The sequence below is a fragment of the Platichthys flesus genome, chromosome 6, assembly GCF_949316205.1.
Source record: "Platichthys flesus chromosome 6, fPlaFle2.1, whole genome shotgun sequence".
NCBI classification, from domain to species: Eukaryota; Metazoa; Chordata; class Actinopteri; order Pleuronectiformes; family Pleuronectidae; genus Platichthys; species Platichthys flesus.
The window spans coordinates 17263563-17407313 of NC_084950.1; the positions used below are offsets into that span (position 1 = coordinate 17263563).

A 143751-nucleotide genomic window follows, 5' to 3' on the forward strand; every position below is an offset into this window, starting at 1 on the left:
GGGCTACGTTAACTAATACTTGGATTGGTTTGTAGATGGGTGTGTGTCAATAATGAGTGTGTTGCCAAATTCAGGTTTGTAAAAACTATTGTTGAGGGTTAAGGTCAAAGGATGCCACTCCTTGTCATATAACACAAATTGTAATTAGTGAATATAGGCTATACAAATAAAATGTTATTGAATGATTGATTGATTGATTGATGACGTGGTCCTTAGAATACTGTATAAGGCCTTTAGGGATTGGTCTTGTTGCTTTTCTACTCTAGACTGCCAAGTTATTGTCACACCGCGGTGAGGTTTGTCTTGTTTTTGTTTTTTTGTCTTGTAACTTCCTGTTTTATTTTGAAATCATAACTCTCCTCTCATTTCAGGTCACTTGCCCTTCCTCATGTGTCACCGGTCTGATTGTCTCCCCTGATCCCGGATTGTTTCCACCTGTTCCCTTCACCCTCATGTGCTTATAGTCTGCATCTCCCCTTTGTCTTGTGCCAAAGTGTTTCGTCCTTGTCCGTGCACCTAAGCCCTTTACCACAGTCATTGTCGTTTTTTGCCTATGAGGTTTGCTACGCCACGTAAGTTGTTTTCTGTTTCCTCCTAGAGAGTGATTTTTCGTTTGTTAAAGTTTTCTAGTTTAGCTTCGTTTTGTGTTGTTTGTAATCTGTTTTTCTTCCTCCCTTTTGGAGCGATTTATGTTTAGAGAGTTTTAGTTAATTTGTTGAGCCTCCTGTTTAGGTGAGCCTTTTCTTTTGTCCCGTTTCATAGTAGTTTGGTTTTCCTCCTTCGGGAGCGCTTTTCATTTTTTGCTCTAGCCTTTTGCTTGTCATCCTTCGGGAGCGATTTATGTTTTAAACCTCTTTTTCTAGTGTGTGTTTTGAATTTATTAGGGAGTTTTTCTTTCCCCCGAGTTATTCTTGCCAGGTCTTAGATATATTAAGTGAGTTTTTCATAGCCCAATCTTTTGTCACTCTTCATAGAGGATCTGAATTCAATAAAGTGTGCTGGTACGTATAATCCTCTGCATCTGAGTCCTCCTTTCAGTCCAGGCTTGACAGTTATGTCTGTTTTTTACATAACAATGTTGAGTGGACCACTACATCTTGTATATATCCTGCCTGAGACCCTTTTCACTGGAACCTTCCTCCATGCACTCTGCAATCATTGGAGATACAGGTATTGATTCTGGCTTTTTGAACTCAAACGACGCATTCAATTATCTAATGCTCTATTGCTTTTGGCATTTAAAGAAAATTTCTGCTCGTACACTTTAAGCCCAGATTTACAAACACTATGAAATCCTAAAAAGGATTTTTTTTTTTTTTTAATAGGATGATCTTGACTTGGGAAATACAACAGCCTGTGATGCACCTAGACCCATCATCAGGGATGTTACCTGGGTTCATTAGGTGTTTCAGGTCAACACTCAGACATCCTCACCCAGGCGACACAACCAGGGTTTTCTCAAGCCCAGGCTTGTGTCGGGGTAGTGCTACCTCATCCTTGGCTATCCTCTCCTGATCCACGGCCACCTTGATGCAACTTCAGCTACCTCGCTGGCCACCTTGATGGCCCTTTGCCTACTGGCTCCTGTGATGCCCAGCATGTTGTAGGCCCTGCAGAGGCCTGCAAACCCTCTGCATCCCACCCCAAGTGGCTCACACCCCGCTCCACCTGTTGCTTCAGCATTCTTTGACTACCTCACCATACTTTTCCTCTTCCTCTCGTTCGCCTCCTCGATATGGCCCTCCCAGGGAACACTGAGCTCAAGGAGGATCACCTTCTTGGAGGCTTCCGAGATCAGCACCATGACTGGTTTTAACGCTGTTGTGGCAACAGCTTCTGGGAACTTCAACTACTTTCCCAGGTCAACTCTCATGACCAAGTCTTGTGCCTCAAAGTCTCCCTTGATGGTAGGTTGGAAGAAGTGTTTCTTCAGAGTCTAATTGCAATTTGCAACCAGTTAGCCATTTCTCCATTTTAAAGGTTTCTTCTCCTTTTTGCATGTTTTCCAAGTTTAAGATTTCTGCTGTAGAAACTTTTTCTGTAGAGTGTTCCGTTTTCGGTTGAAGAACCGACCAACTCCCTTCTCACATCTTATTTATATTCTCTTGAATTAATTGATATAATCTGTTACTGTATGAAACATGTTTCCCTTAAACATTTTAAAAGGGTACATAAGCAAAACCAGCTTAATAACTCTACATGTTACTTTATGCTCTTAGCTCTGCTAGTGGTGAGATATAACATTTTAATGTTATATAGGTATCTAGATAAGGAACCCGGAACAGCCACAGACAAACTGGGACTTCTGATATTATTAACCTCCGTGAGTTTTAGAGGTTTTCTTCTGGCTACCCAGTCAGGACGCTGAATGGCTGAACCAAACACTACAATGGATGGTCCGACCGTCCCTGGAGAAGAGAGGGGATACCTAGTATAAGGCACAATGGGACATCACTAAAGGAGACACTGTGAGACCAAACTAAGTGTATATTTTGAATCTGCAAATTAGCAAATATTCTCATCTACTTATAATTTGAAACAATAGAACAGATGTAGATGTTGTGTGGGGTCAATGCTACAGACTGAGAATGCAAACCAATGTGAATGCGTCAATGCTTAGAGGTCACTCATTATTGAAAAGTAGGTAACTCGTTTATTTTTAAATACTAATTATACTTAATGTTCTTTGAAAATTGTTGATAAATGGGACAGTCTGCATGAATTGGATTATTTAAAAAATGTTTTATCTCTGTGATGGTGGTCTTAAGACAAACCGTAGTCAGTTTTGACTGCTAAAGTTAACTGCACACACTAAGCTAACGCATGAAGTAATATTGACATGACCCAAGAGTGTGTTAAAGTAAGATAAGGTGTCATGTCCAAGAGTTAAATTTGATTAGCACTGTGATATTAAGTAATGCTATATTATGGTATCATAGGCTAATAGCAAATGTAGCCAATAGAGTCAATTAGTATCCATTGGTACATCACTCTATTTCTTGAGCTTAAAAAAAACAAAATACCAAGAGGACAGTAATGCTAGTTCTATATTATATATATACATATATATGCATATATATATTGTCCAGGGAGTAGCTCAGAGTCAAGGATTCTCACTCAGGGATCTCATTATACTTGTGAGTTAACGATTTACAGGTAGAATGGCTGTGCTCAATCTAAGAGACGCTCTAATAATGTTCTCCATATACAATTGTGTAGGAGTAGCTATTTCAATCAGAAATAAGCTTATAGTGGCTGTGGGTGAGCTAAGGTAATATTCCACCATGATGGTCAATGGTCAGCATCGTCGGTGTGATGTGGGAATGTTTGCCCGCATTAAACCTGATTTATCGGATGGAGAAATAATAGTTGAAGATGAACTGCTGAATTTTCTACTGATTAAGTCGAGAACAGTCAATCAAAACAACATTGGAAAGATAGTTAAGTCCAGTTTCAGTTCTCAAAGGATTGAAGTCTCCAAAGCTTTAATAGCAGAGCTGTTTCCTGATAGCAAACACTGGTCCTCTCACAGGGGAGAGAAGAAAGACAAAATCCACTGAGACTGAGCACCCTAGCTGTAGTACTACGGTGAGGGACAGCCGCAAACGGAAGGCAGTGCCAGAGAACTCAGCTCACCGGTTTACTGCAAAGTCTCGTGCTGAGAAACCCCAAGCCAGACATGCACGGAAAAAGACAAGTATTACTGGAACTGCTGTGATTAACAACGAGGAGCTGTCCACTGTAAAAACGAAGATGGTCAGTGTGTTTGCCACGAAATGTAAGATGCACCTTGATGCCGATACTCTCCAACTCTTCCAATAAGGGAAGATGAACCGCGAGGTGAAGTGCAGGAAAATCGAGACGCCACATAGCATATTCACCTCCTTCTGCGTTACAGCTGAATGGAACGACTGGAAGGAGATGTACGACCGCCAGTTCTGGCCAGCTGGGTCAGTCGTCAGACAGTACTTCGAGCCTCGCCGTCCAAGAGGAGCAACAAGTGGGGCGATTCTACCAGGGAGAGCTGCGGGGGGATTTCTTGCCCTGCAGTGGGTGGGGGTCTGTTGGGTTCTAACGACTATTCTGTTAGTCGATTAGTCATAGATTATTGAAACGATTAATCGGATTATGAATGACACAAATTCTCAATTGCTCTTATTTAGCCAACAGCTTTTAAATTTAGCCTGAGGTTGTTCGAGGCATGTGATGACTGAAAATAAAGACAGTAAAGATCGATTGTTCATTAAAAAATGTCTTAATAAACTTTGCTACATATTAGGGTACTGTTGACGGAGAATCATGGAGGGTGTATATCATAAGAAAACCAAGAAATGCAATTACGCTGACACGGAAATAGAGGTGCTTGCGTGTGGGGTGGAGATGCGGAAGAACATTTTGTTTGGAAAGAACAGCACCGGGGTCACTAATAAGGCGAAAATGCACAGAGTGGCACAGTGTAACTTCTGCTGTTAATGAAGCAAGTTCCACGGAGAGGACGGTGGCAGAAATTTAAAAAAAGTGGTCGGATTGAAAGTGGAGGTCGGGATTAAGGGGAGGACCAACTCTTTGGGAAATGTTGTGCAGAACTGCACATGCGCTGATTATTTTTGCACACTTTGGGGGGGTGTTCAGAAGCCTGCCACCTGAGGCATCAAGGCACCGCCATCTGCCCTTCAGGATTCCGATGGCACACTCCGCAACTGAACGCATACGCAAGTGTGCCTCACTGTAGTGCGCTTCCTCTGCGCTGAGGATTTGGAAATGGAGTGAGGAGCCAGCGCCTGAGGGGATAGCCTCTATCACCTGCAGGTAATAATGGAGAATCATTATACAACAGGGTTAAAAGTGATGAGGACACGAGTAAACATTGAGCTACAGAGAAGTGATCAATCAATAGGACATTGAAGGGATCAGAAACATAATTTTCCTTTTTTACATTATTAAAGAAAACACTGATTTGTGACAGGATGTTCACTGGACACATAGCCAATGAAACTTACAGGTCACTAAACATTATATGACAGCGCCTTTGGGTATACCAGTATATAATTTAGAAATAAAACAGTCTTCGAAGACCCATTAAACATAAATAAAGCAGCAAGTTATTTTCCCTGTAATAAAAAGGAAATCATCAAAAGAAAAAAGAAAAAAAATGTAACGTGTACGTTCCCATCATCCTGTGTTCAGAGTTGAGGTGTTAATGTCCTTTTATGTCACAGACTCCCCGAGCGCTGTACATGGCTGCTCACTGCTCTGTGTGTCCTGCACCAGATGGGTTAAATGCAGAGGTTAAATTTAGCTACCATTGCATGAGTGTGTTGTGCATGTCTGTGCATGTGTTTGGTATAAATAAACGTATCTCGATGGAGCAGACCTGAGGCAATTCATCACTATGCCATATCAATAAAGAGCAGCGTTACCATGATTGAAGGTTACTCACTACTGTTTACAGGGGTCGAGGATCTTTATGTAAAAGTACACAATAGATGGCAGTTGGGTAAAATACTCCATTATATTATCTCTATCATTATAATATTAATAGTTTCTTAACTTGGAATGCGGCCACTTTATTTCTCGGATATACAGCAGGAGCAACACTCTCTTCACTTCTAGGTGGTCGTTCATTTCTTGTTATACATACACTTTTAGCGCTTTTTTCCACAATACCCAGGTTCACTACGTCACACACTACAAACTTTCCTTAAAGGGGCAGGCCATACCTGCAACACAAGACAACAGCTCTCTGTCTCATTTAAAAATGGCAAGTGAAAGCAGAGATGCAGACTCAGCGACTACATCCGATGCACCTTATTATTATCTGAGGGATTTTAAAACACTGTCTGATAAAGATACCAACAGTAAAGGTAAGGGGTAGCGATAGATAAGGTTTTATTTATAAAACAAGTTAAGTCTTTCATTCTCACTTTCCACCTTAAAACTATGAAATGACCTGAACTATGAACTAGTTCAGAATGTAAATGGGGCCCTATGAACGTGAACTATTCATGTTTACTTGTTTGAACTGAGCGTTGAACTAGCTCATGAGAGGTGTGAACTTGCACAACACTGCCAGTGGGCCAGCTCTTATAATATATAGATGTAATCATGCGGGCCAAAGATAATTTATTCACGGGCCGGATGTGGTCCTCAGGCCTTGAGTATGACACTTGTGCTTTAGAGGCATGACAAGCAGAGGATGACATTTTAATTGAATTGCCCATTTGATTTTGCACCTGATATGGAGAAAAGTGCTGCAACACGGCGGCTAACGGCGGCTAGCTGCTAACTCTGCAACCGCTTCAAAACAAAGTGAAGTCTTTTGAGCGTAAAATGAATATGTTACACCATGTAAACTGAGACCAGTCCATCGCTGGACACTGGTCTCCCTTCTAGAGTGTGAAGTTGGTTTATTCCGTAGACATTTAATTTGCAGTTTAAAGGAAAATGTGGAATATGGCCAAAATGGCCACTAAATGCAAAATAGCAGGCTTCTTGTTGTGTTTTTCAAATAGTACCTAGACTTTTTTGTTTCACTGGTCATGATACACCTGTGTATCGATTTTTGTGTAGATCGGTCAATGTGAACACGTTCCGGGGGTCTCGAGGGGGCCCTGTTGAGCCCATTGAAAATTCCTCCAGAATACGTAATTTTTCACCACTTTCTAATTTTCTGCAAATTTTGGTAAGAATTTGAGCATGTCAAAGCCTTCAAAAAGACAATTAATTAGCCTGAATTATAATCCTTACAATTTCAATAGGGCTTCACTGTCTGCCAGTGCTCAGGCCCTAAATACATTAGTTCTCGATTTTGTTATAATGTATGTGAATTTGTAAACAATGACATTTTCCCAGGATCAGAATGATATTAACCAGATAGTCATCTTTGCAATTTTCAATGACAAGTCCATAAATAGGGAACAAGGTCTCATGCTGGAACATCTTGGTGGGCCATAAAATACTCAGAATAAGTAATACAAGTAATCAAGCTTTAACAATATGGCAAATATAAAAATAAAAAAATGACAGGTGGAGATGGTGCCAATAACTTGATTATAATATATATTTAAAGATATGTGTCCAACTGTTTGTGTCTGTTAAGACAACTCGGAACATATTTGGTGAAATTTGAGGAAGAATTGCACCCTAGTGTTTCCATACTGTTTCAGATTGATCAGAAGCAGAACTCTGTCTCTAGAGTTCCTTCATTAGCTCGACAGAACAGCCTGTCCTCTTTGTGCAGTAAGCTCTGCTTATATCTGCCCTGTGGTCATTCTCTGTACAATGTCAGTGTCTTTCTCAGGTTGGTATAAATGACGGATTCCCTTCCTCCATAATATGAACAAGCACAACATTGTCATTCTTTGGTAACAAAAGACACAGGAAGGAATCTCAATTTGTTCTCTACCTTTTATTTCTAGAAACACATTCTTTGAAAAACAAACATAAAACTGGAAATGTAAAGTGCTATTGGACATTTTACAACAATGATATGAATATAAGCAATAAATATTTCACAGCACAATGTAAAAGGTGCATGTTCCGTGACTGAGGTAACACAAGTGATGGGAAATGTGAATTTATTGAGTGTTTCATCATGTGCAGAGCATCAATTCATTTAGGCACATATACTGTTTATAAGTATTTCTTCAGCTTTGCACTGCAGCGTTCTTAACACTTGATCTTAATCTAAACATACATATTTCACACTGCAAAATACCAATTGCAATTAAAATGGACAGCTATATTCAGCACTGCACAGTCTTAAACTTTTTTTGAAAATACAAAATCTACTGATTAATGAGTCCCAAAACCCAAGGTTCATACTCTGATTTACAGTTTAAGTGGCTCAATAACTATATTTTAGGAGTTGTGGTTCAGTTTCATGAAATTTTTAAAGTAAAGAGCAGATTAAGTTAAATGTAGAAATTAAACCTGTGACTTTACTGTACTAAAGGTGGCCTCAGTAAAAATATCCCTCGACACTCAGCCGTACACAAAATAAAGTATCAAGGCAGATGGAGCAATTAATGCAGGTTAACAAGAATTAGTATCCATGCAGAATTTGAATGAAATTTGCTAATTTTCTCAGAATAGTGTTTATTCTCTCTTATTATTTTTGAATCTACAGCTTTTGTGGTTCTTTACTTTCAGCGTGTGTTACATTGAAAATTATAGACAACACTTCGCTAGTATAATCCAACACATTGGTCTCAAACATTACATTCAAGTTGATTTTAAAACTCGCTAAAAATGTTTCTCCAAAATACAACATTTGAAGCTTCACACTTTTAATTGAATTGCAGGGCTGTCTGGGCCATATCCACTACATTCTCCGACATTTTGGTAGACACATAACTTCTCTTCCCTATTATATCTTACGATTTGGGGATATTTATAATTCTTTATAATTATACAATAATACATGGTGTTCAAAAGTTAGACTGGCACTTTTGAGTAATGTGTTCCACCAAGATGTAGTACAAATCCTAAAACACAGACTGAACACAGCAACATGTGCAGGGTCCCAGGTTGTTGTTGACATTGCTCCCCATTTCACAACCATAAGCAAAACTCTGCTAGAAGCTATTGTCTCTGCCCTCAGCTGTGATTTGAGACTAACAATAGCAGAACCTACACAAAAGAAAACAAAAACTCTACAAAACTGAGTGGTAGGTGAGCTACGTGAGAACAACACACATGTTTGTGCACCTGGACTGATTTTATGTATTAAAACAGTAAAATGAACAATGTTTCGAAGTTCAACTATCAAAAGAAGATACTTGAAGTACAGGTTACTTCAACAAGAACTGGAAAAGTACTACAATCATTTCAAAGTTCAGGGGCACACAGGAAAAAGCCTGAAGTCAAAAGAAAGCTTATTTATATTTGGACCAAAGCTTGTTAAACTGGTTAGTCAGTGCTTGTCATTCATTCTGTACCGGATCGTCAGCTCAAACGTCACAGTTCACAGTTCCTGAACCAAGTGGCTTTCAGTGACCTAATCAATGCAACAGTATTGCATTCCCGTAAGGCAATTTTAAGTCATGTATCACTTTACTTTGTATCTCAAGGTGCAGTGCAGTCTGTGTACGTGGTCACCATGTTTCCTCTGCGTTGCGTCACTGTTCTGCAGTGTTGTTTTGATGCACCATGAAACCGGTTTTCAGACTGCTTGTTGTGTCTGTCAAAAGTAAACATTCTCTCTATGTCTTCAAACATGTCATCAAAGATACCTCCTGCTCCAAAGCCTCCTTGAGAGTGTCTCTTGTGTCTGCTGTGGGACTCCTTGTGGGACCTGGAGTGCTCATCAAAGTGTCTTCGGTGACGGGCGTGTCTGTTCTGGCTGTATATGTCAGAGTCTTTGAATATGTCATCAAAGCTGAAAGGCTGGTGGGCTCCCTCTCTGTGTCTGCGTCGAGTCTCCCCGGTGAAGTAGGCAGAGGTGTCGCCAAACGGGTTATAGTCTCTTCTTCTGGTTTCATCTGATAAAGTTTCATAAGCTGTACGTGAGAACAGGAGAAAATATTTATTCAAGGAAAGAGACATTTAGCACCGTATCTGAAGGTTTGGCAACAATGACAACTGGGTTGAAGGAAGCCCAAACATCAAAATCTGAATATAAATTGAAACAGATAAACAATATTTGAATCTGCATGGTGGAAAATATATGTTAGAACCAGTTGACTTGTGTACAAACTCCCATAATGTGAACTTGCTGCTGCTGTTGGTCATTAGTGTTTCCAATGTGCTGCATATTATCTTTCTTTACAATCTACTGTTCTGTACATTCCGGGCCATTCACCACTATAGTTTATGTACTTTTGTACCATTTTAAATAATTTGTTTATTTGTGTTATTCTTCTTGTTATCCTCTAGCTGTATGTATATTTCTATGTCAGTACACTAAGAACAATTCAAAACTAGAATTACATTTCTTGTACATATACTTGGCCAATAAAGCAGAGATTCTGATTCTGATAACAATTAACCTATCATGCCCCCCCCCCCAAAAAAAAAGAGAACAAACCAACTGTACCTTCAGCAATCTCCCTAAATGTCACTTCCGCATCCGGGCGCTTGTTCTTATCGGGGTGGTATTTCATTGCAAGCCTGTGGAAGGCCTTTTTTATCTGTCTCTCAGTGGCGTCTTTGGGCACTCCTAATATATCATAGTAGTCCTTCTTGGCAAGTATGATCTCTGTTATCATGAGGATGCACACTGCCAATGTTATGGCAGACTGTGAAGCTGCCATGGCTCTGATGTCACCTGGAAAATGAGAATGAGAGAAATGTTTTAACCTGTCAGAGAGTACATTTTAGATCCATGCAACAAAGCTTATGAGTGTTAATTGGCTGGAGAGCAACAATGCACCACGTCTGTGGCTGTCTTAGCGACACAATACTGCAGATGTTTAACTCAGCTTTTGAATTGGCAGTTTAAAAAATGTTTATTGCCAAAGAACTAACTGATACTCTGAGTACAGTCTTGGAGATCTTGCCTATAAATAGACACCAAGATCATGCAAATGGAGATAACAGATTTATTTTGAGTCCAACCGCTCTCCCAGACCTAACAAACTATCTAATAAACTTTCATAAACCAATATGTAATTATATACATTTAATAATAAAACACTTTTTGTTTATAATAACGAACAAACAGTGTGGCATCTAAGGCAGCTGCCTCCAAACAATAACCAAGGCAGATCAAGGGAGGAATTTGAGTTTGCCCTGACTGGGGTCCACACATCTCCTATAAGTCGATGCTAACGTTATGCTCTGTCATGACATCATCTCTGACGGTGGCTAACAGCTGCAGCTCAAACATGCTCCTTCCTTATACCACCTACCTGTGTCAGGTTTGACAGGAGAGCTGGTTGTGTTGCACTCACAATGTCTATGAGCGGTTCAACCAGAGTTAAACATGACGCTGTGAACTTGTGCTGCTCATCGTGAGACGCTAGTTAGCAGCAGCAGCATCGTTTCCATGTCTTCTTCTTCGATCTCCTCCTTGTATCAGGGCAAGCAATGTATGTTGATGTATTTCTGCCATCTGTCGGTCAACGCAGGTAATACTTATCGTCCTCCGAGTGTTACAGTTTTTTAACTGCAAAAAATAAATACGATCTAATACTACAGTCAACAAAATGAAGGTTGTAGCTGTTTCTTTGTAAGCGTTGCCCTGAGGGCTGTGATTGATTAAGTTGGATGTCTCCATTTTCTCAGAGGTTTAGATAAGATGCCAGTCCCTCATTCAAGTACAGATATTTATTTTTTTCCCATTCAACGTATATTGATTGGTTTTATCTTTATAACACTTTTTGAATGTAAGTGATCAACAAAACCAAATCTCTTAATAGTTGGAGGTTTTAAGCAGCTCATCAAAACTACCTTAGTTCTGTAAAAACAAGAGAAGTTATAAATAATATATGTTTTACATAATAAGTCCTCGTCCTCAGTGAAACGGATGATAATTATTTTTGTTTCACTCTGGTTTTGTTTGTCTTTAAATAAAGTATATGGTGTGTTGTTATATAACCATGTAGTTCTGTTCACATTAATAAGTATTGTTTTTTATTATTATTCTATATATATATAATATTCAAACAGTGAATAAAGGTTTCAGAGGCATAATAATAATTTTGAAATGTTCATAGTAATTATGTGATTATAACAGTTTGTTTTGTATGTGTCGCCTGCATAGGCTGAATAGGTCGCAAGTCAAAGTGCACATGTAGCGCCTCATGACAAAGTGCACATGTAGCGCCTCATTTGTTGTTTTCTGAGTCCCGTCGGACGTGTAGAGGGGTGGGCACCCATTCTTACTTTTGGATTTAGACACCGCCTGTCTGGATGAATATCGGTGTACGCCGGATATAAATAACATCTCCCATGCCACAGACAACCGTCAGCTATCCTCAACCAATCAACAGACACAATTTAAGGGGCTGAATGCTAGCTAGCCAATAGCAGAGCACATACGACGTCATGTGACCATTGTTTTTCTCTTGACCGACGTTGTGATGTCATGTCACGCTTGAACATAAGTGTCCGGTCGAATGACACAGAGTATTGCTTCACGTTATTTTACTCCGTGTTGACGATACGGGAACATGGCGACTAAACTTGAGCGTTAAATGATTTCCGGCTTTCATGAGACGACGACATAAAACACAGGTATCATTTATTTCTCTCCGTGTGGCCTGTGTGAATGCTAACTCAACTAGCTGCTCCACTGTGTGTGAACGAAGCTACCAGTTAGCTGCTGATGTGTTGCCCTGAATTTGTTAGCTGGTGGTTCACCTCTCAGTTTGGTGCAGCTACCGTAGAGGTTCAAATGCAACGGTTATTAATGCCTATATTAATCATAATATATTTTTTTATGAATAGTTTTATTTTGCAATTTCATTCTTGCACTGTTTGAACCGTTTTAAACATAAACAAAACAAACACTTGCACCTGCTGTACCATTATTTGACAGGCTATGTTAGTCTAATGCTGAACTTTATATAGCTTGAGTTGCATGTCTTTAACTCTGTATTTATATTTGGCTCCAACACTACTCTATTAATTGTGTCCTTCAATCACCTTATACTTACGATGTTTGTATTATATTATAATATGTCCATTAGCAAATACCTATTTACAGTGACAGCTTTGTAGTAGTTCTGGTGGCTAGACTTCCATCTAACTGCAGTTTACTTATTTTAGAACTATTTTCACCTTTTATTATTGTCCTGCTCTTGTGTTTGACTGTTTTGTGTGCTACAGGATGCCTACATTTCTCTCTGGATCAATGAACTATCTATCTATCTATCTATCTATCTATCTATCTATCTCAATATCTATCTCAATATCTATCTGAATACCTAGAGACAAGAATTAGGAGCAGCCTTAGAGCCACCTCATTTTCATCATATATATATATATTTTTTTTTCTTTCCTCTGTTTCCTTCTGTCATCTAAATGTCACTTTTTTTGTTGTTCATCACCAGGTTAATGAGGAGGGAGAGTATAGACCTTATATTTGTCTGGATGTCATAAACTCTTATGACCTGACAGAATGATTCATAGATGTGCTCCAAACACGTGGGGGAAAGTAAGCGGATATCTGTTGTGGCAAAGACATGCAGCATCACTTCCATTGTCTGATACCTCTCACTGTAGGATTCATGCACAGCAACCTGGTTGCAACAAGGCCGGTCGTCTCATCTGGAAGCGCTCACACCACCAGAGGAGCAGGGCTCGTAAAGGGTTGCTCTGTAAAGCCAACCAGGTTAGACAAAGTCTGGGACTCCACACCAGCAGCCCGTCTATGAACACTTCTGCTTCACGTTGGACGGCTGGTCTAAGCCAACACATGTCTCGGGTCAGGAACACGCTGGACACAGTTTCTAAAGCTGTGAGTGGGACACACTCACAACTTCTCTCCAAATTAACCAGACTAAAACCAAACTCTTCAAAGGCTTTGAACAAGGCTGAGGTCAGTGTTGAGTCAACGCCAAAAGCTGAGGAGGGTTTAATCACAGCTTCTCCTGCTCCCAACAATGCTGCTCCTCCTTCTACAACCACTACACCCTCACCTGTTATTAACTCATACTCTGCGAGACCCTCTGTTCCTTCAACTGCTGCTGCATGTGATGCAGGTGCTGCTACCTCCACCCATTCTCACAATTCCACATCAGCGACCATCGCTGCCACAGTTGTGACTGGGCGAGAAATTAAGGAGAGAAAAATGAAGCGTGTCGTTCCTCCTGTCAAAGCCAGTTCTTCCATTGTTAAGAACGAAGAGCCTAAAGCTTCATCGAGCAACTTGGAGAGCAAGAATACGACTCCCAAACAACCCATAGCACTATTCCATCCCAGCCCCTTTTCAGTCAACCTGGATGAGACGTACAACTACCTGTCCCATCACATCAACGCATACTTTGGCAGCAGTACAAAGACTCAGGAAAAGAAAGTGGACAATGTTGACTGTCCCACTGCTTCCTCTCAGGGACAACAAACCTTTGACCTCACTCCAGTGTCTGATAAAAGAGGCGCTGCTCCTCCAGTTACTCCTCCTTCCTCTAAGAAGGGTCTAGGACACTACCTGTCGTACTCGGCGCCCACTGTGCAAGCCTTCGTTGGCAGCTACATTGCTCCCCTGGTCCCCAAATTCAGGTCAGCAGAGTCCAAGACTGCTGCAGTGGCCGAGAGGAAGATCGAGGAGGCAGCAGTGAAACAGGTTGAGGCCACTGTTAGTAAGGAGCAGAAGGCCGCAGAGGAGAAAGCCAAGAAGCTTCTACATCAAAGGGAAAAGGTGCGTATAATACATAGTGACATTTCATTTCTAAATCATTCTCTTTTGTATGAATATGAATGTGATAGTTAGCACACACTTTTAGTAACTGGTCCTGTCAGTATCTTAACGGTGTGCCATAGGATAATATGTAAACTTTCTGTCTTTGTTTTGCAGACACAGACTCTAACGATGTAAAATATGCTCTCTGTCTATGTTTGAGGGAAAATGTATGCACTCATCTCCCTGAGTGCATACATTTTCCCTCAAACACAATTTTTCCAAAATAAGACACTTTTGGTAGGCAGAGATTTGGCCAAGCTTTTATTTGTAACACTGAAATCTAACTGGCTGCATATCCTCCAGATTATTGCCAGGGTAAGTGTAGACAATCGGACTCGGGGTCTGGTCCAGGCTCTGCACAGGGCATCAGATGTTAGGGTCTACATCAACAGAGTGGAAGACCTCAGCTACCATCTCCTAGAGTTTCCAGAGACTCGTGTTGTTGCTGTCAAGGTGAGAAATCTGAGCTGCCCTGCTCCCCCTTTTCCAAGAAAGCAAGTATCCTCTCTTACATTTGGCACAAGCTCACACTGTAAAGACAGTGTTTACTGCAGCACATTTTTTACACCTACGTACATAAGCGTGTTATATTTGGATTGAATTACTAAACAGCTGTAGAATGTGAATAATGCAGATACTGGCCTTTTGCTTGTGTTTGGGAATTTCCCCATACCAGGCAAAATGTCAGTTTGTCAGCTGTGGCAACAGCTTATGTTATGCTCTGTTTATTGTCAGAGCCACGCAACTACATGCAGACTGCATACTGTTGCATTTATTTATGTCTCCGCCTTATCTGTGATGGCGTCAGAAACTCATGCGGTATTCACCTATTTATACAAATAAGAACAAGTTGAAAGGTACTCGTGTGTGAGGAAGGTTAATCCTCCGTGAAAAATCAAAAATAGTGTTGTGCTCAAAGTATTACTGAAAAAATAATTTGCATAGCTTTGAAAAAGACAACAGAAATAAAGGACATCATTGTGGTGACTGACTGACCTGAGTTCCATTAATAGCACAGTAATGATGTGAGAAGAAAAATGTACTCTGACACATTAACTCCTGTCACCTTATTCAGTCCATGCGAACACCTTGAGTCAAGGTCACAATAATATTCACCATCTAGATTATTTGTAATGATGACTGTATCATGTGCTTTCACTTGTCCAGTCAGTTTGAGAAAGGCAGCGGGATCCTATGTCTTCTTTAGGATGGAGTTTAAGCAGTTAAAGTGATGCATGTGCTTTAAGCCAGCTGTCATTAATTTATACAAATATAAATTTGTAATGATTTGCACCACACTTGTATCATGTCATTTTACTGTAATGATTTTTCATTTATAAAATAACTTTAATAATATAAATCGCATTGGGAGTTCTACCTTTATTAATATGTGATGTAACGTCTCTGTGCAGGAATCTGTCAATTGTCACATGAATTCACTTGTTTATCAAATCTTAGATGTGAATCTCAGATGATGCCAAGGGACTTGACATTATCAACATTACTGAACGTGTCGCTCTTTATTTTTACCATATATGTTTCATTTCCGTGTGGCTATCAATGGCAAGACTGTTTTCCCTTTTGGTAAATGATAATCCTAAATCTGTGATCAGAATTGCTTGCTTCATGTTTTACATCTACCCAGTGCTTATTTATATGCTTGACTCAAAGGTGCTTAAACTGAATATAAAATGTCTAATAGCTCCAAAAAATATCCAGTTTCTGAAGTGATACGATATAGCCCTCTCCTCTCCTCTCCTCTCCTCTCCTCTCCTCTCCTCTCCTCTCCTCTCCTCTCCTCTCCTCTCCTCTCCTCTCGTCGCAGGTTCATGTAGCTAAAGGGGAAGTTTTGTCAGGGAGAGTTTGTCAAACTCAAAACAAAACTGGCAGAATATATGGAATGCTTTATGACTGTCTGTGAAATACTAAGGAAGATAGTGCAGGCAGCAGCATATAAAATCAATTCATACATTTTAACTGGGGAAGCAACAATATTAACTGATCAAGTAACCGATCTAGCCTGGCCATTTCAAACTTAAGTCCATGCTCTCATTATTTCCTCTCCCAGCTCCACTTTCCCTCAGTGTGCACATAATCACGATGGGTTGATTGACTGTTTTTCCTTTGCCATGGTGTGTGTGTGTGTTCCTCAGGAGAGGGTCATCCCTTGCCTCCTGCGTCTGAAGCAGGCCACTGACCCAGGCTTGAGGGCAGCAGTCAGAGAAGCCCTTGCTCTGGTGGGCTATCAGACGCCTGTTAAAGGTCGTGGTGTTCGGATCCTTTCCATTGACGGAGGAGGTTTGAGGTACAGATTCTGCTCTTTTTCTTTCTTTTCTTTAGTGTAAGATATAATTAAATGATGTCCTTTCAAAGTGGAACTAAATGGCATTTTACTCCAGCTGAGGTCCTTTCAGAATATTCTGAAAAGAATTTCACTGCCTCTGTTGGCAGTTTCATTTAGTGAAGTAGAGCTGTTGAGAAATATTAACTGTAAAAAGACAAGGATTTATGTTTATTGAGAATAAGATTTCACTCTTTGAACCCAGTTCTGTTGCTCTGGTTATCATCTTATTATTAAGTGGCTCTGCGTGTATGTGTATGTCTTTGTACCTTCAGGGGACTTCTCGCGCTTCAGACTTTACAGAAGCTGGAAACCATGACCGGCAAACCCATTTACAAACAGTTCGATTATATCTGTGGTGTCAGCACAGGTATGTTGTCCTGCTTCCCTAATTCTACACGTGTGGGGATTATCAGAGTCACAGCACTGATCGCACACTGACCCACTTGGTGCTCTGTGCTTCTTTTGACCTCAATCTCACCGACATATCCACTCTAATGTCAACCCTGCTGCTGTGCAGTCGATGTAGGCCACAGAGGGTAACGCTGGTTCAAATTGTTTAGCTGCTTAGATGATGAATACAATTACAATATTGATATTTTTTATCAACATTTTTCATGATTCATATTTTATTACCTCCACCAAGGAGGTTATGTTTTCATCATAAGCATCAGCAATTTTATGCAAAACCTACTTGACGGATCACCGCAAACTTTTTGGAGGGTTGTGGAAAGTTGCCTTAGATATATTGGTGCGGATCTCATATCAGTGGGTGGATTCAGGAACTTTTGAAAATAACTTTTTTTACATTTACCAATGAGTGTTTTAAATTTGATGCAGCTTGTTCTAGTTAGTTAGTTAGTTATTTTAGAAATAGAGTGTACTGTGTTGACTTGTTTGGACACAGATGAATGAATCAAATTGACATGGAGTGTTATAATAATATATTCACAAACCGAGAGAAGAAAATTAAATTAGCCAGCACTGAGGGGCAAACACAGAAAAAAAAAAATATATATAAATATATGTATCTAAATGCCCAAAAGTATCTTAAATAGAAACCAACAGTGAAACAACAGAGTTTATCTCAGTTATTTAATCTTATTAAAAGTTGTAAGTTTTTTGGGGGGGTTGGAGCTAGAAACATTTGGTTTTGTCAGCAGGTTAATATATGCTTTTCCTTTGAATGCAAATTTACCACAAGGGGGTGCTGTGGATTAGTGTCCCATCATCTGTTACTTTTCTGTTCAGCAGATTGAGAAATGTTGATTCGTTTTCAGAGAACATTGCTCATTAATCATCACCAGAAGTTTCTGTTTGTCCTCGGTTCAGTTCTCCCAGTCTTAATCGTCAACAGTTGGAGGTACTTCATTCCTAAGATTTACTGAATGTTGTCGAAGCCCGATGTAATTACCCTGCTAGATCAAATCCTGTCCACACATTTAAAACCCATCTGGGCCACATCTGGTCATTTTGATCACCCACATCATTCAGGTATAGAGCCCAGTTCTGCCCACACAGCTCTGTGTCACCTTGTTTATCTAATCAAAGATCCTCAATCAGGAAGACGAAGGAAATGACAAGCATTTGCCAACACTGTTATAATCATGTTCACTCATTCTGTACTCATCTGTTGCTCATCAAAGGTTGATGTTACTCTCAACTGTTATTAATTTAAGGAATTAACCTTTCATCAACTCCACACCTTAATAATAACATATTATATACACAATTAGCTGTATTTACATATTTGTTATCAAGATTACCACGTACATCGATGTACATACTGAAGCTTTTAGTCTTCATGTTTCCAAAAATGTAATTTTGTATATTGTTTTATTTCTTAGTCGCTGTCCCTCTTTGAATGTTTTTCCTCAGGTGCTATCTTAGGGTTCATGTTAGGTGTGTTCCAAATCCCGCTCAACGAGTGCGACGACCTGTACCGGAAGCTGGGCTCAGACGTTTTTAAGCAGAACGTCATTGTCGGCACGGTGAAGATGGGCTGGAGCCATGCATTCTATGATAGTGCAGTCTGGGAGAATATCCTCAAGTCAGTTCCACTGCTGTTGTGATTAAAGCTTAAGTTTATGTCTGAATCATCAGTCATTTTTACAATGTCAATATAGTAATGTGGTAAACCCATGATGCCTGATTGATTGTACGTAATAGAAGAAATACAGTAATATGAAACTGTATTGTAGAAATAGATGGACCTTTGCCTTAAACCTCACATCTGCTCTTTGTTTAAAATAATTTATTTGCTAAGTCTGTGTGGCCTTGTATTTGACAGTTATGTGTCATAGCCCTAGCCCATGAAATCAGATGATCGATATTCAAGAAAATTTTTACTTTCACATGTGAAATGTTCATTATTATTATAATGTATGAAAATCCCTGTAGACTATATGCTTGTAGGGAAATTTGGATGCGTGTATTTAAGAATGAAATCACTTTATGTTTAAATAAGCTGAAAAGTCTTAAAAAGGTTGGTAATTCTGGTAAATACACATGTAAGTGGTCCGTTAAACTAATTATGCGGATCATAGAATTATTTCAGTTCCATTAACTCATATGCAGGATGATTTTTTTTTTTAAAGCTTGCAGATAGATTTCTGTAATAAGTAATCGTACTAACCAAAACTCATAAAGCCAGAAAATAGCATCATCCTCTCTTCTATTCCACAGAGAGAAGATGGGTTCTCAACTCTTGGTGGAGACTTCAAGAAATGCAGAATGCCCCAAGGTGAGCTGTGTAAGATGACCTGACTCTTTCTTCCCACTGTTCTGGTGCTGACCCGTGGGACTTCGTCCCATCTTGTTTGCAGGGATACTACACAGAAAGCTCCTTTCTTGATCTAAGTTTTGTATTTTTTTTTCTGGAAAATATACCAAACTCTGTAGGCTGCATGGCTAGAGAAGTGTATATGGTTTTATTTCTCTGCAGACTACCCTGAGATGTTATTAAATTGATCATTCAGCGTGTCGGTGTAGAAATTGTTCCTGCATCTTACATCCCAACTTAAGTAAAATACTGCTTCAATCACATTATACTGTATGTATTGTCTTTGTCTGTAGGTGGCAGCGGTGAGCACCATTGTTAACCGGGGCACGCCACTAAAGGCTTACGTATTCAGAAACTACAACCTCTTACCTGGGGTGCGTTCACATTACCTTGGCGGCTCCCAGCACCAACTCTGGCAGGCGATCCGAGCCTCGTCAGCAGCTCCTGGGTATTTTCAAGAGTTCACCTTGGGCAATGATCTCCACCAGGTCAGTAACGTTCTCCACAATAACTGATTTCAGCCGGGGCAAGTGCCCCCTTGGCCCCACCCCTTCTTCTGATCTGAATTAAATCTGCAAAAATTTCACAGAAAGTTGATACTCCATACCTTGATACAGAAATGTATGAGATGTCACACAGAATCAGGGTGTGAATTGTTTTACCTGGTAATGATCAATATAAGCAAGTAAATGGTCATGACCCTTATGTATGTGTGTTTATATAGTCCCTAGTCATCATTGGAGAACCTCAAACCAGCAGTGAGGTAACTTCTTGACCTGTGTCTTTGGAACCACATCACCTATCATCAAACATTCTGGACCTGGGTTCCTCAGCCCAAAATCCAATTAACAGTTTCAGAAAATGTATTTTCACTTCTGTTCAAAACACAAATTTTCTTCTGCAATGCTGTGCGAGTCCTCAGGCCTATGAATATTTAATTCAGTTACAGTGTAATGTAACTGCTCAGGCTTATTTTTTCCCTTTCACATTCTCGTTTTCACACCCTCCCTCACTTTCACATGGTTCTGCAGTCCTCTTTCTGAGAAATACTGGGCTTGTTGTTGGTCTGCCTGATGCACATGTTGTTCAGTCTGTTGATGTGGAGTTTGAAGGATTCCGAGAAGCCTAGTTAGAAAAATCCTTGGCACAGCCAGAAGGAGGGGAGGATCTCTGTTTCCGTCTGTCAGTGTTTGTTTCCAGTAAATTACGGTTTGACAGAAGAGTGAGGGGCAGAGTCGCAGTGATGCATACTCAGATCTATCCCCAGTAAACAGGTATACATTAGCCTTCAGCAACATAACAAACTGCCGGTCCACTCTACCGGTTTACTGATCAATACGTATGGCTATTTACCTTTTAAGCAAGGGCTTAGCAGATTGCAGGAGAAGGAGTATGACATCACATCAGAGACATATAAGAAAAAACAAGCAACTGGGTGATATTTACCTCTAAACAGAAGATGCACAGTCCTTTGAAAGGGAAATTGAAAACACCCAGATAATATACTGGAAATGCATGAACAATAAGTCATAATAGATCATGGGTCACACTTTAGGGAATTTATCAGTGGCTAACCTTAGCCTCCTCTTCCCCTTCTGTACTAGTGAGGACAAGAATAAAAAACAAACAAAAAACATTTGCCCCCTGTGGCCTGGTTAACTGCGTCATGGCTTTGGATGTATGCTAACATTTGTGAATGTTAGCCTACGATATTTGCTTTGCATGACTGTTGACCATTCCCTTAGATGTCTTCTGGAACATTCATGTGAGGGGTGCTGCCTGGGTCAAGAAAGCAGGAGGCAGGACATGGTATAAATTCTGCAGAGGAAAGGACATTGGTCATAGGCTGTCAAATCTTGATTTACAAGTTGACATCTTTGTCAATGTCTTCTACGTGTTTGGCTTCTCTTTTTCATTTCTTCCGTCTTGGATTAGAAACGTCACATTCAACTTACTCACTCTGAATTTTCTGGAACATGTTCCTCCTGTATTCTCACATGGGCTCTCTCAGAATTATCTGGACATTTTATAAGGTGCTTGGCTAAAAAAAACGGGAAATCTCCAGAACAACTTAGTCGATTCATTTGCATTCTCACATATAGCTCTTGCAGAAAATGTAAGAAAAATGACCTCAGTGCTTGTCTGAAAGCAGCTCATGTTCCACTTCTGTTAAAGCATTCTGTTGGTGTAGCTTGGGTTTGACTTGTTGCTTCCAGATCTCAACATCTCCTTGAATTTGACATTCAGAACTTAGATTTGGCACTCAGACCGACAAACACAGCGCAGAGCTCGTGTGGCACAAACACATATGAATGAGCATGTGTTTGCTTCAAAGTCAATATCCCCTGTAGACGAGCTCCCAAGCTCTTAATTGGAAGCTGTGTCGGTTGTGTTGGTCAAAGGGGAAGTGAAGGAGCAGAGAATGAAAGAGACTGGTTGATGAAGAAACCTACCTGTGGTGGGAGATTCCCCCGCCTGCCATCTTGCAGAGCTCACTCTGCTCTGAGATGCATTAATTATCCCAAAAGCAGCACTTCCCTCATCACACACATGTGTTTGACTGCTGCATCTGCCTTAGAATGAAAAGACAATCTAATTATGCGATGCTATTCCAACCGCTGTTAGTCAGCCGCCAGCAGGAAACCTCATACTGCGAGAAAACGAGACGCCATCAGTAGTTTATTATATTTAACACACTTGACGTGAAGTCAGTCACTGGTGTTTTATTAAAATGTATTTCAAAAGAAGCTTTCACAATGGAAAACATATTGAAAATACAAAAAAGATCAGTAAGCCCTGACGGTTGTAATCTAGCCGTGACTCAGGTTTCCTGTGTGATCTGAGCTAATTTTTTCCACTTTCTACCCTGTTATTTATGGGATGGTTTTTACCTGTGTTCACTCTGCCTGAAGATATTCTGCTATCGTTCATTTAGCTCTGCTTCTACAAATGATATAGACTTTTAACACAGTCTAAACATGTTCAAATAAAAGTTTCCTATTCATGAATGGATTCAGAATAAAATGATATCTACATGGAGTCGGGGGGGCGGTAATGAATGATACAACATATGACTCCCTCCCAAGCACAGTCAGACAGCAAATGGTTTCCTTTACGGGTCTTTAATGAAGACTTGTTCTCCACATCAAACCTGGAGAACAAGTCTTAATTCTCTCTGCAGAGGGACTCGTTGGCTGCATGCTCTTAAAAGGTATCTTCTTATCTTCTCTTTACAACTTAACATAAGTACTTATCATATTTTAAGGGCATTAATATCTCTCTTAATCAACAAATTACTACATGCTACATCTGCTAGCTTCTCTGTGTCTCTTCTTCGTGTGTTTTTTCTCTGTTTCTTCTAGATGGTTCTTCTCAAACATGCAGCTCAGCGGAGGCTTCAAAATAAAAGTCTTATCTCTAATTACACAGCAATGCTATTTACAAATACAAAATAAACATTGGGAAACCTTTATAACATATTACAGTAATATAGTGGCAATAATATACAGTAAAACAGTTTCATCAACTGCACCAGTGTCTCCAACTCCTGCTCCTGTCAAGTCATAGCTCAATGAAATTGAACATCTTGAATTCTGAATTTTAGATATTTAGAGAAAAAAACACATCAAAGCAACTGAAACTCATAAATAGAAATTAAAAAAAGGCAATGCTGGAATTGACAAAAACCTGTTTCATTAAATCAAACAGAAGCGTCTGTTGTTGCGAGAAATTTGATTTTCGAGTAGATTCCGATATCAAAATAGGAAATTTTACATTTCATTGATAAAGCAAACACTTATGCATCCTGATTTAAATAAGTATTCGCAAATGTCATTTTTATCAGTTTTTTAAACTTGAATATGAATGAACAGTGTAAAGCCAAAGAACATTATATATAATACAATGAACTCCTTTTAATAAACCACTTCATGCAGCATTCTGCCACTTTCTTTCCTCTTCTTGTGAACCTCTGGCCAGATGCAGAGTGCCTCCCAGCCTGATGACTCAATTTACTGGCTATTTGAAACCGGTCGTGAGCATAGCATGCTGTCTGTGTGATGTCAGGATTCCCTGAAGAGAGAGTCATCTCGCTCTTCTCCACAAACGCCCACAGAGTTTTCCACTTAATTTAAGCTCCAAACAATCACTCTTTTGTGCTGGAAGAGTGCAGGAGAATTTTCATGCCATGTGCTGAGCGAATGCCCGAGTTCTCAAGCGGCGTTTTAAGAAAGTTCTGATTGTTCTGTGATTCCGCTGGAAGAGAAATCTGTCTTACGATGATCCAGAACTTTAGACTCACACTGGGTACACTGGGGAAATTGTAACTCGGAGCAAGACCTTTTGAAGCAGAGCAGCCACGGTTTTATCAAAGTCTCACACTTGCAACCGCAGCCATGGAGGGGGATACCGAAGCGAGGGAGGGAACAAGAGAGAAAGAGTGGAAACATAGAGGAGATGAAGGGAGGGAGGAGGCGCATGTTCCACATTAAGGCTTTCTCTGTTATCTCTACTCTAACGAACACAGATTCAGAGGACTTGAGGCGTTTTGACAATGGATGTCGGGGCATGCGTGGAATAGTGAGGGGGGCCCAACTTTTCTTTTTCAAGCCTGGTTGCTATGGCTTCTCCTGAGGCACTGGGGAGGAATGGGCGCATGATTCGTGCCCATTTCTGCCAACATTTGATGGGAGCGTCGGATCAGTGGGCAGTCACCCTCAGCGTAGCTCTTGAGAGCCACAACAAGGCCTCACACTCAGCAGAAACACTTCACACAGCAAGAAAAAAACCAACATTTATTATATCGATAATGAATGAGTCATTAATGAGCCTAGGAAATCAATATATGGCTCCAAAATGGTTTGATTGTGTGTGAAAATACAAGTAAAAGTTAAGAACCATACCAAGAGAGCAGTTCTTTTTTTCTTTCTCTAATTGTAAAGGTCTAATAAGGTGAATTTATTGGTCATATATTACACAGGTGGTGGATTCAGAGAAGTGACAGACAAGATAAAGCTGAGCTTTGAGCCACATCCTCATTCCTGCCCTCTCTCCTCCTGAGTTAAGCCCTGAGAGCTCGGCCCTGGAGGCTGTTGGAGGACGGCGCTCAAACTTGTGAGCCCTGCTGCAGACATACTTCGGCTCTCGGTCTCCCTAGTATAAAGTCATACACACGGATTCTGTCATTGTCACATTAACTCGGTTTCCTCGAATGAGCAGTCTTTTGGTTCTTTTGCCCAGAAATGTTTTCTCAGATACACTAACACTTGCTTGGGGATATGTACAGTCCACTGATTATTTTTGACTGGTTGCTGTACAAAAGCTTCCCTGAATCTTCCTGTCCTGCTCAGAGTGCACCACACAGGCCTCTCTCTCAGTGGCAGATCTAGGATTTTTATAAATAAAGGGCCAAAATGGGCCAGCCAGATTTCACTCATGTCCAACATCCGTCCACAATTCCTTATTCAGTTAAATGCACATTTAAGTCATTTCATATTGACTGTTAGCTCTTTAGCTTCAATCAAAGCCACACATTTTGGAATATATTTTGAAAATCAGGGGCTAGTCAGATTACAGATGGGGCCAGTAGCCCCCTGGCCCTGCCCCAGGATCTGCCCCTGCTCTCCCTGCCGTGGCTCCAGATGAGGTTTCTTGTAATAAATCGCTGTTTTAAACCTTGCAATGCAATGTATTGTTATGCAGGTGAATGTTAAATTGCCTTTGGTAAACGACATAGCATAGAAATTGATGTTCAGAAGAGGAATTATTATGATGGACAGAAAAAAATATGCTTTCTAATATGAAGTTGTCAAATATTCAGATAATGTCTCAAGGGAATTTAATCATAAGCGTAAGGGGGTTTGCATTAATTGCTGCAGTTTAACCTGAATGGCTTCAGCCGTCAGAGATGACTCATTGTTTCAATAATGGCTGTACATGTGTGGTCATGAATTCTAAAAATGTGTGGGAAAAAAGATAGCTGTGCGCAGTAGATCTCAATTGCTTTGCCGGCCTGGGGGCAAAGCTGGCACTTGCACACATGGGTCCCTCGCCTATTGACAGCCTGGAAAGACGGCTTGAACCACAATGTGACCTTTGGGGCCTATAAAGGAGAAAAAACGCAAAGAGGAGAAGTGGTCGACGTAATTGCATAATATGGCATGAAGATCTTTAACTTGACCCGGTCGCCACTTGAGAGCGGCACTCAACACACTGACACCTTTGTCAGTCTCATCTTCACTGGTGACAGTTGTGGTCTTTCATGTGGATTTCACGCTATTGCTAATTCATCTTACTCAATGAGAAGATTTCTGTTTTTGATCACATCGATGGCAGCGGAGAAAGGTTCTTTTTTTTTTTTAAATGTCCTTTTACATTTATAAGAGTGCATACACGGTGCCTGATTATCTACTTCATGGATAGAATGCTGTCTCTGGAAAACAGAGACAGGCTATTGTGACAGACATAATTGTATGTCTGTGATATATGTGATGCTTCGCTAATTACTCATTTGAGAGAGGGGACTGTCATTGGCAGCGTCTTTTAATAAATCATGACAGAGCTCAGTGCCCCTCAGTCATGCTCTGCCAAAGTAACCAAAGAAGAAATTGTAGAGACTACAGCTGCTCACTGGGGCTGTGATGTAAAAGCTACACCAGATGCATGTTAAGGGCTCGCCTCTATTAGATTTAAGCGAGTGCTCCTTTTTTTCCTCTTTGCTGTGGCCTCTCATAACGACCTCCACGACGAGGCGCCGCTCCAGCTCACCCACGGGTTAGAGAGGGAGAGAGAGATGCGGAGGCAGTCTAAATGAAGAGGATGAAGTTTGTTGTCCCAGCTAATGGGAGCTGACACACACTGGGGCGTGAAATGACTTTTACTGATCACGACGATAGCACCTCGTTCCTATTCAAATCAGCACTCCTGCTTTAAGACAGCTTAAACTGGCACAATGAAGATAAGCTCCCATGAGTTAATGACAACCGCAGCGCGAGGGACATATAAATCATGCTCGTCTTCATTTTGTTTATGTTTATGACGGCTCATATAATGGAGTAGCTTTTACTTCAGAATACGCTGTTTGAAGTTGTTCCTTTTAAAAATGATGGTTCAGTTTAATTGGCCATCTGACATTGTGAAATATGTTCCCAAAGGTGCAGGAGACCTGATTATGTAAAAACTTGCTTTGTTTGCGAATAGTAAAATGTGAGCAGCTCTTTTGTGAATCCGCTATTAGACCCTGAAGGGAGAGAGCGAGGTCAAATGAGCTCTGATCCTCAGAGTATCAACAAACAGGCTCCACTGGAATCAAGATCCCTGTTTGAGGAAACCATTAAACCTTTCAGGAAGCCTGAATTCAACCGTGGCATTTCAGAAGTGTGCTTCCTCTCTGAGTCTAGGGTTAAACATCTGTCAGGAGTGTACCCTGCCTTTGTTGCCACATTGTATTATGCCACAGCGCCAGTGATGGCCAGTGGCCGGAGGCATTATTTTTTTGGTTTGTCTGTCAATCTGTCTGTCACTTTCTTGGGAAGATGATATCTAAAGAATGCCTCTAGGGAATTTCTTCAAATTTGGCAGAAATGTTCAGTAAGATTGACGACTGAACTGTTGAGAAATTGGTGGTTACAGGTCAAAGGTTAAGGTCACTGTGACCTTACAAATCACATACAGTAAATGCTCTTGTGAATATAACATCTCAAGAACACCTCAAGGGACTTTCTTCAAAATCTGTCCAAGCATTCACTTGGACTACAAGATGAGGTGAATAGAAGGTCAAGGTGATGTATTGTTCTTGTGAACATGATATGAAGAACACCCATAGGTAGTTTGATTAATTTTGCACGGCGTTTCCTTGTACCCAAGGATGACCTGATTAGAATTGTGACCTCACAAACATTTTTTTTGCCTTGTGAACATGTTATCTAATCTCAAAAGAATCATTTTCAAATTTGAGACAAAGGTTCACTTAGACTCTGATTAACTGATTAGACCTGGAAAACATTTTATGGAGACCGAAACTGAACTGGTTGTCCGTCAGTATTTCTAGTTTGCACTGGGTGATTGAGTCATTGTAAAATACAGGCTTACATTACAGCTATAAATCCTTATAAATGGAAGTGACCTTTGCTTTGCGTCACGCTGAGTATTTGACAGGCCCCTTAAGTTTGTTTGTGTAGTTCGCAAAGCTCACTTGCAGTTTTTCCTAATTGGATCAATGTTTTTGACCTCCTCATCCAAACATACAATGACCTCAAGAAACCCTTGATTGAGAACGTGGCAGTGGACCAAGTGCGGATATATCACGGAAAACTTGTCTTTAAAGAGCCCAGGCTCTGCCACGGCAGCTTCAGCATCTGCCCAACTGTTCTCAGTCTCACTGTATTTTTGAGTTCGGTACCATCTCTGACAAGGAAGCTTGTTTGGTCTTGACAGCGATGGAAGGAGATGACGGATGAAACTTGCAGTATCTCCTAAATAATTGATTCCTCGGAAAAGTTCTGAGCGCCACACACAAAGAAATCCCACCAGTCTTCCGGTGGCACCACAAATCTTCCTCGCTGCCACACACCAGGCTTTCCTCCAAGGGCACGACTATAATCACCGGCTCTGAATTGCTCGAGCAGGTGCACTGAAATAGAGACAAGTTATAGTATTCAGCTCCCCAGCTCACAGGAGCATTGTGCAGTTGGCTTCTAATGTTACACGGCTGGGCTCTGTGCGTAAGGCCGGTCACTGTGCCTGTGAAACTTGCCCCCAGCAATCAGCACAAAGGAGCCATAACTGGGCCCAGACTGCTGCCGTAATTTCTGCTAAGTTCAGAAAATGAAACCCCTCACAGAGCTCCGAGAGATCACAACTGATTCCAGCTGCGTTCATCTGATGCTCTTTGTGCTACAAGTCCCTCTGAGGCTCTTTTAGGAGCAACTGCAATCCAGGCATTTTCCTCTTGGTCTGGTCAGACATGCTTCTGGTGCTGAATGACGTGCCACTCCTTTGTGGCAGAGTGAAATCATATTTTTCCATCTCAGCAGGTGAGATGGGTGCTCTCATAAGAGATTCGCCATAAAGTTAATGTAGGATTTTTAGATTATTATTTCAATCCATTATCAAAAAAAGATAATTTATTCACAAATCAAAGAAAGTTCCTCTATCAGACAATTTGATTTAAGGGACTGGAGACATTAAATATTTCAATGTCCATCCAGGTTTGTCTTTTACCCAAATACATTTTAGTGAATGTGGTGATTCTCTTAAGCCACGTTTTGACCACAGGAAGGAACTGAGACTCCTTGCGGGGGAACAGGGTCTGAATAAAGTTCTGGGTAAATCTTTTTACTCCGCAAAATGTCCCAAGTCAGGGAGTAGTTATTTATGAAAGTCCCGGGAACCTTTGGAGTCAGACTTGCAGCGCTAACCATTAACTGATTGGTTGAGTTGTCAAGCTTTGTTATCAGCCACCAATTAGAAAAACCTGGAGCTGCATAAACAAGTTTTAAAATGTATACTGTTCTCTTGTAGCCACATTATGGAGCCACAGATGAAAGCCTACGACATTTGACAGAGATCCAGGTCCCACTTTCCATCCCATATTCCGTACAGTTTGGTACAGACAACAATTTACCCCTCAGGATGAATTCTAATGACTTTTAATGAATCATGACCAAATGTGTCCAAGATAGGTCTGCAACCAACAATTATTTATATTATTGATTAATTTCCCAATCATTTGAATGAGTCATTTGTTTGTAAAATGTCAGAAAATGGGGAGAAATGCGCTCATCATTTTCCTAAGCCCGAGGTACATGTCCCCAAAAGTTTAGAAATGTCTGTCAAATTCTCTAGAACCCAAAAATATTCAGTTTATTGGCACAGAAGTGTAAATAAACAACCAAAAGGACGCAAAAAATATTTATCTGTCAAATTAGATGCAAATTAGTTTCCATTTAATCAAGTGTGATTCTTTCAACTCTAATCTAATATTTTAGTGTTTAACCAAATTCCTGAAAATCATACATTTCCATCAGCTGTAAATATACTGTGTCGATGGAAAATTGATAAACAGCAAACATTATACCTGATAAACATGAGCATGTTAGCATTGTTATTATGACCGTATTATCAAGTTGTGAGCATGTTTACTATAGCATCTTTCCTTAGCATGTTATTATGGCTGCCTCTAAGGTATTCTTGGGTCATTTCATTCACCCTGAGAAGCCTGAAACAATATTTGAATGTGCCATAGTTTTCATATCGAACTGCAATATCAAAAGTGACAAGTCATTCAAAAAGCATCTGTGATTATCTGAGCCATTACTTGATGCAGTGCCTCCAGGCTAACCACAATACCCAATCTCTTTTGCAATTTATTTTCCTGGTCTTTGGGTTGATGATACAATTTTGCAGTCGATCTCCCCAGATGATTAGCAGACCTTTGCCTCTATAGGCAGCCCTTTATATTTCCCATCACGCTGTGTGCTCTCATATATTTCTATAGAATGGTTGTTTGGCTGCTACACTGCTGAAGCGCACTGTAAACATGGGATGTTCCCTCCCCCTCCTGCCCCAAGCCTCAGTGTGAATGAATCCATGTGACATGCGCTGCCAGAAACACAAACCCACAATATTGTATGCATTGACTCTAAGCAGGCATTCGCTTTCGATCAACCATGCAGATTCACACTCAAATACACAAGCACTCGAGTCGTCCCCCTGGAGTGTCCCGAGACCCTTGGGGCCCCGCAGCTCCCACACCCCCAGCCTGGCCTCTTTAATGAGGACTGAGGACTTAATTGATCCTGCTGCCAGCTCGCAGCCCTGCGGCCCCTCAGCCTCATGCCTATTCAACAATCCCCACAGCCTCACCAGTACACTCCACCATCGCCTTGGGTACACTATGGATCCAAAGCAAACGCACTCCTGGGTGGGTGTTCGATATCAAAGCCTGTCTTACTGAAAATGTGAGTGATGAAAAAAACAACCATTTAGCTCTGTGCTATGTAGACTTACAAGCTGCTCTGGAACCGCACACTGAGTTGTTTTGTCAGATGCTCTTTAAAAATGTCATCCGTCGAATGTTCAAATCCAAGAAAGGTTTTAGGCTTCATATGCCAATTAATTTGTTTCACCAGGACTGTGGTCTTGGCATAAAGCACCATTCAAAGCCTTTTAATGTACTCTCTAACATGGCACTTCCTCTGTTTTGTGCACAGGATGGAGGTCTGCTGATTAACAACCCCACAGCACTGGCTGTCCATGAGTGCAAGTGTTTGTGGCCTAACACGCCCTTGGAGTGTGTGGTCTCGCTCGGCACAGGTCGCTTTGACAACCCTGGCAAGAACAACACCACTTACACCAGTCTGAAAACCAAACTCACCAATGTCATCAGCAGCGCCACCGACACCGAGGGTAAGTGACTGCAGGGTCTCAAAGATGCATTAAGTAATCTCGAGTTTCACAAATCCATATCAGACTGACCTAACTGTATCTTGGTTGAGTCTTTATGGTCTGCCTTATTATAAAATCTAATTGTATAAAAACTAGTCTATGTAGTTTTTCTTTTTGTTGAAAAAATAGGGTAAACACCTTCGAAAATATACTTAAAGGGCACACAACTGGTTTTACATATAGATAGAATGGCACCAAGAAGACCACATACCGTACCTCCACCAGGGGAACAACAGTCCCAATATGAAAACTCATATAAATTCACTAGGTCCAGATTTGTGTGAATCTAAACCAATTTAGACACACATATAGAAATCAGTCCCTTAAACATGCCAGATTTTTTTTTCATCTAGATCCATACATTACTCTCTGATAAATCAAGGAAGATTTTGAATATATCTCACAACATTAAAGAAAAAATGGAATTCCTGGAAACGCCCCCTTAGGTGGACCCACACCAAAATGTTCCCTGACCCATATTGCATTCGACTAAATTCAGTGGTAATCTTTCAAGTCGTTTTTTTATCCTGACAGACAGAACAGACAGAACAGACAGAACAGACAGAACAGACGAATGAAAACATAGCCTCCTAAAGATCAGTGTACCTGTCATGAGGAGAAGTTACTAAAACAAACTGAAAATAAGGACAAACAAGTCCTCAGGGTTTTCTTGGTTTGGGCTTGAACACTGTAAACTCTTAGTGGAAAGCCTGTTCTAACTGGAGTTTTGCAGTTGGAGGATGTGGGTGTTTAACAAGAAGAGAGGGTCTTACAAAACATACTTTTGGCTGCATTATAGGAATTTTTGGATCCATTTGTGTCTTGAGCTTCACTCATACAAGGGACTATAATTCAGGATGTGTCATGTTCTGCTACTTGTCGACTATTGATCATTCTATAAGCTGTGTCTTGTAAATCCTTAATAGATCTGCAAAAATAGCTCATATTTGTTTGATTTAATCTGATTAACTGTACAGTAGCTCTGCGACATTATAGGTCAGAGTTCAATGCATCATATTGTTATTGTTTCCTCGTTGAAGTATTCAAAAATAGGAAAACTCTACGTATTTTGTTAAGGGAAACAATCTCATCACATAACATGTGAGATGAAACTCTCAAATAGGAACGAGCTCCACAGTACATTGATGAATGGATGTCTGTAAATAGATGGTGTGCAACCTAATGTCACCCTCTGGAATTGTTATGCCAGCACACTGGTGACAGCCAGTGGCTGAAGGCTTTATGTTTATAGGTTGTTTGTGCGTCAATCCCTTTTTTATTGTTATCTCAAGAACGCCTTGATGGAATTTCTCCAAATCTGGTACAAACATCAACTTGGACTCAAGGATGACCTGATTTGAATGTGGAGGTCAAAGGTCAAGGTCGCCTTACAAAACATATTGTTGGCCTGTTGAACATTTCACAAGTCTGCTTTAAAGAATTTCTTAAAATTTGGAGCAGGGGTCATGTCAGGGGTCAAAGGTCCCAATGATCTCATATGAGTCTGGGAAAAAAACGTATATTGATAGAATCTGCACTGGAGGATGGCGGGCCAACAACTGCAGGAGATTATGAATGAGGTTTTGATGTCATTAGTGCAGGAAGAAAGTAACGGAGCAAATTCGAAAAAAGAGAAAATGATCAAGGGTCATTTTAAGAGCCAACACTGAAAGTTTATCCACATTAGTGTAGAAAATTTTGTTCTGGATACGTCCCATTGTGGCCCTCTGCAGTGGCAACAGCCTCTTCCCTCTCCTTATCACCTCTGGACACGGACACCTCTGCTGTGCCTAAATTTGGCTCGGTCTCCTACCTGCTGTTGCTGCTTTGGTACAGTGTGTGACCTAGATGCTTCTCTGTGCCTGCTACTCCTGTATTTAGGTTTAAACTCTCCCTTGCCTTTTTCAAAGCACTTTGTTATTTAGAAACAGCAGATTAGCGAGAATGTTTCCAAAGCTCCCGTCCCTGTCCCAGCCTCCGTCTTTGTCTTAGGTGTTTTAGTGGAGCTTTCTTTGGAAGTTTTTTCTGTCTCTTGTTGAGGGTTTAGGACAGAGGATACCACTGGTTGATAAGCCCTATGAGACAAATTTGGATCTGTGAATATGGGCTATACATAAACAGTTTGACTGATGATTGATTATAAAATAGTAAAAGTTGATATAATACCTTCAGATGAATAACTGCCTGAGTTTCCAGCCAGTTTTAACAGAGTTCCTCTGAGCTGCTGTGGGAACATACAGGACTCGCAATCAACTCGCAGCTGTTTGTTTGCATTTGTATGTTGATGACATTAAACCTCTCAGATGAAAACAGCCATGACAGGCAGGCCAGACATTTCCACTTGTAAAGCCTTGCACATTTTGGCCCTGAGCGCTTGCTCTGGAACATGTAATGCTGTCAAGGCACTGACAGATAAGCTTTGACTTTACATGCCCTGTTCACTGTTAACACAGTGTTTGAATGTTTGTGTGTATTATAAAGTTAATCGTCTGTTCCTAATTTAGTTTTTGTGGCCTGACTTTCACCTCTCTTGCTTCCCCCAGAGGTCCACACCATGCTCGACGCCTTTCTCCCTCCTGACACATATTTCCGCTTCAATCCCTGCTTGAGCGAGGAAATTTCCATGGATGAAAGCCGAGAGGAGAAGCTCAGCCTGCTGCTGGACGACGGCGTCCACTACCTGGAGAGGAACGAGGAGAAGCTGAAGAAGGTTACCCGCATCCTCGCTAGAGAGAAGAGCTCCGTCCAGAGGATGACGGAGTGGGCGAGGCTCAGAGCCGACATGTATAACGGTCCCTCCTTTCACTCCTCTAAGGTGTAGATCCAACGTAAGCCACTTTTACTTCACATGGAAACATGTCCTTTTATTCTAAATTGCCTAGAAGAAGTCTTGTCACCATGATTAGTGTGCCAGACTTGTCGACTCCTTGTAGCTTTGAAGAAAATTGTGTAAACACAGGAATAGGTAATGTATCCAGCATGCCAACACTACCATCATCACTCAGGCAACACTACCTTCATCACACACGCAAACTCAAACTCTCTTTCAACAGTTAGTGAGTTTCAGGTTTTTGGCAGAAAAAAAGCATCTGTTTGCCACTGTGGTTTGGCAGCTTTCAATTTACCGTTGCTTTCAAAGACGATGTGTCCAAAGGATGTTTGGATTTGGGAAATCCGTGAGAGGGATTCATTAACAGCCTCACAAGCAAATGCATGTTGTATTTTTAAAGGAAGAGTTTAACATTTTTGGGCATTGTGCGTATTGACTTCCTTGCCAAGAGTTTGGATGACCAGATCAATACCACATTCATGTCTGTACAGTGAGTATGTAGCAGTCCGAAGACTAACAGACTGGGGACTAGCTTTATAGGAGATTCTAAATTGACCGTAGGTGTGACTGTGAAAGTGAATGGTTGTTTATCTCTGCATGTTGGCCCTGTGATGGACTGGCGACCCGTTCAGTGCCAGCTGGGATTGGCTCCAGTTCCTACGTGACCCTCAAAGGTTAAGCAGTATAGATAATGGATGAATGATTGTATGTGAGTATGAATCCTCTAGCTTAGCTTAGCACATACTAGAAGGCGGTAGGGGGGAAGCTAGCCTGGCTCTATCCCGAACTGTCATCCTTGACTCAGCTATCCCCCCCGGCTGTGTACAGAAACGAGACTTGTATCGAACTTCGCGTCTAACTTTCAGCAATAAAGCAATACAAAATGTTTTATTCCTTAAAGGAAATAAAAAGTTGTTTAAGTATGTCACCTAAAACGTTGATCTATCCCTTGATATATCATGAACTACTGTAAAATGCTACGGTAGCATCAAGGATTTCTTTCAGACTGTTTTATCCCAAGTGAGCACTTTTGAACAATTTTATTTCCTTTGGAAGATTTGTTTTGAAAACCAAATACAAAAACCTGTGTTTGTACAGAAACAATATGTAGATGGAATATATGTGTTATTTAAACGGTGTATTTGTTTGGCTTTGCCAACATATCAAAACAAGAATGTAAAGAAAGAACAAGAGAGGAACAATATATTTGTAGATGGTCAAATCACGGTCAATGATTTCACAGTCAATTTGCACATTTAATAATACGTCACCTGGTCAACTATGTGATTGCATATTGATCAGTGTAACAGCTGTACCACTTCAACCTTTACTGTATTACACATGTTATATTTAGATTTTACGCACAGAGGCAAGTCAGTTTGGGTGTACGTTGCAAATATTTCCTGTAATTAATGATAATAATTATGTATAAATAGCATATATATATATGCAAGTATTAAGACCTATTATAATGGAGCCAACCTGTCATCAGGATTTACTTTTATGTGTTATTTTAAACCTTAAAAGTATTTTAGTTCAGTTTTTCCAGAAGCTTTTACCATTGTGTGCTTGATTGTATGGTTTTATGGATTCCCCACAGGCTATGCACATTTTCTGCTCCTTCTTCAGAGTTCACTCTCTCTTTGATGCGTCTTCTCAAAAGCCTTTTTACACCCTCTCTACCTTGAAGTGCTGAGTTTCAGTGCCCACTCTGCTGTACTATGGCGTTTATTCAAATCATACAAGTATTGGCTGGAAGACTGACTCAAGAGAGATTTGTGCGTATTGATTTGTCATGGCTGCAAATGATCCTGTTGAATAAACCAGAAAAAAGCACTGTCCTCACGTTTAACCTGTTCAGGTACTGTTCAACTCAGATATTGTCCAGATTAATGTAATTCCACTGTTCTCATGCTTGACGTTGTATGTAATTAAAACCCGTCACTGAACCTCGCTGCAACTCGCCTCTAATTATGTGAAGATTAGCTGATTGTGATCTGAGGGAAGCTGCTGCGGATCCTCACAGGAAGGAGGCATGTGTGGATATCAAGTCGGAAACTTGTTCTCACAACTGCATAATTACTCGAACAGCGATCTGCTCTGATACGCATCCTTACCTCAATTTCCAACGTGCTTTGCTTGATTACCAACAAATAGTGATGTATGAAAATCCTGACTGCAGGCAGATGTGGTACTGCATGTGTCTGTCGTCCTTCTGAGTGTTGTTTTGTGTGTGTGAGGTAATGTTTGCATTTTTTCAGGGGAAGGTGATTTGAAGTACCGTCCCTGAATAAAAGAAAGGTTGATGAGATGAGATGTGTGTGCAAGGCTGTGCTCAGGCACCTGGGTAACGGCCCTGGCCGGTGATAGATCACATTTCCCTCCAGCATAAACACTTTACACCGGCAGAGCTCTCCGACAACTGCTTACACGCATGAAATCACAGCGATGGCCGCAACGGCGTGTTCTGCAGAGGAAAGAATTCATAGTGTAGGTCGTTTATGTATGTTGTTTTTATTAAGAATTTAACAGCAATACAAATGAAACAGTAGAAGTAGACAGTCACTGAATATATAATTTAAAGAGTATCCTACATAGTTTTCAGTCTAAACACAACAAAGTAAAGGTTTAGTTGTAACTAATGAAACCTGTTAATTATCAGTTTAGTTATTCCACAAAATTCTGATCTTTTCACAGATATTTGCTTAACCTCCAGTAACTGAGAATAACCATCACCTCTGGATGAAGAGCCGTATTCTCTTGTCATCTACTGATTTATTAAGGATACATTTAGAAATGTATTATATGCTCTTCAGTCTGTTCTGCTTTAAATCTACAGAAGCAAAGAGGTGTTACATTTTTTAGAACAAAAGGAAGTTGTTCCGTTATTTGTCGACAACTTTTCTGACACCAAAGCACCAGAATGATCAACATAGAGCAATTTAGAAGTTCTTTTTTTGCTCTGTAATTAATGACCTAGCAACTTTAAAAAGGCGATATCACATTATTTGACATCTTTTAACAGAAAAATAACCGATCAACCGCTCACCACTATGGTAAGTAAGATAAGGTAATCTAGTTACAGTACTAGGCTGCAAATAAGAAATTACCAGTCAAATTGTTTCTCCATACATACAGAACATGTTTCTGTGTACACCTGTCTACCAAGTCATTTCAGTTTATTCATTGAGTACATTTAAAAAGGACAAATGTTAGCCAAGGTGCTGCACAGACCGATGAGAATCCCAATCAAATGCAAAAAACACATACATACTGTAGTTACGAGTATCAAGTGAATGAGCAGATTACATTCAGTGTCACCTAACTTCTGAGTGTAGTATTCCTGGCTGCAGGGATTTCTGTGAGAAGTGGGGCTCACCTCTTTAGCTGCTGCACCTCGAGACAAGATCAGAACAATTGCTCTGTCCACTGTGCTGTGAATACCTGCCGTCTGCACACGTTTGAAATTCTTTGTTTGATCCCGAGGAGTCTTGTCTCTGGTCACATGTTGAATCTCCAGACTGATCCAGGGTAAGTTCAGTGAGGGAGGAGAGGGGATTCACTCACAGTGATGAGGAGGCAACTCATTGTTTTAATAAATTGATTTCAATTAAGGACATAGTGTCAGAGATGTGAAGCATAAAACCTGTTTCAGTTTTTGAGAGAATGTGGATCAACTTTCAGTGTTGGCTCTTAAAATTACCCTTGACCATTTTCTCTTTTTTAATTTGCTCCTGTACTTTCTTCCTCTGACTCATAACTGTGACACAGAAGTGAGGAAAGTTTAAACCCTTAGATTTGGTCATTAAAAAACAGGGAAATGATTAATTGAACATATCAATTCTTTATTTAACCATGAGGTAAAAAGAGAAGATTGTGGTCATTTTTACCTCTACTATGTTTACACCTGTGTCTCTGTGTTGGTGTATTGGTTAGCAGGATAACCCAATACATTTTGGTACAGATTTGGAAAAGGGGCGAATCTAGATTTCGTTTTCTCTTTCTTAAACTATGTATTATGATGAAGGAGGTTATGTTTACATCTTTGTCTGTTTGTCAGCACCATTACACAACAACTACTGAATAGAATAACACAAAACAACATGGGGAAGGATGTGTTGTGGGTCAGGAAAGAACCCTTTTTATTTTGGTGTCGATTTGTATCAGGGGCGGATCCAGGATTCTTTTTTTCCACCTTCCTATTGTGAGGTAAGATGTTTTTTCAACACTTTCCCCACATTTCCACGGAAAATCAGCTTTGGTTAAAGACTGATATTTATAGCTGTGTGAAATCTGATGGAACAAAATGCTTTGGTTTTTGATACAATCAAAAATATGGTAAAAGAAAATCAGTAAAGAAAAATTTTAATCTACAACTGTTCGCTGTACTTGTAACTGAAAAATAAAATCCACAAATCACAAACCAAGGACTCACATAAACAATGGCTCCTGTTTCTCCAGCATACCCACAGGTGCTCCATGTAGTGTAGTGTAACTATATCAGCAGACTCGTGTCATGCAACCCCTGTGTGTTAACATGATTAGGCAGCCGGTAAAGGCCGCTCCTACTCAATATGAGGAAGTTCTAATGTAATTAAACAGCAGACTGAGAGAGGAAATGCATTCTCCACTGATGTAAACAGAGCTGACTCGTGAACTCGTCCCCTGGCAGTGATCGCATCAGTAATTTGATTTCTTTTGCACCTTTGGCCAGAACTCCACACTCTGAATACGGATCTGTCTCTACAGTCCATGTCATGCGGATCTCAAGGGGGTTTCAACAAGTACCTTGTTTTCCCGTCTTTGTAGTTATATAACAACAGTTTATCCTCAGGGCGGATGCTCCTCAATTACACCTCAGATTTAGCCGCAGCAAATAAACCCAGCTCATTAGCACTCAATTAGTTTTTTGAGCAAGTAGCTGATGATGAGAGTTGATATCAGAGGTTTAAATTAAAAATATGCTTGCTACTTTTAACATAAAGTGTCAGAAACACAAGTGCTAGAAAACAAAACCTCAGAGACCATCAGCTATAGCAGCCCAACAGTTTCCTTAATTAATTAAATTCACTAGATCCAGATTGTTATTTTGCTCAGCTCCAAATGCCCAATCTCATAAAACTCAGTCCCCTAAAGGCGTGGGATTTAAAAAAAACATCAAGATCCCTGAATTATTCTCTGAGAATAAATAAAAGACAGTCTAACATTAACGAAAGTGAAAGCTCCCTGATCAGGGCCCACAACAAAATCCTGGGGGTCTGTGGCTGTGGGGGGAAGAGCGGTCATCCTCGACATCAGGGTCATCTACGCTGCTCGAAGAGAAAGTGCTGCACAATGATGCACCGTACATGAATGTGTGTGAATGGTTAAATCTGTATTGTAAAGCTCTATGAGTGGTGATCAAGAAAAGAAAAAGCTCCATACACAGACGATCTACCTGAAGAAACCATGGTGGCCATTTACTGGACATTTTTTCATGCAGACTCGTTTAGGTGTCGCTGCCTCTTGAGCAATGATCTACATTGTGTCGTGTGTGAAGCACCATACATTTTTTTTTTTGCCATTGTAGTGTGGGAGTGTTTAAGATTACAGAGAAGAATATCTGAGAAGATGAAGGGGGGGGGTCTTGCTCAGTTTGATCTGAGCCCCCCAGGCCCCAAAGTCTCTTGAAACGCCTCTGCATATATACAATAGATAAAAAAATAGTTCTTATTTAGTATAATCAACCCAAGGCATGCTGAGTACTGTGACTCATTAAGAGCTGTTATATGATACTGTGAATATTGTGGCTTTAATGTTGCCTCAGACTGTGATTTGGTGTAAACTCTGACCGTGAGCCTGGTGATCTGTGTTGATTCTGCGTTACTTAATCACCACCTCTGATGGGAACCAGGCCATTTCATGGTTGGCTTGCCGGTGCTGCATCTGTTATCTTCTCTGCTCTGAAACGAATATAAACAAGTCAGTGAATAAAATCAGGCCAAGTGATGACTGTGTCTCTGCCGCACAATAGCCACACAACGTTTTTTGCCATGTCAGCGAGTGAGGATCCAGCACAGTAATGGGCACAATAATTGGAGTTAGCAATGCGGCAGAGATGACAGCCTCCTCTGGTGTGTTTGTACATTTCTCCACAAAGCCCTGACGAGATTCACCACATTTGCTGAGTGCCAACTTAATCTCCAAGGGGCTGTATCCATGAACTTGGGAAAATCCCTCAGAGTATTTTGTGGATAATATGCAAGGGGGGAATTAGGAGAATATTTTAATGAGATTCAAGAGGTATTCAGACATATCCGGAGGCAGTCTGAACCGAGACGCGAGCACTATTACAGTTCCTCTCCGCTCAGTGTGGAGCTGGGGAGGAAGATGTGAGCAAGAATCCCTGTGTCCCTTCACTTGATGATGAGGGAAACTGCTGCTGTCCATGCTGGGGTATTACATCCAGCAAATGACCTTGACCATGTGTCAGCATCTCTTTCTCTCTGTTGTCAGTCGTTCTCCTTTATCTGTGCTGAGGGGTAAAGCAGAATGCCTCAGGAAGTGTGTAGCAGAAAAACAAGAAAGATGGAGCACTGGAGAAAGCCAGACAATGTTAAGGGAGATCAGGGGTTTTACCCTTTGAAATATAATTTGTTGTAGTTGTTAAGGCTTCTTATGGTGAACTGCATTTCAACATGTCTCCAAACGGTTATTAACTGTAAACGCATTTCCATTTATCGTCAGATCTGTGCCACAGCCTAATTTTAGCTAATCTCCGTCAACCATGCAGCCTCCGGATGGCAACTCAAATCAGAAAGCCTGTCTCCTTGCCAAAACCAGGCTTATCCCAGTAATAACTGCATCACTTGCTGTCTCTGTTTGATGCTGTGGCTGCAGATGGCTACCATGGCTAAGCCTGCGATAATGCGTATGTGTGTAACATGCACTGAGGGAGGAGAGCGTGGCAGCCTGAACTAAGAGCTAACCGTTGCTTTTTTAAGTCACAAGACCTCATCGTGCCGAGTCTTGGTTCATACCACACAGCTACATGTGTGATTATCTCTGCAGCTGGCTCTCAGTGGGAAAATGATACCAGGACATACAAATGGAAGGAAGTAAGAAAGGCCTATAACATCTGGAATGAAGTCCAGTGTCAAAAAGGTCATGGTGCTCATATTTGACTCCCTCCAACAAGGAGGTTATGTTTTCACCTCTGTCTTCTTGATTTGTGTTTTGTTTGATTTTGCATAATCTTGCTTTAATACAAACCACTGGGTGGATTTCCATGAAACCTAGTGGAAGGACGTGGTAAAGATCAGTGAAGAACCCATTCAAATTATTTGTGGATCAAAGAATTTGTATTACTTTCTTTAACATTGTGAGATGAGTTTTGAGATATTAACTAAACGGTAAGTGGTCTTTATTTATAAAGATTTTTTACATTCACTCTTTCACACATTCATACAGTGCATCATTGTGCAACACTTTCTCTATGCGAAGGGGCAATTTGGGTTTTCAGTATCTTGCCTAAGGACACTTTGGTCCAAATTCCCTAATTTCCCAGAACATAAATAATTGGTCTTGGTGAAAAAATCGGACATGTTTTGGGGACTGATCTCTAGGACTGTGTGTAATTCGATGCAGATCCAAATAAAAATCTAGATCTAGTGAATTAAATGTGGTTTCATGAAGGGACTTTTGAGCCTTGGATGAGGTATGTGCTCCACTGAGTACCATACTAAATGCAGTTTGTGGATTTAATGTTTTATTCCAGTTTTGTTTTCACCTTAATTCCCTTCTTTCCATTTTACAGGCGTGATTAGGGAAAATGCACAATTGTTAAGCTTTTAAGTCTTGGAATTACTTCAGTGATGACAGTTATTAGTGCTTGTAACATTTCCATAATGCTTAAATGTAAAAATAACAATACAGCAGCTAAATGAAAGAGCATCTCCCTGCTGTTAAAGCACAGAGAGGGTCGTTGCCTGGCATATTAACTAAACAACTTTTGGCTACATCCAGAGAGTCGTCCAGCTGTTGTCCAGCTTTGGTCGGGAGCCTGGCAGGGGGCTAGAGCAACATTAGCGTGCATATATGTGGAGAACAATTTGCTTGAATGCTTGGCTGTACTTTTACACCTTTGTTTATAAATGTGCATATTAACAGATACACTGGGGCTGGTGCAGTTTGCCCTCAGTCTGTGGACCAACTTGAACGTGTCCTCTTCTACGTCCTCTGATTAACTACAGCAGTGGTGGACAACAGTAGTAAACCTTGTGTCAAAACCGCCTACACATCATCTTTTGATAATTTGATTCATTTTTATTTCACCATATAGGATTTACACAGACATTCACAAGTGCAGATCTCCGTCGTGGCAACAAAAGTAAAAGCATAATTTAATGTTTGGCAATTTGTCTTCAAAGTAAAAGCTCAACATTCGTTTTGTGGTCGCAATGCTTTATATCCAGCTTTTATTTTGCAAAGTTGTGAACTTTGAGCTAGAGATTGTGTCACTTGCAGAAAAAAAAATATCAGTTCAAAAAATAATTCCAAGATGTTTTGATTATGTCATTTCACTATCTTCACTGCAGATAAACCAGGTAGGATGAACACAACGTTTTCTAACCGGCACCATAGACTTATTTAGATGTTTCAACAGAACGTCCAGCAACCTGCTCATCATTAATGACGAGGAATCATTCTGAAGCAGCTCTGCAGCCTTACCAGCACTAGGAAGGTTTTAAACAAGCACTGCACTACTTCTTTAAATCCACATAGAAATCCTTTGGAGCTGGGTGTGTGATCTGCCATTCTGCATTTTTTGGAGATGTGAAGTCGACCATACAGAATCATTACGTTTATAAATAAGTCAATGTTATTGACACCGTGTAATGGAAAGGTTCGCTCTACTCGAGGCCACCACCATGCATCGGCGGCGGCGCTGCAGTGCGCGCAAGGGGGATTGCGCACGCCCCGGAGTGCTGCTGCGCGCCCCCGCCTGCGAGTGTGTGTGTGTGTGTGGCTTTGTGTGCGTGAGTGTGCATGAGGGTGTGTGTGTGTGAAGTGGTGGGGAGAGGGAGAGGAGACCAGTGACAGAGGCAGAGGAGACAAGTGCAGGAGGCTGTCGGCGCAGAGGAGACTCTCCGCGTAAATACAAAGCACAGCCGACGCATCGCTCCTCCTGACGCAGGGGAGCGGAGGAGATACACAACAACAACAACAGGCTCCGTGCTTCGAGGGGAACCATAAGGTGAGCTGAGTGATATCCATTCATAATAAACACGTGTCGTGTGGTTGTGTGTACGGTTCCGCTGTCAGGAGTTTGTGGAGAGGGGAGCAGCACTTCGGATGCTGCGAAGGCGGCCGGAGGAATCAGCCCTGTCCTCCTCGGGAACGCAGAGGAGGACACCAGGGCTTGTGCGATTTTAGTGCTGGATCTGTGAGGAGGACACCAGGGGTTGTGTGTCTTTAGTGCTGGGTCTGTGACAAACACACAGTTAGGTGTTAGCATGTAGCGGTGAGGAGGGAGCAGGTGCAGGGTTTCAGAGAGTCAAACCCGAGGTTGACACACAGAGAAGATGCTGAGACAAATATCTGTCACTTATCTTCCAGTCTGAACCATTTTCGCTTCATGATATACAGATAGATAAAAGATAGATAGAACGATGGATACATAATAGATAGATAGAAATATAGAGAGACAGATAGATGCATGTTTTTTTCCTGCTGTGTAAATGAAATTGGTGTCCTCATTCACAAAATCCCTCATGTCCTATTCTTTACCTTCACCTACTTTGTCTGAACCTTTATGATCCGTCTTTTGCTTCATAAACGCTAAAAAAATAGATAGATAGAACGATCGACAGAACGATAGATGGATAGATGAATGTTTTTGTCCCTCTGTGTTGATGACATCCCTGTCCTCATTCACAAAATCCCTCATATCTTATTATTTGCTGTCACTTTGTCTTAACCTTTATGATCTGTCTCTGGCTTCACGATAGAGATAAAGATAGATAGATAGAAAGATAGATAGATAGATAGATAGATAGATAGATAGATAGATAGATAGATAGATAGATAGATAGATAGATGGATGAATAGATGGATAGATGTTTGTGTCCCGCTGTGTTGATGAAATTGCTGAAATCCCTCATGCCTTGTAAGCTGATTTGGCTTGCCACATGTTTAATTTCCTTCATATTCATATCACCCAGGTCGGCCTTGTTTAGACTGACCACTCAGTTTGTTTAGTCTCATTCGCACAATCATCTCACTCAATCTGATTATGGCAGATCTCCTCAGACTCACCTCCAACATCCCATCACGCCATTTCTTTTTCACAAAACAACCGCTCCACTGGAAACCCACATTCCCATCCAATCCCCCTTCTCGTCCTCCTCCTCCCTCTGTCTGCTCTTGGTCAAAGCTTCAGCCTCACCCCCCCTCCCTCATCCCCAGACACTCTCACTCACTCACTCTCACGCAAACACACACACACATATGCCCTGGCTGCACACTTTCACTGCCTGCCCGCTCAGATACAGCCACGTTAATACAATGCTAATGACCCCTGCTTCATTGTCTGAAGCTCTTGTTCTCGCTGCCCTCTGGACGGGCTGACACACTTTCCAATAAGGTCGATTCACTCCGGAGCGGGACTGTTAATCTCTTTAAGAAGATAACAATATCCCCTCTATCCCAGCCTTATGTCTGCTTTGCATTAATTCAAAACAGGCGGCAAAATGTGTGCCAGACAACCACTTTACAGACGAACGTCCCCGACTTTTTGGTGGTCGCGACAGCGTTGTAGCGTGACCACGGCGCGTCAGGAAGTTGCTTGACTTCGGAGAGCCACTACTCTCCGAGCTTCCACTGACTGGACATTTCCGGCTCATCTGACCGACGTGGAGAAATCAGGACGAGATAGTGACCTACATTGTGCTGCCATCTTTACTTTCACCCTCGGCACAAACGGCACTAGGCGGGCAGATTTGCATAACTAAGGGATTATCACGACACACGTTGGCTGGAGTTATTGTGAGAGCACCAGTCAGTCGCAGAGATGACCCCGAAACCAGTGGCGGGCAGCCCTGCTCCGGGGGCTGTGGGAAAAGCTTGGGTGTTGGAGGGAAAATGCCACTTATTTGGCAGCGTGGGCCGCACAAACACGCAGGCTATGTGGCGAGAAGCGATCAACGCTCCTTCTGTAAGCGGCCGTCTGTGGCATTGTGAACTCTGCCAACAGCAGGACGGGACAAAGTGTCTCATAGATGGAAGGATTTGCTCTGTGTCACTTGTGATGATGCTCATGACCTCATCTCTGAGAGGAACTGCTGTGAACCTGAGACACTTTCCCCTGATGATTCATTTTCTCCAAGGACACACTTTGCTTGTGTAGAGGAAAATGCACTTTTCATGTATTCAAAGGTGGGACTTATATAAAGTCCACAAATTTCTTTGAGAGTAGGCGACATTTACAGTCAAGAGCCTCTCTTCTGTATGGCATGGGAAAGACCCGACGTTCCAATGGATTCTAGTTGTTTCTTATTTGAGTCTAACTGTAGTTTTCACCATTTCAATGATTTATGATAGTTTGTTCTTCCTAAACGGTCCCAACTGTAAAAGGACAAGAGATTAGTAATGAGACTAGGGATGAATTAATTTGACAGGCCCCGCTTGTTATCAACATCTCTTTCTAAGTAGTTATCTTTGTTAGCGTCTTGTGTGTGGTTCCTCTTCTCTATCCTTAAGTTTTTGTATCCTTTAACTTTTTCTCAGGTTTGCCTCAGACTGCCAATTCGGACACATGGACTCACTCACACATTTTCTGGACATTTTACTTGGGAGCTGTCATGTCGGGAGAACCTAACTCTGACATTTGCGTTCTCACTTACAGCCCCTCCGAATGTACAGAGTTCAGTCATTCAGTCCGAAAGGGCTGCTTTCAGTTCAGTCTGAAAGCAGCTTATGAGAGAAAATAAATACATCATGCTGCCTTTGTTCTCTACGTAGTCTATATATATATATTCAACTCATTATATTGCTGCTCTGTACTATACTGTATACTGCATTTTTACTATTTTTAATTATCACTATCAGTTTTTTATCAGTATTTGATCTTGCTTCTGTCTTGTTCAGTTTCTTTTGTTGTTTTCAAAAAGCCTCCTGTAGACAGGTGTTGTAAACTAGCATTTATGCTAATACACTGTAAACAATGCATCTGGTTCGTCCAATGACATTGTCATGTCCATGTCCAAATAAAATCAAATCAAATCAAACTTTTCAGACAGATGTTTGAATGAATCAAGAATAAGCTACAGGACATTTTTAGACAAACAGGTAGTTTTTAAATCAAGAAAATGCTCTGAAATTTGTTTTAAATAATACAACATTTTGTTTTAATTAAATTGGATTTTTATTTTTCAGCTCTTGATGAGATAGTCAGACAGGACAGGACACCCGAAATGTTGGTGATAAAGGAAAACTGTGTGTGCATGTAAAGCTACAAAACATCTGTGCTTTTTGTCCCATGACTTCTCTTTACTATTGATGCCTTGTTTCCAGTTCTCTTGTCACGGTTCAATTTAACGACCAAAACTATAAAACTGAGGTGAATCGTTGTTAACTTCAGTTGCACGGCCATTTCTCTTTCATGCAAAATTGCACCAGCCCAAGTTCAATAATAGAGTGGCATCATAGGTCACTGACAGCGCTGATTGACAGGATGATTGAGCTCGTGTGTGTGTGTGTGTGTGTGTGTGTGTCCAGGCGACACGTGTCCTGGTGCCCTGAGTGGGGACGATGCAGCAGCCGTCATGAATAGAAAGTGCTGTGCTGCTCAGCTGTGATGAGGCTAAATCTCCGGGGACTGATGGAGGCCCCTGCCATCCCATTAGTGTCACCGGTGTTTCTTCCCAGTGAGCCCATCGCACACAGGAGCACGGCACGCTGACACGGCCCGGTCCTCCTTGTCACGGGCATGTTCGTCTCATTCCTGGGCTGATGAGCGCCTCATTAGACCACCACAGAGGGAGCGGTGCGCCCCCCCGCTTCACGGCTGCACTTTAACAAATGCATGCAGGGGCAAAAGGAGTGCATGTAAAGAAAGACATACATGTTCATTACAGACAAACTCTCTCTCTGTCTCTCTCTCACTCTCTCTCTCAGTCTCCCTCTCTCGCTCACTGCTGGGTGCAATTACAGTTTCACACTCAGTTAGGCAGGGGCTCTAATGGGGATTGACACGTTCCTGCGAATCCACTCCATACGGCTGCAACTGTTGATGTTTACATGCAGGACCTGTTAATATTACCATGAGTGGATGGTGACAGATGAATATCAGGTGATTTATATGATGCTCACTGACAAACTCACACTGTTTACTGAGTAATAAGATTAGTCACTTTGCTGTTTTCTGTTTTAATCTCCTGCGACACCACAGCTTCACTTTTCTGTTTTTGCTGAAAGGATCAGTAGATTAATTGATACGTCTTTTAGGAGAGAGTTATTTAGCAACTAGTTTTGATTATTCATTAATCATGGAAGTAATTTTATTAATGAAAATATTCTGGTTTCAGTTTTTCTGCTTTATATCGTTTTTAAAATTAAAACCCACCATTGGGAGGAAACAAAACGTTAATAATTAAAGACCAAACAAAATGAATATAACTGTTTGTCGTGGCCCTGGATTTAATGCATTTATCTGTTTTTTTATCAGTTTATTGAGTGTTCTGGGGTTTTGGAAAGCAGGTTGGACAAAAACAAGATGTGAAAGTGTCCCCTTGGGTTTTCTGGGAAGGTTTTCACTTTTATTTGACATTTTAAAGACCAGTTGGTTGATCAAAACAACAAAAACAACAAACATATGGAGCAGTTTTGATGATTTTATTCATCATTTGAATAATTTTTCAAATCAAAAATATATTTGGATGCTAGACTACTTTAAATGTCAACTTGACCTCTGTGATATTTCTTGGGACATGTTCACTTCTTCTGGACCTTTCATCCATCCATTATTTACACAGCCTCTCCTCTGAGTGTCATGGGGGAGCTGGAGCCCATCCCGGCTGACATTAGGAGAGAGGTGGATTACACCGTGGACTGGTGGCCAGCGTATTGCAGGGCCATCATACAGAAATAACCCTGACACTGGACTGTGGCAGGAAGCTGGAGTAATTTTGGAAAGTAACGCTTGTCTTCTATGAGTTAAGGTTCAGTACTGTAAGATTAAGTTGGCAGTATAGTGGACAGATGGTGAAAGAGTAGCGGCCAGTGCAGGTGTCCCTGAACGACTCACTGTGACCGAATCATTATGCCAGAGCTCCTCACCATGACAGTCATCAAGCCCAATCAGTCAAGGTTTCCCAGGGAGCTGCTATCTCCCACATCAGGTTATTACAAGCCTCAGTGAGAACAAAGCATTTAAAGATGCTCTTTCCTGCTCAAACCAACTGCCAGGGAGCGGCAGCAATAGATCCCCCGTCTGAAGTGGCAGGTTGGGATAATGGAGTGTAGTGTGGTGGGTTTAATGTTTCCTCTCTACCCCCAGTAGAGCGCCTGACAGGTTAACTAGCTCTGTATACCAACTGGATCCGGCTCCCAGTCGGCCTTGAGTTCAGGCACCTGAAGTGAGCAAACGAGGATGAGAATTGACATGTGGGCTCAGGCAATTTCTTCTGAAGTCCCATAAGATGCTTTGCTGTGTTGCCCCCCCCTCCGCTAGAAGAAGCAGAGGGAGGGAAAGTAAAAGTGGGAGTGTTCTGAAGCGTTCAAGATTGCAGGGGGGAGGAGGAGGGGCGCATGTACCTCAGTCGATGGTGAGGAGGAACAGGGGGAACAAAGGGGGTCTGTTTTCTCTGTCTGTGCTGGTGGGGCGGCCGTTCGAGCCTCTTTATTGCAGTGTGAAGAGGGGGGTGTTGCAGGGTTATGCCCGAAGACATCCACAATAGAATCTCTGGTGTTTGTACACTGTCCCTGCTGAAGAGGACTGAGTGAGGCCGTCCTTGTTGTCGAACGCCCCTGGCCAACTTTGGATGGGCAGCAGATGTTGGGGAGCTGGTTGGTGGCCCAATGGCAGCACATAACAAGAACCAGTGCTTCCTTTTCCTGTCCTTGAAAAAACAGGAGGTGGGCATCGCTCCACCGACATGGCGTATGCTGGCCAAAATTACAGAGTATTCAGGAAGAGAGTGTACTTGAAGGCTTTCTACTCTGTTTTCAAGTCTCCATCCTCCGCCTATTTGCACGGAGCTTAAGAAAGACTCCTCGGCCGAACATCCCACTCTCGTTGGCACAGTGGTGCAGCCCACTTGTGCTAATAGCTCTGCAAATATATCACCACAGCTCTTATTCCGCTTGTAAAGTTGGATCTGTAAATAATGAGCGCTGCCAAGCGATCCTCCACAAGCCTCCACACTCTTACCAGCGGGCTGTTGAATGTTACATCCTATAAACTTGTCGACGAGGGGGTCTGCGGAGATTTAAGAGGAGCAGAGGCGTAGATTATCTTTGTTGCCCCAGCACATGATGCAGCAGTGGCTGAATCAACAGGAAAGAAGGGGACACTTGGCTGTCAGCTCATGAATAAAGTTGACATGGAAACACAAAGTGGCTTTGCCATGGTTCAGGAGGCTCGCTGACCTCAAGGTCTTATTTAGGCCAGGCCCTCTAATGCCCTTACCCTCGGTCCCACCCTCTACCCCCTCCCACACCCTGGCTGAGGGTAAGACACCATGTTAGCAGCACAGCAGCCACCACTGAAGGGCCCTTAATCCAAGTGGGATGACAGCTTGGCGCTGGATGCTGTTTCTGTGGCGCTGAGACCAATGGGCTTTTCTTTCTCTCTTTTTCATCCCTTAAACCCCCCAAACCCAGCCACAGGAATCCTGGGAAAAAATTATCCCTGGGGAGACAAAGGCACGGGATGGTAAACAAATTCAAGTGTGGATCCGAGATTCCTCCTCATTCAGCGAAAGAGAAATGTGCATGTCCGATGAGATATCAAAAGCACAAACACAATAGAGACGGCTTTGTTTTTGTGTTTTTTTTATTCTGCTGGTTCCACATGTTGTGTAAAAAACATAATCTACACCCAGATAATCTTTGTCCGGGCTTCAAAATGATTAGGGGAGATTGAGGTCAGAAAACCATTAGAATCATAAAATTTGCTGCCACTGTTAAACCAAATCCCTTCTCCTTCCTTTACACCAATCCACTGAGCCATCCAGAGATCACATGAGCACGGCTCATTAAGTAACACATATATTGTTTCAGGTCATTTACAGAGTAAAAACAGTTTTTAGCTCCAGCGTCTGAATTGTTGGGATTTTCTATTTCCATTCTTAATTGTACACATTTGTTTTCTGGATTGTTGATTGGACAAAATATCAACAATCATTCTGGGCTTTTGAAGTTTTATTTGATCATTTCTGACACAATGGAAAATGATGTAATCAATCAAAAATAATCTATAATGAAAATTATTACTTATAGCCCTAGAATAAAAATAGCCATAACTGCCATAAATATGTATTTATGTTGTATTCATACTATATGTGTGCCATGGTAAATTGGTCTGCCTTTGCCTGCAATTACACAGAACAAATCACAAATCATAAAACTGATTATAGCATTTTTCAGGATTGCATTTTTTATCAAAGTCATTATTTTTCAACCACCACGAGAAGAGACTTGGTTTATTAACAAAAACCCAAGTATAACCACCATGGGGTTGACTCTGCTCAGGCTCTGCATGTGCCAGAGCAATTTAGGATCGAACACAAGCATCTGAATAGCAATCAGTATAATCTCCTTGCGGTCAGTCGTTCGCTGGTTTCCCAGCACCGGGCATCTTCGGGAGCTGGAAGAATGTAATTGTCATGAAGATAATTCCTTGCTGTGGGCTGGCAGGGCCTGGCTGTGAGGAGGGGACGACGGACAAATGGAAACTTCATTTATCAGGATCTCCTCTGAGGCTGGCTGGCCTGATTACCCAATCAAATGTCTAGTGTGGCTCAGAGCTGTCTGGACCAACACTGGGGCTTTTTCAGCACTGCGCTTTCTCTATGTAAAAGATATCAATGAATCTTTGTCAGGCTGCCATGCTTTACAGCCAAAGCGCTGTGGTGTTGATGCAAAGTCCCTCAGAGGAAATAACACTAATAATCTTTAAGTTTTTACACATTTACAGAAGCAGAACTCGTCTTTTCCGTATGCTCTGTTCTGTGTAGATTTTAAAAACACAATTGGATCATTGTATTTTGAACTTGGAGATGAATGGCATTCCTTACGTTGGTTTTAGGTTGTATTGTGCTGGCAGAAGATGAAAAGCCTCTGGTCTGAAGCAGACCTAATGCCCGGGTCTTCAAGGTTGGCTGGTTCTTGGGCCTCTCAGGGCGAAAGGCACAATGACCACATCTCTCCATGAGCGGAGCAATGGTGGACGTTTCACTCAAAGGGGTTACTGCGTGACAGGTTGTACGCCTCCACAGATCCTGTGGGAGGAAAATAGGACACGTTCTTTCAGTCACTGGTCATTTGTGATGTGCCCTATGAGACACACTGTCATTTGTGAATATCTCCTATAGAGATAATAAATGATTGATTGATGTGTCCCTGAGGTGGAATTCCTACAGCTCCTGGTTTTGAACTCAGTATGTTGATTGTAGTTGACATTTCAAGGCATGTAGAGGGCTCAGTTTTGTGTCAAGGGAACTGTTTGTGTGGAATAACAGATGAAATTGTTCCTGCACTGAGATGCTCGGATTTGTAAACTTAAACACACATTTGAGGCTTCTTTATAATTGTTAAAACCCTCAGTAAAATATTTCAATTTTAAATGAAACGGATAAAAATGTCCTTTCATAGACAGACTCTGGCATCATTATGTGCACGTGACTTATAGAATTATTCAAACCTGTTTTATAATCTCAGTTTGTAGCCACGTGATTTAGATAGAGGAGCAGTCGCTGCCTGAGAGCAGATAACAAACTGATCTCATCCACTGTCTGTATCTCGGTCTCAGTCTCTGTCACTGTTCCTCCTATTATTTCCCTTTCTTTCTGAACCTCTTCCTCCATAACTCTCGGAATATATCATATCTATATATGCTGACCTTTGCTCTCTGCATCCGGTGTCTACTCACGTGTTAGTGTGTGTGTGTGTTTGGGGCCAATGTTCGTACCGATATTAGGAAGTAAAATATTTACAATAGCTGTATATCGGCTTTTAAATATAAAAAGGTCAATGATTCTTAAAATGTCCTCTTCAAACCCTCATGACAAATAAATCCGGTAGATTAACTTGATATTTTATAGCAAAAACATAGTAAAATGCAAGCTAATGTTAGCTTTAGGTCATTATTAGTTTGCTGGTCAGTCAGGTTATTGTAACTGGGAGCTTAGTGTCATATTTACCACAGAGCCTCAGGCAAACCAGTGGCATTCATTATGTCCCTCCATATTTTCTGTATCTATAGATTTCCCTGTTTTCTAACTCTGCCTTTAAATGTCAGCGTCGTTCACAGCTATAGAGTCTAATCAGAGCAGTATAAAGGAGCTACACGGAGGTCGGGATGATTGGATTCTCCACGGTCACCAGCAGTGGAAAAAGTCTAATTAAGCCTTGAGCGTCCCGAGTCAAACTCCCCAGGATTACCCTGGCCCTGCACCCAACACCCCAGCCCTGAGAGAGAGTGATAATTAGACTCCCATAATCTGAGGCTGGGGCTGATAGGGGGGGGGGGGGTGAAATCCATGCACACTGAATCTGACGTCACCACAGGATCAGTAGTTTGTCACTCGCGGCTTCTTGCCATAGCAGGTAAATTAAATTCAAGTCAAAACGTCACAGTTTGAGATTTAACGAGTCTGCAACAACACAGCAGGACATGGTGGGTGTAGCTGCCGTAATTGCAGTGTGTTTTAGTGAGATAATGATTTAAAAAAAAGCGGATTTCATGCAGAGCTTCATCCGTATCGTTAACAATCCCCCAGCACTTTGAAGTCAAATTAGAAGTGTGTCTGTATATGAGTGGAAGCGACAGACAGATTAGAGAAGAGAATCTCTCCCTTCAGCCCCCCGCCCTCAAATCTCCCTTTTGAGACAAAACAAAACCCGATAAAGTATCTCCCCCCTTTGTCCTTACTTTTAGGGCGTGGGTTGGACGTATGCTCCGTTTGCTTTTCATCCTCTCCTTTGTTTGAGTGAAAGTACATGTTTACAGTGGTCGTTGCTCTTTAACAGGGCTTTAAAGAGTTTTCTGAGGAGAAGAAGTCACAACGGGAGGCCGCTATTGATCAGGTGTTTGTCCATAGGAGTAGGGGATGAAGGGGAGAGGAGGTGAGGAGGGTGAGGGGTCAGGATAGGGTGAGAGACGGGGAAGAGCCGGTGACCAGGACGTGCTCTGCCATTCACCAGGATGTAACCACATCTGACATTTTACGGCTCCCTTCTTTTGATGCTGGAAACAATGCACCTGCTGGAGGCCTGAGGACATGTTCTCTCCCAGTGTGTCCTTCCCAAATTCTGTAAGATCTCACTTGCTTGTGGTATCCTAGTATAATTATATAAACGACTCTTTCTTCTCGGACAATCAGTCTTTTTCTTTATCACTACAAAAGTTTTGGAAAGTTGCAGGATGCTCGTCCTCTCTTCTTGCCCTCTCACGGGATTCAATTGTTTGTGAGTGGTGTTCTCCAGTCTAGCATCAATTTGCAGCCAGAGCGAGAGCTGAAACTGCTCCTCTGGCCTCAAAACAAAAGCCCCTGAACTGGTTTCGCTCTACCTGTTTATCTAAGTTGTGATTCAGGCTGAAATGGGATTTCGTATTTGGAGTGGAAGCGGCAGCGTTTTAGCAGCAGTCGGGGCTCCGTCCTTGACAGCCATGGTGAATATATTCCTTCCAAACAACTGGCTTTAAGAATGACTCCTGATTAAAACCTACCACTGAACCAATGCACTGGTATGACTGAGGACCATGTGAAATCGTGCTATTTTATCCCTGTGACTCATATTGTCTGGAACTATAATGGAGTAGGTGGCCACAGAGAAGCCATGCAGGACAGCTCGTCATTGCACTTGAGTTTGATTGACACGCCACTTCTTCTTTCACATCAGACATGGTGAAATGGTTTAAAAGTGGCTCTTTTACATAACACTGGACAATTGCAAGCCTAACCTCTGTCATTCACCGCCGGGCCTCTGTGAATTCAAATTGGAGCAACCTCAACATATCTGGGTTTTGTAATGCTAAAATTAGCAGACTCTGAGGCATGTGCTTGATAATAGGGAAAGAAAACAGTGTTTCTGAGCTTGTTACCATTTATATTTACCAAAGATGGCCTCGGAAATGAGACTTAAATCATAGGTTTTTTTGGGTGGAAGTTTAATAAGGGAAGTATGAGTGGACAATATGATATGGATGGTATATGCAATATACATGTATTGATGTATATATATATATATATATATACACACATATATATATATATTCAGTTGAGAATGTTGGGCTTTTATTTTCATTCTTGAACTTGGAAGAACCGAGAATTCTCCACTTCTCCAGAGCTTTCAGCCACATCTCATGTAGATGTTTTAGTTGTTATTGCATGATGACAACTCTCCTCCTGGGGACAACAATCTGCCACCACATGACCAATACACCTTTAATCAAGGTGCATCTTCACATTTAGGCAAAAATCAGGTAAATATTTAATCATACCATGAAGCAGCCCTGCAACATTGTCGACAATGATAAAATATTACAAACAATATTGCAAAAATATCTGGTTGTAGGCCGTAGAGCTTGAACCCTAAATTGATTAGTCGAGTGACAGTTAAGTTATCACTGATTTGAGGTCAGGGTTATTTAATTACCAACTATTTTGAGTGTTTATTATTTGAGTCACAGTGCAAGCAAAAATGATTAATTATTGCTTTTTCAAGCCTTAAAATCAGAGGATTTATTACAATTTCTCATAAAAACTAGTGGCACTCAGTCAAGCTTATACCTCGGCCAAAACCGAACAGTTCCCCTTAATTAAATCAAAATGCACCAAATGTCAAAAACTCATATACATCAGATTCCTAAATGCCTCTGATTTATTTCTCATCCAGATCCATGAATTATTCCCTCAGAAAAATGGAGATGATGTTGAGAAATATCTGGCAAACCCTGAATCCTTCCCCTGATCAGAATCTGCACCAAAACTTTTATGGGTTCTTCTGTCTAGTTGTTTTTTAGTGTAATCCTGTTCACGAATAAATAGACATACAAGCAACCAACAAACAAAAGGGAGAGGATGAAAACACAACCTCCTTGGTGGAGGTAATAAACGAAAAAATCTTTGGCTCGTGGTTGGAGAATAACAGCACATTTCCGTTTGTGACTTTCAGATGATATTCAGGAGACACAGCACAGTTCTATCATTGTATTGTTATATCATCCTGGCCTCATGGGACAGGCTTTATTCAGTCCTTGCCTTTGCTCCAGTATCACTGTGCCGATTAGATGTTTTGAAGTGGGACAGTCACGCATGGGTAGTTATACTCTAAGCTTTAAACATGGATCTCTATGATCAGTGTGGCCACTCTGACTGTAACTAAGACAGTGCGGATTAAATACAACACAAGAAAACTTATTATTACTCCACATGGGCTCATTTAAATAACTTCTGTCATGGTGCCATGCTGTTCTTCTCTCTACCTCTAACTTGAAACTAAGCTTTCTCAGAGGAAACAGGATAACAGCCTCCTACAATACAGTGCATTGTGCTGGATGATTTAGAGTACTGTTGATTTATTTGTGGAATAAATGAACACATCTGTGACACAGAGACATTTTCCCTCATAGATCCACATAATGGCATCTCTCAGCCGCACTGAGTGCAGGAGTGCTACTCTAAATGTTTAATGGAGGGATAAGGGATAAGGGGCATCTACTGTCTCGGCCTGCATAGTGTCTCATTCCCACCTGGCCGAGCTCCAGTGCTCACTGCAGCACTCTGACCCACCACACTGCTGCATTCAGACCGGATACAAGGCCTCATTGGAGACTTTAAAGCTGTGCTGAAGTTATGCTGTGTATTGACAAAGTTGTGTAGAAGCTTCCGACTCCTGTTCTGGAACTTGGTCAGACTATAAAGTTCCTCATTCACTCTACTCTTGTGCACTCATGTTTTACTTTCTGGCTCCCCAGCCTCTGTGATGCAGTAGCACGCAGGTAGTTGCACCACCACCCACCAGTCTGTGTCCCCCCTCAGCCGTCCCTTCAATGGCTCTTTCACTGCCGCTCAGTGACAATGCATTTTTTTTTCCATGCCATAAAAGCAGATGCTGTATTATAGCGGCACAATACTGGGCCCATCTGAAACTGTTTTCCATGTGAATGGCACACCGGGATCAGGATGCCTACCACTGTGTGGGGCTTTTTGACTTGCCACTCCATTATGAGTGCACACTGGACGGAAAAGGAACGGGCAGCTTCCACTGGCATTGTGATCACTGCATAGAGAGAGGAAATGCACTATAAAATGCTGATCCAGGCTTTTCTTCCAGGTCTGGGACTCTTTATATTAACAAGAATGCAGAGATTACTGTGACATCGAAGGAGCTTGTCAGCATCCATACTCAGCAACAGGAAGGAAACTTGCAATTTAAATATTTGTCCACCCACAGAAATGGTTATGTCTATACAAATAAAGTAAGTGGATCTGTTTTGCCTCTGGACTTCCATCTGTAGCAGGTGTCCTCTTGACTCTGATCTTTTCAGACCTCTTTCTCTTTAAGTCAACAAATCAAGAGTTAAAAATTAAAGTGAAAACAGCTTTAGAGGCTTAAGCAGCAGAACAAAAAAGCCCTGCAGTTAAATGGTTGGCTTCTTTTGTGTGACTACTACCTGTCTTCTCCTTTGTTGTCGTTTTGTTGACAGAGAGTTGAAGAGGCTGCCCTTGTTCAGAGATGTCTGCCCTCAGGGGCTTGTTGCATGGTGCAGTCCTCCACACCCTATCCCTTAGAAACACTATTAAAACAGGGCCGAACCAGCACGGCCGCGTGACTGACTGAGAGCCTGTCAGCAAGACTCTTAGTTTCTAATTGAGCACTCAAGCAGAGAGGGACCTTGAGAGGCCAGAGGTACGAGGCCAGACGAGCCGGTTGGTCAGTCCCCCTTCGCAGACTTGATTTCAGGCTGAAGAAGGACCCGCTGCAGACAGGCACCACTCAGACCTCCTCCTGATGCTGGGGTGTCCTTGGCCCCCTCGCAGCACTCAGAGGGCTTATCCTCTCCGGCAAGGGCTCCTTGATGTCTCCAGTCGGTCATGTCAAGGACACACATCTGTCATGTCAGGAGCCGGGAGAAACAGCGGTAGCACCGGACACATAAAAGCCCGGACAAGGACACGTTAAAGCCCATAAACCTGACTCCAGTCCCACCTCAGAAGAAGGACGTCACTATGGGAAACAGGGAAGCAGCTGTGGCTGTATAAACCAATTGTATAATTACATTCCTGCCTGTGTAGTGGGTTGATAGCATGTTGCTTGTGTAGCTGAGGACACAATGGTGCTGGCTCCAGGTTAGAAATGTTTGAGCAGACGATTAACCTTGTACTGTGTAACTTCTTTTGTATCTAACACCCAGTGGAACACTCGGATGTATTACTCGGATGTATTACCAAATCTATAAAGAACAATCTATATTTATTGGTTGAACATGGGTAAAACATGTTCCCGGCCTTTAGGAAACTACATAAGCTAGGTGTATGTGTGGGGGGTGGGTAGGCGTGTTTCCACCCTGCCTCCCAGCACTGTGTTTCCCACGAGAGACACTTCAGCCAAAACTTAACTAGAACTTCTCCTGTGGTCATCGATAGGTGGATACTGATGAAGGACAATGTCACAAGGCACAGTTGTAATACTATAAATCAGGTCTTAGAATTGCAGACACTTGTTTGACTCTGGCAAGGAGAAAAGCTTTTCCATCGAAGACACCTGGTGTTTACAAGATGGAAAACTCTTTTAAACTTGCCTCCTTCCTCCATTTTGAATTATAAATAGTGGTGAGCTGTTCTTCCAAATTAAAACAAGTTCACAAAATCTTCCCTGGGCTTGTTTTCTAAGTTAGCAGTGCACATCTGTCCCATGTTGTTGAATCATTTCCCTGAGGAGAACAAGGTGTCCTCTCACAACTGCAGCAGTGTTAGTTTTGTTTTTCAAGAACGTGTCAAAGGGAAATTCTGTCTAAGTTGTGGATAACTAAGTACGCAGCGCAGAGAAATTACACCACTGAGGAAATTCATGCCTGGATACCTGCAAATGACGAGACTGTTGTCTCCGCCAAAATAAGAGAGGGCCTTTCCCTACAGCGTCTTCTTATCCAGTGTCTTTGACACGGTGCATTCAGCCAGAGCTCGTCTGTCAGCTTCATTTTGTCACTAATTTATTCATTTAAGCAGTTGCAGCCACATTCAAAGACAATGGCGCAGAAACTCTGAGTTGAATTAACCTCAATAATTATGCAGATTTGCGGAAAGAAAAGCTCAATTGTTACACACTTCTCAAAATTCCTGCCCCCTCCTGTGCTCGACATCCAAGCCGAATAAATTACCAGACCCTCCTCAGGATCCTCTTAGAGCAACACTGCACTACATTATTTGCGCGAGAATCGAACCCTGCAAGGTCAACCATTCCTGTTTATGTTTGCATCACCAATGGTTTTAACATAGTCCTCAGTCTAATGGAAGCGCTCTTGTTCAATGTGAGTGCATTATCGGGTGCCGGCAGAGCAGTGGATCCATTTTCTCGAAACATTTTAAAGGAATCCACTTTAAGTGTTTCCAATAAAAGGCCAGGTTTAAAGTGCTAATGGGGCATTTGATCAATACAAGAGCTTTTCCACCGTAAATACCAATGGTGGTTGAACACGGGTGCATTGGAATCCATTACGTGTTCACGTCAATGCCGGCGCCATTTGAGCTGCAATGGGATGTTTATGGATGTTGTAGTTTGGTCTAGTATCAAATCAGCCTGACATCCTATAACTGTAGAACCTCTTTCAGGTAAACACAATTCAATGTTGTCCTACAGTTACTTTAAATCCTGTCCTGGCAAAGATTTGGCCCATTCTATATGGGATGACATGAGATTTCTGTGCAAAAATATAAAAAATATAATTTGACATACATGAAAACACATATTTAAACCTAAGGAAAACTGTATATTCCATGTTTCATGCATTAACTTGCAGGAAAAGACAAGGAGACACGCTACAATGTTTTATTCTGTTAACTCCAAGACTTTCTCCAAGTTTCTCCAAAGTTCTGTTTGACATAACTTTATTCTACAGAGCTCTATTTTACAGATTTCCTGAATTCTTCTTCACAATCCCTTCTAATTACAAGTATATCTGCAATGTTACTTCTCCAAACAAAGTTATGACAAAAAACATTTTCACAATTTCTCACTGGGTTATTAATATCCCCTTCGTCTGCCTGCTCACTTCCATATCAAATAACTGAGAAGCACAGATCTCCCAGTTAAACCTCCCATTCCAAACATACAATAAGCTCTGATGCATGTTTGTCCCATTTATTTACACTGTGATTCATTTTTCGGATTTCAAGATTTCCGATACAGTTTCATTATTTTCGATGTGATAATAAAGCTTGACCCAGCCTGTTGACCTCTAATAGCCTGTGCCGAGTCACCAATGTCCGCTGGAAATGAAAGTTACATGTTTCCATGGCCTGGGCTGTTACATGAGCTTGACCTCTGCCTGCACAGGGGATGGATGTTTCCAGTGAGGCTTCACAAGTGCTCATTCGCCTATAGCTTAATGCTTGTCAGTCCAACTTATTGTCGACTATTGTATGTAAAGTTGCCACAATAGAAGAAGTCATTACAGAACTTAGCCGCGCACTAATGCACACGCTGTTGCCGCGCTGTGTCACTTCAACAAACAACACCTCTGACTGTTGGTGAAACAAAACAAGCTGTTTGCCCGACCTACATCTTACATAAATCGCTTTTAATAGACACATGAAAGAGTAATTGATAATTGGAGCTGTTGACACTGACATCCTGACTTTAATTCAAAGCGAGCATTTTTAAACTGAGTGTAACCGCAGGTCAGAGTGATGAAATCCGGCCTTAGATATAATCACACAGTTGAGATAATAATAATGTATTTGCTGAATGTGGAAGAACAACAATAACAGAGGCCCATTTTCAACAAGGGCGGCTGAAACCCCTGCCTAATGCACAGCGCAGAGGAGGAGATGAAAGCCTCCCACCGACAGTGAGGCTGGTGCTCAGCCGTCTCAGATGAAGGCTGCTGATGGATCCGGAGAGTAGGAAGCCCAGCCAAGTTGTTTTTTCGAATCGGAGCAGACTGATTCCAACAAAAGTCTCCTCCTCATTGTCTGTGTTTACTTTGAATTGGTTCATCATCTGCAGCTCTAATGATGCAGGATCGGTCAGTGGTGGCCTGCGTCTCTTATCATGGTTCTTTCTATATTATGTTGTGTTTTCACTCATAGTGACCACAGCCTCCTCTAAATGCTGCTGGTTACTCAAAGACAAGATGTACCGAGTGTGTGTTTGTGTGTGTTTAGGGATATTCCTCGTGAGGTTGAATTATTGATGCAGTGTAAACCCAATCTGGCTCATGGCAGGTGTGTGGTGCGCTGTTTGCTGTGTGTAAGTGTGTGTGTGTGTGTGTGTGTGTGTGTGTGTGTGTGTGTGTGTGTGTGTGTGTGTGTTTGTGTGAGAAGTTGTCAAACTGGAGGAAGAAGCAGTGCTGTAATTAAAAGCCAGCACAGTCTGCAGTCCTGCTCACACACATTCAGCCTTTATCCATATAGATTTGAAATGTAGTGCCATGACCACAGCAAAGTTCACAGATACTGATGCTGCACAGAAAACAATCTACTTCCCTCCTCCCTCCTCTTCTTCTACTTCTCCCTTCAGTCTCAGTTGAGCAGTGCATTGTTTTTCTCTCCCTCTGTCTCGCTCTTTGTGCTCTCCTCTCTCGCTCGCTCGCTCACAAACTTCACAATATGCCACACTCGAGCTGCAGCCGTCTTTTATTGTGCAGCATGCAGACAAGCTGCTCGGAGCCGAGCAGTGATATCATCCCATTGTGCCTGTGCTGTCACCTGCACCGAGGAGCACGGGGTCCGGGCAGGAGAGGGGAGGAAGAACGAGGTGGATGGAGAAAAGGAGGCAGGAGTCTCAGGAGAAAGAAGACATGCAGGGGGAATGGAGGACAGCGTGGTCTCCCTCCACTGGGCCAGTTAGGAGACCTCTGCAAAGACTCCTGGGACAAACATTAGAGAAGGACAAGCAGTTACATAACCTACTGTGTTTTCTTAGTGTCTGTCCGTCTGTTAGTTAACTGAAGTTCGCCGAAACTACTGGACCGATAACTAAAAAGCTTGGTCCGACATTTGTGTCTGTTATTCAACAATAATTTGTTAATATGCTTGATGTGAAATCATAGACACTCGTAGGACTTGTTTGACATATACACTCTACTGTGTCATCCAAGTTTAGTAAGAACCATCCTTTCTCTGATCCGTCCACTTTCTCAATACTTTCTCACCACTTTACCGCAGCAGAATTACAGGCAAGGGTATTTTTTGGTCAAACACATGACTATGCTGCTCTTTCTCTATACTTTACCCTGTAATTAACTCTAATCACTCCATCTCCTCATGTACAGATGTTAAATGTGGAAGCCTCAAACAGCCTGATTCTTTTTTTTTTTCCCTCTAAGGACTTTAATGTTGGAGCCAACCCTTCTAATACACTAGTAATCATTTTGAACATTTCTGATCCTGTCCTAGAACTGGTACAGTGTAAGAAGGCCTATATTCCCTTCTGTTTAATGCTTCAGTTGTTGTATTGAGAGGCAACAAGCTGATAGGTGATCTTTAGAGGTACATATAGACAAAACATTGGGCCAACCTGTTTCAAATACTGTAAACAGGGTCTCGCCAAACAGCTGCACAACCTCACACGCACACACACACATACACTTACATTATAAGCTCACACCTTTGCAGATTATTGTAGCAAGAATGCACACACTCTTCTCTTTTTCCAAAAAAACACACACTAACGACTCTCACACACACACAGCAGCTAACGAGCCGACACCTCCACATCTTCATTGTCCTTTTTCACCACTGCTCCTCTCATTTGCTCTTGCCTTTGGCACATACTTTCTTTCTCCGCTCTCCTGTATTTCCCATCTCTCCGTCTCCCTCCCTCTGCATTTTTATCTCAGCACCGGCAGCAACCTTGTGTGTGTGTGTGTGTGTGTGTGTGTGTGTGTGTGTGTGTGTGTGTGTGTGTGTGTGTGTGTGTGTGTGTGTGTTTGTTTGTGTGTGATTGTGTAGACTGGCTGATTAAACCCTTCAGCGCTTTCTCCCTCACAACTGGCTGAGTCGTCTGCACCTCAGCACCACTAGCTAACTTTGGTTGGTTTCACTTATATCAAAGTTATTTTCATAGGAATATCTGTGAGCAGTATGAGTTTTAAAGCAGTGAACACATAATGTGTTTTATTAAATTTTTTCTGTTCAGTCATTGAGCGCAGTATGGATTGTGCATCAGAGGTGGAGTGGGAGGAGGTGAAAGATCAGATTGTCAGTTTCTGGATCCACTAGAAAGACCATGACTTTGTGTTTGTGCTATTAAAAAGTGAGAAGCCTTCTCTGATGCTTCAAGGTTTTTCTCCTGGCTTTTTCTGTGTTTGAGGGGAAACTTTTTTGTAGCCTATGGAAAGCCTTCAGTTCACTGCAGGTTCTCCAGCAGGTAGCTCTCCACAGCTGGACTCGCTTGAGTTTCTTAAAGATGTTTCACTGCTAGCACCATTTTTATTTATTTTTAAAAAATCTGGATCTGAGTGTTATTCTTGTCACATGCTTTACATTTTTAGGGTTTTTAGTGTGAATCAATGTTATTACTGAATACTTGTGTGGATGGAGATTGTTTTAGTTTTTAAAATAGCATTGTTTTTCTCCAACTACTTGACAGCCCCACGGTTCCTTCTAAAATACTGTGGTTGCTTTTGTGTGGTGGACACAGTATGTGGGTCTGGCTCTTGGGGGGTTTAGGTCGTGGAGACAGGTGGTGTGAGAGCCGGACACAGCGTGGGTGAGGATGAAGAAGAGTAGATGGAGAGAAATCTCATTCCCCTCCCGCGGCACTCCCAGGATGTCTTCTGGAGACACCAGGCTCCCTCAGCTGTTGTTATGGTTCCCTAATGAAGCCTAATGAATGCTAATGAAACGTAATTCAGCAATGGCGGTCCAACAGCTCTTTACTTCTTAAGCCGGGTTGTAAAGTAACGGGTGCAAAATGGTTTTTCACAACGTTAAATAAAACTGCAGTCCAGCCATCCGGTCTGTGGACGGTGTGTAATGCGTCAGTGGTGCGAGCTGTTTGTTGCTTATGGCTGCAGTGTTGCTCCCAGTAATGAACAGTCTGGATGACGCACCCCCCCCCCCCCCCCCCCCCCCCCGCAGCATCGATCGCACACTCTCACACAGACGGCGGATGGAAATTGGTCCTGGTGGGGAAGGGTAGGAGGTGCACACATGCCTGCACCTTCTGTGGACACATATGGAAGCAGGGATCAGCACACATACATACTGAGTGTGTGTGTGTGTGCGAGTGTGTGTGTGCGAGCGTGTGTGTGCGAGCGTGTGTGACAGTGTGTGTTTATTGACGTCTGTGGGTGCTCACTGGGCCGAGGATGATCTTCTTATTGGTGGCAGTATGGAGCTTATAGAGAGGACCGTGCTCGGCAGGCCTTTCTCTCCCTTTGCTGCAGAAGTCGCTTGGACGTCTTCCACCTCCCCTCACGTCCTCAGCTGGTGCTCTCTGCTGTTGGAGACAGGCCCGACACACACTGTGTCAAAACCAGGCTGTAGAGTTTCCTCTCCTGCCTCATTACCACATGAATAGTTGCCATTTTGCCTTATACTGTATTACTATTGTTGGCAAGTCACTCAATGTCGCTGGCTCGAGCATGGTGCGCTAACAATAGCCAAATGAGGAGGGGTTCCTCTGTCAGATAGTGAAAATTGGTTTTATTATTCAGCTGTATTACATGAGTTTAATGATTACCCGCATAACAACATGTTGTATGCAAGCCAGCAGTTTTTCACCTCAGTGGGATTATCATTAATAATTCCATATTGCAGTGAGAAGCTGTGCAGCACAACAAACAGAAGAGCTGACAGACATTACTCACAAATCTATAGCAACTTCTGGGAACAGTCAGACAAATATAATGTAGTAAACTGCTTTAATATTGTTCTTCACAAGTTTGATTACTTTTTAGTTCTTCCGAGACCAAAAAACATGCGATGTCCATCCAGTGGGTTTGCTGGGATTTATTAGAACTTTGATTTCTGAAGCTCTGGCCTCTACTCCCTATGGTAGCAGTGAACTCTCTGCAGTAATGACTGAGATCTGGATTGCCAAAGATTGATACAACAAACACAAAGTCAGTCATACACGTGGGAAACACACCCAGGTGGTGGCTGGGGTTTAGGGGGTCGAGCGGGTCGTCCTCAAACATGTGTGTGAATTCATTGGTGAATAGAAAAACTGTTCTGCAAAGCACATTGCTTGGTCATCAAGACTAAAAAAGAGCTATATAAATACAGACCTTCATTGACAGATTACCCTCTTGGTCTAGATTTGTCCCAGTGTTCTTGCTGTAGTCTTGTACATTCCCAGTTTGCCTCTGCAGAGAGACACGGTCACAAACGATCAACTGCCAAGACGAATTACGTGTTATCAAAGTACCAGCTTGTTAACACAGCTAGGGTCTCATATTATTTACACATTGTATTGTCAAACAAATACTCTGGCGAAGCAAACCAGAGTAAACAAACCCTGGCGAGCCTGGCGAGCTGGAGTGTTTGTTTAAAATTGTATTATCGTCTGGCTGCTTGATTTGCGTCCTGTTGTTCGTTGCTGCATTTCCACATGTTCACAGTTTACTCTGTGAGCGAAGTGTCACTACTGATGAAACCATAAACTCTAAATGAGAGTGGAGTAGAATGATGTATTAACAGCGTGCATCACAGAAACAGAATTAATGGGAATAACAGTGACGGGAAATAGAAAATGAGGCGGGTGCTGCTTAAGCTGCTGTTGAGTTGAACTGTAGTCTGTTTCCAGTTGCGCCAGTAAGGATCTTTGAGTCAGAATGAAATACGGTACATGACCCCACAGGTCCTTAACCTCAGGGACGGACTGCTCCTTGTGTGTGTGTGTGTTAAATCTCTTCTATTCTACACGTTCTTTGTTGTTGTTTTTTACTGCGCTCTCTCTGCCTCTGTCTCTCTCCCTCTGTCCTTTGCATTTTCTCTCCATCATCCTCTCTGTTGTGTGTGAGCATGTTAACACTCCAGCTCTGTCACTGAGCCTCATGGCACCATGGAAACCAGTTGCAGCATTCTCTATCTGTGTCTTGGTGTGTGTGTGTGTGTGTGTGAATTTGTGTGTGTGTGTGTGTGTGTGTGGTGATGGGCGGGGATCAGAGTCTTGTTTTGTTTCAAAAAGCTGAGGAGAGGTCGCGGCCGTCCCTGTGGGCCTCTTGCTGTAATTCATGTAAATTCCCTTAAGACCTCGGCCGCTTTGTTTTCCACATTGTCCCCAAACCTGAGTCTGATGCCTGTGTCCTCCACGCAGCTCGATGCAAAGTTAACGTTTTATTTTCATCATGGAGAAATTCCTTCACTTTCCTTTGATACATCAGAGGAGCAACATTGGCTGAAACGGATACCACAGGTTAGCGTGACTGTGCTGCAATTGGATGATACCAGACCCTTGTGTGTTATTGTGTTGAAATGAGTTCAAAATTGACACTGACATGGACCAGGACAAAGCGACACGTTTGCCAGAGGACAGTGCTCGTCTCTCATATCAAAGCACCGTAATGGCTTATTACTTAATGGAGAGTCAAATTTGAACAATTACTGATTTGATGTGAGCTCCAGAGCATCTAAGTCAAACAAACATGTGTTGAAAATTACTTGTAGGAACGTGTGAGTGGCGAGCGTTAGAGAACTAAATCATCGGTGCTTGTTCTTTCATTCTGTCTCTGACAGCAATGAAGCATTTTATAAGTGTCTCCCCCTCCCCCCCCCCCCCCCCCTGTGCCCCACCCCGCCTTGATAGCCTTGTGAACCCAGCCCCTTATTCTCTTCACGAGCCAATCATATTTCACTCCCATTCACGTCCCTGAATGGGAAACTCAAAAGGGAGTCCTCATCAAGAACACCCACTGATAGGCGAATGCATGCAGGCACACACACGAACACACACACACACACACACACACACACACACACACACACATGCAGACAGTTCTAGTTAGGAGGGCTTGGTCTGGACCACAGCATGAACTTTGTTCTGTTAAAAGTTGCCATTGAAATATGCAGTTGCCATTGAAATATTGTTCTTCTATTGGTGTGGTGACAAAGAGCAGGGAGGGCGGCAGTCCTATCCCAGTGTGAGTCTGAAGGAGCAATGGGCCGGCGGGGATCACCCAGTGTCTCTGCTCAACGGAGTCAGTGTGCAGAAATAATGCCCATTAAACTTGGTCAATCACGCCCCCTCCCTCAATGAAATATGCCCCTTTCACTCATTTCACACCACAATCTATACACCTCTCCGCCATCCATCATCTCGGAAAGATGTCTGAATGCTTTTATTTATGATACATTTTTCAAATTAACGGCTTCTTACGGCGTGACGTTAGATGCTGAGACAGCTTATCGTGCTGAGTTATGTTATGGAGAAAGCGAGTGAAGTTGTCCATTAGTAAATTGAGGTGGATTTCCAGCGTCGAGGTTTCAGGTCTCTCGACCACCGGTGAAGCTCCGACGGTCTTCAGCTTCATGGTTTCATCCTGGTATGTGGGTGGAAATTATATACTCGCGGTGGCATGTAACAATGACCATGTTGTGAGGCCATTGAGCGTGCCCCAGTGGTGTCATATTGCTGTGTAGGATTATTAAGTAGTGAGTCCCACAACTGCAAAGGAACACTACACCAGTAAAGACACAATGAGTAAAAGTGCCAAAACCACAAAGCAAAACTAATCCATGACAAGTAAAAGTCCTGTATTTAAAATCGTACTAAAAAGTTCACAGGAGTACTACCTAAGCTAATAAGAACCAATTACATTTCAGTGTGGATTTGGCTGAGGGGCCAGATCGAGGATTTTTTTGACTGTCTTTAATATTGCAATAACTGGTATTTCAACTATTTCAAAATGTTCTAATTAATGGTAAATTCCCGGATCTTAATGAAAATTATCAGGTACATTTAGGGAATTGATATCTGAGTGTGTGACATTTGAAAGGAGCTTTAAGGGGACTGCAGGGCCTCTGCAGAGGTATGAGAGCCCTTCTAGTCTGTCAACTATCTTGGTATCGAAATTAAAACTATTGGTTCAGCAGCACAATCATTAGATATGAAGTTGTATTACACTGTTTATACACAGGAGTGTGCTTGCAGCTGTTTACTATCAGAGCCACTCATTGTGGAGTTATAACTTCAGTAGTACATGATTAGGTTGTTCAGTCCAGTGGACTAGGGCCCCTCTGAGGGGTCATAAGATCAATTTGAAGGGCCAAGGAAAATAAAGCTCTACAACATAAATCAATTTCATTTATTTATTTTTTTGCTTTGGATTTAGAGAGGAAATGTCTGTTTGGGTATACTGGTAACATCCCATAGATCATGACAAGGGGCCAGACTACATAGTGTCATAAGAGGTCACAAGCCGACCAGTTACACTTACATTGTTTACACTCATTATTGGCTTTTATATGTAAAATATTAATCATTAACGTAAATTACAAGGATAAAGTCCGGTGTAGTGGAGGCAATTAAAGTAACCCAGACTTTTAATTGTTCTGTACATGAGTTAAAGTATTAAGTTTCATTCCACCGCTGTGGCCCAAGAGGCGAGATAAAGTGTGAAATAAAGTTGAGTGGATACCGGAGTCTAAATTATTGTTCACTCCGGTGGAAAATGTTCATTGAGACAGATTATGTTACATTTCTGTGCTTTTGTAGTGAGCGGGGCATTATTTAGAGGCCAGGCCAGAGAATAGTGACTCTTTCAGACCATTGTTACCCTCTGCAACCATAGCTAACGGATGCCAAAAGACCCTTTTCTCTTACATCTATTCTCTTACAACGGGTTGCAATAATACCGATGAGGAGTCTGCAATAAATAAGCCTCCCCTCGCTGAGTCCACTAGATTGGATTGCAGGGGTGACATCTGTTGAGTGTAGGTGAGCACTTTCTCACTGTATGGGAAAGGAAGTCTTTAGGATGTGCCTCAAGGCGTTTTCCTTTTATCTGCGTGGCTGTGCTGCGTCTCCTCCACCTCCGCCCTCTATTGAACATGTAGAGAGCTGCATTGACACCAGCACAATCAGTGCAGCTGACAGTTGTTTTCATGTACACCGGGGAGCTAGTTGATTTAACATGCAATCATAGTGTCATTTCTACATTCATGCTCTGCCAAATGCACATGGCAGGATGTTGTGCTCTGTCTTCTCCTCATCCCGCTGACAGTTACACCCCTCACACAGAAATAACTTTTTTTAATATTTAATGCTCTTGCTCCAAATTTGAGTAAAAATAAACAAACCCCACCCGGTAACTTTGTAGATTCTAATAGTTGTACATGTGATACCAGGAAATGTTTAACCCCCCCATTGTAGAGAGAGAAAAGGTTGTTTTAATCCCTCTGTGAGAGAGGAGGGAGGGTCAGGGGAGGGACGTGGGAGGAGGGGTTGTGGGTGTGTTGGTGGGGTGGGGGGGCAGGTTTTGTGAGAGAATGGGCTCCTCTCTCCTCGCTGTCAGTCAGTCACAGCAGACACGTCGAGGAATACGCAGCCTCTGGGATTAACACAACCGAGCGGCAGATGCACACGCCGGGGGGATTTACCTTCATTTACATGTGCAGAGATAAAGGTGATGTATGTGATGCGCACTGTGTTTTTGTTAATAGCAGCCATGTAATCACCTGATGCTCTCAGAGATCTGCAGGGGAACAAATCCACCGGTTCTCTTTCGGGATGCTGTTCATGCTGAACCAATGAAAGGACCTGGATGATTTCACTGCTGAGACTCTCAATCCATTTGTGTGTTTACATAAAATGAATAATCAGAAAATGGTTTTATTTTGTTCTGTATAAAGGAAAATCGAAAAATATTTAATGCTATAAGCTTCTCATTTGTGAGGATTTCTTCTCCCTATTATTTTAAGCGATTATTAAGTTAAATAATTGTTTTAGAGTTCATCAGACGAAATAGACATTTAGTGTTCAGCTTTTGGAACGTGATAAACTCTAAACCTCTAAATGATTATACGATTTCAAATGTAGCAATGGTTGATTAGTTGATTTGCAATGGTCAAATAGCTTCTGTTTCATGGAATTTTATTTATTCTCATTTTATGTCATTCAGTTTTTTAACATTTTCATGGATAGTTTGCACTTTGCCAGAACTTTCATACAAACATGTCTTCTTTCTTCGACTGAACTCAACTTATCTCCTCCTTATTGTCTTTGCTCTGTCTCTGATGCAGCGTCCCTCAATGTAAAACGTCTTTGATGGGAAAAAAAGAAAATTGTTATTTCTCTCGTCTTTGGTGTAGCAATGATGCTTCACCGGGAAAGGGTTATCTTCTACAGCCACACTCTTCCTCTTATTAGCCAAGAGCCTAAAATGAATCCCGCAGGCCACTATACTGCCTAGCCCCCTTCCACACACACACACACACACACACACACACACACACACAGACAGGTAGTCACACACATCCAGATAACACAGCCTGGAGGAGCTAGAGTCTCATTAGAGAAACGTGTGACATCTCATTTTCTGACATTATCTGGTGTGAGCAATTCTTATTCAACCTGTGGACATCTCACTTTACTCTACATGCATCTGAATGTGGGAAATTGAAAACACACTCTATGTCCCTGGTCTTAATTAGAGCAGGGTTTTGGTAGCTGTGTTGTCTGCGTATAGCCAGCATACATATATATTATATATACAGTATATAAGAGACTTATATTGTATTTTTTTATTACCTCTGCTAAGAAGGTCATGGCTTTACTCCTGTCCATTTGTGTGTTGGTTTGTTTGTGGGCAATTATGTGGAGGGGCGGGGCATAATAACCCAAGGCAGACCTGGTGAAGCCTATATGGGTGCCATTCTAGTTGATGATGCAATTCAGTTATTTTATTTATAGCAGCTAACATGTAGCTTTGTGCAGCTTGTGCTGTGGTAGTAGTACTTACTGCGCCCTCTTCTGAGCTCAATTGCCAACTATTATCAATATATATTGGTGATATGTTGGTTTATTAACACAAACAGACATTTCGTCATTTGATCCTTCGTTAACCTCGGAGTATTGATTTGAGCACTTTTCAGGATGTTTGTTACCCGCGGGTTTGCCTCATGTGTCAGCTCTTAGCTGTAGTCCTTTCAGTGTTGCTGTGCTGTCTCCGCATCCATCAGCTGTGTGTTTTTGTTTGTCAGCACTCGTGACAGGAGAGTGCTCCTTGAGGTAACCAGGGCATTGTGTGTCTCTCCCACTGCCCACTGTCAGAATCCTGTGGTCGGCTATTTCCAGTCTCGCTCCTCCGCCCCCTTTCCTCATCACCATGGCAGCAGAGTTAGGCCGACTCGGCGGTGACTGAGGGCAGAGGTGGGTTGGCGGGATGGCTGGCCCGATGTCATTGGGGGGGGGGGGGGGGCTCTTTTGATGGGATCAGCCTTCAGGATGTAGAAAGGTCATTTCGGCGGTTTGTCTTGTTCATTGAACTCAGCTGCAATCAGCTGATTTGTAGCTGTTGGCACAGTGAGGAGGAAATGATGAGATGGAAGGTCGAACTGAAAAAGACGACCGTTGTGCCGTCGTTCTCTGTTCAGGTGTCAGCAGTAATATAATGTGATGCTGTGTGTTTTTTGTTTTTAAAACAGGTTTGAAATTCAGAGCTTTCAGGTATTTATTGAGCTTTCCATAAAACTATTTACTGCACAAACTCAGTGTATTTGTAAAAAAGCTTGAAGTAAGTAAACTTGTTTTGGCAGAAGTCGTATTAAAAAACATCTAGTAGTCAGGCTTCGCAGTGTGCGGCAGCTGCAGGGTTGAATCTCCGGTGGCACGAGAGTCTTGATCTTCGGTCTGAGCGAAAACAACTAAAAACACATCTGTGGTTGTGAGAAACAGAACAAATGTGAAATTGTGTGTTTCACGATTTGTGTGTGTTTGTGTAGTGAAAGTAGTGTTAGAGCAGCAGCGTCTCTCAATGGGACCTCCAGACTTGTTATTTAGAGCAGCAGACCGGAGTCGATAAGCCTTCGCTGGTAAATTGGATTGGCTTCTTCAGTCGTTTCGCCCATCAACTCCTTCAGGTGTGTGTGTGTGTGTGTGTCCATTGTGACAAAGTTTGAGGAAAGTTTTGGATAATAAACAGAGGAGAGAATAGAAAGGTAGAAGCAGTCTGCGTTGGAAGTCCCCACGTTAGAGCTGATAGACTGATCAGAGAGCAAGGGCAGGAGATTCAAAGAGAACTCTGTGTTTACAAAAGAAATAAAGAAATGGAGAGAACAAAGACAATCAGGTGACAGGCATGAGGAGGACATGGAGGAAAGGTGTCGTGAGGAGGGTATGTGAAGGAGAAGTAACATTAAAAGTAGCTTTGAATTGTAAATGCCTGACACCATTTTACATTAAATCCCACATCTGCACAGGGTTTTAGTCTTTAGGATGTGGAGCCTGAGCAAAAATTAGGAACAAGGTGAATGAAATGAAGAAGGACAAGTCAGTGTGTGAGGGCTGGAAAGAGACGGAGCTTGACGTGAGTAGGTTAATGAAAAGCGGCAGAGAAAAGAAAAAAAGAGTGAATATGTTTCGACAGGACATCGGCTTTGTCTGGATCATGACGCAACATGTACGTCCCCAAGTCTCATGATCTGAACATCTGTCAAATTGTCATGTTGAACTTTCATTTGTGAGCCAAAGAGCAAAAAATCTGTCATCTTTAGAAATCCTCTCTTAAGCTGAGACGGAAGAATGGAGGAGGAGAGGGGGGGATGCAACTGGGCAGAAGGCAATAACAAACACATATTGAACACATGTCAAGACAAACACATTCTGCTGATTCACGACGCCGTGGGAGGTCCTGACCTGGACTGCTGGAAATATTCTGACAAAAAAAAGAAGGAGATGAACTGAGAGGGGAAAAGAGGACAAAAGGAGTTTGGTCGAGGAGGTTAACGATGGAGGAGAGATTGAAAATGAAGATTACCAAAGAACAGAGAAAAGATGAGGACAGGAGGTGAGCGAGGATGAGGACAGGGGTGAGGATAGCAGTACGTAACAGGGAGGAAAGGAAGCACAGGACAGAACAGGCGAAGATAAGAGAAGAAAAAGGAGATGAGACAAGACAAGAGGAGCGACAGGGAGGAGAAGTGTCTCTTCTCCAGCTTCCAGCCGCAGGCTTGTGTGTCTATCAGTTTGGATTACACACTCCTGCCTCGGAAAATCCGTGTCCGCACTCTGGTTTACACAGCTAGGGTGTTTGCTTTCTTTTCACCACCACAACTTGTCACAGTTGGGAGTGTTTTAAGTGCATTGCCACCGAGTCAACACACTCACGCGTGATTACGCTTCGAAAAAAGACAATCTCTCCTTTCCCTCCCTCACCCTGCGTTTGATAAGAAGAGGAGATTTCATGCCGGAGCTTCCTGGTGTGTAATCTGTGACGGAGCAGGAGACTTCCTATACGCAAAGGGTTTCTGCAGATTATAATAAAACCAAACATTGAGTAGTAGGCCCATTGTGAAGTCAAATGCGCTGGAAATATGCATAACGGTGCAAAAGTTCCTCCCTTGAAAGCTTATTAAGAGCGGCTGGATTCCCCTATCTTGGTTTAAAGTCCTGGTGGTTGTACTTGAGGACGAGAGGAGCGGAGAGAAATAAATTATGAAAACTAAAACTGTGCTATTCTCTTCTATTTGTGTTTGAGCAGATTGAAGAAAAACCGAGAAGAAAAAGGAACAAGGCGACTGCAGCCGGGGAGGAGCAGGAGAGAGGGGGGGTTCCGGGTTTCTCTGGTAAGTTGGAATATTTATTTTTCTCTCTCCGAGTCTCAGTTAATTTTTTCCCCCTCATCAGATCATCTCCACCGGCAACATCTTTTTTTTTCCAAAACAGCGTGAGCTTCTTGTCCTTTTCGGAATCAAACGTTCCTGTTCTTCCCCTCCAGTGGGATGTGGACACACACAAATGTCAGTCTGTGTGCCAGTGCCTAACAAGTGTCGGCCGTCCAAATGTCTTCATCCATGACGCTGCCGGAGCCTGAATGTATTCCCGCTGACGCTCGCTGTAGAGCTGCTTAGTCTCGGAACATCTTTTAAACCGTTCCACCGCTACGACTCGTCCTCTCGGTGTCTCTGTGGCGATGCCTGTTCTTCGGTCCTGTCTGTGGAGGCCGAGGTCACCGCTTGCTTCACTGGCGTTTTGTCCACTTTGCAAAGTGTGTTTTTGTCGCAGCCTCCATTTTGGCAGAAAGGTTTGGCAGGGGACTTTGAAAAACAACAACACAACGCCGGCATCTCCAGTGTCCCAGCTGTCCGTGTGATGCATACGGTCGTCAAGGTAACACTCCCCCTGCTCGCTCACCGCTGCGACAATTGGACGTCGACACTTAGAAAACCACAAAATAGCACTCGGAGACTAAATCTGGCCATGTGCCGCTCTCTTGTTGACGCATAATGTGTCGTAATGGAGCGCGCAGGGGTGAGAGAGCCGCCTAATGGCAGTCGCACAATTAAGAGCTAGAGTCTCCGTGTGCATTAGAGCCCGGAGAATTGACTCTCAGCTCGTTTCTTTAAATGACCCTGTGCAACCTTTGGCCCAACCCCTGATTACGGCTGTTCAGAGAGTGGGACGCAGGGAGGAGTGGATCTAATTCTCTGTGAGTGGAGGTGACACGGTGCGGTGTGCATCCACCGCCCCTGTGGAGTGTGGAGGAAGGCTCCCCGGCCCCTGTTGCACGCCGAGCCGAGGAGGGACTCGTGCTGCTGAGCGTGTTTTTATTTCGGGCCGATTTGTCTCCCTGCTCTTCCTCTGCCTCTCCGGTCATTTCTCACTGAGGCTCTCATTCTCCTCTCCACTTGTCGCTGCACCGTGCCAGCGGGTTGTTGTTGTGAATGCGCCCTGCCTGTCAGGGAGGCTGAGTCCACAGTTTTCAATGGCCGAGTCATGGAGGGCCACACGTAGGAGCTGCGCACTGAATTTGCAGTTTGAAACACAGTGAGGCGTGAAGCGTCCATTGTGAGCGGCGGCATTCAGGGTCCCCGGCGCTTCAATGGAAGGCTGCAGAGGTTTCTGTTTCCCTCCACACTGCCGCCTTTCACTGGCTGCTCTCATGTGGCAGGCAGGGAGTGTGCTATTATCACCCATGTTGGTGTGTTCTGATGCAGAGTGGGGGAGGATGGGAAAAAAACACATCAGGAGGATCACCCAATCAGAGCTTCGGCTGTCCAGAAATAGCTCTTCATGATTCTGGCTTTTGATTTTAAATCTTATGAGACAGAGTTACATAATCTTCTACAGCGCAGTCAGAAAGTATAATAATGCATTGTCCTTTTCTTACTCTTTAAGTGTTGCCTTTTAGTTTGATAGGCATTTGATATTGTTGTGAGCACCATGAAGTGCACATTTTAAGACAATCACCATCTTTAGAGCCCAAATTTTTGCAAAGTGTTGCAGGACAACACACAGAAAAGGCAACCAAGGTGTTTTATTGCCAAACGCAATTCAGTCTCTTGACTTCCTTGAGTGAAGCCAAAAATCCCCTGGCACGTGTTCAGGTGGCTTCAGGACAGGCCTGGCCGGGGGACGATGCCAACACCGGGGGACGATGCCAACCATCTTGCCCTTGTCTTTTATCCAGGCACTAACAACAAAGAATATTCAACTAAATTACATTTTTCGATATATTTTATATTTGATATATCATAGCAGGCAATTGAGATCTGATCACGATTGGTCACAGGAGACACATTCAGGATCCACTCTCACCCCAGGTGTGAACACGTGTACTCAACAGTGACTCAACTGCTGATCAGATCCCTCAGGACCAACGTTAATACCGGGTCTGAACGGGGCCTGAATCGACCGTAGGTGTGAGAGTTAATAGTTGCTTCTCTCTGTATATCGACCCTATGATGGGCTGGGGACCTGTCCAGGGTGCAACCTGCCTCTCACGCATTGACAGCTGGGATCGGCTTTAGTCTCTCCACTGGCTCACGATCCTAAGAAAGGAGATGGATGGATGTTTTATAAGGCTACAAAAAAGTATGTAACTCCTACAATGAAAACTGGACTGAGCCAATGACCCCTCATTTTCATTTATACCCCCTGCACCTGAACAGTGTCATCATCCACTATGAATGAAGCTGCAGCCTTTCTCACATGCTGGGAAAGTACAAGTGATGTTACGCAGCTGCACTTCTGAGATCAGACCAGTTGCAGATGAATATAGGGATTCATGCATGCACGCACACACACACAGACACACACACACATACACACACATAGAGGGCCCCTGGGCAGATCTCAGCGCACGTCGTTTCAGATGAGCACGTCAAGATATTTCTCTCTATAGGTGTCTCTTTGATACGTGCCTGACGATTCTCCTTCGGTTCTGTGTCAACACTCTTGTCTGTGCATGTTGTGTTCAAAAGCAGCTGTATCTAAGAGAGAGGCTGTGTGGGTGAGTGGGCAGAGTGTGTGTGTGTGTGTGTTGTTTAGTGTCTCAGGGATGTATGGTTGGCAGAGAGAGGGAGGTGCTGGGAGACACAGCTGAAGTGTCAGAAGGAAGGACAGGAATAAACAAATAGATGAATAGGTGGATACAAAGAGGGTGAGGGAGAGAAAGAGGCTGCGTGATGTGTTAGAGGTGGTGGGGCCACTCCTGAGGGGCTCCTGCTTCTCCGGCTCCGTCTTCCAGGCTTTCAGAGGAAGTCGGCTTCATGCAAATCTGACTCACAAACAGCGGACAGCCTTGAGTGTCAGAGGAGAGACTGTTTTATATGTGTGGATTTATATTATCTTGCCCAGCCTTAGTATAGGTGATCACTACAGGACGTGTGAATGTTATACAAAAATTCATCTGCATTGCAATTTGAAAGCACACCTTGACATGAGCCTTTGTTCAGACCATCAGGTGTGAAAATGGCCTCAGAGAGTGAGAAAGCAGTGGAGGGAATGGAGAGCCTAGGGGCCACAGGTGGTTTAAATCCTGACCATGCAATGCAACCCTTTTTAGAAAACCTGTCTTTATGAAAAAATCTCAGCAGAATTATTGACTCATCTTGTTTTTCTCCTTTTTTACCTGAAACAACTGAATCCATCTCTCTGCGGGTGATTACCAACCGTCTGATTCTGAGTATCAACATGGCCGCAGGGCAGAAGATGGTCCTCACATCACAAGCTGTGTGTGTGTGGGGGGGGTTCTATCAGGTTTGAGGGGGGCATCTAAAAACGAAACAATATATGTGGCTGTTAGGCGTGGGTCCTGGGCCGAGGCCAACTCTGTCTGCTCATCAGCATAAACAGCCTGCTCCGTGGGTGATGCGCTGGAATACAAATGGCGGAATTTAGATGTACGCCCTGGCTCACCTGCGTCTCAGACAATTCTGATGAGGAATTTCTCTCGAGAGCCAGAATAAGGAAAAGAGTAAATATGAAACGTAAAAGCGCAGGAGAGAAGCAAGCTGTATTCAGACTTATGTTTGTGCATTTCCCCCGCGTGGTGAATCACATCCGACCTCGAACCACCAATATGTTGTTTTCTGTTTCCACATTTCAACTCCACACTATAGAATGATTCCATCCATCGACAACGTATGCGTCTTTCTCTATTCAGGACTTTATCTGTGGAGCTCAGAATAAAAAACAATCCTTGAATCTAAATCCTTTCCATTCCATATTAAATATATTTATATATATCATTTTTAGTTTGTAGTAATTCATACTAACCCATGTTCTGCACTCTTCCTTGGTGCACATCCACTGCATGTTTATTCCTCCTCTCAGGAATGTGTGGGCTTGTTCAGATTGGGTTGTGTTGATTTTCTTGTTGCTGCAGCTGCGCCTGCAACCGGGAGAACTTCCACCTTTATTATTAACAAAGCATCTTTTCACCAGAGACATTTCATAGCAGGTAAAACACCAGTGTAACAGTTCCACGTACGTTAGGTGTGTCAAGCCCAGGGTTCAGAGGTTGTGTTTGCTGGATCATTGGCATGACGTGTTAGGAGGCTTAAATTTAGGCTACGTCCACACAACATGTTTGCCTGAAAATGCATCAGCTCTGGCGTTCACACTACTCTGGAGTTTCAGAGTGCCTGAAGTGCCCGTCTCACTTGACTCCTTACAGACGAGTAAACATCACAAACAGTAGCGCTAAGGTATTATATTCATTATGTATAAGTGTTTATGTTTTCCGAGGGATCAACCTTTAAAAAACACAATCCTTATTACAATTGTGAGGTGTTTTTATTGTATTTCCAAAGCTTGTTTGAAGTACACAGAGGAATTTAACCCGAAACAATTTGCGAAATATATTCACATATTCACTGCGTCATTGTTCACAGCTATAGAGCCAACCGACAACAAAAATTACCTTATTTACAAAGGAATTAGGTTTGAATATATAACGTATACTGTACTTGGCCCCTGTGTTTTAAAATGTGGCCACTTTATGGCCCCTGATTAAAAACTAAAACTGCCTTTAGAAAAGAACCAGTGTTAATGTTAATGATAACAGATGTAATGAGGGAGTTCAGTTCTTGTAAACATCAGAGTCCTAATTACAACCGGGAAGCTCAGATTTGTATTGCAAACATTAGCTTTTCACTTCTCATATATATATATATCAATGTCTCTTAGAGCACTTTAAAAACAAAACAAACAATGAAACCACACTTCAAACTAAATATATTTCGATTCAGGAGCAGAAATTAAACCCAAATTTAATTTATAGGGTGTTACATTGTCAATACTTAGAATTTTGTCCTTTGCACCACTGACTGTACAAGTTTCTGCTTTTGTCCAGTGATGAAGTCATGAAAGTGGAAATCATCTTTACCCTCAATCAGATGTAATTTGCCGTTGGATTATTCTACTCAGTCAGAGGAAGAGACACCACCAGATTGGGTGTTCAGGGTTTTAATGTGGCATGATAACAATATTGAAGTAAACTATAGCAGTTTTTTTTTCTTTTCCATTCGGTTGCGAAATAAGCTGCTGTGAGTATAAAAATAAAGAAAATATCAATTATTAACGGTATTATTTAGACTAAATTTAAAAACTTACATCAGAATAAAAAATTAAACAAGATACAGAAACCAAACAGTAAATATATATCAAATGTTATACTTCTAGGGACAGACAGAAATCTACAATTTGCTAGTTAAACAGCTATATTTAGACAAATGGTGCTTTGAAGGTAGTACATTATTTAACGTTGAAGAGAATCTGTGTCTTTAATAAGTGCATAAAAAAGGTTTAATGTTAGAATGTGTTTATATTTCCTAAAGTAGGTAACACGATGTGGTGTTTCTTTTTGTATTTAGAAAACCAGATTTCTATGAGCATTACTATCAGGGGGATTCAAATGCAACAAAGACCACATGTATAATGACGTTACTGTTAAATGCATATAGACATTCTTCAGATGTGGGCAGAGGAGGGCGAGGTTGCATCTGTACAGATACCATACCATTATCTGTTACAGCAGTGATTCATTCCTCTGTCATGTTTGGCCGCGAGGGTCACAAACAAACTGAAACACCCCTGGTCGCCCTCATCGTAGACGAGTCACACACACACACACACACCTTGTCCAGCCGTACGTTTCAGAGCTGACCTTTCCCGTAAAAAAAAAAAACAAACTCCACCAGCTCCACTCCAGCCTCACCCAGGCATTATCCAGCACTCAGCAGACACTTCTCCTGCATTAGTGACCAGGCCCATCCCGTCAAACACAGACACAGGACAGAGGTTGTTAGCGGAAGCCTGGCGGACTGTTAGTGTTAAATGGCAGCAGCGTTTCCTCCGGAATCGCCGGCTGATGGAGCGGTTCTTGACGGAGCCATTATTTCTGATGGGGCCGGTGGACGGACTGCGAGGATGGAGGACTGTTTGTCTGAACTGTGAATCCCTATGGCTGAAACCACCTCACCCACTCGAAACCCACTCAAGCTCTCCAAATGATGGATGGAAAGGGGGAAAATCTCTTCACTATAACTCCTGGAAACCTTTCTTTTTCCATTGTTGAGTCTGTGTGTGTTTTCACATCAGCTCAACTCGTGACGAGAATTTTTACCGCTTGTAACTTTCTTTGTGAGAAAGCCAAGTCCTCCATTAGTATCATTAATACTCATTAGCTTACATTTCAGTCATCTTGACCCATGAGACAGACAGTAGCATGTTCACACTGACGCCTTGATGCGGTGCCAGCAGTCACAATGAGTCAGTCCCAACACAGGCTTTTCCTTCGTCTATAATCTTCAAAATTCTCTCTTTTAATTTCCCCAAAAAACAGCACTTCAAATAAAACGGGGTCATCCAATTACTTCCTTAACCCCAAAATAATATCTCCATTCAGTTAAGGGCGATGTTGTGTCTTTCATTTTAGATCACATATCAGTGATTTCAGTGTCTGAGTTTAATTACATCAAATCCCATCAAATGTCTTGGAATGGGGGAGATTTATAATAAAAATGATCCACTCTTCAATTCAAAGCCAGTCAGAGGACTAGCTCAGAGCTGCGTTTGATGAATTGTTCACTTCCCCCCACGACTTGTTTGTTGAATTTAGCATATGAAAACCTGACTGGGGGAAACAGAGGAGCCACAGCTCCAACTCATTCAGACTGGGTCTCAAAGAGAGTTTTATCAGCCTCACACACACACACACACACACACACGCTGAGCAACATTTCTGCATGTGCTGTGTATTTTAGTTGCTCTTGTGTTAGGTCACGTTAATTATATTCTGCATGAGTCTGTTTTCATGCACTGACAAATTGGAGAAGAGACAGCTACTGTCTCCTTGTGCCTGATGTATTAAGTGATGGAAACAAGTCAGTACCAAGGGTGCAAATTCAAATTAGGGCTGAAACTATTAGTTAGTTGACTGATTCCTCAACTTTCAGTTTTTAATAAATAACACATTTTCTAGTTACCTCCACCAAGGAGAATATTTGCTCACCCCTATTTGTTTTTTGGTTGGTTTATCTGTTTGTTTGCCAGATTAAGCAAAGACTAGTGGACAGATTTCTATTAAACTTGGTGGAAGGATGCATGATGAGTAATGTCAAGTTTCATTGGGCAGATCAAAGATTTATGTTCCCACTTGCTTTAATATTGTGAGCTGCTTTTCAACATCTACACAGTTTTCTCAGAGAATAGTTAATGGATCTTGATGAAAAAAAATCAGGTGCATTTAGGGGACAGATATTTATGAGTATGTAAAATTGGTATAGTTTTGGCCTTGGTGGAGGAATGTGCTCTACTTGTTTTCTGTATGATTCAGTGCATTGGCCGGTTGGAGATAAAACATTTTGGTCTGCGTATATTACTTTATTACATACAAAATAAGTCTGCACCAAAAGTGCCAATCCAAATTAGTACTGACACAAATAGTCGGTACAACTTTCAGAATAATCATTGATTTCAAATTGATTGTTCGTTAATTCTTCCTGCTCTTCCGAAGGGAAGTTTTGTTGCTTCACTGTTTATTAATCCGTCAACAAGAAGTATGATTAAAAAAACGCAAATGAAAGATGTCCCTTCAAAGTACGGATGAAATCTTAAGTCACTCATCAAATTGTGGATCAACTTACTGTTACTAGTTAAAAAAGTTAAAGTAGCTTTATTGTCAATTTCTTAAAATACAATACAGTACCCACAGTGAGACATATAAAGTGCACAGGCACAACAGATAACACAAGACATTTCCTAATACTAAGTAAACATTCAGAATTTTTTAAGTACAGCAGCATAAGGTTCTCTAAAAGTGACCCTTAGACCCTTAGACCCTGGCAATATGGTCAAAGATGAAAATAGTGTCATTATCAATATCATGACATTATTTTTTCTTTTAGTTTGAAGACTCATTTTTGTGAAGGTTGTGACTTTCACTCTTAATAATAAGCAGCAAAACATTTTACAAATCTGAGCTGGATCTGTTTTGTTTTATACCTCCTCTCTCTGCACATATGAGTAATACATCAATATATTGGACTGAAGGCTTATTGATATTGTGATAATCATTGATATTGTTTTATTGTCCTCCCCTTACCCTTAATAGATTACACATTATAGACAGACCATTCATTGTTAATTGATTATAATTGAAGCACTGAACTCTCTTTGTATGAACCAATCTCATGGTTTCTATAAGTCTTCATCAGAAAAATACATTTTCAATTTTTCCAGTGTTTTGGAGAGGTTAACCCCTGTTTGTGCCTTGATTTGATTTCCCCCACATTTTGAAAGGACCATTGTTTGTGTCCTCTCTGTCTGAAACTGGATGGCGAGTTCTTTTGGAGAGCAGCGGAGGGGAAATGATTTGTATTCACCTGCCGTATCTGAATGGAGCTGAGGAGGGGCGAGAGAGAGGGAGAGAGGGAGTGAGGGCAACTACATAGTGCTTCCTTTATGTGATAATGGATTGCTCTGACATTCACACACATTGTGGTATGGTGTGTCTATCAGTCCATACTCACCAACCCGTGGGATGAATGGCGAATTTTTGTCAGAAGCCATTAAAGAGGGGCAGTGACACAACAGGTAACACAGCTCTGTATGATGTCTCTTTGAAGCCCGACCAGCCACAGAACCCACACATTTCACACATGTGTCTTCACATCATTCTGTCCTGCAAATTAATTTCTCTGTTCTCTTTTTCTTTCTTTCTTCTTTTACGTAACTGCACTCTCTTGTATTGGCGCGGCTAAGCAACTGGATTCCTCTGTCAGCTGCACAAAAGAGACAAAGTGGACCCGGGGACGGGCAGTAATGAGCAGCTCCTCTTACAGTGTTACATATAGAGCGGCCGCGGTGTGGGGAAGCCTGCGGGAGACAATGGAGGGTTTGGAGAGGTCTGGATCCCTCTAAAGCCCGTCTTTGATTGAGCTTCCTGGCAAGGCGCTCCAGTGCTAGGGCTGATTGTGGAGTGGGAGCTGCGGGTTCGTGGAGGGGGTGAGGACCCTCCTCTGCGCCGACCTTTCACAGACACAGGTGGGGTGGAGTGGAAGGGCCTGGTGGAGGTGGAGGAGGGGAGTGGCAGCAGAGGCTCATTGTGGAGCTCTGTGATGGTGGCACTCAATAACACTAGAGCTCGCGGCCTCTGTCCACCGGCTTGGGATTTTCTCACCACTACTTTCTCACTGGTAAATTACAAGTTGTGGTAACATACTGTGGTGGCAGTGCACAGTCAGTGTTCTGGTCTCCTTATCAGACTTTGCTCTTTTTCAGCCAAGCTCGTGGCTTTGCTCTAGGGACAGAAACATTGATCGGTCGAGTAACCTAGTCCAGTTGAACTGATTAGTTTTGGTTTCACATTGCAATTAAAGGAGAACACTGAAGAACTTTGAATGACACAAATTATTCCTGTTTTCATAACCTATGTGGGCCAGGTCTACCTTAACCTACCTATACTGTTTTTGTAGACAGGATTTGTCTTTCTGTCAATGGAGAGATCGAATGAACTGGTTAATTTAGTTGCCAGTGTAATATAATTATGGTGTTATTACCAGCATCATCAACTGCAGACGCAGTACTTAACTCCTTTCATTCAACCATTATATCATTATATCATTATATCGTCTCCAAGCAATCCATCCTTTCCAGTTCTTTTTCTTCTAATGGTGCTTTAATGATGTCTCAAGAAGTGTTTTTAACGTAATGTAAGGTTACCTCTACCTTTCTAAAGACACTGCGTGATAATTCATTTTGTTGAATCTCTTCTACTTGTTGCCTCCGAATCTTGTCTCACTCTGAGAATCACTTTGCATGATGAGCAGTTCCCTATGGACACGGCCTCGGGACAGAGGTGGTCCTCAGCGCCTCTTTCCACCTGCTTCTTTCTCACTGGCAAATTACATGTTCTGGTAACATGCAGTGGTAACTGCACAGCTAGCACTCGCGCTTTGTTGTCTGATGTTGTCGGTGGATTTTGCGAGACTGAAAGGTTCCATACAAAGCTCTAAATAACATGTCGCTCCCTGTCTGCCTGCCTCTACTGTATCAGCACAATTCAAATTCCACCAGTAGAATGTTTATTATACACCAGTGTTTTTCTAGAAAGGCGTGGTTGGATTAACTGTTGACTGGGAGCAATCACATAAACACTGTGTCTCTGTGGTACATCGCCTGATACGGCCCACGGGAATTACACTTGCTACAAACATCACAGCTGCCGTTTTTCTGTGCGTTTGAGGTGAACATTTCCCGGCAACGCCTGTCTCACCCAGACTCTCTTTGTACCACGCGTAAGCTCAAAGTAAACTCCACATATTGGCCCCATCTTGAGAGACCCCTCACTTGTGCAGTAAGCCATCCGGTGTGAACATGGTGGCACACTGAGATTCTAATCATACCTCCTTTGTTGAGCTCGGTGGAGGTTCAGACATTTTTTTGGGGGGGGGGCGGCTGAGCAGATGTCAAGCGTACAGTTTCTCTCCAAGGTTACTTATGAGATGACAAATAGGTCTAGGCCTCTTTACCCTCTTTTTTCCCCCCATGTTTCCATGTTTGATGAGAGGGTTGACATCTTTTTGTCGGCATGGAGATGTGAGAGCAGTGGGGGATTGCCATGGATACAGAGTGCCCTTCTGGAGTGCAGTTTTGAGCTGCCTAGCTCCGCTCAGAACTGTTTGGAGAGTTCCTATATTTATCAGTTTACCGCATTTGCTGAACTCTGAGGCTTATGGATTATATCATAACAGTATTTGTTTCTGATTCCACGTATGCATGGGTGTTCCCGCCCGCTGTCTCAAAGGATTTGCTTGTCCTCCCACTGCAGATTGTTTTTTTATGTTGATTACTTTCTCGGCGCTGTTATGTTTCTGTAACTAAAGTGGGTCTTGTGGTGTTGTGTGCCGAGGAGTTTGAGGGTCCTCTTGGCTGTTCAGAATGCTGGTGGGCATGCTTTCCTCCCACTCTGCTGAATTTGCTCATGATAATGAACCTCTGCTCAGCATATGAATGGCCTCGCCCGTAACACTCTCATGTGGCAGGGCGAACGCACTCGAGCTCCATCCTCAACGTCCGACGTCCTGCACTGACCCGCACGCAGAGAGCACCCATAAACAGGGAGGATGCATATAGAGATGAATGTAATCGAGTATGAATTCACATGCTCACAGATACGCATGCACAAGCAGGACTGCTGAGGGATACTAACACATCCTCTCTTAAGCAGTGATTGCAGTGTGGGGAGCAGCTATCAAGTAAAAGGTCAAGTTCAGATCTACAGTTGCTCATTGAGCCTCGTGCTTCCCCCTCCAGATCTCGTTTTAATGATTGTTTTTTAAATTTGCCCCTCGCTGCTCCCGTAATTCTCCAGTAATGAGCTACTGTGCAAGTCAGGTGTCAGACAAGTGTACAAATGCACTACTGGGACTTGACTTTTTGCAACCTTGCTGACATCGCTCTTTGCTAACGAATTATTTAAAGCTTTCGCCGCATTTCGAGGGAGTGAAAAGATGGAAAGATCTACACTTTGCCACCAGCAATTATCACAAGGAGGTAAACAGGAGCTTCATACGCCCGTCCCAATCATGAGTAGCTTCCTCAGAGAGAGCCCTGGCATAATGGGAGGATGTGACTCACTGACAATTTTTATATTTAGCCGGCCTGCGATGATAAGATGAAAGCAATAGCGCCTTTTGGTTCCATTCAGGTTGAACAGGCAGGGATTTCCTCCCCAACGCCACCGTCCCATCTAGGGGTGCCGCTTCCATCTGCATGCTAAAGAGGAGCCCCCCCCTCTCAGAAGTGCCGGCGCCGGCAGTGATTAGCATTTGAGGTAGAGGGGACAGAGAGCGAGTCCCGGAGTGTTTTATGGCGTGTACAAGGGAGGAAGCTGAATGCCAATGTGTGGCGCTCTGTGAAAGGAGGAGGACTAAACAAATTGCCAGACACGTTGCATTAGTAGCAGATGCCTATTTGCATTAGGAGTGGTGGTAGAATGATAGCTGGGGAGGAAGTAGTGGAAACAAGAGCCACAAATCTTTAAAGACATCTGCAGAGATTTGGTGTAGAAGCTTCATAAATGCTGGTACCAAACTGATGGAAGCTGCTTCCTTTTCTCTATTGACGTGTCTGAAATTTTTTGGAAACAGAGTTTTAAGTCTGAACCAGATGGAACAGCTACAGGATGAATGGTGCAACAGATTTTCATCACAGTGGATTCTTTGTTAGAAAAGAAAAATGTTAGAAAGAGAACTCATGGCTGCTCTACGGGAAACGTAATGTTACGCTAAACCTTCCAGTCGAAGCTGACTCCATTTTTGGAACTGTGTTTCGCATTTAACAGCGAACTCCATAAATCACAGATGAGGCTCTTATACCTGAGGATTGTGGGTAGTGCAGTGCTTCTTTTTTTTTTTTTTTTTTTTTTTACAGTTGGTATCATACAGACTTGTGGCTTCTAGAGGAAGATTAGTAGAAGACATCGTAGCTTTTTGTGAGTTGACTTTGGATGGTTACAGTATGAAGGCTGAATGTTCCAATCAGAAAACAAATGGAGTTGTACACCTGGAACCACGCTCTTGAGCTCTATTATGAGGAAATAGCAGAATAGACATAATATCAAAACCACCTCAATTTTAGCTTGCAGTATTCATCCAACAAAAGTGAAAAGAGGAAGATATAAACAACACACTAGCCGTGTGCTGTATAGTACAGATGAAAGGGCCATGATATGTTTTTTAGCTTCAGGGTCTCCCCCATCAACACGACCCCCAGTTCATACGTTAACCACACTAATTATTCGCACACGATCCCCCAATTATAAAAGCTAATGAGGAGATTATGGGAGACACACGTTGATGCCGGCCCATTTCATTTCCATTGTTCCTTATTGCAGATAAAAGCCCTTTGAGCCGTAGTATTCAAGGCCTTTGAACATTCTACCTCATATAGCACAGCTATAGTTCACCGCTAATGCCCGTCCACTACATTAGCTGTGAATCCATTAAACAATCAAAGATGGCTGCTGAATGTGACGCGTTCCATCTTTCTTTCAGCTTTTATTCAAAATGACAGCATCTATTTTTACATTCATTTTCTTTATGCATGTGGCTTGATTAGCATTGGTTGAAGGACTGTCTCACTGTCTTCTGCAGCGGGGGGCTTTCAAGTGAATGTTTAATTGCACCGCGGAATGGGCACGCAGCCCCGGGCGTGGATGAAATCAACTCTCCCGACCGTATCCGTTTTCTCATCAGCCCCTTCCTGAATGTAGAGCCATTCTCATCATTACACCCCACATCCACCCCTCTGCACTGGATCCCCACGGCTCCATTAAGGCCGTACACCGAGGCTCACAACCCCCTGATTGCAGGAGCCATCAATAGCAGCGATTATGAGAGTTAATAAGGGTGCGTGGCCTGAGAGGAAGGTTTGTTTTTTATCACAACTGTACGCCAGTGATGCAACAGCGGTGATTCTTTAGATTTTTCAGTATTGCATCACTACTCTTTTGCACAGACAATGGCTATATCTTTTCTAGTGGTTAGCATAAAGCATATGGTGTATTATCTTGCTGTGAGGGAGGTCCCCCCCCCCCCAGTCCCCGGTGACTGCTATTCATTTACACTGTGGTGTGCTTCAAGTCCCAGTGCTCGTGCCCCTGTCAGCTCCATCTGTGCTCAGACACGTCCTGACCCTCTCGTTCTGTGGCCAGTGTGCATGAATGTATCTCCGGCTCTGTGTGTGTGTGTGTAGTGTGCATGCATTGCGGTATGTACTACATCTCTGACATGTGCACAAAACCAATTAGTTTTGGGATGGCGAAGTAGCCGGCCATGGGAAAATGACAATGGAGTAATTGAAGAGGCTGGCTGAATGAGAGGCCAGACAGCTCAATGTGGCTTCTACACAAGTGCTTAGTGTTTTTTCTCCACGAGTGAAATGAACAGAGAGAGAAGCAGAGTCCTGAGTGAAGGCCTTCTTGTGCTGTAGACAGTAATTAACATTAGAGCATTTTACTTTGATGGCATTTTCTCTAGAAATGCCATCAACAGCTTTAACAGTGATTTTGCTCATGTCAGCTCATTCATTTCATACTGGCTTTACATCATAGCTCGCCACACTGTTAGGTTTCAGGTTAGCGTTTTCCCAAGTGGCCTCTGACTTGCATTCTTCTCTGGACGGAATGAAAGTCAGTTGAAACCTGGATTCATCCATCACCATGAACCTCAAGTCGGCAATAGTTTTGGTTTCTGTCACATTATTGTTTCATGTTAATGCGGTTCATGATAACAGATTGAGTCCATGTCACCAAGAAAACATCAATGCATACTTGATGTTTACTGTGATGGATTACATCGTATCAAGCAAGTTCCTAAGAGTCTTTCACATCTAAAGGAAATAAAGGAAACGTAACAGCTGCTTGGAACCTTCAGAGTGCACCTTCCTGCCCCTGCAAGGGACTAACTCCACAAAGAATTCTCAACTGACTCTGTAGGAGCATTTTATCATTTTTCAGCTCATTGTTTTGGTATATAGATAGATAGATAGATATATAGATATATAGATATATAGATAGATAGATAGATAGAAAGATAGATAGATATGTTACTTTTCCTAGGAAGCTGTTTCTATCATAAAAGCTGTAATACTTCCTGTTCACTACTTACCCAGCATCAAACTGCAGACACGCACAGTTAGGAACTATCTGCTGAACGCAGTATTTAGCAGCTGTAGAGCCAGATGTTTACCACAGGAGCTGGTAGAGACCAAAAACTGAGCTAAAAGGTTAGTGAATATGGAACAAACCAAAATCAACGCTGTCTTTACTAACATATATACTTAAAAGTTGATGATAATTTAGATGTTACAGGACAAAATGAAACTAAATAATTTTAGTTTATGGAGCTTAATCTTGTCAAATCACTGGTATAGTCCTATAAGTAGAATGAAGGGTGATGTTATGAGGAACTGCCCGTAGTTTCTGTTCCGCCTGTGTCACTGGGATAGGAGCAAGAAAGTAAATACAGGAAAGCAGTACCTTGTTCTTAGGTGCCACTTCAAGTGAGACCTTGCTTCATTGTTCAATGTAAAGCACACCTGGCCACAGGAGCAGTTTGACCGGAGGTTGGGTCGGATGATTGGCGTTGGACCAGACTGAGACCAACTCTATAAGGGCTCATTGTGAAGGTGCTTTCCCCCTCGACACACTGCTGCTAACAAATCTCTTGAGTTTGATTTAAAAGATAGTAGGTTTAAAAACACCCTCATTGTCTTCTCTCCCTCATCTGTTTTGAATAATAGCTTGTTATCCTCACTTGAAGTGCCCCCCACCAACCTCTGATGTTTGTTGGTGAGAGGCCATTTACTGTTCGATTTCCTCCGCCATCTGACAGCTTTTGGAAACAGCACTTCAAACAGTCTGCGATGAAATGAGCTGTGAGATTGGCTTGAGTTTCCTGTTGTGTTGGCACATGATGGATGGCAAAGTTCAACAATAGTGATTTGATATTTTCTCATTATGTCTCCCCTCCAATAATTCCTTTTTCAAATTGTTTTTTATAAAATGAGCTTTGAACTGTAGTTTCTTCTTTAGGATGCAGGACTCATTTTACACCAAATTAGCATACGCAGGTTATTCCAAACATTATTATACCTGCTTAAAAAAGAGCTTTACCTTTGCCGGTGGAGGTTGTTTTTTCTGCCTTTTTCTCGCTGAGTCATGTTTGACATCACGGACGCACTGGAAACTGAGAAGCTTTTAAGACATCACTGTCTTACCAGCGTTGCACCTTGGACAATACGACAAATAAAGCTTTTTGCACATTGTATAGAGATAACATAGAGATAACCTCATAAGGTTTTGCTGGAAAGGTGCAGTGTCACGATCTAGACTGCCAAAATAAAGAGAAAGAAGTTTGGGCGTTTACCCGAGTGTCATGTTTCTCTCTGCCAATAACAACTTGTGTTTACTGCACAGTCATTGGACGCAGGATTGAATGCTGATTGTATCCCTTCCCACTGCAGACAAAAAGTCAGATGTTGATGGTGTTTGTTGGTCTCTGCCTCACATTACATAGGTAAAGTGAGGGTTTTAGAATGAAAATAAAAATCGTCACTATACTCCGTCAGGACGTAGATTGAGACTCTGCTGGTTGGTTCATTGTCGTTAGAATCCCCCTTGAGTTTCCAGTGTCGTCCCCTGTGAGAGGGATGTGAGGGGCCGGCCCCCGTATCACTGCAGCTCACAGGGGATAATTATTGTACGTACAGATAAATGAATACAGGAGCATATATACACAGAGCGCACACAAAGACACACACATGCTGACCGGCTGGAGCTAAGCTGCAACACCTCATTAAATTGGGAAATGAATCCTGAATGAGGCCCTGGCTCCTTTCCAGATAACAATCACCAGGCTTTCAGGGATTCACCATAAAATCTATAATTAACACATTTATTCTCTGGCTGTCACCGGCTGCCGTCTCTGCTCACTTCACCTGAGACTGTGCATCGCTAAGCTCTGCATGCCTCTACTGTATTTTCACATATTTATACCTATTGTCATCTCTATTTATTTGTATTTCAAAGTCAAAATCGCTAGTAGATTTCACCTAATCGGACTGAGACACAGACACAAACAAACAGCAAAGACCTTGATCTCTGTCATGGCCACAACATTCGTGGAATCACTTCCTTTTTGGCACAGCTTTTGTTTTGCTTTTGAAAAGCTTTTAATCAAGCTGAATTACCGAGCTTTAATTTTGAAAAGGTGTTGTCTCGGGTCTGAAGATTGTTTTAAGAGTGCATAACGGGCATGCATTTTTTCAAACAATAACAGTTCATATAATTCTTCATATAATTTATATATGAAAGCCACACTATTGAACAATAATAAAACAACTTCCGTTTTATTATTCGAAAAACACTGATTATAAACTCCTTATTTACCCCCCCCCCCCCCCCCCCTCGCCGGATGATTTCATGTCGGATCCCAGGAAGGAGCTGCCGGATGGCGTACACAGCAGCGTGATTGGGTGCCCTGGGCCGATAGTACAGGCCCTTCCCCTGAGAGGTGTAGTTGAAGCTGGGGGCAGCAGACATTAGCCTTGGTCTCTTCCCTTGCTACCAGACGCCCGCTCCGGGACCAGTTCTGAATCATGACTTGGGGGTAAGGGGGGGGGGGGGGGGGGGGGGGCAGCACTGACAAATGCATCAGCTCCCAGCTGGGGGTTCAGACTGCCTTGCTATCTCGCCTGTGGCCCCAGACACAAGCTTGCACCACAGCCTCATCTGCAGTTCTGGTCCCGCCCCCCCCCCCCCCCCCCCCCTTTCTAATGGGCTCGATTCCTTTCTCTCATACACTAACAGACATTAATATCCCCAAAATTTGATAGCGCGGTTTTGCAATAACGGAGCAAATGAGTCCGGCTGAGCTCTAAATTAAGCTGTGACATTTTAATACCGCGGCTGGCACAGTACGTGGCCCAGGATGCCCTGGGTAAAGAGAGGCAGGAGAGCCAGATAAAAAAAGAAAAACAGGTCATGCTGTTAAAAGACAGAAAAGACGCCTCATGGATTCTGTTTTCCTCAGTCTTTGTATCCATTTTATAAGCAAGCTGTGCTCACAGTTATAAAATATAATGAATTATACCGATCGTTTCACTGTGACAGTGCTGAATTATGCAGATGAATATAAATGAAATGAGTCATTTTAAATTCGTTATTATTATTATTATTCACTGAAGCTTGAATCAGAGGCTGGCTTGATGAAGCTCAAAGTGATTATTTTATCTTTGCCAAGGACGTTATGTTTTCACCCTGTCCACTTTTTTATTCGATTGTATGTTTGTATTCAAGCTTACAAAAAATAAATAAAAGTTTCTTCAGATCTGGGGACCTTTTACTGAGCGTATTTGCTGGGAGAGGAATCCGTCTGGGAGCTAAACGTATTGCTGAGGCTGTATTAAACTGCTTTTAGCTTTTTGCTGAATTGTACTGAGTTGTGTCCACCTCGAACCATCAGGAGTTTGAGCTACATTTTGGCTCTTCCTCGACCTTGCTTGGTCTGGACAATATTTCTGACCTCCAAACCACTTCTGGTCATTTTGGATGTTGTATGGACTGACATGCCAGGGTGTAAAGAGGTCCTCAGTGAAGGCCCTACTCACCATTCCACAGCTGATCGACTAAATATTACTGAGCCTTTTCTGTCAGGGCTCCCACTTTGGAATAATCTCTCCTTATCCTCTTTAAAATCTCTCTTTAACAATTTGGAGAATCATTTTTATGGATTTCTCAGAGAGTAATTCAAGGATCTTGATGAACCAAAACAGGCATATTTAGGGGACTGATATTCATGAGTGTGTGCAATTTGGTTCAGATACAAATACAAATCCTGATGTGAATTTAAATGAAGTGTCACAAGGTGACTGATTTGCCTTGGCGGAGCTTTTTCCCTCTTGTTGATATTTGTGCTTCCTTATTTTGCCTTTTCAGCATCGTTCAAAAAAGATGATTGCGTCTGTTTGGATGGAGGTGTGACACTGAGCTGCGAGAAAACATTGAAACCACATGTGTGTTTTAGTTGCCTGCTTCTTCACAGTGCATCCATGCAGCACCGTTACTGTTCGGAGGGAGGCCTAATTGGTTTACATAGTGTAACAAAAGGAAATCCCCACTTAATTAACAGTTAATCAATGGCCACTTAGACTTTCACTGGTTAAAGTTAAAACCTGCAAACAAGTCGTCTCACTTGAAACTGACACCCTGTTGAACTTTCAGCTCCCGTCCCCACTGAGCTGTGTCCTCTCAGATTTCAGAGTTGCATGTGATGCTTCCCACGACAACAATCTCACTGAAAGATGATGGTTCGGTGTCTGAAATCTGACCTGAGTGCGGATCAGTCCGTCGGTCAATGAGACAGATGAAGCTGAGAGCGAAATGGAAAGTGAAGTGAGTGTCCCCCCCCCCCCCCCCCCCCCACACGCCCTGTCTCCCAGCTTGTCATCTGCCGGCTGACGTGATCGATATGGCAGCGGGGCCTAATGGCATCATGGCCGCGGCAGTGATTAGCCGAGCAAAGTGAGCCCATGTGGGCCACGTCGGCCCCTATCGAAGTGCACTAGATCAAAAAGATAGCTTCCAGCGAACATCGATCTGTGGACGAAGCCGCTGTCTGTGTCTGTCTGTCGCTCTCTCCCTCTCAGCAGCTGATAAACACAGAGAAGAACAAACTCAGTGTTATGATTGATCGCCTCAGTAACTGGATCTGCTATTCAAGCCCATCATTTCTGCTTGTCTCCTCTTATCTCTGACGCTCTGTGTCTCCTTCTCTCTTTCTCTCCCTACAGTTGTGTGTGGAGTGTGTTTGTGTGTGTGTGAGCGTGAGTGAGTGTGTGTGCGTGTGTGTGTCTGGTCGTCCTCACACGGTGTGACCGAGCAAAGAGGCGGGGCATCGTCATACTCAGGGGACCAGACCTTTGTGTCACACAACGATGATGGAGAGGAGGATGGACACAGCTCTGCTGGTGCTGTTAATGGGACACCTCGCCGCAGCGCTGGAGGTCCCACTCGACCGTAAGGAAACACACACACACACACACACACACACACACACACACACACTCACACACACACACACTAACATTCAGTCGAAGCAGTAGGTCTGTCTTCATGCAATTAAGTGATTGAACAGCAGGAAATTAAAGGCTCACACGTGAGGATTGCCTGTTTTTCTTCCCTACGACAAATTCAATATGTTTGGGCTTTCGAGAGGTGGTTGGACATATATAAGTTCATGAGGTTTACAGTTTGCAGTGTTGATCATTTCAACTCTTGGCAAGAAAGCAAATTAGCATTTTGCCAAATTTATTATAATAATAATTATTGTTGGCTGCTGTCCTGGTTTTAGAATGATGGCTTTTTCAGCATTCAGTTCTCCCTTTGAGTTGCTTTTTGGTATAGATAATAATCTTAATTTATACAGTAAAGCATTTAACAATATAATATGAAACAACTCTTCATTAAAATGTCGAAAAACAACTAGAAATATGTTATCACTCAGAATGTGTGTGCAATATGTGTTTTACGTCACGTGAATAAAACGTTTACATTACATCTGTGTATATGAGTCTGCGCTTGAGTCACGTCAGGTCGATTTTCATCAGTAACGTAGGAGAAGAACAACTCCCATGATCCCATGCTGCCCCACATCATCATCCAACTAGGTCTTTTGCTTTTGTTTTGATTGAGAGCCCCCTATTGGTCAAGGTTATTGTACATTTATTGCAACTATTTAAAAAAAATCTCAGAATATAGTGTAACATTTTTGTTTTAATATGAAGATAGTCAGTTTATTATTAATATTGTTATCACAAATAAATACATGAGAGAAGCTGGAACTCCCGACTGTTTCATATGCTCACTTGATATTGACTGAAAAGATGATACATTTTCTATTTGATCAACTTTTCAACTTCACATTTACCTACCTATTAGCATACACACATTTCTTTTATCAACAGTTCTTTTTTAAATATAAAACTATATATTGTTGCAAGGGTTCCATTCAGCAAACAGTCACATTATTTCTCACTCACTCATTTCTCATGGCCGACGTCTGGCCCTGCAGCCTCACATGTGTCTGTGCTGCTGCTGCTGGAGACCTTCCACATATTGTTTGTTTGGAGCACTTCACCATCTGGTTCTTCCTCATCTGGAAACTGGTCTGGCCCAAACCTTGTTCTTAAGCTGAAGCGGAAGATGTTTTTCCTTCGCTAATGTCTGGTTCTCTTTACTGTCACATGTGTCTTTTCTTTCTTGTTTGCCGATTCTTTGGGAAAAACACTAAAGTACTGGAAGAATGTAAGTCTCACACCGGTGTGAAGTTGCTGCAGAGGATGTGCAAGCAGTGTTTTGTGTTGCCGTGCACTAAGAGTTATAGTTGATATGATTTGTTTTATATTTTTGTATTAGTCTGTTTTACATTATAAGATGCTGAATGTGGTTTGCGGTTCAGTGGTTTGCATGCATTGATCCTTTTGTTTCTTTGTTTGCTGCATTGAGCCTGTGTGTGTCTGCAGCTGTGCAGCATTTGTCATAGAGCAATATTGCAAACAGCATGAGTTCTTTTATCATTTGTTTCTTCATAGTCCATTAGTTACCTCCCCAGCACCGACAGCAACACATTAAGCATAGGATCATTCCCATAAGGTGAAATGTACCCGAGCGTTCTGCATGCCTCTCTGCCGCTCTTCATGTTAGGCGAGGTTTCTATTTTTTTGTGTGTGTGTCAGCAAACAGCCGTGTGGTTTTAGCCGGTGTGGTGATTCTGCATGCGATTGGTAAGGACTGCTCGTGTGGTCAATACTGCGACACACAGAGAGCGGCTTAGTTATGCAGTGAAGGTCGTGATTATATCTCATCCTGTTTCTGATCATCTTTAGTGCCACAGCCACCGACCATAACTCACCAATCCCCCAAGGATTACATCATCGACCCCCGGGAGAACATAGTAATCCACTGTGATGCAAAGGGGAAGCCTCATCCCAGGTAGGAATATGTAGACTGAGATTAAACATTCACGATGTGGCATTATTTATGTACTGTACAGGGTGTCCTTATCAGAGGCGGATTTTAGCCAATGATTCTAAAATGTTTTGCTCCAAATCCCTTCCCCTTCCTCTGTTTATCTCAGTGTAGCAATAAGTCATTTATATATTTATTTGATAAGGACAGTACTCATTAATCAATTGATTTGTCTGTTTTGCACAATACAGTCCCCTCCAGTCAGTTTTGAAGATGCACTAGGCATCAGCAAATAATTTCAATCTTTGGAAACGCCAGTACTCACATGTGTAGGTCACTCATTGACCATATTTTCATTTCTTAGCCGTAAAACTTTGATTTACCCAAATAAAATATCAACCCCTAGAATAAAGTCTTATGTAAACATCAAGAGCCTGGATAGTACAAAGGATATTTATCTCCCAAATCTTTAAAAATGGTCTTTTAAAAACCCTGAAAACTTAAATTTATGTTTATGGATTAATCATTTTAAATCAAACAAACAACAATCAAAGTAAACAGGATAGTGGTATTTGTTAGCCAAATACCACTATCCTGCCAAAGCTGCTTCATCAGGTGACTGATGGTCTGATCAGATTTTATATTGGTGATTTAAGTACAGTAATATTTCATCACACAGTTTGTTATCAAGATTCATGATGAACCTTTTATCATCTCAGTTTCTCTTGGACGAGAAACGGGACGCATTTTGACATCGACGAGGACGCCAACGTGGTGATGAGGCCGCACTCTGGGACACTGGTGGTGGACATCAGCAGGGAGAAGGCTGATCACTACGAGGGGGTGTACCAGTGCACGGCGAGAAACAAACATGGAACTGCTGTTTCCCACAACATAGTCATACGTCAGTCCAGTAAGTGCACTGCAGTCTATCATAATATCTCTTATCTTTTCATTTTGTCTCTTCTTCCATTTTTCTCAGTACCATAAATATCTCACGTCATATAAAATCACCTCCTTCTTTTCTTTTTTTATAATTAAGTTGCATTTTCCATCTTAAGAGCGCTCCTGAAAGGTAAAGGTGCATGTGGAAAGCAGCATGTAAGGATGTAATAGTGGATAGAGCTGAACGTCCCTCTGTAATTTTCCTCTAGCACTTTGTTCAGTCAGACATCATCCCTCTTTACCTCTGTCATCATGTCAGCAACCGTCCATTAGCGACACTCACATCAATTCACATCACATAATGGGACCCTGCTGACGTGCACCCGCTTTTCCAACCAATCCAGGATCCCCCTTGTGGTCAAAGGAGAGGATCAAGCCAATCGTCGTTCAGGAGGGCGTGTCCTTGGTGCTGCCATGTCGACCCCCTGCTGGCCTGCCTCCTCCCATCATATTCTGGATGGACAATAGTAAGTACTTCAGTTACAGAAGATTATTTTTAGCTGTATGAAATGACCTGCTGCTGAAAAAATGACTTGATCTCAGATTTGTGTCCTTGTGGCATAATGAGTTGTGTGCTCCTGGTTCATGGTCACAGTCGAAGGACAGTGCCAGTCAGTCTGTATATATTATCCCCTTTACCGCAAATCATATACTTTGTTCTTTTTATCACAATATCACAATTCTTGAGATTTCAAGAATAATGTTGTAGTGTTTCAAGAATAAAGTCAGAATTAAGAAGTCCAAATATTACCAGAATAAAGTCCTAATCCAATGAGAAGAAAGTCATGTTATTATAAATTCATTCTTGCCAGAGTTGTATTCCTCCTGGATCCAAAACATTGAACCAATCTCGTAATAAATAGCCTAGACCACAAGTTTTTCCTCCACATCCCTGTGGTTCTTTCTTCGGAATAGATATTACATCAACTCCTCTAAAACAGCCTCATTAGGAAACTTCTACTTAAGGAGCCAAAACATGTAAATACACTGGTATTATGAGGCCTAATTCATGGTGTTTGATTAATACCACATTCATTATTTTACATTATTTATTCATCAGTTATTAAACAATTTGATTTCTAGCAAGAATTATGCATTAAATATTCATTTTACTGGGCCAGTCTATCTTTAATTCAGTCAAGTGGTCCACCTATAACTCAGTCTCAGTTACTTAATCCACAGAAAAGACAGAGAAAACAGAGCCCACTCTTTCTTCTGGAGAAAATAGTCCCAAAACAACCCCTAAAAGCTGTTGTGTTTTTTATTAGTGATAAATATGAACTGATCCAGCAAACGACATCTCTAACAAACATATTCCACGCTTCAGACTTCCAGAGGCTGCCTCAGAGCAGCAGGGTGTCCCAGTCCCTGAACGGAGACCTCTACTTCTCCAACGTCCTCCGAGAGGATTCCAGGAACGACTACATCTGCTACGCCCGCTTCCCACACACACAGACCATCCAGCAGAAACAGCCCATCACCGTCAAGGTCCTCAACCGTAAGTCTGACCCTGTGTGCGTGACAGTTGTAATGAGCCGGCATGAGGGGGAGGGAACAGTGTGTGTGTGTGTGTGTGTGTGTGTGTGTGTGTGTGCGTGTGTGTGTGTTTGTGTGTGTGTGCGTGTTTGTGTGTGTGTGTGTGTGTGTTTGTGTGCGTGTGACAGGTCAGTTACAGTAGCATGAAAGTGTGGGAGGGAAACAGCATTTCCTATCTCTAGTTCCATCCCTCAGAGACGCCAGTGGACGTCGTCCCAATGAAAAGACATATTGTCGGTGCTCTCTGCAGTATCTACCAAGCAGGCGCTTGTTTGACTTCTGCTGTGAGACGCTCTTCCACAGAGACAACAAAGACGGCTCTCTACCCGGCCGGCGTTTGTGACTTGACGTGACGGCACACTGCTCCCACTGGATTCTGATGACGATCACTTCTGACCTCTGACTTTTAAATCGTCTCCCGTTGATCATGTTTATCTGTCGCAGCATGTTTGTTGTTTGTTTTTTTGTTTTCTTTTTTTTTGTTCCTATGATTTCAACTTGTGGCGTGTGTGATTTCTCTGTTGTGTTACAGTGGATGCAATCAATGACACAATGGCAGCTTTTTACAATGACACTGATTTGTTTAGTGGTGAGTTTTGAGACCTCGTAGTGTTTACTCCCTCCGACCTAGTGCTCCGAAACTCTGGCTCTTACCCACTAACCCTTCATCCTGACAACCCCACGGCTCTGTACAGTCGCACCAATCTAACCGAGGGGGGGGGGGGGGGGATCTGGCACCCTCTTGTGCTTACCCCCGGCATAGCACTCCAAACTGCAGCTGTTACCCACTAACATCCAAGTGAATTCTGTGTCCCTCCTTCAATCCTGCTCTATCCAATCAAAACCCTTTTAATAACTTTTCACTTCCTCCTTTAAATCACCACTGATGATCAACTGTGAAATGAGATGATTCTATGACAACATCTGTATAGTCTTGAAAATAACAACAGTTGTTTGAAAAAGCAAACCCCGTATCAATTTACAACAAAATAATCAGGTTAATCATTTTAACTTATTGAGCATTTAATTGATTAATGATAACCAATCTATTTAGCATCTGTTTATTGATTTTGAAGTTTTATACAGCAAAACAAATGCACAATACAGAAAACAATAGCAAAGAAAAAAAAATAAAGAGAGATAAAAGCTATAAAAATTCAGTCAGGCTCACAATAGGTTTTCTGAAAGAATCCCTCTTTGTTTGTGGTGGTAAATCAAATTCCCCTCAGATGCAACACATAGCCCAGTTCTATCATAAACAATGTATTTGAGACCGAACACAACTTGAAGAGTAGATGTTTTCAATCTCTCCTTGTTTGCTTGGCCTCTGTCTTGAGGCCATCAGCAGTCTTCATGTCTAAAGTCACTGTTTCCCTGCTGCCCTGTCTAATACTATCGTGCTCCTAGTTGTTAATCCTCCTGTCACCAGCTATTCTCATCTCACTTCATTTAGTCTTTCTTAACAGATTTTGTCAGTTTGTCCAAACAAGCGCACACAGTAGCCAACATGAGTTCAAATTACTTTTGTGCAATTAAAGTAGCCGAAAGCAAATCTTAATATCTTTAATTGGCTCAGTTACATGAGAAGTTATAATAATTTAATAGGACATTTATTTGGCAAAGAAGTGCAACAGAATACAACATGGCAACACAAGAAGAGTCTTCATAAAGCCAGTGAAGGAAGGACTGTGAATGTGAAGCTCCTGATTTGGACCTGGATCCTGATTAGAAACCTTGAGATGGACGACAATATTCAACCCATAAACAGCATGTGCTGATTATCTTAATCTAAATAAGGTCGTAATCAGAATAAGTGATAGTTAAATTAAAACATGAGGAGTATTCTGACCCTAGTCAGATTTCATCGCAATGTACACGTCTCAATCGCATTATATCATCCTTTAGAAGTTTTCTCAGTATTTTGCGAAATTGGCGAGTACTGCTGTAAGACAGGGTTCAAGTCCAAACAAGTAGTAATAAATAAAAACAATAAGAATAAACTTAATTTATATAGCACCTTTCAAAACACAGTTACAAGATAAATTATCTAAAAAAAAAAAATGAGTAAGATATAAGGTAAAATGATGGTCGAAATACTGTCTTGAAATGTTTGGTGTCCATTGAATCACAGTCACTGTGTTATGGACCGATGCAGAAGAGATAGTAATACATCTCTATGTCAATCTCTAACCACAGAAGACCCAGTGGATGAGAGGAAGCCGACCTTCCTCATCCCATCTGGCTCCTCCAGCTCCCAGACGGTGTTGAGAGGCCAGGTGCTGGAGCTGGAGTGTATCGCAGAGGGGCTGTAAGTGAGAGAATCTGCCATTGCTTCACTGCTGAAAGCCTTGAGTGCCCACATGCACCTGCTCGAGTGTCATCATCGCTCCCTTTCTCTCCTCCTCTTTGAAACCAGGCCCACGCCGGAAATCTTCTGGACCAAAGTGAGCGGCGATCTCCCGTCCGAACGCACGTCCTTCCTGTACTACAAGAAGAACCTGCGCATCGTGAACGCGTCGGCAGCGGACGCGGGAGACTACCGCTGCGAAGCCAAGAACAAGCTTGGCTCGGTGCACCACACCATCCACGTCTCTGTCAAAGGTGGGTCGGTGGTGAGAGGCGGGGCCAGACCTCCACTCCTTCTTCCTGCTGCTCCGCTCTCCCTCTGTCTCATAATTGATTTATGCGGCGATGCCAACAGGCCAGGATGTTCGCTGATTAATTCTCCTGCCGTCTGTTCTATTTTCAGCTTCTCCATATTGGATCGCCGGCGCTCCCAGGAACCTGGTCCTGGCTCCGGGAGAGAACGGCGTGCTGACCTGCAGGGCCAGTGGCACGCCCAAGCCCTCCATCACCTGGTCGATGAATGGCATCCCCATAGAGAGTGAGTGCAACCTGTTCCCCTGCTTTGAAATCCAACTGCCAGGTGCTGTGGTCTAGTCACATAAGCTGTGCTTTGTTTAATTTTATTATCAGAGAAAGGATTTTATTGTTATCTCTTTGACGCAGGTGTGTGGTTACCCTGGGAGTAGGCAGCATGGTTTCCCTATGGGATACTGTTTGAAACTTGCAATGGCTGAGTTTTTGATACTGACAATAAAGGAATTCCCAAAGATGAAGATGTTTCCAGACAAGACAAGCCTCTCAACTATGTCTCGTTTAATCTTAAATTATGGCATCTGCTTACATTTTCTGTAAATAAGCGGAATTAGCTTTCCTGACTAAAGATGAAGTAATGTGATGTTCTGTTGCCTGGCAACCAGTGGAAAGACTCCAGGAAGTCCCTGCACAAAACCCTCTGTAAACCCACAACTAGTCAGTTTTACATTTTGTTTTTGTACAGATTTAAGGATAACATTTATTTATTATTGATTTGTAAAGCTGCTAGAGGACGCTGATTGTTCTTCTTTCTCCTGCTTCCAGTCTGTACGCTAAGCTAAGCTAAATGGCTATCGTGGTAGCTTTGCCTTTGGCTTGAGAGTTATATCTAATTACCCAACATTAAACTTGTTTTAACACCAGAATGTAAATAAATTAATACAGAGACCACAACAAGGCACAATCGTGATTAAAATGATCAAACAATGAACTAGAATATCACTCAGTTGAGCACATACCTACATACAAGCTGCAGCAAACGTCACACACTCACAGATATCAGTCACCTTAATGTGCCTGATTCTTGTCACCAATAGCCATGAATCATTGTCAGAGAAATTGGTCAAAATGTAAAAAGGTAGACTATCACATTGAATTTGCTAGGGTAAAAATAATTCAGGTGTGATACTCACTGTGCTCCTCTGAGACACTGTAACTTAATGTGTAGTATTTATGTGTTCAGAGCATTTACCACCATCACACCTCTTTACATTGTCACAGACTTTCAAGTTAGTTAGGAACAGTTAGGGTTCACGAAAGTTTGACATAGTCGGGAACTGACCTTTCTGATTATTCTGACGACACATAGATGCACAACCAGCCCATATAGGATGACATCATCAGAGCCAAAATCTAAAAATCTGTTGGACTTAAACCAGGATTCACAAAGCCAGAGTTCAATATTTTCACCCTGTTATCCCCGAACAGATTCCCCGCCGGATCTGAGCAGAAAGGTGGAAGACGACACCATTATCTTCACGGACATACAGATGGGATCCAGCGCCGTCTACCAGTGTAACGTCTCCAATGGCCACGGCTACCTCATGGCCAACGCCTTCGTCAATGTCCTCTGTAAGTTCACCACACCAGATCCATTTTGTATTGGAGTGCTGTTTCACATGCAGTGTAATAACACGTCAATAACTTCTGCAGCGGAGGCACCCAGAGTGCTGACGCCGGCCAACAAGGTCTACCAGGTCATCAAAAACCACCGGGCCCGGATCGACTGCGCTTTCTTTGGGTCACCCATCCCTAAAATTACATGGTGAGTAAATGGACTTTTCTTTACAGACGAAAAGTTGATATATATTTCTTCTAAAGCTCAAAGAGTCTCTCTCTCTCTCTCTCTCTCTCTCTCTCTCTCTCTCTCTCTCTCTCTCTCTCTCTCTCTCTTTCTATCTCTCTCTCTCTCTGCCAGGTTCAAAGACAGCCGCTCCAGCACCCTGGACGGAGATCCGTACATCCAGCACGACAACGGCACTTTAGAGATCCACACAGCTCAGGCCAGAAACAGCGGCAAATACACCTGCGCGGCCAGGAACATGCTGGGGATCTATGAGAATCACGTCTACCTGGAGGTCAAAGGTGAGACGATTCTGTGAGGACAGTAAGAATAGGGGGGCATTACACAGTTTTGGTGTGATTACAGTGTGACGGATGAAAAAAAAAATACTGACAAAAATCACAACAATCAACACAGATTTTTTTTAACAGTAATTTGAATACACTACTAAGTATTAACTGGTGAGTTTAAGAGCCACTAGTGGTGTGACCTTTGGTTGTAGCCACGCCAGCAGTTTCCATTTGTTTCCAGTCTTCATGCTAAGCTAAGATGATATGCTGATACGAAAATCAGCGAACGCATCATGATATTACAACTCATTTAAGAAAACACTCTTAAACAGTCAAAGTTGAGTTTAATCATAGGAGTAGTTTAATCATGAGGTTAAGAATTATGACTGGGGCGACGAAATGCATCTCATCTCTCCCCATCTGATCAGACGTGGGGGTGCATCCCATCCTCCCATTGGGGTTCCCCCAGTGACCTAACATGTCTGCTGAGCTAAATACGAGTAATGGAGCAAAAAAAAGAAAATCTCACTAAAAAAGCAGGTTTTTGCACCAGTCAGATTATTCCACTGATTTAATGTATTCATTCCTGACTCAACAGAGCCCACCCGCATCCTGAGGCAGCCCGAGTACAAGGTGGTCCAGAGGGGCAGGTCGGTGGTGTTTGAGTGTAAAGTGAAACATGACCCCACACTCGTCCCCACCATGACCTGGCTCAAAGACGACGGAGAGCTCCCTGACGATGATCGGTCAGATATGTCACTCACCGTTGGAAATGTTTCTACGCCATTAACCCTGTGTTTGCTGTCCCTCTGTTTCAGTGTATCGGATACTGTCAGTGTTTGTTTACCCCCCCCCCCCCCCCTCACCTCAAATCAAAGTTCAGTGTTAAATGTCTTGACCTTGTGTGATCCAATCATCCGTGGTCGGTGCTAAGTTCAGGTCTAAATGACAACCGCAATACCTGAGATCAGATCACTCGGACCACATTTGGAGGTGGTCTGAGACACATGTGGAGGACCACCTGCTCAGCTGAAGTCTCTGACCTGCTGCAGTTTCACAATTAATCGAATTCTCTCTCTCTTTCTCTCTCTCGCTCTCTCTCTCTCTCTCACTCACACACACACACACACACACACACACAATACTAACATCTGACACATCTGTTATCTCACAAAAACAACATAATTTGGTTTTAGCGATCAGAAAATGACCTAGGTGTTTATTTGCATGTAGAGCAGCGCGGTGGATGCAGGAGACACATTCGGGACCTATTTTAAATACCAGCTGTTCACTTCTGATCCGAGCCCCTGAGGACGGATATTAATGCCGGGTCCTTAAGGGGCCTTTGTCAACTTGAAAGCCCGGCGATAAAAACAAATTAAATAGCGTTAAGATTATATTTAATCCTGCTGATCTGTCCGTATGAACTGTTTGTTTTACAGATTAATCGTGGACTCTGACAGCCTCACCATCACCGACGTGACAGAGAGCGACGGGGGCGTGTACACCTGCGTCATGAACACAACTCTGGACCACGACTCAGCCAGCGCAGAGCTCACCGTCGTCGGTACGTGCCGCTTCTCAGAATTGAGCTGAATTCACTCGCGTGTTAAAAACAAACTGAGTAATGATCAACGTGCAACCTCTGCCTCATAACACACACAACAGATCGCTTCAAGGGTAATAGCCTGAGAGTTTACTGAAGGGGGTTCGGAGCGGATTGAATCAGCGGAATGAATATTTAATTATCGCCTTCTTAGCGTGCCAGATAATCTCCTTTGTTTTCGTACGGCTGACTGACCACTAACCTCCATTTCACTCCTGCCCTCCTACCTGGCAGAGGCCACGCCAACTCCAGCTGTTGTCTACGGTAAACCTGCAGCGCACAGGAGCACCCAGATGTGCTGCTCTGCTCTCATGGGCTTGTGTTCTTCATTGGATGTTTCTGTTCAGTGGAGCATGTTTTGGCCTGACGATGCTGTTTGTCTTTTTAACAGTCACTGTGCATTTTCTTTGTTTCCTTTTTAGCTTTGATTTCCAGTGTTTTGTTCATATTCCTTTGTGATTAATTGTGTTTTTATTTCTACCTTTTTTTTGTCACTTGGAATGAATCAAACCACTGTGGCAAACATTTAGCATTTAGGCAATGGGGGGGGGGGGGGAGAAGCCATTTTCTCTCACACTTCAAAGCAGAGATCATTTGTAAAGCAAACATCTCTTCATTGCACCACTTGGGATCTTTTGCCACGCGCCGTTTCCTCGTCACTCATTTATTCAAAGCATGCATTTTCACTTTATCAATTCATTTCCAAAACATGAGCCCTGAGCCTCTCGAGCGAGCCCCAGACTCGATTTCACCGAGGCTGATTACGGAGGATGATCGGTCGTTTCATATGCATGAGGCAGTGTCTGCATGTGTATCACGGGGCAAATAATGGTGTCAAATAGACCATGTGAAGGAGAAGAGGGCTAACGGTACAACCTAAACATATATCGTTATTGCAGTATAATGGAAGCAGGTTATAGATATCCTGTTTTGTTTTTGCTACATCTCGTCTTGGCATGAATCCTCCATATATTTATGCATCTGTAACGTGAAGTCAGTGTGATGGTCATCTCAGTACGATGAGTTACCAACGTTGCTCCCTGTGATGCATTTACCCCAGAACGCCCTGACCCCCCTACTGACCTGGAGCTGACGGACCAGAAGAAGAGGAGCGTGCAGCTCACATGGACCCCCGGGGATGAGCATAACAGTCCAATTCAGAGTATGTATTAACTGTGTGTGTGGGTGTGTGTGTGAGGCTCTACTGATTTTCAGATATGCAGCTCAGTCATGAGGATTAATGTTCAGTACGTGAAAAACAGTTTTATTTTGTGCTGTAATGGTGAATTTAAGATCCGTCGTGTTTCAGTAACTATCCAGGGAGTAAATGTCAGGATTTCTCAGCCTTTACAGATTTGATTTGGACCAATTTCTCACAAGATTATGGAACTTCAAGGCTTAATGTCTTGTGCGCTCTTTAATTCATTACATTTGTACCATTTGGCTGACTCTCAGAGAGTGCAGAGAAAGCAGAGAGTGAGTGGAATAGGATGAAATACAAGTTCCAACTGAACAGTTAGCTTCTATATATTTCCATGTTTATATTTTGAAGTTTATATACTTCATGTTTGTATTATGGATTAAAATATATTTTTATATTCTATCTACCAAAATATCTATCGGAAAAAAAATTGTATTCAGAATCACAATTGATCAATAATTGTAATTAACACAAATCACATAAAATGTTTATAAAATCTAGTCTGCCTTTTGGAGAGAAAGTAACCAAAAATAACCTCTGCCGTCTTGAAGAAAGATATATGATATATAACGTTTCTAGGTTTAATTCAGTGAAAATAATGTATTTCAATGTTTAAATAAAGAACCTAAATAACACGGAAGAGTCTGGTGCAGAACGTGATACTTCTTCACTGTCTTGTTCGAACACATCTCTTCACCATGGCAGAGCACAGCTGGGGGCATCATAATTAGACATCTTGACATTTAGACATTCCAGTTTGTCCAATATCTTGTCAGACCGTGTTGGAAGCGTCCTGTTCACTGTACTTCTCTTTCTTTATTTCACACAGAATTTCTGATCCAGTATGAAGACTCTCTGCACCACCGAGGTCACTGGCACAACCTCACCGAGGTCCCTGGAACCAGGACGACTGCTCACCTCAAGCTGTCTCCCTACGTCCACTACACCTTCAGGGTTTTGGCTCTCAATGCCATGGGCTTCAGTCGGCCCAGCTTCCCCTCCAGGATGTTTAAGACAGAACCTGCAGGTACAGTCTCAGCCCATCGATTGTGCCGTTTCACTAAATGAATGCCCCCCTTTACAATTAGCTGATCACTTTTCATCTGAAGGGCTCGTTTCAGAAATATATTTTCAATTGGATATTGTTCGATGTTGCTGATACTGATTTCTTTTTCAGGTCCAGACGAGAACCCTAAAGATGTTGAGGGATTTGGAACAGAGCATGACAATCTTGTAATCTCATGGAAGGTAATAAAGATGTATTAGGCTCTCCATTTTAATCCTGACACATTTACCGTGGTCCAGGGACCACCCATGAAACATGTGGGCTTTACTTTTTGTCTTTGGTTTTCAAGCCACCAACATCAAATATCACATCTATATAATAGTTACAAAAAACTCTGAATGAAGACATATCTCAAGAACCACATGTCTCTTGTCATCTTAACACTTGGCATGTGTGTTGTTAAGAGCCCAGGGAAGTGCAGTGTCTGATTTTGACACGCGATACATTCAAGATTATTGTTTTTAAACATGAGTATTGCAATCACACGACAACAGGCTCGTTTGTGCAGCAGCGGTGTTGCAGCTTCAGAGTTCTGTGACTCTTTGAAAGCCGGTCTTTGCTGCTGTCTTAACTGCAGCCAGTATTCCCACAGACCAAGCAAAGCACCCGACCAGCAGATTTAGAACGGGCACTGCACTGGTATTATTAAATCTGAAGTTTTCTGCAAAAGTATACTCTTGACAAATACTGAAACTTCCTCTGCTGCAGCCGCTGACAGGGCTCCAGTCTAATGGCCCAGGGCTTCGTTATCGAGTAATGTGGAGGCAGAAGGCAGTGGAAAGTGATTGGTCCACGGTGACCGTGTCCAATAACTCCCGGTTCGTCGTGTCGGGAACGCCCACGTTCGTACCGTACGAGCTAAAGGTTCAGGCTGTGAACGACCACGGAGTTGGACCTGAGCCTGCTATCGCCCGCGGCTACTCAGGAGAGGACTGTGAGTTCGATTGACTCTTTAGACTCTTTAGAAAAGAAAAAAAATCTGTGTGTGTCTGAGCCTGGGGTGATACATTTCACTGTGTAAGCAATGGCATTTACTCAGTGTGTGTTTGCTGGTGCATTTAGTTGTTGTCGTGTTCCTTGTCCGTTGCACAGTGCCGGTAGCAGCTCCAGAAAACGTTCAGCTGGTGGTGCTGAACAGCACTCTGGCCGAGGTGCACTGGGATCCTGTGCCTCATAAATTAATACGTGGGCATCTAAAAGGATACAAGGTGCAGTATAACAAACACTACATGCAGCGGGACATGAATACCAATACCCACAATCCTCTCAGTGCTGACTGTACACAAACCATATCTTGTAGGTGTACTACTGGAAAGAGCGCAGTCTCCACAAACACAACCCCTACCACATGGAGAAGCTGATCCTGATGTTCAGTGGGAACCACAGTCGCGGCATGGTGCCCGGCCTGCACCCCTTCAGCCTCTACTCCTTCAACGTCAGAGTGTATAACGGCAAAGGAGAGGGTCCTGTGAGCCCCACCCAGCAGTTTGAGACACCAGAAGGAGGTGAGAGACAGGAATTCACACCCTTATTTCTGTCTTTTTAATGTTTTCCCAATGCAAACTTAAAAAATATCCACGTTTGGTGTGGTAGTAAATCTGCGAATGTTCTGGCCACATCTTAAGTTATGATACTGGAATCTTTGAGTGTTTCGGGTCCCTCAACATCCTGCACCCTCCTCCATGTGACTTAGCTGAGGCTGATCAGACCCCAGCTTGTGTGTCCAGGGGGCTAGCACTCAATGGTTTTCCTCCTTTGAGCCACAGCCATCTCTAGGCTCTTTGCTGGTGGCTCTTCTTGTCCTCTCTCCTTCAATGCTCAACGGCCTAAAGGCTTTGGACAGGGATCGAGCAGCAGCACCCCTGCATCCACCCTCTACTGGAAGAAACCTTGCTCTCCATCCGGCTTTTTGACACCTGCTAACCTCGGCTGTTGGTGGATTCTGCAGGAAAAAGCTGATGAAGTCGGACACTTTTGAAACACCCAAGTCGACATTCAATATGAATCATCCAGAGATTTTCCACTGTTTTACCTGAAACAACATTGAACCCACAGCAGATTGGAGGTGTTAAAGCCACAGGCAAACACAGACACCTCTATTTAAACACAACACATGGCTATTAGAATATGTATCTTGCCTAAATGTCACGTGAATGAATCTCTATGACACTTGTCTATCTGTAGCACAAACGCTGAAGTGATGGTGACAATCATATAGTCAGATGACTGAAAGCAATCTGCAATCATTCATTTAAAATATTACTTTTTAAACCTATTTATCTGTACTGTGATGAGGTTTCCTGATTGATGTTATATCGTCCCACAGTACCTGGAGCTCCTACTTCCCTGATAGTCACCAACTCCAACCTGGACACCTTAACCCTTGAATGGAGTCCTCCCCACGATCGCAAAGGACGCATCACTGGCTACACCCTCAAATATCAGCCAGGTGAGGATTCACATTGACTAAGTAGATCACAGCACTGGGCTTCAGAGAGCTTTTTATAACTTAACCCAGTGTTTAGTGTCTCCTTCCGTCATGTAGTTTGTAGCTTTCTCCTTCTTTTTCATGTCTTGTACGTTCATCCTGTTTAAATTCAGAATATGAAAGTGAAATAATTAAGGAAGATTCTAAAAGCATCTCAAACAAGTTATTTTGCGTAAATGATGACAAAAATTAACAAATCAACTTTTGTCACCTCCCGTCTTCTTTCTTGAACCCTGCACCTCTGTGCTTCAAACGCTGTAATTTCCACCTTTCTCATTGTTGACACTCTGACCCCACCTACAACCCACTCCTCCTCATATTTCTATTCAACTTACCTTTACTACCTCCCAACCTCCACCCCCTCCCATCCCATTACTCTTGTCATCCACCCTCCACCCCTGTAGTCAATAACTCCAATGAGCTGGGCCCAGTGGAGGAGCTGGCCCTGCTCGCCAATGAGACCTCAGTCACTTTGCCCAACCTCAAGTACAGCACGCGCTACAAGTTTTATTTGAATGCCAAAACAATCAGGGGAGAGGGCCCCGCCATTTCTCAGGAGGCTGTCACCATCGTGGATGAAGGTAAGTCAACAAATGTACATCAGAAAAGGAAATTTCAATCAATTTAGTTGATGGTTTTTTGTTTCTTTAGCTGGAAAGTTAGATAAACAAATTCATAATTTTGGTAACAATATCCAAACTTTGCATTTATCTACAGATTGTATATTTGCTTTATAGCTGAATTAAAGCACATCACACAACTCTTCAGTACACCATGCTTTATTTAGTTGTTGTTTTTAATAATCAACAACATGCATATTGAGGTTAGTTTAGACCCTAAATTGACTGTAGGTGTGAAAATGAGTGTGAATGCTTGTTTGTGTCCGTAAGTCGGTCTTGTTATTCGCTGGAGAGCTGTTCAGGGGTGAACCCCTCCTCTCTCCCAATGTCAGCTGGGACTGGCTCAAGCACCACCGACAACACGTAAGGGTTAGGGGTATTGATGATGGATGGATGGCTTTCTAACATGTATTTTTTTTAATAGGGAAACTTTGATATTCATTGGAAGTAAATATTTTCTATTTAAAAGGTAATTTGAAAAAAAATTATGCTTAAGAAACCTCCCTCTAAACAAAGCCAAAACATGACCTAAATAAATCATGGTGTTATGGAGAAGAGTTGTGCCTTGTTTTTCAATTTTGGATGAACTTGGATGGAAGATCACATCAGGCTCCACCTCGGGAAACTAAACATTCCTCCAAACACTGGGATCATGTTTACTGTAAAGCATGATTTTCTGATTTTGTTTTTTGGGGAAAGCAGCAGCTAAAATAACAACCCGAAAACACAATGACGACAATTATTTCTTATATCTTTTTGTATATTTGTAAAAATACTATTTATAGTTTAGCTGGTGAGAAACATCAAGCAAAATAAAGGGGAAATGATGATGGACATCTTCCACTATATTTAGACACTAAATGATTAACTCAATAATAGTAGATTATCTCAATGTAATTGATGATGAAAATAATTATTATTTTTAAAACTAATGTTTAGTCCGATTGTTCTTATGTAGGAAGCCCCCTGGTGACATTTGGAAACAATAGAAAAAATTGTGGCCACTTTCTTTTTTCTTACGTATAAAACTCTGAGACTGCTGGGATCAGCCCTCTCCGAGGTGACACCTCACTGTTGTGCAGTATGCTCTCTTCTCAAACAGAAGAGTAGGAGTGTAAAAGTAGGTCTGATTTGTTAGTTCAATCCCTGCTGGCAACACACACAGTTCATCAAAATCTTTCCTTGTTGCCAGATGCCCAAAGAAATGCACAGTCACGCTCCCTGTGCACTGGACATTGTACCACGCTTTGCACAAGGTGCCATGGCACAAGGAAATAGGACTCCATGTTTTGATTAACAAGTGGCTGCAGACATGTCCATCACCTCAGAGTCAGTGCATACGGTGTGTTCAAACTAAAGCCCCTTGTAGAGGCCACGTCACGTGTCAACACATTCATATCTTGTTAGTAATTTTGTTCCCACGCTTTATAATTTAACAGCCACATGTTATGTTACAAATGTCACCAGAGGGGCTCAGAACTAATGTGACTTTTATATGTGAAATATTCACCAGTTTAATGCACATTTTGCCGACGCATTTACATTTACTTCCAGTACTTTATATGGTGTGTTTTATACATATAAATGTCAATCATCCATGGCTGTGTTAAGTGGAACATGTTTACGATCCAGTTTCATTGCTGTAAGAGTTGACCCGTGCCGTTATGAAACCTCAGATCCATCATTCTACGTGTAATTCACTCACACCACACAGCACAGCCTCCTGAGTGTGTCACTGTCTCACACTGACACAGATGGTGGCATGGGGGGGGGATAATGAATCTTGTCCTGTTGTTTTTTTCCTATGTCCTGTGTTCTGTGTCTCTTTACAAGCTCTAATGTCACTGCCTGACGTAGATGTGGGCGAAGGTACCGCTGGTATCTAGACTGATGCCATGTTTTACAGATATAGCCTTAGCTTCAAAACCCCCGCTGCAGGCATGCACTCTGCACGATTTGAGCAATTTCCCCCTTTCCCTCTATCAAATCCTGCTGCCCACCAAAATGCTGCGCTGAGTTCAAAGCCGGGGAAAGTTCAAAGCCTCAGAGATAAAGATGCTGTGCAACGTGGGCCTTTTTAATGTTGTGTGATAAAACTACACACGTCTTTTCAAAGTGCTTGGCTGCATCTTTTTTCCAAGTGCCTCTGGTGACTTTGACCCCTTCACACTTCCTCCATGGCGGCTGCTGGAGATGCTTCCCGCTGCATGGCGAGGCTTTGTTGGCGTGCCAGGCGAACTGTGTGCAGTGTGTATAATGACTTCAGCATCTGCGGTGTCTTTGCATGCGGAAAGTCTTTGTGTCTCTGTGTGTGTCTCGTGTTTGTTGCGTTCTTCACGCCTATTCCATGTTGTTTACAGGAAGCACCCAATCCTCTCATCCCATTGCACAGCCTCCTCCACGCCGCCCCCCCAACGAGGGTACAAATACTGCCGTGATCGTAGTACATTACATGTCTGATATGTTACAGGATCAGCTTTGTGTTTGCTTTTGCTCTTTGGTTTTGTTGTGTAAGGCTATAATGGTATAGATTCAGTTTATTCTAATAGCATTTAATGGGACTGTAATTAGATCAAAGCATGTTATTGCCAGTTACTGGATTGTCCTTTGATCAGCAGACCAATCTTGATGGTTGTCTTTTCTCTTGTGTGCTCAGCACTGCCGGTGAGTCCTTTCGGGAACGTTAGTTCCTCGGTTGGAGAGGAGGGGGCCCTCATCAGCTGGGAGTACTGGGGCCCGGAGAAAAACGTTTATGTAGAGTACATTGTAGAAAACAGTAAGGAAAGCTACGCATCTTTATTTGTTCTACACACAGGTGGCAAGAGACCCCTATTTCATTATTGGCTCATGCAGGTGTATAGAAATATTGGCAGTCATTGGCTCTGGCTCCTGCCAATGTGGACCCAGATGTAATAAACAAGGCTGTCGGTGATTGGTTTGGTAATTACTCAGTGCTGGAGAGTCGCATGCATTTCCTGTGACAGTCTCTGCGGAACTTATGAAGACAAACATCATAAAAAAGCACCACAAACATTTGTGCTGTGCCAGTTGTTTTCGACTGAAGTGATCTCCATTGTTTTTATCCACCTGCAGTGAGGATGAAAAGCAGAATGATGCTGTAGTATGGCTCTCTCACACCTACTCTTTAATGAATTCAGTTAGGGAATGTCCTGATCATAAATCCCAGTCATTTAGAAAATGTTCTTATCAAAAAACATATTCCTGTGATTATCAGTCAAATGCATTTCATATTTAACTCCTCACCCCGTTTATTTCCACCGAGGGCCTGAAAGCTTAGTGTGCTGCTACTGAGGAAGAAAACACATGGAAATAGATAAATGTCATTAGTTCTACAGATATTTGGTCACAAACAAAAGTACTGTAAATATTGTGATTTTCACCTGATGGTGGCGCTAGTCAGAGTATCACTTAAGTTTCTAATCTTTAACTCAAGTCCTGAGGGTGGCTTGATCAGTGTCCACCTCAAGTTAGCAAATACAATGCTAACTAGCTATTGTTTTGCAGGTACAATGCAGAGTATGAGCCATTAGGGTATTTGGTCATGAAACAAAATATTTGTTTGTTTTTTGTTTATAAAACCAAATTCTTAACAGTTTTATATTTTGACCCGATGGTGGCTCTATATGAATAGTCAAAGAGTAAATCAAATGAGGTACTTATTCATCCTGAGGTGGACATGAACCTGTTCAGCAGAGTTTCATGACAGCCCACATGGTAGGTATTGAGATATGTCAGGTATTAACACATTTTGGTATGGACCAAAGTTGTGGACTGACTTCCCTATAGAGCCAAGCTGTGTGGCAGGGTGGAAAACGTTTCAAAATGAGAAAACCACCATAGAGTCACACTGAACATCTAAAAGTCGTTTGTGTGTGCATGCATGGTAAAACAGTTTTCCTCCCTTGCCTGTCTATCTGCATTTGTTTTTCTCAGTTGCAGTTCATTGAGCACACACGGCCACTGTAATAGTCCATTCACAGACTAAATGAGCTATTCAATAGTTGAAATCTAATACATACAGCATTCCCAGTAGCGTTACCACCAGTAGATGTTTATTCCCTTCAACCAGCCACTTCTCATATTGTCATGACCTCCATAGCCCATTTGAAGTTGTGCTCCCTCAGTCCTACCTCTCTTCATGAACGTCCCTCCCGCAGGTGAAGGCGAACAGGAATGGCAGAAAGAGCCGGTGAACGGCTCTCAGAACGTTGTTCTGAAGGGCTTAAAGGGGGGCCTCTCCTATAGGGTGCGCTTGGTGGCCAAAGGTCACCACGACCAGCCGCTCCACCACTCCGAGGAGCTGTTGGTCACGGTTCCAGGTGAGGCAGTTCCTGGGCGGTTGCCTCCACCCCGGCCTGGCCTGACCTTGCACTGTGTCGTGTGTAGAATGTGTAGCAGATTGTGCCGTTGAGTCGTAACTATAGCCTGGTCGAGCATGGGTTTAACGTGTTGTGGTGACTGTATGCTGGGCATGTCCTGTACTGATATAGAGGCGGCACATAGCAGCGTGCATGATGGTTCAGTCTCAGTCAAGTAGAGGAAGTGGACGTTATTCTAATATAGACGTTTCCTATAGGCTATGTTTATTAATGTGTGTTAAAACCCAACCTAATATCACTCAGTCATCCTTCGTATATGTGTTTGTGCGTGTATTCGTGATTGTATGTGTGTGTTGTTGTGGGTCAAAGATTTACTAAGTACATTGTTTCAATATATTCATGTCACCATTAGCTTAATTTAACTCGTCTAACATGACAGTTGCCTTCCCGATCCAGTCATGAATTGAAACATCAGTCTGTAGCTACTAAGAGAATGCTCAAACATATTTTAACAACACGTAGTACGCTTTACATGTTTGCTGTTAAGACTCCGATGTGAGTAATGGTTTCCGTCTCCCACTCTCAATGGAGAAAATAACTGTCCTCCCATAATTCCTAAGTGTTCCTCTTCCTCCCTGGCCAGCTGTGGCGAGCAGACAGGTGGACATCGCCACTCAGGGATGGTTCATCGGCCTCATGTGCGCCATCGCTCTGCTCATCCTGATCCTCCTCATCATCTGCTTCATCCAGAGGAATAAAGGAGGGAAATACCCCGGTGAGTCGTCGCTCAAACACAAACCGTTGACACACACACACACACACACACACTCATTGTTGCTATTTTATCATTTTAGCCTTGTGTATACGACATTACAGTCAAGTATTATTTTTTCCATTTTTACTGATTCAACATACTGATTTATGTCATAAAACGACATATGGAAGTACACCAAGGAAATCATTTTGTAATAACTCTCTTAATAATACATAATACATTATTTATTTTTTGTATTTTATGAAATAACAAGAAAGGTTTCTGTTATGAGAAGAGAAAGTGACATGTATTTTATACAAACTCCTCAGTTAAACTACATCATGAAATACAAATGTTATTCCATTAAAATAATCACATTTTCAAAAAAAAACAAAGGATGAAAACACAACCTCCCTATTGGATGTGAAAAATTAAATCTTATTATGATGGGAAAAAGCTTATTTGTGTTGATTGCTACTAATAATAATATCTTATCTCCTACCAGTCAAAGAGAAGGAGGACGCACACACAGACCCAGAGTTCCAGCCCATGAAAGAAGACGACTGCACTTTTGGGGAATACAGGTGAGAGAAAGTGCTCGAGTCGCCAGAGCAAGTTTTACCCATCAGCCCCTGCCCCGTCCCCACTGTGTGCCAAGCTCTGCTCTCTCAGGCCGGGCTGGAGCTCTGCACTCCTGCCCTCCTCTCAACCCTTACAGCTAACCAACAAATGACCCAGGATCACCAGTAACAGAAATTCAAAACCAAGAAGAAGTGCCCCCTCATTTGAACTTCTGTCACCGTGAAGCACAAGATCATTTTTTTTCTTGGGTTTTCTTGGGACGTCCTGGATTCTACTTGTGCTGGACTCTGTATTGTTTGTGCTTGACATTTGAGAAGCAGGATTCTTCAGGTTCAAGGGATTTGGGGGTTTGGTTGTTTTAAAAATCTAAGTAAGACAGTCAGGAGAAAATAAATAAGCTACGTTCATTTTGCAACATGACCCATGACGCATCAAATCCAATGCAAACTGATAAGCTCCTCATTATACATTGTGTTTACAGAATAGATAGTATTAACACTTTGCTTAGTGTATTGTTCGTAACATACACAACCCAGATAAGATTGAGAATGACTGAAACTATCATTCCTGCTAACGTAGAGCAGTAACCCAGCTTTGCTTGTTAGCATCCTCTTCAAGGCTGTTTCTCCAATCGCACGCGGAATAAAGAAAAAAAAGAACGCACTTTACTTCTGTATAGCTAGCATTTTTCAATTTTGTTTTTTATAAGTCAATTTATAAGATTGTCTTGCTTTTATATTTTATATTCCTTTTTGTATTATGTAAACATAAATCTATTCTATGGATTTTTTGCTGTGATAAATACATATCGATATATATATAAACATTATGTATAATATGTGATGTGCATGGTGTGAAGATCTGATATAAGAAAATTTGCTTTTGGCAATAAGGTATTGAATGGAATTATTGTTCCTATATAGATATACAGTATATAGATGCATATGGATCGAATATGAAATAAGGAGCATGTTTGAGGGAAGTGTACAAGAACAAGTGAATGCTGTTTATAACAGGCCAGTAATCAGTCATTCATAATAATTATAATGAGGCTGGTGATATTCTACATTTCATATTGTCCAAAAAACTCTATGAAAAGATCTAAACCAACCAGTTCAACTATCAATACCTCTTGACTTGCTCCTTTTAACAGAATAAAGTCATAATATTACAAGAATAAAGTTGTAATAGTTCAAGAAGAACATGTACTATTTGGAGAAATCAGTCGTAACATTAAAAGAATGAAAGAAAACGTGTAGGCTGCATATCATGTTGTGTTACAATGACGGATATGGACCACCCTGGCTTTAGTATAGACTTCCCAAATAACAAAATACCTCATCTTTAGGCTCTTCAGCACCACGTTATCATAAAAATCTGTGAGAAACAATGAGATGAGACAATGAGAACTGTATTGTTGTCCTTGCTGCTTATTTCCTAAAACTAGTCATTTGCTTGTCATTTTATTTACTTTTTTCTCAATAAATCACGACTTTATCCTTGTAATATTATGACTTTATTCTCTAAAACATAGAAGTATTTTTTCTTAAATATAGTACAAGGCTAAGGGGCTCTGCAGTAATACATTGATTCTTTTGTACTTTTCGTGTTTTTTTGGACAAATAGTAAATCAAATTGTAAGACTTTATCAGTTTTAGAAGATAAAACCAGGGGCCTCTTTACACTGCTAGGAAACCGCTCCCATGGACGTCTCAGTCATTTCTGTCCATGCTGTTTCTCTAGGCTCAGCTGGATTCTCACAGTATGTCAATAAAGGCATAACTTAACCCAACTCAGCTGTTCTTGTTTGACTGCCGGGGAGCAGACTGTGAGCTCAGACTGAACACGTACTCGGCCCATGTGCCTGTCAAAGTGCCACACTCACATAAAACCCCCTTTGAAGCGTAGTGCGATCATGTCTCGAGGCGACTGTTGTGTTGCGTCGCGTTGTGTTGTGTTGTGTGGGATCTCAGCCGGATCTCCCCGTCCCAATCCAGGGGGTGTGGGTCTCAGGAAAGGTAAGGGTGATGAGGGTGTGTTGGGGGGGGGGGGGGGGGCATTTTGGTGGGCGGAGGGTCATCATTCTGTCAGTCTAGCATGTGGGTGTGGGGGGGGGGTTGGATAGTGGAGTCACTGTGGAGAAAAACTGCTCGCTGTTTGTACATCCCAGGTTTTCACATCCACCATCGAGTTTAATATTTGGTCCTGAAGCCGTCATCATGTGCAGAACATAGATGAGTCTTTCACATCATTCGTCTGCAGCCTCACTGAGCTGTCAGTGCTTTCACTGATTATTACCTCTTATATTGAGATTCATCAACATGTCAGCATTATGACGGCTTCGTGATCTGAACTCATCGATGTTCAAGTCATAGATGTGGAATGTCTTCAACTCTCTGATATCCAAAGAAGCGTTTCTTTGCAGATTTTTTCATGCATTTTGCCAATTTTGTGATATTTCTCGTGCTTGCTTCGGGGGGATGTTTGGCTGAATCCTTGCTCTCCAAGTGTTACTCATTTCATTTGCCTTTTTCATCACAACCTCTGTGTTGGGGCGAGGGTGTTGCTTTTTGTCTAACAACACATGTACCACTTCATTTTTTTGGTTTCAGGGGGAATTGAACAACGTATGATTGCTTGAGCTTTATTCCCCTGTTGCCTGATGGAAACCAACTAATCATTCATCCACAGTTTTTTAGACGTGGAGCCGACCAAATTCAAATTTGACAGGAATGTTCATTGCTGTTGAGTTTAAAAGTTTTTAAAAAAAGTTAAGAAATAAATCATCATATTTTCAAAATGAAAAAAAAAAAAAAAAACTGGAATGGCACTCAGCAGAGTTCATACCTCCGCCAAGGCACAACATTTCCCTTACGACTCCACAGTTAAATTCACTAAATCCTGAAATGTCAGTCACCTTAACATCCCAGATTTCTTAATTATTCTCTGAGAAAATAGCGAAAGAAAACACTTTATCTAGCATTGTTAAAGAAAGGGAAAATAATATTTCCTTGATCTGCCACCTGATACTGATCCGTATACACACCCAAATTTAAAGAGTTCTTCCTTAGACCATGCTCCACCCCTCCACCAGATTGATAGTTTTTGTGTAATCCTGCCGAAAATAAACACAGACAAACCCCTGACCTCCTTGGCGGAGGTGATGACCTACTGATCATACAGTAGTTATGTTGTGGTAAAAGTAACCATTGGCCGTCTCGTGCTCCATCTAAAAAAGTGACCACTAACCTCCTTGTTGCATCTGTCACATCATCTCACCTGTAACACCTGCATGTTATTTTCTCCTCCAGTGACAATGAGGACCATAAGCCGTTAAAAGGGAGCCGCACGCCGTCTAACGGGACAGTTAAGCGGGACGACAGTGACGACAGTTTAGTTGACTACGGGGAAGGAGGAGACGGACAGTTCAACGAGGATGGCTCGTTTATCGGCCAGTATAGCGGGAAGAGCGGCAGCAGGGACACGGCCGTGGGCCACGAGAGCTCGGAGGCACCGTCCCCCATTAACGCCATGAACTCCTTGAACTCATTTGTGTAGCCGGTCGGTCCTCGCACACCAGTATGAGGCGCTCGGTCCCAGGGTCTCTCCTTAGAGGGCTGCCCCCAACACCGCATGGCTTTATGATCACACGTCCACACACCAATCAGTAAATACACACAGCTCATGAGTGACTTTTATCTTTTCACTTGGAAATCTTTATAGAGAGGCTTGGAAACCCTTAGATCATTATAAATATGAAGTAACTCAACCATTCATATGATTTTAACAGTGCATGAAATAGGCCTAGTTGATATTAGGATCTAAATACATATTTAAATTAACACTTTGATATTAACAAGCTTTGCATTTTGTTTTAGTTTTTTTGTGGTGTACCTGGAATCTCTTACGGACTATGCAGTGGTCGTCTGAACTATATTTGTTTCTGTTTTTTGTTCTTATATCATCGACTATGTTCAAATAGTAATCAGTGTCCACAGTAAATGACTATTACTCCATGTATTTTATTTTCCAACACAGAGGCTTGTACAGGAATCTGTATTTAATAATGTTATAAGCTTGTTTGAGTCCATCATGCATTTATACAGTGCACACGGTAGCTCATGTACAGTGTATATATACTGTATATAAATATAAAGTGAACTAATATTGGGGGGCAGTGCACACACAGCATGCTTGAGTCTGCTGCATCCACACAATTCCATCTGTCCCCGCTCTGTGGAAACATCCACCTGCACCTGTGAAGGAGGGGAACTGACACGCTGCATGGCATGGCACATGACCTTTGACCCGCATGTGACCTTCTCAGTATTGACCTTGAGATCTAGAGGCCCGGTGGGGGAGATTGCCTCTTGCCCCTGCAATGCTCCTTTGGCAGGTAGTGCCTTTTCTTCAAAAACAATAGTTCTGAGGTCTGAAGTGTCTTTCCAGAAATCAGTGATTGGAACAGAGACCGTAGTTGGACTGCTGAGGTCACATCCAAGATAGGAGGAGATAAGTGTAAGAAGAGGACCCTACGGAGGGAGGAACAATTCATACACTTCATTTCCTTTTTTCTTTTGAAAGACTCCTCGCAACACCTTGAGACACAGGACAGGATTTGATTCCTCCAAGAAGCTAAAACATTGAAACCACTTTCATATATTAAGTTGCAGCCGTTATGTACAGGACCCGATTGTATCTGCTGTGTATGAATGTATAGGTGTGTGTGTGTGTGTGTGTGTGTGTGTGTGTGTGTGTGTGCAGAGACATGTTTCATTTCACATTAGGCAAAAACTGTTGACGTGTTCTAACAACACTTGAGGGCCTTTGGATGGGATCAAGATTTACTTTCTCTTAACTTGCATCAAGTTTTTTTTTTTTTAAGACGTGAAGAGTATTTGTTGCATTTGTAAATACCTGAATTGATTGTACAGGGACAAGCAGCTTATGAGGCGGCCTATGAAGGCAATATTGTGCATGGTCTGGTTTAACTTGTCGATAGGACCATATTAAATATAGACTACTCCCTAGAGAATATCTATATTCATTTTGTTTTTCTTGCTGTGCACAGTGAACATTGTACTGTAACTAACTGTACGGAGAAATGCATACACTTTTGAATTCTGATTGTTTTTCTGGTTTGCTTGTCAGCGAGTTCTGTAACTTTGACATTGTACAACAATCTTAAGGGTGAAACGACAATATTAACTGATGCACACAATTATATTTCTCTGATTTGTATTGGTTCTACATGCAGTACCGATATATAGATACTGCCAAAACAATGCTCTTTTCAGACAGTATTGCAAATGGTTTTGTATTTAAGAAACAGATTTCTACTAACAGATACTTTCTTTGTCTTCTATTTAAGTTTATCCTTTTAGTGCAAGTATGGAATTCAAGCTACTGGAAATATAATGAATGAATAAATAATTATCTGATTTTGTTCTAGTTTTCAGACTCTTCTGTTGTTGGCTTCTTTCAGACTTTGTAGGGCTACATAATGTAACCACAAAGTATTATACCACACAATAAAAACATGTAATTTCAGTACTGGCCATTTCTTTGACTGTGAAAATAAAAACAACTTTTATCCTTATTGCAAAAAAAGATGAGTATATGTTTGGTATGTGTTTGTGTTGATGGGTATGTGTGCATGTGACACATGTAACATGGTGTCGACCAGTGCATCTGAAACCACATCTGGACCACAATGAAACTCAGTAAAGCACATAGCTCCACCAAGGCCCAACAGTCCCCTTACATTCAATTAAGATGCAACAGATTGCACAAACAAAATATAAGCTCCCCAAATATACCATTTTTTTTTTGTTTGATCCAGATCCATGAATTATTCTCAGAGACCTTGGTGAAAATGTTGAAAAACGACCACACAAACTTTTTAAAAGAAGAAAGAAAATCCTGGATCCTCCCCAGGATCCGGATGTGCACCAACATTAAATATATTCCTCTCTGACCCATACCTCATCCTTCCACCAGATTTCATCCAACCGATTTTTTTGTAAGATTGCTAACTAACAGACAACAAACACCAATAAAAACTTCCTTGACGTAGAAATTAAATGTACAAACCTATTTCCATCTAAATATACTTGAGGTATTAAAAGTAAAATATGTAAGAACTGACCCCTAAGCCTGATATATTATTATACAGTGTAAAACATAATGTGGTTGTTTTGTCCAGATGTTTCCTTCATGTTTGCATCTGTGTTTCTTTTTAAATCACTTGTGTGAGACGTCTCATCCTCAGTAATGAGGTAGGTAAATTATTCATATTATAGCTATTATTCAAGATTATTGCATAGTTTTGTCAAAACAATGGTGAGTTTGACTTCTTTAAGCCACACAAAGTGTTACTGAAATGACACCATAAAGAATTTGAAGTGGAAGTGTCTCTTTTCTGGGGTCTACTAAAACAACAGGACCCTGTTGATGTGTGAAAGGCAAAAAAAGGTTTGGAAGCACAGGTTGGAAACTTTGAGAATGTGTAGCTTTTAAGTAAAGTCTTCAAGATTTGTAAAGTAACTGGACCTGTCAAATGAATACAGTAGTGTGATATTTTCCTCTGAAAGCATATTAAGAAGAATAAATGCATAATCACATTAAAAGCACAGTGAGTAGTTAAATCAGCCTGTTCAGTGAACCGAAGCTGCTTGGATGTGTAAATATGGACGCCTTCACTCCCCTCAGACACTAGCAGCTAAAGAAAGGCCTCATGAAAAACAACAGTTGGGCTCCATCTCATTTTTTGTGCTCACTTGTGGCCCTTTCACTGCCATTACAGTCATATTGTCAGGGTAATGGTGAGAGAGCAGCCCGCCATCTGGTGCATTATCACACAGCAGTGGTGTCAGGAAGCGAGGAAGTCTGCTGCCGTCTTGCAAATCCTCTCTCTGCTCCTGGCAGAGGACGCTGCCTTCTGTTCTTCCAGGTACACTAATTCCTTTTTGCGGGGTGAAATTGTTAGGGGGGGGATTGTTCACAGAAGTGTTTGCCGTTAATAGCAGCAGTGATTAAAAGTGGATCGCCTCCCTGCATATTTATGAATCGGGGTTGGTTTTTTAATTTTCTTTTTCTGTAATGACGCCAGGAGAGTTCTTACCAGGGAGTGTTGAACTGCAGCTGTGAGCAGCAGTGATGTCAGCCACCTGATGACCTTCAGTAACCGGATGATTCATCAATTTGTTTGTGAAAGATTTTTCCCTTTTGACTTTACTGCCACCTACTGACAGAAGGCAAGCGCACCGCTGACTGAATAGGCAACAGGCTTTCAAAAACACTGAATCAGAAATGTTGATGCAAGGAACATGACTCAACTTGTCAACAAAACACGCTAAGGATTATTCTACCATAGTAATGTGTCATTCTCGAACCACAACACGTGGCCTCACATCAGGGCCGTCTGCTCTAAGCCTTTGTTTAGCCCTCTGTTGACATCCCCTGTCCTCAATTACAAAGGCTTCCCACGAGAGGCTTAGCGATTTGTTTTCATGGCAACAGAATCACATTATTTGTCTGACGATTGGTGATCATTTGCACCAAACGAGCAGCTGCCCGTTTACCCCTCTGACCTCCAACCCACCCACCCGCCCACCTTCCAGTCGCTCTGCCCTGACAGCCTCCCTCCATCCATCTCATTCCTCATCCAGTCCTCGATGGATCCATTGCGTGTCAGCCCTACGCCTGCCATAGCATCCATTAGCCATTCCCAGCTCCTCTGTGTCCGGCTCTTTGATTTATTGCATGGGCTGGAAGCCTTGTTTGAATTGATCTACGGCTGGTTTGTACGTCTACCTACCTCCAATCTGGTTTCAGCGGGGGGGGGGGGGGGGGGGGTAATTACATGCTCTCATTGTGATGTCCTGTTTTTCCGGCAAAACCTCCAGGAGCTACGAAGGGCATTGTTTGTGTCCCGGTTGCTCAAGAGCAGGACCTAATCTTTCAGCATGTACAAGATCCCCAGTAAAAACATTGTGCAGGAATAAAAGACATCAAAGGCAGTTATTAGAAAGACACCAGCTTTTAGTTTGTGGTATCCTCAAGTGTGTGCAGAGCTCCAGAGCGTCTGTTCCTTAGATGTAAGTGGCAGAGCCTTTGTGCCTGTATGCAAATGTGGCCTTTTCTGATGCTCTGAGAGCTGTGGAGGATAATTGTTTATGATTACTCTGTGACATTTCCATATGGCTGAATAACGGAATGACAACACGCACGCACGCACGCACACACAAACACACACAAACCCACGTGCCAAGACCAAGCTGTTGGAGCTGATTGGTCGGTTTGGTTTGTTTGAAGCTGAAAACCCCAGATGCAGGAAGGGGAGGAGGAGTCAAAGGGTGGTCATATTTTCACCAGTAGCAAATATCGACTGCCAATCTCCTGTACAGTGGACGCAAGATAAAATTAGATCTTTACAATAAATATCTAATAATAACATTAAAATTTATTTTAATTTTGATCATAATACCATCAACCCTCTCCTCACCTAAAATTCCTATTCCCCACAAATAAACCCCCATAGTGTCCCATGTGTATTTCAACATGGATGGGTTGCATGAGCCCCCATGGAGATCACTGGGGCTAAATCACATTTACCCTCCCTCCCTCCTCCCTCCTCCCTTCTCCCTCCTCCCTCCTCCCTCCTCCCTCCTCCCTCCTCCCTCCTCCATCTCCCTGTTCCTCTGCCTTCACATCCCTCCTCCTCCTCTGCCAGGCAGATAGATGAGAGCCACCTATTCTTTTCTCCAGACAGCAGGGTGTTTGCTGTTCCTCTTATCCACCCCAGACACCGGCCTTGTAACTGTGTTGCTCGCCGGCAGGATCTGGCTCTCTTTGCATTTTTCATCTTGTGAGAGGAACAAAATGGTTGGTCTGAGGGTTGAATACACCCAGATCTCAGATAACCCGAGCACAAAATAATATCCTTTTTAGGGCCTGATGCTTTATTAGGATTGTCATGAATTTCCTCAGTGTTACTAAATTCCCCTGGCCTCAGTGGAGTGACAGATTTTCCAGATATCTCCCTCTGGTGCAAATAATGTCTTTTTTGTGTCTGGCCGACATTAACGACTCAAAAGGAGTGAAAGTCAGAATAATAACACCCTCAGGGAACAGAGCAGCAACAACAACTTGATATTAGGCATTGACATTTGTGTAAAGTCAGAAAAAGAACTTCTTTTATATGTTCCGCCCAAATTCATCCATGGGGACTAAGTCCGTTAATTATTCTAGCCTGCTCTTTCTCAAAGATTCCTGCATTATTTATGCGTCGCAGCAGATATTTTGCAGTGTGGTGTTTACAGCCAAGATTTAAATCTAATCCCTGGGGATTGAGATGGTCTCATGTTTGGACTGACACATGGGCCAGGCGTTGTAATTAGTAGAGGTGCCCTTCTGATATCTGAGGGATGAAGAACAGGCTGATGGATAACAAGCAGGCTGGAGCCACACTCCTTTCTCATTTTCTCTTGTCATGCAGATCAATTTATCCGCTCGTGTTTGAAAATCTCCGTCTGAAGTCTGGACAATACACAATCATAACAGTAGAAATTTCTGTTGAGGCGATTTTGCTTGAAGGTTTGTAGCTTCAGGGAATAATAACATAACATATATATATGGTTTTACCTGTTGAACAAACCCTCCTAAATATAAATATCTTGCAGATAAATCAGCAATGATAACCTTAGTTTACACTGAAGCAGTGGTTGAAAGGCATTAATAGCCTTTGGTGCTGCTGTGCCTCAGGAGGTAGAGCAGAAGGTCAGTGGTTCGATCCCCAAAGTGACCTTGGGTAAGATTTCCTGCCAGAAGCATATGAATGGTGTGTAATGCAGTAAGAAAGAATGCAGTAAGACTAAAACAGGTCAAAATACAATGTGGCGAGAAGTTGAGTGTTTGTTGGGTAGCTGCTATTGGGACAAATGGGAGGCAAGAATGTAAGATTAAAAAGTAAAATAAAATAAAATAAAATTTCTATGACTGCAAAGCAGCATGGAGCGGGCCTGAGCACATGCATTTTGAAGCGTTGCATGCATTTTGCCTTTTGCCTGAAAAAATAAACAATGACTGAGGAAATATTGACACATAGAGCTGTTCAATTTCACTAGGGCCTGCCTGTCTGTCAGTGGACGGGCCCTAAAAATACATTTAATCATTTAACAGATTTTCCTTATGGTGCACCCGTTATAAATAATGTGGATAGGACTTCAAGACAATGAGAACATTTACTTAAGTACTTTACACAAGTAGAATTTTGGTGAAATTATGTAGAATTAACACTTAACTCAGCAATTCTAATGATAATGTATTCATTAAGTCCAACAGTGGAACTCAAACTCACGTTGGCAAATCCATATTAGTTAAGCATTAGCTAGGTTGACATAAGGGTAAGAGCTAGCCTAACCCTAACATTTTCAACTCATTTAACTAGTGTATATGTAAAAGCAGATATGTAGTCTTTCCATCAAGTTACATGTAAATTACATTAAAAAGGACAGAGGGAAATGAGGTTTATGAGAAGAATAAAGAGTTGACATGATCATGAATAAGGACACTTTGGAAATTGTAGTAGCAAAGCAATTTGATGATGGCTAATGCACATTAAAGCTGCACTGCCATTAAAACCATGAGGTCAAAGTTTTTACAAGATAACAATCTATATACATCTTTTTTACAACTTAAGGGTGTAGAGTAGGAGATATTAACCTCCACACAAACAAACACACACACACACACACACACACACACACACACACACACACACACACATTTTTTTTTTTTTTTTATGTTCGTGATGCTGTGGAACCCGAGGCGGAGCTCAGGGGGAACCCGGGTACACTTCAGTGGGACTCACAGCTCTCTGCTCCCGGGGAACAGGCGGGTCTAGCGCCCCCCTAAGTTGACATCCCTCCATCCCATCCTCGGGTGCGGGACCGCGACTCCGTCAGTCTCCTCTCTCCGCTCTGAGCGCCCGGTGATGCGGTGCTGAGCAGGTGTGAGCATCGTGAAGGACGAACGGAGACGGACGGACACTACCGGAGGGTAAGGACACGACCAGCACCGCACACACACACACACACACACCGACACACAACCGTGGGGTTTTCATTTTAAACCTCATCAATACAGGCGCCGGGTCCGCGCGGTTTGACAGCTGTGGAATCAGTGTTGTTTACAGAGTGCGATGTGCGGACGTGAAGGAGCTTAGTGCAGCAGCCCTCCGCAATGCAGGCTGGTTGGAGACCGGGGTAGAGACACGCTGCGTGTTGCATGTGTGTGTTGAAATATCACACGGGGACACGCCGTGTGTTTTTGACTTATCGTGGCGGGGGTGAGGCTGCATGTTACGTGATCTGCAGCACATCCTGGCGCGCGCTTCTCTCCACCCAGCTCCCCCCCAGAGAACGTCCCGATGCTCCTTATAGGTGAGATCGTTTAGGGATGTTTCAATGCAACACATCCATCAGCTGTGTAAGTGAGTGTGGGGTTTAAATTCGGCTGTGATCAGACATCACAAGAGGCCACGGAGCCTGATGGCGCCCCCTCACACCGACCGTCCACAGCCGAGATCAGGGGGCTGTAAACACTCTGCTCCGAGCTGGAGCTCAGACGCATGTCCTGATGCTTAGCGGTGGATGGAGGCATGTGGTCCGGCTCTGTCCTCCTCAGGTATGGCCCATCGCAGGGCTGGTGGAGTCCGGGTGTCAGGTGCAGGAGAAGGGGTCATGGGCGCGTCCACACACACCCACCCACACACACACACACACACACACACACACACACACACCAGGCTGTAGTGGAGGGAGGGAAGCTGCTCAAACTACATGCTGTCAAAGTAAGGCTTGGGTACTTTCAGGGGAGATTGCCAATCCCACATGGGATTATTTAGATGCTAAAACATTACATTGGCAATTAGAGTGTGTCACACTTTGTTAAATCCTATATGAGACAAATTGTGATTTGTGAATATGGGCTATAAATAATTAGATATATTTTTGCACGTCTGTTAAGTTTTGGTGTGAGGGTTGGCTGCAGGGATTTGCAACATCCACCATCAGGTGGCTCAAAGACCCATTGGAATCCACAGACACAAAAAGAAGCATCAGGGATTGCAGAGCGCTGCACCTACTGGCTGTGGATCAGGAGGACAGACCCCAACCGGGCCCCAAGATGTTAAGGACACACACCCAACCTGTGGTGGAGCTGCTTTAGAAGAAGAGTCTTATGGTTAAAAGGCGAAAAGACCTGATGACACTAAGCTAGAGCGGAGGACCTCCAGACATACAAGGGATATTCACCATCTTGTCTTGTGTTCTAAAATAACAGAAGATCAACAAATGTTAAAGAACAACACAAGAAAGAGGTCTTGAAACACAGATAAGTCATATATCATGATCATTTGAATGGATAAACAAGTGTCAGTGTTTGCAGACCGACCTGTGTTGTAGAACCACTTATTTAGATCTGTCCGGATGATAGGACACTGCACGGTGGACCATCTTTGCTGACTGGTCACTGTTAAGGAGCTTTATTGTGAAAATTGTCTGTAACTCAAGACTTACAGATATATGTGACCACTGCATCAGGTAACGGCTTTCGACACCTTTAGTCTTCATGATGCGGTGCCGTAATGACTTGAGTGCACGGCTCTGGGCAACACGACAGACAGCAGAGTATGATTTAGGCTTGTAATAGGGATTCACTGAAATCAACACAAGCCAACTAGAAGGGAAAGTTGCATTTAATGGGCGTGTTTGTTGTGTGCACATCAGTGGGGTAGCGCTTGGCCTGCTCTCTTGGATTTCTGGTCTCCGGTTAACATATAATGCAGGTTTATGAATTGTTTTGGGGGTTACTGGGCACTAAAAGATCTTTAATCATCGCCCCCCTTTTTTTTACTGGGGTTTGTTTTTGCACTTCAACGTCATGACAGTGTGAGATTCCAGCCAGTGTGTTTGTTCGGACTAAATCAGAGCCATAAAGGTGGCACACAATGTCAGCGGGACTCCGTGGCTGCCTGTCAGGGGAAGCACTTTATGAATCTTGTAAGCCTGGCTGCTGTTAATGCATCCTGTGCTGCCGTCCCGCGCACCCCCCGAGGACAGACCCTCTCCTTCATGCTAGGTGAATGAATTTGCTCGCCTCAGAAGTAGGCTAACCTGCTGCGTGCCGAGCAGCATCTTGAGTTTGTATCTCCCCTCGCCATCCAACGAGAGTGGAGTTTTGAATTTTCACTAAAAAAGAAGGACGCTCCCTTACCAGCACATTGGACAGAATTGCGTTTTACATAATACAGTATAGCCTGTCAGATGTGGCTGCTCTGTGATGCATGTCGAGGCTACAGCTTCAGCCTCCATTAGTGTCACATTCAAATGACTCAACTGTACACTTACTTCTTCCTCTTCAGTCTCATACTCCACTCAGTCATGGGTTGAGGTAGTCAGGGTAACCTCACCTGTGGCGGACACATGAGCTTTCAGCCTCCACATCTTCACTTCAGCCAGCATGTGAAGTATGAACATGAATACATGGGTGAGATTCTTGTGTATAAAACCTCACTGTGAACCTTTCCCATGCACAAAGATTTCTTTATATATATATAAATATATATTCAGCCAGACAATGCATTTTTAATTCGCCCATCTCCTTCAAACACCACTGTGTCAGTTCAACCAGAATGCACAAAGCAGAATCTTGGATGTTTCCCAGCAAAGATCAAGGTAATTTTAGAGTCATTTTCGGCGATTAGATTTGTTACAGATGTCCTTCAGAACCCTGGGCGACTAAATCTTAGGCGAAGAGCCAACGAACCAGTTGAATAAAGGAAGATCAATTCAAAAAGGCTCTAAACTGATTGGCAGCATTTGCATTTGGCATCAGCGGGGCTTGTTTGTCAGGCGCTGTTCTGTGGCATTGAATGCACCGTCAGTCGTGCTGGATGGAATACGTCACCTAGACTTGTTTAATTGTTAAAGTGAACGCTCTATGAGGACAAAGCAGGACGAGGCGCATGAAACACACACACACAGATACACACCAGCCTGTATTGCTGCCGCCGTAGTTTTCTCTCCTGCTGACAAGACGTGCGCTGCTCTCGTCTCGATGCTTCCTTCAAGTTGCTCAGCAATTTACGAGCCGGTGATCAATGGGGGAGATCCACTAATGGTACGGTAGCGAGGCAGAGACATGACGTCTTCTGTGTTTGCCCGGAGACAGACCACTCCTCTGTTTATGCCTGAGGAAGAGAAAAGGCCTCAGTCCCCATCTGCCGTCCCCGGCTATCTGAATAGAGCGTCTGCAATTGATTCTCCCACTGTGGACTGCTCCCGCTCTCTGCAATGCACGTGACCCATAGATCTTATGCGTGTAGACAGAGCTAAATGGGGGGAAAAACTCCCAGGCACAGTGCACGTTTGTATCCCACTAAAGATACAAACTGTGCTATGTTCACTGTCCCCAGGATGTCGCGTTGAAAACTCAATTTGTCGTTATAGTTTACTGTTTGTTTCACCATTCGTAGAATTTCCCCCACGCAAACCCATCAAGCCATGCACATGACCGTCAGCCCAAGCTTCCTTGTTTCAGGACATGCAACATTAACATCTCACATTTACCAGTAGTGAATAACTGCTGAAGAAGTCCTTACTTACTAGTTTTTTGTTGCAATTCTATCTAGGAAGACAAACTCGCAAACTACAGTTACCAGTTGACAAGCACTTTGTTGTAAATATGCTCGTAAAATGGTTAAAAGTCATTCACAGCACACAAGACGAATTGCCTTTTGTCTATTTATAGCCTTAAAGCTCGCAGACAAAGATATTATTAGTTTAATGACATGGTAAAAAAAAAAGTTCCTGAAGAAACGGATTGGCTATAGAAAACATTGAGTCATTGTGCTGTCCTGGAGATACAACTTGCCTTTCATGACAGAACATTTGATCCGTTCCACTTTTCTTTATCAGGGTGATTTTGTTTGTTGATAGTGAGTCCTGCATCCTCAGTGACTCGCATGCTTCCTCCGTTTTGTCAATTTGCCAAAGTGATGCCTTTTTTCAAAAATCGGATTACTGTGTTTCCATTTAGATAATGTGAAATGGACGAGCACTAGTGTTCTGAAATCGCCTGCTATCTCGCCTCGCCATTCATTGGGGAAATAGAACGACTTTGATCAAAGTCATCAGATTGTTATCACGCGTTGGGTGGATGAATCAGGTTCACTGACAGGGGTTTCGTCATTGGCCTGCTGGAGCAAGTTAAGATCTATTATTTACACTGGATACATGACATGATATTCTGTCATGTGATTTTGAAACAAGGTACGTTACCTTATTTTGACATTAAACTCTCTGTTGTCTGGTTGCAGGCCATCTGGAGGTTTAGAAATATTGAGTGGATTCTTGCTATATTTAGGAACAGTTAGAGTCTGTAACTAGGTTACGTCTGACAAGATTTTCATCGTCTTTTTCTCTGATTCGTTGCTTGGTTTTCTCTGAGGTATTTTTAGACTTTACAATCAAAGAAAACCTTTCGGGATTTACGGACTCAATTAGAAGGAGATTACAACTGAGTGCCCTTCGCCTGCTAATTGCAGTTTAAACCACAATCATCCATTTAAAATGTTCATGATAATATTTGACTTCCTTCATTTCAGTGTCAGCATAGACAATTGTTTTTGTGCCTATGAGCAGGGCAAACCTTTTCTATCTTTCCTGGGATGCAATTAGGCTCAGCAAGTTATTTACTCACTAAATAACTAACTGTATTAAATAACTAACTGTATTTCTGCTGTTGTTAGCCAGTACTAAATGCTAAGTTTATTTATAGAGCACTTTTCCAACAGCTGTCACAAGTGCTTCATGAAGAGGACAAAAAACAACAACAAGCATATTATTACAAAAGTCATTTAAAATCAAACATAGCACAATATGTAAAATATCTAATGAAAAAAAAGACAGCAGATAAAATAATACATCATTTGAAAATATTGGCAGGGAAATGGATAAAATAAACATGCAATAGCAAAAACAATCAAATATAATTCATTTGATTAAGCAAGTTTTATATTTATTGATGAGAAGTAAAAGTCACAGGACTGCAAGGTCAATACGTTCAGACAGCGTTTCCCCTGATTTACTAAAGTCAATTTAAAGCATCTTAAAGGGATGGTGTCTTAATTAAAGTCCTCCTCAAAGTGTCAGATTACCTCCTGTGAATTTGTTTAACATTGCACTGAGGCAGAATATTGTGTTACACACAGTGGACCAAACTCTCACATGGGAGCCTTGAGCCATCTGTTTTTGCAGCCTTATAGCTTCAGTTGGATATAGTGTTGTTTACAGGCCTGTTGAGAAGCTTTGCAGTCAGACAACAATACATGCTGTTGTTGTGGTCCTGTAAGAGATGACTTGCATTTTAATGCAATTTGAAAATCTGTGTCTGATTATTCTCTTGTCGTTTCAGACACAGCGCACTAATGTAGAGAAACGTCTGTACTCGATGAGTAAAATCGTCTTTAATGAATTTCATGGTGTTTCAAAGCATATTATTAAGTGCAGATAAAATCAATGAGAGATGGTGCTCATGTGAGAAATACCATATTCATATGGTATGTGAAAATAGTTTGGGTTGATTTAAAAAGGTCAGTACTGAAATAATTACCTTTGTTGCTTGCAAAGTCTTACCTATACAACTGTGTCCCCGCTGACATATTGTAATTTATCCATAATCTGCATATGAAAGCTAGTGCTTAGCAGCTTTTTCAAGATTAGATTACCTCTGTGCCCTTCATCATTGATATTCCCAGTAATGGGCTACATTGTTTTGGATTTAATCCTATTAAATCTGTGTTCATCATGGGGATGTGGAAGTTTACCATAGTTTCAACTGCTTGAGCTGTTATCTTACAGTGCTGGGGATAGAGAACAAGCCCGATGGCGCCGGGAACTATCCAATTAGGTATGAAAGCGTCTTCCACGGTCGGCCAAGCCACTCTTGGGGCCTTAGAGCAAAGCCTGTTGCTATGGTGCTTGGAGCCTTTGCAGAACACAAGAATATCTATAGGCTAGTTGAGGATGTGAGGCTCATCCATCATCTTTCATGTATAGTTATGTTGTACTCCATGCTAACCCAGCCTATGTTTCCTTATAGTGATAATGATTAATGCTGTTAGTGGTTGACGGCTCAGCTCTGTTACGCCTGTAGCATACTAAACCAGAGTCATGAACCTTTTACCAGCTGTGTGTTGAATATGAGAGACTGGTAGGGTCAATGGGGATTCTTACACTAATCAAAAATATCCTTAGTGAGAGGTGGAACTTTTTTAAGCCGACAGGCCTCCATAGTCTTCTGTGGTTGCATGTATGAGACATGTATGGACTCATCGTGGTGAGAGCCTGAAAGCAATGGCCTCCTGGCACATGGGACGAATACAGAGGAAGCTGAGCTCTTTGGAAGCCTCATTAGACATTTAGGGGCGTCCTGTTTTCCCCCTCTCTGGACAGCTGGACAGCCAAATTGTTTGTGGATCAATAGTTTAGCTTCCTACTGGCTCAACAGTGAGTGAAGTGCATTTAAACTCAAGAAATCCCATTACGCTTGGCAGAGATGGGAAGCATAGCACTAGGTGCCTCAGTAAGTACTATTGCTATGCCCATTATTCAATCTGGCTGTTTGTTTATCTTCAGTTCTTTTGCTGAGTTCCCTGTCTCATGTTCTCACATGAGACAGGGAACTGCATTCCATGAAACTTGTGGGTATGCACACAACTGCAGCTAAAACTATGGGATCTGACTGATGGCTGTATGGATGGTAACAAGCCTATGACCAATAGTGCAAGTGCACAAGCCAGCAAGTGGCAAATAACCCTGCACACAGCTCTACAATTCAGCAACAGAGTTAGAGATATCTTATGGTATTATGAGAATATATCTGTCACCTTTTATTCTTCTATGGACATTAACATGCCCTCAGTTAAGGAAGGAAAAGAAATAGCACTGCCCACTGGGTGTATTCTAACATGTTACCCTGTAGCTTGACCAACAGTAGCTGAAGCTCTTGGTGAGCAAATAGCTGCTCATGCTACCATCGGCTATACTGTATGTAACAACCACTTACATGTAGCTCTTTGGATGCTGCCATTACCGGGAAACTGCCTATACTAAAGAGGTTTCGCTAATGGGATCGATTGAAAGTTAGACGATTGTGTTGTGCTCTCAACACTGACCAGGTGATTGTATATTATTCCTGCTTATTATAGAGGGAGCCTGACAGATTCAATACTTACTTATTTTCTTATTCTGAAGGTTTTTCACTCCGGTTCTTTGGCCATTTAAAAAGGCAAAAGGCCGGAGAGATGAGGAAAGAAGAGGTTGAGGATGTAATGAGAAACAGAGGAACAAAACATTTGGAGCTGTCCCTTCATTCCTTAGATCAGTGTAACCAGAAATAAAAGCTGTGGCTGGTGCAGGCCCAGGGCTGTGGGTTGCCGCTGTCCTCTCCCGGCTCTCCCTCGCTGTGCTGCCAGTGTGTTTGTGTTGCGCTGGTCAGCCCCCCGAACCTCTCCGCTGCATCCCTACATGAAGAGCCCATTGATGTGGGCAGCATTAGCATTCGGTGTAGGCGAGCACGACAAACAGGTTGGTTTTCCGTTTCTAACAAACCTGTTCTCTCTGGACCCTCTCGAATGGTCCCAGCGCAACCCCTCTTGTTGCATAGCTAATGACTGTGGATAAAGGGGGTCAAAGAATGCTTATGTGGCCGTCTTCCCTCTGTATAAGGCCCCATTCTGCCATGTGACACGTCAGTCCAGAACTTTTCTAAGGTGGCGTGACACTGTCACATCTGGCCCACGAACCCACAAGGTGATGTAACCACCTGCGTCATGTTCTCTGTAAGTGCCAGCGGGACAATGCACCAGCACTAATAGCTTCCACCAATCGTCCCTAAAATGTCCCTGAACAAAAGTGGCTCTTTTTCGATTTGTCATTATGAAAGATCTGAGCCCAGCCCTCGGAGGGGGAATCGGGCTGACTTATGCATGAGACTTGTGCACTAATTATTCTCCGGCTTTCTTTTCCCTGGCTCAGTTTTTAGCTGCAGGAGCTTCTCTTGCAATCTGCCAATTCATGCTGCTGACTCTATTCTCACAATTTTACTTAGCAACAGAGAATGGCCCCTGAGAAGAAGTGGCTAATATTACCCCATGAAAAAAGACGGGATCAATGTGTTCTCTGTTACCTTATTTGAAAGTCAGAGCATCGCTTGAGTCATCATATCGAGAGAGGAAGAGAAAGAGATGCAGGGTGAATCCAGTTGCCTAATAACAGAATTTTGTCTTCTCCCATTGCACTTTTCAGAATTACGGCAGACGATATGCAGATAATGAAGATGTAAGCTAAGATACCACCCTTTTATTTTCCTTTGGTGGCTGGGAGATCGCAACATTCACAACATTTCCCTGCTCTACTGAACATTTCCCTTGCATATGACAACAGAGAAAAATAAACCATGCATGCATATTAATGAAAATGAGTATTTGATCACAGCGTGCAATGCATGATGTTGGACAGAACCCATACTGTGTGTGTGGGCCTCGTGGTGAAATGTGTCGTACATTGGCCAGTGTCACTGGTTAGATTATTCATGGGGAAGGTGTAATGGCAGTGAGTAGAGTAAAAGGGCATCCAGAGGTGAATCAGACTGGGAGGAAGAGCATTGAATCCTCTTTTTACACACGCACACACGCACACATATGCACACACGCATGCATGCACACACATACACACGCACGCACACACACACAAACACACACACACTCTGTTCGACTCTGACTCTTATCTGTGACACACAGTTCCAGTCATGCTGCTCACACAGGGCCTTAGTGTGTGAAGGACAGACGCAGCGAAGGGCAAAGCATCACAGTCAGGCTAGAGCGTATGTACAAACACACACACACACACACTCATATGCACATTAAGAGAAGGGGTTGTACTTGTCTTAATTCCCCTGCATCATAGAACAATCAGACAAAGAAGACACTGCTCTTCTGTTAGACTGAAGGGGAATGGAAACTACTCTGTGTTTATAGAGTCTGCTGGAGTATATAATGTTAATAACATTGACCCATGACCGACCAGTTTATTACTAAGGCACTGCACAATTAATCTCGTTTTCCACCCATAGAAATGACACTGGTGGTTTGCCTGGCTTAGCAGCAATTGCAATTGTATATTTGAATAGTGGACTATGCTAAGATGTGTTTCTATTGTTGCTCCAATGTCTTACAATACATCTATATTGTTATTGCTTACTGTAGGTGATGCACCGTGATACAGTTTGGTGCGCATGGGCAAAACATGTGTGGACATCCTGGTGATGATGAGACTGAGAGAGAGAACATAGGCGGTGGGATCCCCCGATGTTTTTGGCCTGATGATATGTAAAGGACATAGCGCTGAGAGAAGCTTGGGTTATTGACCTTGCTGAAATGCAGGGTTTCATTGGATTACCTGCAGTGATGCTGAAAGTATGTTCAATTAAACCCTTGTTCAAGTTTTCCTTCCTTCCTTTCCTTCAGAGTACATTTGGTTCCACAATATGGTGAAAAACTAAATACTCTTAAGACTCAGTATAGGAGCTTGGATCATGATAAACAGCCACTCCAATTTACAAAAAAAAAAACTAAAGAGGAAATTCAGCAATTTGTGGTTTTATGAACTATTGCATCAGGCCTTGTTTTTAATTGTGAGGTTCCCAGACAACATGCAGTAACCCCTGTCGAGACAGTCATTTTCAGTCTTTATGCAAAGCTAATGTTATTTTCTGCTGCCTCCAGCTTCAGATTTAACAGACATAACAGTGTTATCTCTGTACCTCCAGCATCACAGAAAAAAGAAGTTCTCTCAAATTGCCACAGCCCTTTCAAAGAAAAATTGAAAATTATCTTTAATTATAATAATAGTATAATATCAAATGATTTACAAATTATCGAAGGATAAGCGGTACAGATAATGGATGGATGGATAAGAGTATGGGGATGTATGTGTGTGTGTGTGTGTGTGTGAGGGGCAGAGTGAAGAATCTTCTGTGTTAATATTGTCCAGGGTGGTGTCAGGGCCACTGAGTATTAACAGACTGATGGCAGTTGGGTAAAAGCTGTTCCTCAGTCTGGACGTCCTACACTCAAGTAAATGCTTCCAAATTAGACATGAGAACTACTCATAAGAAACCTACCTCTCTCTCACTTTCATATGGACTGAATGAAGCCCACCAGAATGTAGGTGAAAGGACCCCGTGAGTATTCCCAGGTCAGTTGAGCAGAAAACATCTGTCTGTAGCATATTATATGAAACGTCGCTTGACCTAGTTTAACTTTCAGGCTGCAACTGGAGGAGAGGCGAGCTTGACTGGAAAGGCTAAACCACAAAGCTGCTTGGGTTGTTGTTGTGTGAGCAGTTTGTTTAAACAGCAGTTGGGCTTAGTACAAACTGAGGAGATGGTTCCCTCATGTGACGATTCGCGATCTTAATGCTAGATTGCTCCAACACATCTGCACCTCCTTACGCAACCAAGTAACGACATGATGTGTCAATGTTGTGTAAGAGACACCACATTAGCCAAATCCTTATCACTGAAGTATCTGCACATGTCAGTTGATCGAAATCTGGCCTCTTTTTTTTCACCGCAGTTCCCTCCGCTTGAATCTGTTGTGTAAGAGGGCACCTTTTCTGAGCCGCGATCACATGGTGTGACTTGGCCAAAATTCACCAGATGACTCAGGTCTTTGCCCAGGCTGTGCTCATTGTCAGTCGACCCACACGCTGCTCTCCAACAGGCTGTCTGGCTGTGGCCATGTGCTCTGCAGTAAACACAGGTTGACCGGGTCTGTCCACATGAACACTGTGTTCCGGACACAAGTGTATATGATGGTGCAGGGCCTAATCCAAAATACAAGCTACTTTCACTTTGCATGCACCAATCAACTGAATTATTTGATTATCACATAGGAGAGTAACAGAAGAACGGTAATGTGGATAATGAGTTTGCATGGCCTAATATATCAGCAAATATTAGCCCCTCCCATTCAGGTTTCTCTCAATTTGAATAATAGCTTGTGCTTATTGTATTTGAACAGTATATTCTGCTTTTTAAGGAAGGAATATTCCAGTGTCAAATAAAATGGAAATATGTTTTTCCCTTGTTAATGTATCCGTAAAGAGAGAGTGTGGAGCCCGTCGTGGCTCATGTAGTAGAGGAAGACTTCCTGATGGGCGGGCATGAATATGCATGCTGCTGTTTAAGAGCACTGGTACAGACGAATACAGTATGGCGGTCAATGGATTCACAGAGCGGGCTTTGTCTCGTCTACTTTCAACCTTGGTGTACTGGAGTAGGTGTCCGCGGGGGTTTCCGCAACAATATGGTGGAGCCAGGAAGGGAGTCTGGTGTCCTGGCTGCTCAGAGAAAACAGGCTGTAAGAGCCCAGATTTGGTGGCTTCTGGCATATTGTAATGCCACTGCTGCTTCAGATAAACCGGTCTGTATTATTGAAAGACAACAATTTCCAAGAAAGAGAGGTTGAACGACTTTTCAGTGAACAGATCATCTTTGTCAGAAGTGGGAAGTATAGGGTTGCCAAGGTTGTGAGCCCCATTTCATTTAATTTGTTTATATTTGGAAAATTAAGTTTACTGGAGTTAAATAATAACATACATTGTTCCTGTGTACCAATATATGTACCCTGAAACATCAGTCATTTACTTTGAAAAAAAAAAGGGAAACTCAGACAAATTCTGAAGCTTTCCCATTCCTGTCCCAATAGACACCATCAACTGTATATAAAGACGATATGTCTCCACTTCCACGGATCAGGTCTAGGGGGCCACTTAAGGGGTCTCAGAAGGAAAGCTCTCTAATCTTGGTTTGGAAAAACTCATAAATGCGATATCACATGAGGAACCTTAGATTGTCTTAATTACATCTTCTCTCTCACGACTTAATCACTTATTTATCAGTAGGATCGCAGGGTGTTTTTGCCCAACTTGGAAATTATGACGTTTCACTTGGGATTCATTCGGTCTGAGTATGTTTAATGATTCATTAAGTGATGGGTTGCTGATGTAAACAACTCAGCTTGTCTCTGGTGCACTAGAGATCGCTATGATCTTAAAGGACTGTTAGTCTGATCATGATCCAGACATTTCCCAAAAAGGCACTAATATTCCTTTTTGGCAGGAGATTAGCTTCTCTCCTTCTCATTTCCTGGAATAATCCATCATCCATCCACAATCGCCTCGGAGAGAAATCTGGAACTGGCAAATATTTAACGTAAAAAAATTGTTTGCTGTCAATTTCTTTCCGCCACAAATTGTGCAACAATGCCCCTGGCAGTGGGGCAGCTGTTGCATCAAAGCTCCAGAACTCGGAGTTAATAGCCACAATGGATTCACCAAATCAAATTATTTTTCACAAAGCTTCAGCACGTCCACTCCCTGCATCAATCTGCTGCCCCCGTCTTCCTCCTCTGCTCCTCTGATCCTGTCCATTCCTCTGCAGTCTGTGGAGCTGTGCAGTTCGAGTGAATGTGAGTGAAGCTGCATGTTTCCCTATAGGTAACCTATACAGATTCTATAGAAAAAAACTACAGATGTGGGTAGATTCAGACAAATTGCTCCTGTTGCACAACATTGCAAACAGACTTCAGCTGATTGGGAAGGAAACGCAGGACATCAGGGATTTGTGTATTGAAGCAATTTGTCACTTATGTGCAATTATTGTGCAAACAGAGAATTCACATAATGATGAGTTGAGGGAAAGACAGATGTTGGAATATATTATAATGTCCAGGGTGTTTTCCTGTTCACTAAAGTGGAAAACTTCTTCAAAGATGATTCGAGGGATGTGTAATAGTTATTGCATTGACAACAAATCCCATAACAATAATTTGATCCTGCAAACAGGTGCAGTAGCTGGCATGTTCCTTCATCTACACAAACATTGACGTGATGATTATTTTGAGTCTGTGCCACAGATACTGCCTTGATACTGTAGATACTAGAGCCTCAGTGATGTGAATGTTTAGGGACCAATGCTGATACAGATATTAGGCAGTAAAACATTTCCAATACTCATATGTAAGTCAATATAAAAACCCTTATGACAAAAAAATGTAATTGAGGCTTGATATTTTACAACTTAACAGTTTAATCCCTGTTTGTTACCAGCTTTGAATGCCTTTTGTGTTCAGTAGATATGAATGTGCTCATGGGGCTTAGAGCCACCGACAAACAGGGGTAGATGAAAAGTACTGAGATGCTAAGAAACATTGTTTGTTTCGGTCTCTGTAGACAAAAGCTGTAACAGAAGAACAGCAGTTGTATTTTTAATTGGGATGTGTCTCGGTAAGAAACATTGGCACTAACAGGAACACAGGAAAAACACCGCTCCTGTAATTATCCTAATTATAGTTTGGATACCAAGATATCATCCACATGTCAATACTGTGCAATTGATTAAGCCTCGGAATCTGATTAACCTGAGCTGTAATGACAAATTGTGATTAAACTCCAGATAGATTTCATTTTCAGGTATTGTTCTGTGTACACTGCGACAGGAGTGAATTGATGTCAATGAAGTGTCAATGACCCACATCCACAAAGACATTGCTGTCTCCCCTGCATTAAAAAGCATATTGTCCATCCTGGGGCTCTCCCTGACTCACATTGTATTTAAGTGGTCATTATATCCTCATGTGCTTGAGATGTACAGTTTTTTTTAAATCACTGCAGATGGTGGTGAGTTCACTTAAGTGCTGTAAGGGAGGGAACACTGGACTCTTCAACTGACTTGCAGTTGCAGTGCAGAGCACATTTACTTCTCATTAGCACAAAGACAGCCACTCACCAGCTCACTTGAGTTACTGGGTTTCTCTGACACAACTATGCTGAAATTAAGAAATTATTAAAATAAGGACTGGTTTGATTATTTGTCAATTAGAACCTACCTGAAAGCTTCGTCCATTGCCTTCGTAATCGATGCCCAAAATCAGCATTCAAATGGTTTAACTAATTGTTATATATACCAAAAGTTCTGAACGTATTTCCATAAACCTTGGTGGAAGAATAGGACACCGGCCAAGAGAGAACCCATCAAAATGTGATGACGTCTGGATCAGGGGAGGATCCAGGATATTTTTTCTCACTTCCTTTACATCGATTTTTTACATTTTTACAAATTTCCAATGACATAATTTATGGAATCTTGATGAAGAAAAGCAGGCGTACTGGGGTGAGGAGTGATATCTATAAGTGGGTTTTGCCATTTGGTGCAGCTTGGTAGAATTTAAGGGGACTGTTGGACCTTGTTAGAGGTATTGTTAGAGGTCTGTCTGTCAGCAGCAGTATTCAAAATCTCCTAAACTTGATCCAAGGAAGAACCCTTTCAATTTTATAGTGGAGATAGAGGAACTTTCTTTTTCTTTCTTTAACATGACGAGATATAGAGTTGGAATGCTCTTCTGGTTGTTATTGTTATATATGAATTACCACAGTCATTTCAAAAAGTCCTTGAAATAAGAAACAGTTTTTCAAACATTTTTAAAAATCCATTAGCATTAATTGTTTGTTTGAATCAATCTCTCTGGGTTTTTTTTGTGTCACGAGACAAAGGCACTGATGTAGTGACAGGCTTTCCAGTTTGTAAGTAACAGCTGAGATGTCTCGCAGCTGCTCAAAAATCATTTTGTTTCTATCATGACTGATGATTGTGCAACCGCTCTGCGAGAGTGTTTTATTTAGAAGTCTGATTTTAACTACTGAAGCTTTGAAGCCACAGAAATCCCATAATTGTCAATCCACGGCAGAGTGGGGTAGAGCCATTATACCCAATCAATAGATCTGTGTCTTCTAATATTACCCAGACTCCTCTGCTCAAAGCTTCTCACCTGCAGTTTATCCATTTTCTCAGCAGCCATGGACAACATATTGATGAGAGAATAGCCTGTTGGTCAGGCATTGCTTGTAGCGAGGAGCATTTAGGAGAGGGTAGTTGTTGATTCACTGACAGCCTGAAATTTTGTGTTGAGTTCCATAACCTGCCGTGGGAAAAGACACCATGTTTGCATTTAAATTATATACACAGAGAGAAAGAGAGAGAGAGAGAGAGAGAGAGAGAGAAAAAGTGAGAGGGGGCATGTGTGTCAAAACTACAGGAACAGAGGGAGACACAAACATGGGACCAGGCTTCTGGGCTGTGACCTTGTTTGCTAATTAAGTGTCAGACCTATTTTTTCCACTCCAGAAAAAGAAGCTTGTATCTTAAGGCTTAGATTGCCAGAAGGCGATGGCAACTCTGCCTTTGCTTCCATTGGCTGGCTCCTCAGGGTGTCCCTCTTTGTGTGGGTGTGTGTATGTGAATAATGGTCATTATCAACAGTATCATTAGATGGCACTGTATGGGTAATCCTCTCTCATGAATACTGCATGAAGCTGTGAACATAGACGTTACAGCACGGAGTAAAGCTGTGACAAAGTCACTGTTACTGTCACATGTGCTCACTCCAGTGATCTTTCAGCCTCAGTTTGACTAAATTCTAATCAAATATTACATTTGTCGATCATAGGTAGAGTCAGGTAATAAATCAATGTTATATCAATAAACATTCAATGAATATTCCAAATTCAAATGCATTTGGGAGTGTGAAGAGAAGGAGCAGGCACTTTGGATGTACGCCTTGCAAGTTCTTGCACAGGACAGGGCCACTGTGCTGAACACACTGTGCTGAACACAATGTGAATACAAATTAAATGTGGGTCAAAACAAGCGAATAGTTCAACAACAATAACCATATTTCAGTGATTACAGAGATTTAACAACACAACTTGACTGCAAGTAGTAATTTGCACAAACTCCATTTTGAAATCCTTTGGATTGTGGTCAGTGGATTCATGTTTGTGAAACCTCTACCTTAATTTATATGCCCCAATCTTGGATCCCATTGCCTATCATCTGATGATGAACTACCAACATTTTGGGGCTTTCAGTGGAGCCAGCGGATATCTGGTCCGAGACTCTGTCTTCCGTTTAACTGTTTGTAGGTGACTTTAGGTCCAGACGGCATTTTGGCTAATATCTGTTAACTGCTATCTGGATATGAATGCAGATAAATTAAAATGCAATTCGTTCAATGTGTTCCTCCTCTTGTTCTCCGCACAGACTGTTTACCTGACAGCTACCCCATTCTGCTCAAACATGATCAGTCAAACTAGAAATTGAAGCTTCTTGCCTCAAAATCTTGTCCCTCTTCCCTTCAGATTTTGCATATTCACATGTAGAATCTGTTTATTGAGATCACGTGCACCACAGTAGCCTAAGGTTCCAGCACAACAATCGGAGGACAAGTGTTGAAATTATGCATGAGCTTGGCCTGATGTCCAGAATTCCACCCAAACACTTTTCATCATGTTTTACACATCACACTACACGTTACATTACGTACTAATAGCCATCTCAATGTTAAATCATTATACACATTGATACTGAGGTATTTCTTTTAAAATTAATATAGCTAGTACATAAATACACAAAATATAGTTTCTATTGTAGGAGATTGTATCAATATCACCCTTATTTGTATTGTCTATTTATTAAAGAGACATAGAATTCAAACAGAATAACATGTTATGTCTTTCTGTCAGTCTGTCTGGTTTCATTGTATAGAATTCAAGCTTCATCATACAAAGCTGGGAAGTTGTTTTCACGACATATTTCCACTTGTCTCCTTGCATCTAGCTGCCTACTTTACATTGTATGTGTTTTGTTCAGCAAGCATGAAAATTGCCCTATTTAATGACTCCCTCCCATGCTCCTCAAGATGCAGCACTTCTCTGAGCACTGAGAACAACTCATCTGAAGGCTGCTATACCTTTGAAATGAACAACAGACTGAACTTCAGATTTCTGCTTGTTCCCTATTGTGCTGAGCATTGTCCTGTAACCAGTGCTGCGGGCTATGAGCGATTGTTTGTCCAGTCTTAAAAAAGAGCAGCATTGTGCATGTGACATATATTAGTCACTTGAGTGCCAGTGTTGACCTATATGTTGAGGTCTGGGCCAAAGGAGGGGCAGCGAGCCAGAGCATCGGGCAGATATCTAGTGTAATGAGCCTTAATGTCACACTCAGTGACACGACATGCGTCAGACTGTGGCACACACAGAGGCAGCCAAGACGAATGCAGGATGTATGTGCGGCTTTGGTGAGTTCCTCCAGCTGAAACAATTGTTGTGTAAGCAAAGCCCTGTCTCTGGGTGAAAATATCACGCATGAAAACACTCACACATTTACTGGAGACTCCTCATGCATCTCTGACACAGGGAAACTCTATTGCCTCTTTCACGCCAAATTAGCCGCCATACGTGGCTTTTTTTCTAACAAAGGTTAACCCGATTAAAAAAGCAATTGCCTCCTTTCCCATTGCCAGGGTGGCAGATCTAAGATATTTCTAAATCCGGGGCCATAAAGGGGGCCAAGTTCACAGAGGGGCCAATATCCAAAATCAATGCACAAGTCCCCTTCAGTAGGGTGCATATATACTAAATCATACTTTGTTTACTGCTGTTTCTGTAGTTTTTATCAAAGTGAGATTTCAATTTTGGAAATTGTTCCTCTGAAAAACTAAATAAGAAGCATGGAGCATGTAAAAAATGTGCCAGAAACTGAGACCCTCTCTCACCTCCCTGTCTTGCAGGTGTTGCATCTTGCGTGAGATGCAACATGAATAAAAACTCCTGTAAGTTCAGTGTGGGTCCTAATATCGCAAAGAAAAGGTGCAGCATCAGCATCTATGGAATAGATTTAAATATAGATTAAAATTAAGCATTTACTTTGGTGTCATGTTTCCATCACTGCCGATTGGGGAGCCAGGTTAGTAAGTAATTCTGACTCTTTTTTTTTTCCCACACATACATGTGAATACACCTCCAGGTTCAAAATTGATAAATCAATTTGTTAATTGGATCTATAGGCATGCTGTGCTGGACAGGACAGGGCTGGAAGACAGGACAAGATGGAGTGACTCCCCCCAGCTGGTTGTGGAATGGACGCAGAAAATTCAGTGTGACTCTAAGCCTTATTATCTATGCCGTGATGACTCCTCTAGTGCAGGAATCAATAAGGTCTGACTGGCTCCAGGGTCACAGGGCCCCACTACAGGAAGCGGATATCTTAAAAACGATCCATTATGGATGAGGCAGTGAGGAGGAGTGTTAAGGTTGGAGAA

At 42.4% G+C, this 143751-nt stretch overlaps 4 protein-coding genes across 15 annotated transcripts in view; 3 read left to right on the forward strand and 1 right to left on the reverse strand.

Annotated features, from left to right (window-relative positions):
- Positions 1 to 7400: 7400 nt before the first annotated feature.
- dnajb9a (DnaJ heat shock protein family (Hsp40) member B9a) lies at positions 7401 to 10999 on the reverse strand. The gene is made up of 3 exons (XM_062390824.1): positions 10851 to 10999; positions 10037 to 10267; positions 7401 to 9500 (listed from the first exon to the last, which is right to left on the reverse strand). The coding sequence occupies exons 2-3, from the start codon at positions 10251 to 10253 to the stop codon at positions 9067 to 9069; spliced, it is 651 nt and encodes a 216-aa protein (XP_062246808.1). The 5' UTR covers positions 10254 to 10267; positions 10851 to 10999; the 3' UTR covers positions 7401 to 9066.
- Positions 11000 to 12025: 1026 nt separating this feature from the next.
- Positions 12026 to 35695, forward strand: LOC133954856 (calcium-independent phospholipase A2-gamma-like). Of its 2 annotated transcripts, none has more exons than XM_062389369.1 (10): positions 12026 to 12177; positions 12996 to 14302; positions 14648 to 14797; positions 16498 to 16649; positions 16961 to 17055; positions 18564 to 18735; positions 19371 to 19428; positions 19761 to 19955; positions 30678 to 30873; positions 33456 to 35695. In XM_062389369.1, the coding sequence occupies exons 2-10, from the start codon at positions 13064 to 13066 to the stop codon at positions 33731 to 33733; spliced, it is 2535 nt and encodes an 844-aa protein (XP_062245353.1). In that variant the 5' UTR covers positions 12026 to 12177; positions 12996 to 13063; the 3' UTR covers positions 33734 to 35695. The 2 variants fall into 2 exon arrangements, with proteins under 2 accessions (XP_062245353.1, XP_062245354.1); XM_062389370.1 differs by having other exon boundaries at positions 13168 to 14302.
- A 7140-nt stretch (positions 35696 to 42835) lies between these two features.
- LOC133954857 (neuronal cell adhesion molecule-like) lies at positions 42836 to 119903 on the forward strand. 11 transcript variants are annotated; one of them, XM_062389371.1, is made up of 31 exons: positions 42836 to 42977; positions 72816 to 72900; positions 92417 to 92642; positions 94511 to 94616; positions 95312 to 95505; positions 95882 to 96004; positions 96865 to 97035; positions 97606 to 97662; positions 99270 to 99381; positions 99490 to 99674; positions 99823 to 99957; positions 101160 to 101303; positions 101385 to 101496; positions 101650 to 101816; positions 102403 to 102550; positions 103247 to 103371; positions 103645 to 103674; positions 104471 to 104572; positions 105441 to 105638; positions 105789 to 105859; positions 106386 to 106611; positions 106770 to 106885; positions 106978 to 107182; positions 108004 to 108126; positions 108570 to 108746; positions 111146 to 111205; positions 111442 to 111561; positions 112964 to 113125; positions 113769 to 113900; positions 114385 to 114463; positions 117773 to 119903. In XM_062389371.1, exons 3-31 carry the CDS (start codon positions 92561 to 92563, stop codon positions 118017 to 118019), a joined length of 3909 nt encoding a protein of 1302 aa, XP_062245355.1. In that variant the 5' UTR covers positions 42836 to 42977; positions 72816 to 72900; positions 92417 to 92560; the 3' UTR covers positions 118020 to 119903. The 11 variants fall into 11 exon arrangements, with proteins under 11 accessions (XP_062245355.1, XP_062245358.1, XP_062245362.1 ...); XM_062389374.1 differs by lacking the exon at positions 111146 to 111205; XM_062389378.1 differs by lacking the exon at positions 108570 to 108746.
- A 5472-nt stretch (positions 119904 to 125375) lies between these two features.
- The window catches only part of LOC133955615 (contactin-1a-like), a 70028-nt gene continuing 51652 nt past the window's right edge, over positions 125376 to 143751 (forward strand). Inside the window, exon 1 of the mRNA XM_062390536.1 lies at positions 125376 to 125522. The gene's annotated coding sequence lies outside the window, so the exon portion shown is untranslated. The remainder of the gene's footprint in view (positions 125523 to 143751) is intronic.

Coding starts and splice junctions, on each gene's coding strand:
- dnajb9a (XM_062390824.1), bottom strand. CDS start 10,253: ATGGCAGCTTCACAGTCTGCCATAACATTGGCAGTGTGCATCCTCATG. Junction 9,501..10,036: donor ATTTAGGGAGATTGCTGAAG/GTACAGTTGGTT, acceptor TCTCACGTACAG/CTTATGAAACTTTATCAGAT.
- LOC133954856 (XM_062389369.1), top strand. CDS start 13,064: ATGATTCATAGATGTGCTCCAAACACGTGGGGGAAAGTAAGCGGATAT. Junction 14,798..16,497: donor CTCGTGTTGTTGCTGTCAAG/GTGAGAAATCTG, acceptor TGTGTTCCTCAG/GAGAGGGTCATCCCTTGCCT. Junction 17,056..18,563: donor TATCTGTGGTGTCAGCACAG/GTATGTTGTCCT, acceptor GTTTTTCCTCAG/GTGCTATCTTAGGGTTCATG.
- LOC133954857 (XM_062389371.1), top strand. CDS start 92,561: ATGATGGAGAGGAGGATGGACACAGCTCTGCTGGTGCTGTTAATGGGA. Junction 101,304..101,384: donor CGCCTTCGTCAATGTCCTCT/GTAAGTTCACCA, acceptor TAACTTCTGCAG/CGGAGGCACCCAGAGTGCTG. Junction 107,183..108,003: donor GTTTGAGACACCAGAAGGAG/GTGAGAGACAGG, acceptor ATCGTCCCACAG/TACCTGGAGCTCCTACTTCC.